Below are 125000 nucleotides of genomic sequence, written 5' to 3' on the forward strand. Positions count from 1 at the left end.
ATCCTTTTAATCAAACTCCAATGCAGTCGGGCCAAAAACCCTAAAAACAACACAGAAAGTGATCTGGATTGTGTTTATTAGCGGTGCCATCGGGGAGTTACTGCTGCTAACAGGCCTCTTTTCCATATCAAATATGCAATTACGAGCTCGGAGCATCACGTGTGATCCATCATGACGTGGAAGTTGTTGCACAATATCAGAGTGAAAGCAGAGCAGCCCGGACCGAGATGCAGCTCTTTTCTCTCTGCTTTGGTCTGGAGCAGTAAAACTTCATTTATGATGCAGCGTACAGAGTTGGTATTTCCAGGACTGTCGAAGCTAAAGTGTCTGCAGTGTTTCTGAGTCAGAACACAGAGGATGCAGAGGCGGCAGCAGTGCGTTCAAAGCTTATTCTCACTAAAAGAGGAGTTAACAAAATGCCACTAAGCCCATAAAAATAAGTGAACACACTGACATTAATCACTTCAAAACCCATTCTTTAACCCAAACACTCTTTTCTAATCGATTCTCCCTTTCCCCCCCAACTGAAAGCAACTAACTGCAGCCATACAAAGCAAACGCAGCTGATTGGCTGAAAGTACAGAGATACTATTGATGTGTGATCGTATGCACTCAGACTTGAGAGTTCAGGTCTGCTCTGCACCTGCAACACGAGACCACCAAATGTTTTCGGGGCGTAGATCCGCGACTGGGGCTCAACCACACCTGCCAGCGCGGGAGTGCATGCTTCTTTGCAGATGCAACTTCTATTTCCTGCTAAGGAACTCTTCGGCGATAACATATTTTCTGTCTTCAAGAAGTGCGCCATGACGCTTCGCTCTGCGGCGGCGGCGGTGGGGGGGGGGGGGGGGGGGGTGAAGAAAGTGAAAATTTTAAAGCTAAAGACAGACCACAGTTCAGAGTGTGAACCTGCAGCTAATGTGCTTAGCACCCCCCCACATGTCAGTCTGCTGGCTGCTGCTGAGCTCTCCGGGCTAAAGACAAAGAGGGAAAGCTGTAAAAAAAAAAAGCTTAGCCGAGGATAATGACAGATAAAATCAGCGGTGTTTGGTCAGGCCAGAGAAAGTTAAACTCCAGGTGGTGAGTTCTGGGGAAAGGAGAGGCAAAAGATCTGTCACCTGTTGGTTTACACTGGAGATTTTGTACTCGAATGAGTCAGAATGTCAAAATATAAAACATACAATTTCTTAACTGGAGAATGTAACTCCGCTCAGGCTAAGCTTGTGGGCGGGAAAGTTGCCACTGGCATCATTAGATGATTCTACTGTGTAGAATTATGGACTGGCCATGTTGATTCATTTCCTGCTGCTGTATTTCAGGCTCATTGTTCCCACCAAACCAGAGATAAAGTTTCAACTAACTTCATTTTATTCCCTGATTGATCATTTCTGAGAGAGGAAGGAGCTGCTGCTGCTGCGTATCAGGCGAAGTGTGAGCCTCGCTAGAAATTGGCTCTAAGAATAAATTTGGGATTAATTAAAACTACTGCAGTAATAAACTCAAAAGGAAGCACTCTATTAAAAAAAAAAAAAAAAAGCGCCCTATAGAAGCTGAAACGCTACAGCTTATTAATTCATTTCGCAATTTTGGCTTTCCAAGTGAACTGTAAGAACGTGTGCGAATTTAAACAGCCCTGCGTTTCCATTACTGCCGCTGAATTTTATTCGTAACGACCCCGCCTCCGTCTCCTTTTATTTCCCTCTCACACATGTTCCATAAACAGACGGCGGCGATAATCTTTTAATTAACTCCGAGTAAACAATGAGTTCCAGCAACGTGGCCGCCACCTCCAATAAGCTCCCCGCTGTTACCAATAGTTCACTTTCAATGCTGCAGCGGCGCGGAAAGCAGCTTAACACCTGTTTACACACTCATTACCCCTGGAACAAAAACACATCAGCAGCCACACGGCGCAGAGGGGGGTGGGGGGGCAGATCGGTGCTCCGTGTGAGGGGTGGTACGCACACTACAAGTGTGTCTGTGTTTAAATTAAGACAGAAGATCAGCAGCGTGGACCCGAGAGGGAAAACCCACCCAGACGGAGGGGTGGGAGTTTAAGAAGCTGAGACCTGAAGGTGTCCCAGCGTAGACCTTTTAAGAACACGCTAATCTGACGCCGGGACACAGTGTACAAAATCACAGCTGAAACATTAAGACCCCCCCCCCTCAAGGTGACTGACGCACATCTCCCTCATTTGCAAACAGTTACACCTTCACTGCAGCACACGTTTGCTTTGTTATACAGCTGAAACTAATCACATTCCACTCTTTTCTTCTGTCGAAATATCTGCGTTGGAAAACAGGTTTGCTGCTTCCTGAACAAGATCGACTGACAACAGATCAGAATATGTGATCTATTTTATTTTTAAAAAAGGCCTAAAGTATGGTTTTGTTTTATGTTTTATGACACCAGTTTTACATTCCTTTTGGTATTTTGCAGATATGTGGTGTTCTAGTATGATACTAGCATATCACCAATCAATATAGTTTGATTGATTGGTAGATATCTATGAACTGTATGTCCATCAACTTATGTATAAATCTTAATTTACATAAAGATTATTTTCACTTCTCATACTAAGACAAACACAGTAAGGTCGCTCTGTTGTTTAGAGAATCATTTCTGTCTACGTGTACATCAGTATCATACAATTAGCTTCAAAATATCAGAAATTACCTCGTTCAGAGCACTTTGAGATCCAGCAACTATAGCCTCAATTTAATTGAAATTATATAATACACACATAACACTGTTATGAAGAAGCCAATTACAATTTGAAACATTTCTCCCCTTTTATGAAAGATTTCTAGAAGTCCATTGTGCCTTAAGCAGACATATTTGCAACATCCAAAACGAATGTTCACATCTTTCATCCAAGATTCGGCTATTTTTCCTGCAATGAGCACTTTCTTCAACTGACTGGGTGAAGCAGAGTCAGATCTACATTTTAATTGCCTAATGGGTTTCCATGATTATTTAGACTGTGTAACCATGACGACTGACCGAACAAGCGCCCCTGTTTATCGCAGCGACTGGACATTAAAAAAAAAAAATGCAGCACTTTGCCTTTGATGCACATTTTAGCAGCACTTTCTGCAAAGACTGACAGCTTGTTCAATTGTTTGCTTTTAGCTCCTACTAATCATATAGCGGAGGCACTGTTCACACGTTAATATGGAGAGCTCACTAAAGCCTTTCTCCATCCATCACTCTAAACAAGGGAGGAAAGGTTAATTAGGGTTGTTCTTAACAGCTTTGAAAAAAGCAACAACGGAGCCAGAGATACGGGATTAATCACGGCTTTGACCGTTTTTTATGCGAAGTAAAAAAAAAACACACAACACAAAGTAACTAAAGTTGTACATAAACATAAACGAGCCTTTATACTAACTGCATGTTCACTCAATGTGCAGCCTTTGCATGTTAATTGTGAGGGTTGAAGTGTGAACATTTCCTTTTCCTTCTCCCTCCCTCAGTCCCGCTCTTTGTTTCAGTTATTCACATCTAATTCAATTAAACTGAATTCTGCTGCAGCTTTGTTGTTCGTGTGGGTCAGCCAATAATTAATTGGGTTTCCTCACAGTTTGTGTCTCCTCTCATGCAAAACGCCACAAACGCCTCCAAGGGCGCGTGATGGGTAAATACGAATTATTTCAGACAGGAGCGTCTGCTGAGTGGCGTCACTCCGTCAGCCACCTTGGATGAAGGTCTGTGCCGGAGGTTTAAAAGTTAGAGAAATGACGGGATGAGAGATCAAACCTCCATTGAACATCCCGTCACCCTAAGAGCGCGGCTATTTCCGTCTCGGCCAGATCACTGCCTACAATTAACCGTTAAGAGTCTTACCTGCAGTTGCTGGCAGACCGCTGATGCATCATTATATAACTCGGGACAAGTGGACAGATCACGTGGTCGCGCCAGCTTCTAACCTCTGCCATCGCCCTGAGGTCAGGTCGACTCAGTGGACGTTAGTTTAACCCCTCTGAGAGGAGAGCGGGCCTCGGATAGAGCCGCTGACCTCGGCCTTTCGCAGGTACAGCATCAGAAAAACCTGCGAGAACAGCCAGTCACTTTGAGCTTAAAGTGACATCAACATGATCGCCAGTGTTAGGAGTTTGAGAGCTTCAGCAGGAGATGGGATGAAGCTGTTGGGCTTTCAGACAGATTTATCCCCAAAAAACCATCGAGCCAAGGAAACATGGTGCAGCAAGGACCCCATCACCTCAACAGGATGCTTGAAGCTCACACAGAAAAGATGTAAGAGACAAATACCTTGAAGATCTAAATCAATAAAATCCGTAACGCAAATGTCTTGGTTATTAATCATTTCCTGCACTGTCTGCATCACTTCAGGAAAACGCAGGGCGGCTGTGTCTGATAAAGCAGAAGATGATTGTAAGAGGTTGTAAGAGAGCGTCACACTGATCGGAGCTCGTCTTCACTCGTAGTTGCAGGGGGTCTCCAGTTGCAAAGTGACAGCAACAGGATGCATTATGGGAAGCAGGCGTGATGATGACCGGACTAAGAATAATTAAGTCCTGGTATGAGTTTACTTTGAAATGCACCATTTAGCTCAAACTAAATAGTTTGAGTCCTGGTTTTGAAGGTCTACAGTCCTTCATGTTCTCCACGTCTTCATACTCGTGGAATTACGATCAGAGCCCGGTACAGCGCCCCCCGATGGTCTCTGTCAACAACTGTCTCAGGTTGTATTTTTGGGAACATAATCCCCGTACCTTCGCGTGATCGTGCTTCTGTGGTATGTTTCTGGACAGAACCCATCAGAACCACAGAAGCACAATGACTTAAAGGATCAGCGACGAAAAAATCCTGGTGCCGGATTCCCCTGGACGCCCTTCAGAGGTCTTGTAAAGTTCAGACCTCAATAAGCCAAAAGTGTTCCAAGGTAATGTACGATCAACATAATATTAATCTGGATTTATGCTTCATTTTGATTGCCGCTTAATGCAAACTCCCGACATGTTTTGTCAATCAACAAAGGCGAACAATACCCTGAATGCATCCTAAATTTCCCACTTGGTTTTGAAGGAGTGTTTATTATATGTACTGCTTGACACCGCAGCGGCCCCGAAACAACAAAGGCAACATAAACAGTATTTCTTTATTCTGCAGAAGCTGAGCGCGTTCTCGGTGTCTGAATCTGAAGCCCTCCGTACGGCATTCATCCCAGAACATCTTGTTGCCCACTTACGTAACAAGGACAAGTCTCCATTTATATCCTGCAGGTAAATCTTAACCCAGGAGTCCTGCGGATAATCCGAGATCGGAGCGGGGCTGAGCCAGAGACGGGCTGTGTGGCTGAGAGAGGCCCGATCACAGATAGTGAATTTATGAATGACGCATTCATAATGAAACATGATGCTTCTGTGACACCGCAGCCGAGGAGGAGGGCGCCCCCCCCTCTCCACCAAACAGTCGGGCAATTATTAGACCTGCAGGATCTGTCGTTTGATATTCACCCGCAGATGAAAACATCTCAACTGAGATCAGATTTCTTTCTTTTTTTTTTTTACTTTTTGCCTGCTATCACATGAGATGAGAAAACAGCTCCAGTCAAGAATTAATGTGATTTTCATTCACGGCAGCACAGCTCGTACAGTGGCTCTTTTTTAGTTAATTACTACAGTAATTTGCACGTAGATTAACTTTGCTTCATCTCAATACGATCGCTCTCGCTCACCAACAGACGTCCCTACAGGACTATCAATGGAGCTTACTGTTCTCTGTTAAACAGGCCCACTTATAGCCTCTCCGAGTCACATGTTCAAAACCTATAGCGTCGCTTTTTGAATCACTATATACGCTTTTCTCTGTCCGTACAAGCGGAGTGCCACTTGTAGTTTCTACGATTGTACAATATAAGCGTCTCATCAAAGCTGGAACCTGAAACGTTCACATCGTGTGCCTTCCAGTGTGAACATCTATTCTATTTGGACTTGCCATCAACACATTGCTGTTCAGTCGAGTTCAACCTCATGGGTATCTTTTTATGGAAATAGTCTTTTTTTTCCTTTTTTACTGAAAAGTCTATAAATAATAATGAGGAATTTCCTTTCCTGTCACAAAAAAAGGCCTACTTACTACAGGAAAATAAACAGCCTTGGTGCATAAACGATGGAAAAATTGTTTCCAAGAACCTTGAGGATGTTTCACACGTGATACATTTTTAAAGTGGAGAAACGTGCAGGTGGTTAATAACTTAATTTTGAACAAAAACAAACAAAACACCAAAAATACAAAAAAAAAAATTTAATGTCTCGCTCTGCTCATGTTCCAAAACTGGAGGGAACCTGGACTCGGTTCAAGCGGCTGGCAGGCTCGATGTGTTATTCATTTTTCATCCTTTCTCTTTCTTTCAAGTCCCATTCCATTTGCACTGCCAGTTTATTTCGTTGCGTGCGACTTGGCTGACGTCTGCTGAATGAAAATAAACCGCCAGAGCAAACAGTGGAGACTTGAGCGCAGCTTTTACAAGACTTTTGAGCCAAAAACATCAGTGTCAACCGACAGAGACAACAGCATATTTATCGTTCAACTCACAACGATTAACTTGAAACTTGTTGCTATGAAAGACCGAGACCACAGAAGGTGTCTGAGGTTTTTCCTCGAACCACCTGAAGACTTTCTCAGCCGGCTCAAGTCACACGCTTAAAAAAAAAACCCCAGTTCAGGTGGAGAGGAGAGTACGTGACCCGCCAAACTCCCGCGGTGCCATTCCGTCTCAGATTTTTACGAGATCGAAAACTGAAGACCTGCATCGGTGCGACGTTCGGCTATAAACATCTTGTGCCTGACCCCGGCTCACTGTCAAACGCCTGATCAGCAGAATGTGTGGAACCGCCACCGCAAGCGCCTGGCATAACTCCGGGAGCACGCGCGCTCGCGTTACAAATGTCGTGACGCCGCACCCGATCGGCGTGGCGTGCTTCGGCGGCTCCTTGAATGTCTCGGTGCAACCCTAGCCACTGCGTTATTTAGTGGAAGGTCAGAGTTGGACCAGCATCTAGTCTGGTGAGACGAAGAACCTTCGGTGAGGAGTCGTACGTCGTTTCGCACAGTGAGACAGAAATCAGAGGCCATCGTGGAAATTTAAATTGAAGCAACTTGCGAAAGATTTTTTTTTTATCAAAAAACGATTGGAAGTGATGTAAAAATAAAAGTGCTGTTGCAGTGTTTTCAACACAACACCAGACTTGTTTCACGCAAGGTTACAAAGTTGGTTTAATGTAATGCTAACCCTACTTTATCCGACTTGATCAATCCGCTGCTGTTGCCATCCAACCAATTATCACGGGTAAAAGAAAAACATCCACATTTAAACAACACAATTTTAGACTGCTCCTCAAAATAAGCAATTTGATCCCATTGAGGTGAACCATTTTGACAAATATTCCTCAAATACCAACAAAGATGCTTGTTCTCTTTTAAAAATCCTGATCCAAATGAACGGCTCGTTATAGAAGGAGACAATCATTTGAATTAGGTGCATCAAACTATTAAAACATCTACAAGAATAGGAATAGAAGTCGTGAGGTGGATTGTTGCATTCTCCCCTGTATTTAATTTCAATGTTAGGTGCAATGAGATGATTGTGTTGTGAACGGCACTGAAACAAGTCATGAAAAAAATAAATAAATAACAGCCGCATCTTTTGAGAATTTGACGTCAAACTGAGAGCGAAGGCCACATCATCCTTAAAACTTATCCCCAATACAATCGCATTATTCATGACTTTATCATTACTCCCCCTATGAACTCAAAAGACGAAGCTCAACACGACCAACAGCTAATCTCTCACTAATACAATTAACCGGATTTAGGATTCACACACACACTGTACATGTCGGCGTATTCTAGCCTGGCAACGTTTTGAACCTTTTCTGTGTGGAACTAACAAACCCATCCGTCCTGCGTTCGACAAAACCCGCGGCAGCAACTTCATCATAATGCAGCACACATGAGCTCCTATTGTGAGCCGGGGAGCTCGGTGCGTCAAGGCGCTGCAGAAAGGAAAAAAAAAATAAAACACTATCATGACACTGAAGCCGTCATGAGGGAGCGAGTGAGTGCTGGATTAAAAAAAAAAAAAAAAAAAATTTAAAAGAAAAAGAAAGTGTCACGGACAACAACTGCAAGAAAGCTGCGACCGGGTGAACTGGACAAACACTCACGGCAAATTGTCACTGATTGCATGAGCAGAGTGCTGTTTACTTTGCACTGAATATCGAAATGTGTTCCTCTAAAACAGCCTGTTGTAAAAGACAAAGCCTCGCAGAGATGGAAACGTCAATCTGCCTGATGACTAACAACTCCCACCCCTCTCCGCCAGGGAGATTTTTGCTGCACAGTGTGTGCAAAACACAGCTTTTCCATCCAAAACATCATCGGTGTGATTGAGCAGAAGCTGTTTTCTTTGTCTCTCTCTCTCTCCACTCCATCCTTGCTTTTGGCTCAATCGCTCTCTCCGTCAACTTTCTCTCTCTAAAAAAAAAAAGGGTCTAATTCAATTCAAAGGAGCGCCGGCTGCTGCTGGGATGACGCCTAACTACAGGCGATGCTGCCAGTGTGGCCAGTCCGGCCCCGAAACAAAACCGCAGGACGCCCACGCCGACGAGAAAAGAACATCTGTACAAATTTAGCACGCCTTCGTCGAAGTTCAGCATCTTGAAATGTTTGCAGAGATGCTTCCGACAACCAAGGGGGCTATTACCGTGACTCCACCCTTTCGTCAACACCTCCACACGTCCTTCGGTTTTCTGGTTATGTCGTATCGGCTGCTTGAGCCACGGCGTTACCGAAAATCCAATCAAAACTTTGGACACAAGCAAACACAACTACGTGTCATTTCAGAAGCTGAGAGTTACTTTTGGTTTTTTTTTAAATTATGCTTTGTTGCTGTGGGGATCAAACCTGTGACCTTCCAATCCCAAAATCTGCCACATTTTTTTTTTTCTCCTTCCGTGTCACTTCAGGTCTTTTCACGCCTTGGCTTCCTCCAATCAACTCGTGAAAAATGTCACCAGGACCTCAGCAGGAAATTCTGCCATAATCTGTTCCTGTTTACAAAGCCACATCAAACCAAAAGAAAAAAGACATTCAATTACCGCCTGCCACCAGCCCATAAAGGCAAAAAAAGAAAGAAAAAAAAGTACATTTACACATGACTAAGTGTGGTCGGGTAATTCTATGAGTTACTTGGAGAAGCAGCAATCCTGTCACCGGTCTGCTTAATCCTCAGTGCTGCTTCACAAGCTTGATTGACTGGTGGAAATCTGAATCCCACAGGGTTCAGTGTCGTCAATTATTTTTGGATCAATTATTTAAAGACGGTAAACCAATAAATTCTCACATGACCACACCGAAAACTTTTCTTTCCTTTATAAATGATTAAACATTTGACCATCAAGGTGATATCTCACTTTAGCTCAAAACAATGATTATTTTAAATAGCTTTTTTTTTTTTTTTTGATGAACCTAGGTGGTAGAATAGCTTTGTATTTGAGCCAATATTGGACTTTTGTACGAGTTCTGAGAAAAGACATGTATAGTTCTTTTGGTGGAATAGGGGGACGTGAGAAAGAAATGTGTCTGTATCTGTGTAATAGTCTATTTGCAGTGTTAGTCCATTGTTTGTGCATGTTTGTTTGATTGCTGTGTCTTATGATGCTATCTCTTGGAAAATAGATGCAACATTTCAACTGGCAATACTTTTACGAAAACAATTTGAGCTAGATATGTTGGAAAACTGACAATCTATCTGAAGCGATCATCCAAGGGCTGCAAATAAATGTACAGAGGAAAATGTTTCACTTATTTATTACACAGCAATACGCATTTATCGTGTTTCTAGTGTCACATTTATCGCCACATGCAGTCTGTAAGCCTTGTTTTATCACTGCAACCGAAAGCAATCTGAGGCTATTCTCTTACACTTCAAAATGAAGCGGTTATTCGCTGGTAATAAAAAAAAAATGACTGAGGAGCAGCACTGAAAATATGAAAGAAGAAGAAACGTACTGGGATCAGATCATATATTGCCACCACTGCTATTATCCTCTTGGTGGATTTCTGACATTTCTTTTTGTCTTGGGTGTCACACGCTTTACAAAACACATGCTTCTGCAGGAAAAAACAAACATTTGCACTGACTTGTCAGGTTTATAAAGCAGCAGTCATACTGAGGCTGCTGCAGAAACACTCGCTGACTGGTGAGTGCTCGCTGAAATGGGATACCCTGCCTCACTCAGCCTGGTGCCTTTGGCAGGACTCCTACTATTTTTTTTTCTTTTTCATTTTTTTTTCAAATTATTTTTTTAAACTTGCTTCAGAAGACAAGGCGGATCATCGGACGGCTCATTGACAAGAAGCAGCTTCATTCGATTAGAAACACGGTCCGGCCACAGCTTTATCCGCTGCAAAGTTATGGAGCAAAAGTAGGAAACGCAACTATTATTATCCGATACGGGTGAATATGACTCCTCTTCAACTTGCAGACTCATCTCACCTGTCCGGTGTGAATATTGTTTTTTATTTTTCTTTCTTTTTTTTGTTTTTTGAAGAGGGGGGGGGTGAGTATGAGGAAACGAGGAGAGCACGGACACGGCACGAGCAACTACTTACCTCGCTTTGTGTGTATGTGGAGAGTTGGTTAAAAGTCTCCTTAATAGTCCATTAGCTTTCGGGGTTCACCGGTGCGGCTGTGGCAGGAGTCGAAGCGGCAGGCGGCGGGGTTGGCAGGAGTTGTACAGGAGCCGGACTTTCCAGGTTGCTCGCAGTCCAAACTCCAGCGGGGCTTTTTCCTGAGCCGCCGCTCTCACTCAGCCTAGCCCCAGCAGCCGCGAGCTCTGACGTCAGTCGCGCGCGACACGTGGTGCCGCGGCGGCCAATGGGGAGCTGCGTTACCCTGGCAACAAGGAGCCCGGCACCTGAATGGCGATTAGTCCGACAAACGTCCGTACAAGTTGGTATATTATTACATATGAGTAGAGAAAAAACCCCAAAACCTTCTTATAACGTGATTTTAAGCAGAAGTAGACGAACTCAAAGCCTTATGATTTTCACAAAGAGCCACCAACACAAGGAAAAAAAAAAATGCAACATGACTGAAAGAGACAAAAACGAGTACAAAGACATAAAATGACCAAAAACATGCAAAACAGCTCACACAGTGGCATGGATATCTATAATAAAGAATAAGACAGTCACTGAGAGTCACAAAACAGCAATAAAAATACACCAAACAGATGAAATGAGACAAAAACACATGATTTTGCTAAACACATACGCAATAACCCCAGAGACAGAAAGCGGCCAAGACACATGAAACATCTAAAAAGAAACAAGTAATAGTCCTTAGACATAATAACTATAAAAAAATAAAATAAAATCTAGATGCAAAATGGTTAAAAAAAAATTCCAGGGAGACTTGGTTGAACTGCAAAATACTCCAAAACACTGCAGATAAGTCAGCAAAAGACATGCATGACCACAATGATCATCTGAACTCGCACAGTGGTAACAATAACAACCATTTCTCATCTCATCTCACCTTATGGAAATCATCATGTCAACTTAGAAGAATGCAACTGATTTCAGATCTATTCAGTTATAAACTGCAGCCTTTTCTGGCTTGTCTTAAAACAACCTTCCTGCTATATTTAACAAAGTTTTTTTTGTTTAAAAAAAAAAAGCTTTGTGCAAACAGAGCTACTTTAACAGCACAACAGAGTGCTTATCCTGCACCTACATCTGCTCATATTTTTGTCTTAACATATTGTCAGGGTCTTTTTGTGTGCATTTTCCTGCATTTTGCATGCCTGTCTTTCCATTTTTTTTTCATTTTGTTTGATTGTCAGTTTGTTTTTGTCTTTATTGAAATACGAGTTTTATGAAACCTACACCTTCAGAGGTATTCAATGGACAAACAGCTGACTTAAAGACACTATTATAATCGTTTGCATACCCTAACTTTGACCCCCGGCCTAAGCTGTATTGCAGCAGCTGATGATAATGACAAAGCTTATGATGATAGCCACTGTACACTTGCTGCAGTCCAGTACAGGTGCTCCCATGCAGGCACATGCTTTGCCTAAGATGATTAGTGGAAGTCAAAGCCATGAGGCTTACTCAGCCGCTGTTCTAGGGAGCGTTTTCTTAATGGCCTTATAGAGTACACTGAAAACCCCTCCCTCCTGTTGAGTCAGCAAAATCCTCAACAAGCTAACAGACAGAGTTCCCAGGGATACATTACATGCAAACAGCAAAAAAAAAAAAAAGAAGACTTGCATGAATGTTTCATATTCGTAATGATTCACAATTGCAGCAGCATTGACGTTGCACTCCTCTGTGTAATGTTGCAAAATATACTATTAATGGCTTAGGCTTTGATATACCAACAAATTATTTTCTAATAAAACTGTTGCAGTATACCTCAGTGGATATTCAGTTTTGATATTACTCTGCACTAATTTCAATCTTAACAATCACTAGTATGTTATTATACATGTCCAAATAAAGTGAACATAAACATAAACGTACTTTTCTTTTTTTTATCATCCTAATTCACATTAAGAGCTCAGCCATGTTTGGAAAACAGCACTGTGCAGTTTCTGATGCTTATCATGCAGTGAAGTCCTACATTTAGAAGTGATATTAACAGCAGTGACGCATGTCGTCACTGAAAACATTTTTGAATACGTAATTAAACAGACCAAATTCAAGGTATTCCATTAAACTTGCATGGACAAGAGAGTGCATCTGTGGCACTAATGAGCAGTTTATAGTGGCATTTGAGCATATATATCAGTGGTTCGGTGTGATTGGTGATTAAATGGCAAACAGCATGAATAGTTCCTCTCAACAAAGGTGAGAATAGATCAGTGAGTTTGACCCTGAGGGAAGAGGCCGTGAGTACTGCGTGGAGCTACAACACTGCAATCTCTGACTAATAGGTTTGCATAACATTGATCTGACTGACTATCCAATGAAGAGTGATCCCTGACTCTGCACTCACCCTTCCATGCACATAGCAAAACACACAAAGACCAATGAGACATGGTGTGCCACAGTTGAACAGCCAATTTTCTCTGTACGGGAGAGCCTCCTTCCTAATCAGCCAGCCCATGGCTCTACACGGGTTGTGTCATTAGGTAACAGTGGCTTTAGAGGCAAGGCTAAGTCGCTGGTGGTGGATGAAGAAGCCACTGAGCTGCACAATAGAAGACCAACAGCCTCTCCTTACTGATTATCTCTTACCTAACCAGACAGAGCCGACCTCTGAGCCTGCTGAGGTGCAGATCCAAAGTTTTTTACTTGATTTAAGTTCTCTGGGGGTTTTCCCTGGCTGTGGATCGTGATCTTATTGAGAGAAAGGCTATTGAGAATTGCACATTCTAAAAATTCACAGTGCTGCACAACGATATTCAGATGCAGTGGTGCATCGTGACGTGTTAGTTGACGTTTGAGTTACTGCTCAATACGTAAATCAGCTATATTCATTTATCAGGTTCTTCACACACAGGGCCAGATCACTCATCAGTATGATGCATTGAATGTGGACGTGTGAATCTGATTATAAACAATGAACAGAATACAGATCGTTGGACATCACAGAGGAACAGATGATGCCCCACTAAATCAGAATACAAGACCAGCTCCACTGAGTCGACCTGTGACTTCACTGCTCAGCGCTGTGCGTCACAGGCACCAGACTAATGCTCAGGCTGACTGGATTACCAGGCAGGAGAATTTATTCTCAACCAGGACACGCTGAGAGCTGCATGTCGAGCATCACCCCGAGCCACACGGGTGTCAACTGTGTGGGACCTTATACAGTCTTTTTGTAGAACGGCAGCATCTGCATGAGGGGAAATCCTGGGAACATCCCATGCAGGATAAAAAAAAGAACTGTGAAGCCTGAGTTAGTGGTACTATTTATACCCTTTATAAATCAGAGAAATGTTCTAAACATCCAGCAGACCAATGCAGGCAAATGAGTCATCCTGCATTTTTGACTCTGCAGCTACACATTTTAAAATGTTATTATTATGCACTTGCATGTTTTTGCTTGCTCTAACGGTCCAAACTTTGATGCATGGATCATCATAAATACTTGTGTCTCAGTTAGCGCTGTCACCTTGTGGCAACAATGTCCTGGTTCGAGTCAGAGGAAGAGAACTTCACTGTGTGGAGTTTGCATGTTCTCCCTGTACATGTGTGTGTTTGAAGTTATAGGTGTTTGTGACCAGAGTGAAGAATAGTGAAAATGTGTTCAAGAGCATGTTGTTTAGTTCAGTACATATGAGGTATTTATTCTTTAAGTAAGCATTTTCCGGTGTCTCGCTCCTGTGAATGTGATCTAATTTACATGAAGAAAAATATTGTAGCTTTAATAGTTTTCAGAATTCCCCAAGGGGAGTCCAGCAGGAGGAGAATCTGAGGATTATCGGCAATATTGCTCGTAATTCAAAATAAATAATGAACGCTAGCAATTCGTATTTTTCTCACATTTTCAGAACATAATTCTTTGCATGTGTAATGGAGACAAATTAAAATGATTAAGTAAGATTCACTGCCTCCCTCAACCCTGCTCTAATAAATTTGCTGAAAAGCCTCCAGTCAAAAAAGATCTGCTGGCGCAGCGACCATGGGACAGTTTTCGAAAATGACTTTTAGTCCTACGTTATTTACATAAGGTTACATTTGTTATAATATATTCTTCATCCCAAAACTTTCAATTTTTCTTCCACAGTAAAATAATGCCAGTTCTGGGGGGAAAAAAGGAATGCAGATATATCAGCCACTATTTTTCTAGATGAATAAATAAAAACAATCACACGTTTGATGACTACAAACAAAAAATGCTAATTTGAAAAAATCTAACTTTTGTCAAGCGTCCTTTATAGAAGACTCTTGCTGTTAGAAAAAAGTGCTTCGGGCCATATTAACCTTTAACATGGTTTGTTTCCTGAAATGTACTTATGCAAGAGAATGAAATCATAATGATGGAACAAATGTCGAAAACAAGTCAATAGAATAGCATCGTGAAGTATTTAGTATTTATCTTTTCAGAGGAGGCACAAGAAGCCCTTGACTTGAGAGCTCTGATAAGCTGAGTCAGGATTGGCCGTGGACTCACGTCATTGATCCATTACAGAGAGTTGACTTAAGGGCTCCGCTGTGCTGTACCATGACAAGTGTGACACAACAGGTCACCTTTCCACCGACATGAGACTCTGACATGCTGCACAGCATCGTGCACCTTTGAAAATAAAACCGCCCCGTCGACCTGCTGATGTGACGCGTGCCATATCTATATGTGATCAGAGGAACGGCACTAACAACAAGCTCCGAAATGCTGTTTAACGAAGCAGACACTTAATTGTTGTGTCTATCATGTGAGTCAGCATTTTGCTGAAAGGCCACCTGCCGTCGGATGCGGCAGCAGATGGAAGTGGAGCTTTGGCTGCAGATTTGAACTGGCATAATGAAAGGCTAAGTGACTCCTGGACATTTAAGATGGATAGGAGGAGAGAGGTGAGAGAAGGTGGTGGAATGAAGGGGGGGGGGGGGGGGGGGAGGAGCAGACACCTTCAGCTTTAAGCAGGACAGATTACACAAGAGTGAAGAGCAGGTGAGCTGCTGATCTGCACCTGCACACATGGCTTTCCCTGATGCTCTGCTGCAGCAGGACACTCACATGCACATGCACATGCACACATTCATTCTAACTGAACATAAATGATGTCCTAATACTTTACCATAAAGTGAAATAATGGAAAACCTCTGTTATTGGCCTCTCATATTCATGAGAAAATGGCAAAAGACTGAACATGAGCTGTAAGATCATGTGTGCTACGCAAACATTTTACAGTTCAGTACAGTAGCTACAGTTAAGGTGCTTGGAAACATGATCGGAAAAACAAATAACAAATAAAAGATCTCAAATTTAAATAGAAGTCACATTGGGACTTTGTCTCTACAAATTCCAATAAGAGCTGTTATTTCTCCCTGCAAATAACATGTGGGCACATTAAGCTGATATGTTATTTTAAATGTGCAGATGGTTTGTTTTTTTGCAAAAACCACAAATCTGAACGTAATTGCTTGAAAAGACTCCAATGTTCACATTGAAGCTTGATATCAGATCATTTTCAAAATGTCAAGATGTCGAACGAGATTAGGCCTCGAAAACAAACCTGTTGCAAAATGGAAAACATTCACTTTCAGTCTGACCTTTTTTGAGTCCCATACAGTCGCAGCTCGATGTCTTTGCGCCACCTAGTGGTCACATGTACGAAACCGTGTCGGAGAGAAGATGGTCGAAATTAGGTGAGAAATCCTCCTTTCGTTGAACTTTATTCAACAAGTCATGGAACGAGATTCTGTTGAACTGTAGCTTGCAGGCTGAATCTAAAATAAAACCACTGAGGCCTGTTTTGACTAACAGAAATGAATGTATTCTTGCATTCTTCTCACGTGCGGCCACATAATGCTGCACTTCGTTTGATGGAATGGGTCTTTTTCAATGCCAAGGTGTCATTTCTTCAGTTTCTTCCGACTGAAGAAAATATATTGAAATAGATTTGCGAAATCAAACAAACAAACAAACAAACAAATAAACAATTGTAGTTGTTGTGATCCTTGCCTCCCTGTGAACATGATGTATTGAACTTGTGGATTTAAATGCATACCGGTAGATGCAAAATATACTACAAGTGGTCCACATACAGAGTCAGATCGCTCTGAAAACATTGGACGAGCAATGACGGCTTGCACAATGAGAAAGTTAAAAAAAAAAAAAAAAAAAAAGTTCCATTACATTGAGCTGCTGCACCAGCCAGTGTCGGGGACACCATGTTTGCCTTCAACAACCAGAGCGAGTCGTTTGACTCGTTCCAGGATCGTTTTCTGTCACGTCTTAGACACGACGTCTCGTGACTTTGATTGATTGATTGACAACAACACGCGCGGCAACTCTCTCGTCTCGTAGTTTGATGATCTGTCAGCCCACTTTGATGATGCAAAACTGCACGGCCTCGCGACACGTGGCCTCTCTCTCTCTCTCTCTCTCTCTCTCTCTCTCTCTCTCTCTCTCAGCAGTGGTTTCAGCACCGCGGACAGAGTTTGGAGACTGCTATTGTATAATTGTTCAGGTTTATTTGATGGTATTTTACGAGCTTGAATAGTATGGATAAACACATGTCAGTCAACGACAGTTGACAGAAGCTCTTATATTGATATGCACAAACAGGAACAATGGCAGAACGACATAAAACACAAAACTCTTCTCACTTCTGATGGCAGTTATGTAACGATCACGGAGTTGCTTCAGTGCATTGGAGTTTGGGTTGGTCGTGTTTTAGATGCAGGGGTTATATTAGGTTTGTAGTTATTTAGTTGATCTGGTTTAGCTTGGTTTAATATTTGTACTTTGGCAGCCAGGAGTGAAAAGGATTTTGTGTGTCATCTGTTCCTGCCATGTTGATGTTGAGTTGAAATTTTAAAAGAAAAACAGGAGTAGTTCTATGTTCAGTCTTTTCGTGGCCCTTCAATCACGAACTTACACAACACACAAGTTCTCCTCCTCTCTGTTCACCTTTGTCAATGAATGACTTGTCCTTTCTGCTCAAGCTTAATATTTCCCAAACTTCATTTTTAATGTTTAACAAAAAAGGGGGGCGAAACGTTGTTCAAGTTTAGGAAAACTCTCAAATCCAGTTCATACGAAAGAGTTGGACAATCTCCCAAAGCTGCAGCTGATCCAGGTAAGAAGTTATGCATAAAAGATTCAAGTTACCATCGTAATCAAAGTATTTTCATGACATTTTTCAATTATGACAACCTTTTAGAATAAGAAAACTGTGTGTAAACTCATCTTTTTATGTGCACATTTGTACTGCATAACACCAGCATGACACGTTAAGTTGTGCACTTTAAGTTGTTATTCTTGAAAGATGTTTTGGCAGCCAAAAGCACGCTCCACGAATATCTTGAATGTCACGCACCGACATGCCTGCTTAAGAACCTTATTCTTTTGCATTAGGCCACATAAAGAATGTCTGTAATGTGCCAGGAATGACAGGAAAATGATATTCGTAGCTGATCGTGCCTATGTGTGAACGCACCTTTAAGCTTTGACATTGAGTGTGTGGTACCCAGGTTTGAGCCCCGATGGGTCCACGAAGGGCATCAGGCGTGAAATACGAGGTTGCAATATTTCATTTGTTTTACGATATGGGCCTATGAGGTATTGAGTTATGTGAATAATCCAAAATACATGCAACAGTGTTACCTTGTCATGCACCAGGTAATAATGGCAGAGGACAAGCCGTGGGCCCTGATATCGGAGAAAGTCAAGGGTGATTACATCAAAGACTTCATCAAAATAATGGAAGAACACTTTCACCTCATCTGCCACAAAGACCTCCTGGAAAACCCACTGCTGTACGGCCCCAAAATCCAGGCAGTATTTGTGTGGTATTATCCATACATTGAGCCGTCGCTGCTCCGTTTAATGCCGTCACTGAAGGTGGTCGCCAACGGAGGGGTGGGCGTCGACCACCTGGACGTGGCGTACATCAGCAGCCTGGGGGTGAAGGTGACCAACACGCCTGACGTGGTGAACGATGCCACTGCAGATATTGCCATGGGTCTGCTGCTGGCGTCGGCTCGGAAGATTGTCGAGGGTCAGTTCAAACTTTACATTACATGTGTATTTAGACTGACTGGTTGACTCTTTTCGACAGACGTGGTTGCAAAATGACTTTGTTCTTATTACATGTTTACAACCAGAAGCTTTCTGAAGGCAGCACAAAACAGCATGAACACATTTTCTAATTTTGAGAAGATTTCAGTTGAATATTTCCCCTTGGAAGTCTGATACTACTCATGAGGCTACAAAACACTTCAATTAATAACAGAAATAAATGCACACGAGGCGCTGCACATTCTATACAAACATGTGCACACTCGAGGTCTACTGTATGAAGAGTTACAGACTCTGAACGGCTGCAGGTCAGACTTTAACTACGAAATATTAATGAGTAAAATGGTTTCCTTTCCTTATAGGTTACAAAGTGTCCACTGACCCAGAAATCACCCATAAACCATTCCTGATGGGAGTGGAAGTGTCGGGGTCGACTGTGGGGATCGTTGGGATGGGACGCATCGGATACAAAGTGGCTCAGAGGAGCAAAGGCTTCGACATGAAGATCCTGTATCACAACAGAAACAGAAGGCAAAAAGCTTCGCTTGGATGATTGGATGAAGCCAGCTGTGTAAAGGTTTCAGTAACGAACAAGACACTGTTACTGACGATTGTCTCTTGTTGCCGTTCAGGAGTGTTGAGGATGAGCAGGTTGTGGGGGCGACTTACTGCGACAAAATCGACGACCTGCTGAAAGAGTCGGACTTCGTGGTGTTGGTGGTGAACCTGAGCGCTGAGACCAGAGGCCTGATCGGCCACAGAGAGCTGTCCCTTATGAAACCCACTGCAACGCTGGTCAACGTCAGCAGAGGTGGGAGGACTGAGCTTTGTCAAACTGCTCTGAAATGGCAAAAACAAAACGACATTCGAGAGACAGACAGTCATGTACGCTCACACTGTTAAAACCCTGCGACCTTCATTGTTTTGGTTCCTTTGGTTGCTTCTATGTGTAAATCAATGCTATAAACATGTTGGCCTGACAATAAGACAAAACATTGAGCCCCATAAATATTTTATTAACTATATTATGTGAGCTCACTTTATTGTTTTACATCTTATGTTAAAAAAAAAGCCTAATCTGACAGTTCATTTGAACTATGGGAGGGAAAACAAAAGGAGCATAAAACAACTGAAAGACACCTGATTGTGGTTTCTGTGTATGTTTCAGGTCTGGTTGTGGACCAGGATGCTTTAGTCAAAGCTCTGCAGTCTGGATCAATTCGGGCAGCAGCTTTAGATGTGACGTATCCTGAACCTCTGCCCAGGTACTGTGTGAAAACACCCACACCCTTCGAACAGTACAGCATGTAGCATCAATGATACATAGCATAGCCAAGTACTTTACTTCTGATGTACACTGAAAACAGAAACAGCCGTTCAACTTTAAATATTAGATTGAGCTAATCTGACTTAAAAAGACTCACGATCTTACTTAGCAAAGACAAGAAATGCCACCAACATCAACCAGTATATAAACCAAGAAGAATATTAGTTGCAAAAGGAATATCAGGCTTCCACTTATAAATACCATTCATTTTTCACATGGTTCATATTCACTCTTGTACCAGTTAAACAAATTGATAAATTTCTATCCAATTTAGGTCCATTAACACTTTATTTTCTTGGTTTTGGTTTTTACCTACTGCTGCCTGGTCACCATCAGTCAGTGCAGCTTTTGTTTTCTTTCTTCGAACTGTGAACATACGTAGTTGATATTCAGGTTGTGTTCTCATGCAAGTCCGATGCAATAAAGCCTAAAAAAAACAAACCAAAAAAAAAACCCCAGTCCGTTTGTTTGTTGTCATGTGTTCTTCTGTGCAGGGATCATCCTCTGCTCCACCTCCCTCAAGTAGTGATCACACCCCATCTTGGCACGAGCACCGACAAGACAACGGGGAAGATGGTGCAGCGGGCGGTGGAAAACGCAGTGGCAGCGGTGAAAGGCCTTCCTATTCCCGATGAAGTCAAGCCGAATTGATTGAACTGAAGCCATTATCAGTGACACCGACATGCATTTTTTTGGGGGGGGATTGTTCTTTCTTTGTTAGACGAAACTTGTTAAACTTATTTTGGCGACAGGCTCTCCGATGCTCGTGTTCAGCCTGTCGCTTTTGCCAACCCATAAAATATTTGCATGGTAGGATTTGTTAGTGAATTTTAACGGGAAGAAGCATTGTTACAACAAATTATTTCCTCATGTTCTTGCCATGTTTTTATATCTGTTTATTAGGAAAAAAAACTTGCAAATAAAGATTCACGATTGACTTATTTGTATTTTTTGTTTCTGTGATTATAATTTCCGTTATTGGGTCAATATATTAACTCGTATTAATAAATCTTGGGGAGGGAAGCACAATACAGTGGTAATGTGGAAATATACACAAGTGTACACAGATAAAGAGCCAAGAGAAAGAAAGAAAAAAACTTAGATAAAAGGCTTTTATTGTGGTTTGTTTTGATCTCTTTTAGTTTTCTTTATTTTGATCTAATCTTGTTTACTGATTGTTGAACGGTAAAACACTGAGCACTTGTCTTGTTTCTCTTGTATCTCTTGGTCCCTCGATCAAGTATAGAGCCTGTCTGGCTTGTTTGTTTGTTAGGGCATGCCAAGTGCAATTACAAACCTGAAAAGAATTCTATGGACAGGCTAAAAATAATATTGAACCTTGAATGTTGTTGTTGGACTGATCTCGTTTGATTGGCCTGAAGGGATTCCATGGGCATCGCCGTTCCCTCCTTTGACAAGCACAGCAACAAGAATTAACATCGTGTCTGCCTCCTTGTGTTTCCTCCCCGATAAATGAGTCTTTCCATCAGAATAGAATTCCATTTTTTTTTGTCATCATCGGATACAATCCTATCATGAGATGGGAGAGATTCTCCTTCTGCACCACCAGTGAATCTACCGACAAAGAAAAACAAATAGATGATGTAATAAAAGGAAAATAAATATCAAAAATAAATCACACTACTGAGAAAATGTTGCCCATAAAGTCTGAACTACTGTGATGATCGGTACAGAATTGAGTCAAGGATGATTCTGGCTCCGGCTAAGAAACAACTTTCAAGTTTGTTTTTATACATCTGCCAGAGGGAATTTCAAAGTAATATGATTAACAATTTGCTTTTTAAGTACAATTTCTTTATAAGTTTATGCAAATGCACACAAGTGGTTAAATTAAACTAATTGCAACGACAAAAGAAAACCCATTAAAAATGACTGGCTGAGACAATAACAGTGTTATATCCTCTGTCATATGTGGGCTGCAGAAGGTCTATAACTTTGGACCTTTGCTCGTTCTCCCCTTGCTTAGTTTTATGGCTTACCAAATTGTGTGCACGACTCCTCATGTCTGGACACTGTGTTCGATAAATGGCTGACTTCCACTCTTCTGCTTGTCAGACACACTGCTGAAGATGAACTAATCATTAAACAGACACAATGCAAAGATTTTGAGCTGGCTTTGCTTTGAGTAATTTACTACTACATGTCTACATTTTCCTTGTTAACATTTGTGGGGGGGGGGGGGGGTTCTCCCAGCAGTCATCAGAATTCCTTTTATTTCTTTTTTTTTCTTTTTTCTATTGTGTTGAAGGGGTCATGTTAATCATTCAGATATTTGACCGTTGGACTTTCACTGTGCACCTCTTTTCTTGAAAGGCATGTGCTGCATGTATGTCATGCTTTCTGCAACATTTTTTTGATTGATAGATCAGTATTTTCATTCAGATTTTCCGATCCCCTCTATTTTGCGATTGGAACATAACAACAACCTATCGACGGTCGCCATGATGGGACGTCTCTGCTTTATCCCACGTGTCAGGAAACTGCTGTGTCAGGCACAAAGATCAAGCCTTGTTAAAGGGACTCACATGTACGGATCAGCACGTCAACTGCAACACAGAAAGGTATTTTATAAAGAGTTTTGCATATTGCACCAAATTACCTCCAAGCTCTGTGGTATATGCATGGAATAAAGCTGATGGGTCAAGAAATGGTTGAGTTACTTATTTTACTCTTGTTTTATTGAATATGTATGTAAAAAGATCCAATCTGTTTGGGAAAAGACAAAGTTTGCAGAAAAGGCTTCAATGACCTGCATAAAATGAGATCAGTAACTTAGGCCAAACTGATGGCACCTGGATGTAAACAGTGAATATCTAAATGCAGGACCAAAACACACTGTGAATATAATTTTAAATGCCTTGTCGTGCAATTTAAAGTCTGTGTTGGTTGTCTTTGGTGTTCTGTGTTTTATTGTTTACTGTCTACGCAACTAATTGCTGGGATAATGAAGATTCCTGAGGCTGTACTTAGTATCTACAAAACAACAAAGAAACATTATTTTTCTGCAGTGTCTATAATTTCAAGACTAATCTTATATTTAGATTAATCTGCCTCTGACTTCCTGATACATGAAAAATCACCCTGACAACAACAAATGTATTTTTAATTGGATTGGCTATTGACGTTAATCAAATATGGAACACGTCCACTGAAGCTTTGTTTTTGTTTTGTTTTTTAATTCTTGTTATTAAATGCATTTTTTAAAATGTGAATATCCGGAAAAGAAATATGCATCGTGTCACGGCGTCGTGCTTGTAAAATGTTTAACCATTTATTTTGAAATCCTGACAAAAAGCCACTAAGTAGTATTTCCGGGTTGAAGAGCAGACGAGTCCAAACACAAGTCCGTTAGTATACGTCAATATTTACCCAAATACCACCGTGTTTCTGCTTATATGTGATGGTTTTAATGACACATAACCTGTCGCTGTGGGAGTTTTATCAAAACAAATACAGTCGAAAAAGGACTGTGTGTATATTTGCATGCCTGTGTATTAATGATAACGATTGTGTATTGAAGTCACTGTTTTTGACCCAAAAGTCTTAGTTCTACATAATAAATACCGATAAAAAAGTCAAAGTGATTTAAAAACAAATAGCCAAAATACAACTTTAAATTACTTTCTCTTTGTAACATTGGGAAAGAAGTCAGATAGTAGATAAACTTCACCTTTTTATGAAAATGGTAAAATTTCGCTTTAAGATCAGGTAGAAATAAGTTTTGACAGATAAGTTGAAAGCTCTGGAACAAAACACGCATCACAAATTGATGCTTAACAGGACAAGTCTGCCATCTCACTTAATAGTGTCTATTTTAACTGGCAATGGTTTCACCACCATCCTAAGATTTGATTGAGGAAGGTTTTGTCCTTTGTCTCAATCCACCAGGTGATGGCAGAGGACAAGCCCTGGGCTCTCTTCTCCGAGGTTGGGGAGAATGGCTATCTTGAAGACGTCATGGGCGTCATGGAAAAGCACTTTCAGCTCGTCTGCCACAAAGACTTTCGACAAAACCCCAACCAGTACGGCCCCAAAATCCAGGCCGTCTTCATTTGGAATGCGCTCCCCGCAGTGGAGCCGTCGCTGCTCCGTTTAATGCCGTCGCTGAAGGTGGTCGCCAACGGAGGGGTGGGCATCGACCACCTGGACGTGGCGTACATCAGCAGCCTGGGGGTGAAGGTGACCAACACGCCTGACGTGGTGAACGATGCCACTGCAGATATTGCCATGGGTCTGCTGCTGGCGTCGGCTCGGAAGATTGTCGAGGGTCAGTTCAAACGTTGTACAGGCAGTATTGGTCACTTGATCGTCGGGCCACTTTTAACTTCTTTATATGAATGAATGAGAATTACACATCAAAACAATATAGACATTCACGTATTGAAATCTCAGGTAAGGCATCTTTGGGGTTTTTTTGTTTTTTAATTGATAAAAAGAGTCTTTCTATCCAATGATAGGTCACCAGGTGTCTGTTGACCCAAAGACCACTCATTTACCACTATGTCTGATGGGCGTGGAAGTGTCGGGGTCGACTGTGGGGATCGTTGGGATGGGACGCATCGGATACAAAGTGGCTCAGAGGAGCAAAGGCTTCGACATGAAGATCCTGTATCACAACAGAAACAGAAGGCAAAAAGCTTCGCTTGGATGATTGGATGAAGCCAGCTGTCTAAAGGTTTCAGTACCGAACAAGACACTGTTAGTGACGATTGTCTCTTGTTGCCGTTCAGGAGTGTTGAGGATGAGCAGGCTGTGGGGGCGACTTACTGCGACAAAATCGACGACCTGCTGAAAGAGTCGGACTTCGTGGTGTTGGTGGTGAACCTGAGCGCTGAAACCAGAGGCCTGATCAGCCACAGAGAGCTGTCCCTTATGAAACCCACTGCAACGCTGGTCAACGTCAGCAGAGGTGGGAGGACTGAGCTTTGTCAAACTGCTCTGAAATGGCAAAAATGACAGAGACATTTTTTTTGTTAAGTAAGATAAAACAAGACAAAGTTCTTCCTTAAAAAGGAATCCATGGAGTCATTACTTCAATTGAACTGTTGTCAATATTGTTCTGTGTCTGTTTAGTTTTTGTTGTATATGCTTCAAAATAGGATTTGTTTCTTTTCCTTTAATCACTATAATCATCTACATGCTGTACCCTGTCTGGTGCTCAGTTGTTATGAGAAGATAACATCAAGTGCTTCATACTGATCCAGAACATTGGAAATACAGTTGATACTGTGAGCTAAGGGAACCCCAGCAACTAAACCATTAACCACATCTATGTTCAGTCATCTTACTATGGTTTCTGTTTCAGGTCTGGTTGTGGACCAGGATGCTTTAGTCAAAGCTCTGCAGTCTGGATCAATTTGGGCAGCAGCTTTAGACGTGACGTATCCTGAACCTCTGCCCAGGTACTGTGTGAAAACACCCACACCCTTCAAACGAAGCAGCTCGATCTACTGAATTCTTTGAATTGCTGAATTCCTGCACATTTGTTGAAAAGGTCAAGTCTATCAGACTTAACATAGAGCAACAGGAACATTGATTTATTTTGAACTCTTCAAAAGCCAAAATACACTGAATTATCGTAAAATGAAAAAAAGCCAGAATAGGCATTTTCTCATAACTAACTCCTCCTTTGATTTTTTTGATTGACTTTTTTTGCAGGGACCATCCTCTACTCCACCTCCCTAACGTGCTGATCACACCCCATGTTGGCACCAACACCTACACAACAACAAGAAACATAGTACAGAGGATGGTGGACAATGCTGTAGCAGCTGTCAATGGCCAACCTTCTCACGATGAAGTCAAACCAAAATAATTTGTGACAGGTAAACCAGGATGTACCAAACCTGTAGCCCAGCGTGAGTCAGGTTTGTTTCTGTCCTGAATACAACAGTACTATGAATTGTATCTGCATGATAAATAGATGCAAAACAATAAAGGCTTGAAGCTTCGTGTTACCTTCACCCAATGTGAATGCCTGCATAACAATTCAAAAGTCATCCTTGTTGTTTATAACTAACAATATATTGATAGAAATAACTTGTATTATTTGTGAATAGTAAACATTTAGGAAAGCAGAGTCAGATCTGTTGTTCCCAGATGAATGAAATACAATAATTTTGTGCACAAAGAAATAAAGATGCTACTTATATTACATATTTGAAAGGTGTATGTCTTTGTTGTTAGGTGAGTATGTAAAAATATAGGGTTAATGTTACAGGATTTTTTACTGGGAAATGAGTTACTAAATAGAAAATCGATTTGATGTTTGCTCATGTATCATAATCCATAACTGTATGACAGCTGTCATCTGATTTTTTTTGTATCAGATGTGAATTTGTTAACCTCACTGGAAAAATATTTTCAGTTACAGTATTACAAACATCAAACATAACAACACTTAATAAGAGAAAATGGAAGTACAAAAGTTCACTTCATCCTATCCAGTTTGATCTTGAGAGCACAAGACCAGTAAAATTTTACAACAACACAAACTGCTGCCAGATGCATTCTATGCTTTCAGTTCCGCCGTATTACATTCAATTTCGAATTTAGTAAAATTCAATTCCAAATGTACACGTTTCTGGTGGATATGATTGACTCCATAGATTTTTTTTTTTAATGGGTCAATCTGTGCAGCGCTATATGCGGCTTTAATTGTGCCTGATCAGAATTTAAGCGTCCCTCCACCACAATTTAAATTTATATGTTTAAAACTATATTTGATCCACCATAATCTACAGTAACAGTCTGTAAAGACATTTTATGGATTCTATTTCTATGAAAGTTTTGTTATGATATTCTAGTTAGGCATATCTACGGGGCTCTAAAACTTGTAGCGTCATCAACTGTCGACACGAGGAGCCGACAGGACCAAAACATCGGGCATGAAAATAGCGAAAGATTTTCAGAGATTGTAATCCAACGCCATAAAGCTGCATTAAAATCTGTTATTAGGATCTTTTCTTGGTTTTGCGTGACTGCCGAATAAACAGCACCATGTTTATCTCCTCACAAACCACTGCACCGTGCTTCAGAGACTTCACGCTGCTCCTGGTGAGATGTAGTTTCGTTTACTCACGCCCAGTCTGCTTCCTCTGACTCAGCTCTTCTGTTTTTCCTCACAATATGTCCTTGTAAAATACTCGAAATCAGTTCTGGGTTACTTGTAATAATATTAATAATGAGCTAGTATTAATATTGAAGTGTGGTGGTGGGATGCCAGGTTTACAATCAGAGGGTTTTGATCTCGACCTGGTTCAATTTTGTTTAAATATAAAAGAAAAACAAACAAACGAACAACAAAACATGCAGTGGAATGCTATTGTTTTCTCATTTACAAACAAAATAAGAATTTAACATAGAAAATTAGAAAATGATCATAAACTTCCAGGTAAATATAATCTAGATTTGACAGGTTAAACAAGATTTTTTTTTTTCTTATGCCCGGTACATTGTGATCAAAGCTGAAATCTTCCTTTTTGCAAATACGTTTCCCCTTGAAGCCATTCAGTTGAGGTTATGGTCAATCTTCAGTGTTATTGTTGGCAATCAGCTTCTTTTACTCCAAACTGCCTTTGTTCCATCAGCCGGCGGTGGCAGTGGGGAACGTGGGTCAGCTGGCTGTGGACCTCATTGTGTCCACCCTCAACATGAGCAGAGTGGGCCACCTACACACCGACTGTCTCATCCCCATGTCTGGAAACAACCCGTACGCCACATGTAAAGACGATGCTGAGGAGCTGCACACTCCTGCAGAAGGTACCAAATGATCTCTAAAGATTGTAATTGATGTACTAAATTGGCCAGTTGCTTTGTTAGATTGTATGGGGGGGATAAAATGTATGTCAAACATGTGTTCTTGGACTATAGAAAGACACTGGAGAATCCCGAAAAAAAAAAAAACCTCATACATGCCCAGGGAGAACATATAAACGCCACACAAAAAGGCCTGGATAGGCCTTGAACCCACAACCTCAAATATGCTATATCATTGTAAACAAATAATTTGATACATGAAAGGTTTGGTTATTATATGAGGAATTCATAGCTGTAGTTTATGGGAAATTCCATCCTAAAATTCAATCTCTCATTAATGTGAAACCTCTGTCGTTCACAGTTTACACAGCAGCAGAACTGAAGCTGGCGGTTCTTCAGATCAGAGCACCAATTATTCAGGTAAAACCACCTTGTGCTGCATCAGTAGGACTTTATTCCACTAACTAATGACTAATCACCACTGTCTGGCTGATCGTTGGTCTTTTTCGCTGAGGCAACGTTTTCTATAATCTTCCATGTCAATTTGCTGTCAATGAAACTTTACTATAGCTCTGTCGTTGGATCACATTCTTTGTTCTTTGTTTTCACCGCAGACAAAGTCCAAAAGGTTCCGTCAGCTGCTTGTGTCGTGGATCAAATCCAGCGGCTTCTCCAGGACTGTTGTCCTTTCCAGCAGCCACGCCTACCAGCGGGACGACCAGCAGCTCCAAGGGTAAACACAGATTCTGCATCATCACTTTGCCGCGCGACGTCACTGCTAAAGGAAACATGTCCTCGTCAGCAAACCTCTGAGGTTCCTGGTGACGCCGTCCCTGCTGAAGGTGAGCGCAGATGCTCTGAAGGAGCTGGGCTGGAAGGAGATGGAGCGAGTGCCCGCCTTCCCCGGACTGCCCGACGCCGACACTGAACCACGGCTCTGCATCCCTGGAGGAGGCATCACCAAAGGACTTTACGCCGACAGGTGAGGGACAGAGCTTCACACAGAGGAGAAACCACACGGTCCAATTGAAGAGGTGTGATTTGAACTGTTTGAAATGTTTGAAAGTCGATGACTATTTGTTGTTCCCTCGATTTCAACAGTTTGACTGTCTCAGCTCTGATAAATCACCAATTACAGTAACAAACTCGGTTCCTCAGACATCAACATTCAGCATTTGAACTGAATCCGCATTTTTATCCTGATACGGGACTTAAGGGAAGCCAACATGAAGCATCTGCCTCGACATTGTTTGTTGCATAGGGAACAACTTTCAACATGTAAATCTATGACCTTCCTGTTATTTATTTCCTTCACAATTGGAGTTAATTATGAGTTACAATATGCTCAGTCACATATACGAGTTATTTATTACCTAATTGAATTGAATTTTTACTCATTAGATTTGTATAATAACACTATGCATTTATCCGCCCTCTCTTTTTAAGCTGTGCCGAGGATCTTCCGCTGGCCGTGCTGCTACTTTTCTGTTCAGAAGGCGACAACATCCCAGATGCCTTCGCTCTGGTCAACCACCTCAACGACTGGCTCCATCTACTGGACACTCAGGTCAGTAACAAACGTCTCAAACCAGCAATGCGGCGCTAAACCTACTCGGACTGAGCCAACTGGGTCTTGTGTGTTGCAGATTCTGTTATGATATACTGTGGTATAGTTGTTGGCATTCCAGCTTCGATAAAGCAGAATTTCCAGTTCGAATCTGGGTTTTGGAGAATTCGTTCCAATTTATTTATTTGTTTTTCTCATTTCAGGACAGACAGGCTAACAAATGGAAGATCCCAACCTCGTGGAATCTGCTGTTTGGAAGTGGCATCCCTCCTGCATTGTTCTGATCAACATATGTTTCTGTTGTCGGTTTTGGCTGCATTTACCTTGTAAAATAGCACATGTGAAAAGTGCAGCTGCCAAACTTGTTTTTATTTTTTTCAGATAATATTGAACCCTCAATTTTGATCATTCATACACAAACTTCTACTTCATATGAAAAAAAATATATACAATAGTAAGATAAAAGAAAAATCTTCCATTTTCTCCACTTTATTTTTGATATGCATCGACGTCACATAAAACATGTTCCAGGAATCGACCAAAACGAGTACTTGTGTCGGGGGTACTCCAGTAGTACCGCAGCCATTTAAATGTTTATGATTTCCAATAAAAGATAACAATCGGGTGATTCCATCTGAAAATGGCGAATACTCTTAACTGCTCTACTCACTGGATACCGCCTGCACCCTCTTGACTGAAAGTGCTTGGCCAGCAGCCATCCTGTATTCCTGGCAGTCCCACCTCTCTGTAATTTGATTCCTTTCTACAACTTGGACAAGTGGTAAAAACAAAAGCAGCACTCTTACTCAGACATTGAGCTGTTTTGCCAAGTTTTTTGTTGGCTTTTTTTTTTTTTTTTTTGGTCCGACCTTTAAATCTGCATCATAATTATGGGAAAGACGGGTCCCTGTGGAGTTTTTAAGAGAAAACTGGGAAGAGGTTTGACTGATTTGGGAGCAAATCTGACTGAAGCTAAATTGACTGTAATGAGAGCTGATCGGAATATAGTCCCAAGACGAAATTGTATTGTTTTGATTAGGAGACTTCTCAACTCACAAAGGGATAAATGAGAAGAACACAGTGGGTAGTTTAATGAATGTACCTGCGATTTCACAGGCTATCTGCCACTTAAAGCCTGTAATTGGGTGAAAGCACAATTTTCATGACCATGATCATACTTTTCTGTCGTGCCTAAAATTTAGTCATTTTGCATTTCACATTTATTATTAGTTTTACTTTAACAATGCAACATTTAACAGACAATATTGTGGTATAGTGTGCAAAATGATCGGATGTTTTGTCAAGCTGATAAACCAGCATTGTGACGTCGATGCTCAATAAATAAAAGGTAACGTCCTTAAAGTTAAAACGAAGCTGAAATCAGAAACAAATGTGGCTCCTTGCTCATTTAACAATGAGTCATCATGCTGGCGCTTTGTTGCTTGGCAACGGCCTCCCTAAAGGTCACACCTGCTCGCCGAGGTCATGTTTAGCCATATATTGTGGAATCAGTTATCAAATTAGAAACATTTGAAACAACCGTGCCAGCATGTCAGGAGGGTTAAAAGTCTTTGCTTCCATGTTAAAGAAGCAAAACTGCAGAGTTGGAAAAGATGTGCTTGTAAAATAGGTTTATCTTTATCTTTAATATATGTATAATGGCACCAAGTTGATTTACAGTGAGAATCATGTAGAAAAAATAGGAAAAAAAACACCAAATCAACTGATAAAAATAAGATCGGTAATCCCATTAAAATAAACTTGGCTTTAATCCAAAACTTTGTTATGTATTGCAAGTTTCTTTTGCAGACCATTGACAACAAAGACAGGTTTGTATATAAACTAGATATACCAGTTTTATTTGTAGAGTACACTCTAAAGAAAGAAACTTAAGACCATCCGTTTCAACAGAAGAACAAGTCATCAAATCAGCTTTTCACTGGATCCAGATCTGTAACATTAGCTTTCGTCTTTTTATGGGTTAGTTTTATACAAGCAAAAATATGTCTTTTTATACACATTAAAAAAAAAAGAAAAAAAAAGAACATTATGTACATCATGGAAACATTACATGCCATTTAATTTGTCACGTGGGAGGAGGCAGTGCTTTTTGTTTAACCTGCCCCACATCACCTGAAAAAGTTCAAGTAATCTCTTATAAAAAATAAAACATTTTTATTATGTTACCTCTGAAAAAATGCTTTTTTTTATTCCAAAAATACACATATGAACAGCATTATAAATTGGCAATGCATAGCCCCGACGTTCAGTTTTAATTTCATGGATGCAGAGGAAAATGAAAACGCTGCAAATAATATTAACACACAAAAGAAAGCTCGTTTTGCGACTGTGGAAGCAGCGCTGATGGAGGACGAGGTGCAGACTGGGAGTAAAGCGCTGGTGTCTTTGTCTTCAGAGAATGTCAAAGTGTCGTCTGTAAACAGTCAAGAGAGGATGAGGTTGGGGGGAGGGAGAAATTAAAAAGCTGCTGAGGGGAAAGAGGATCCGGAGGAGTGAAAAATGCTACTTTGGCCGAGGACCACTTCAATAAAAACAAAGCGGATACGAGAGGAGAGCCGGCTGCTGAGGTGGAAGTGAGGATGAAGGACAAAGACGTTTTTTTTGGGGGGGGGGGCTGGAATTCCCTGCCGGTGTTGGCTTGGCTGCCCGGGGCCGCAGGCGGTTGGCGGTTAGCAGTCGCTGGTCTTCGCCCTGTTCAACGGGACACAACACAGTTGAAGAGCTGCGACTCCGGGATCCTTTCTGCCACACTTGTGAGTGAAGCTCGACAGCGATCACTGCAACCTGGGCCCCAAGGTCAAGTTAGTGTTTTTGGCAAGAAGTCAAGATGAAACTGCGCCACAGAGAGCAGAAACCGACAATGCCAAACCATGGGCTGAAAGCAAGGAGCTGGGTCGTGTTTCACAATCATGCATCCCTTTCAGATTAGATTGATTCCGAGTGCAGTGAACTGCGGTTTAAAATGAATATCGCACTAATTTGTGAGATAATCGCTTTAACTTCCAAGTCTTCCAGGGAGTCAAGCTTCAGCATGTTTTGATTGCCTTGAAGAGTCTTATTATGGAATACTTAGAAAACTCCTGATGATTAGAGTTGAACAGAAAGGCAACAGTGGAATACAGTGAATATAGCGTTTATAGTAAATAGTTAATAGCCACATCAATAAAGCAAACAATAGGCAAGGAGAGGACTTTTCATTGGTTGAAAAGGTTCTCCACTGCTCGTTTTATCTACACGTGTCCTCTTGGATGTCCTGGCGGGAATCAATAGTCCAAACTTTACAAACCGCACTGAACACAAACCAATTGGAAACGCCGCCATGCTAAAGGTCTCATGACACGACTCTGTCAGCAGCGCCAGCAACAGCAGAACAACATGCCACAAGCCTCAGCAGAACTCACGCGGTGCCTGGAGTAAAGTCTGCTCCAAAAAGTAAGGAAATGCCCGGTTGACAGATTATTGTTGGAACAATGCATCTTGGAAATTAATCTCACGCCAAAGGAAATTTATTTTCCCTTTGAGGTTTTTTTTTTTCTGAAGCGGTTGGATTTCACCTCATTATTGCTTTGCATTGTGAAGAAAAGAATAGAAAGATCCTTATTCGATCCAAATAAAGGTAGTGTCTTTAAAAGGGAAGTAATCCGATACTTCGATGGTACGAGGGTCATTGCCAAAATGCATCATCGCAACACAAATGTCCTTACGGTTTGGGAGTCGTTTAGTTGAGCCACTTTTTCACTTCCTACTTTGTCTTTCATGGCCGTCACTCATTGAGAGTTCTCTTTCTTGACAGAACCAAACAAGTCAAAATGTTCCAACCTAACTGGACATTTATGTTTCCAATGGTAGTTGACTAAACAAGCACACACACACACACACACACCTCACACTCACCCGACACACACTCGCCATGCTGGAAGGCAACCAATACGATCAACAACTCCAAACCACAGAAGCCAAGCAAATCACAAAAACAAGGATAACACACACACGCACACACACACACACACACACACACACACACACACACACACACACACACACCTCCATGTACAAGAGCGGGCGCTTTTAACAGCTGTGGGAAAACCTCCTCCTCTAAATGTGCTGTTGGTGGTTGTTGTTGCTGCCTTGGGGGAGGTGGGGGGAGGGGGGGGACTATACCCCACCCCCCCCACCTCCCCCGGGCAGGTCAGCCCGTGTCATGTGCAGCAAATGCAGCCCAAGCTGTCCAGAAGAACCACAACAGCAGAGAAAGACCTCGTCACAAGCGCTGCGGGTTTCTACTTTGTACATTTCGTCTGCATTACTGGAACCACGTTGGTGTGTCACACTACAAAGGACGCGTGTTCAGAAATGAGTTGGCAAGTTGGGTTTTTTTTTTAGCGGTGCTTCATGAATTTTCACTTGTCTGCCCCTATTGGAACGTGAGCTGTACGTCGACCTGCAAGACTTCAACCTAAAGGCTTGCAGCGAATTAAAGAGTACGAACAAAAACCTAAAAACCACACTGCTGTTTCTGCAATTGGACAGCTGAGTTGCATGCTGGGGGTAAAAAATAAATAAATAATAATTATCTGAATTTCCTCAATTCATTTCAAATGTGTCCAAAAATGTGTCAAAAATAGTTGAACAGTTAGAAAAAGAAAAGTGAGCAATTTTCTTTTAAAATGCACTGTTACAATGTTGATTGTTTGCATAAGTAGTGAGTTGAGACGCAGGATGACAGATCATTATGGACTGCTTCGCTGTACGGATTTAGGTAAAAATGACTGAAGGTCTGAATAAAACCGGTACCTCTTTCTTTTCTTCTCCGAGTCATTAGTCCTGGATTTGCTTTGGGCCGTCTTGGAGATACTGTCTTCTCTGTGTCGCTTGCTGCGTGAAAAAACAGAAACCGAGTGGTGAACAGGTGACGAGTGTCGTGAGCATTTTAAAAGAGCCTTTCGGTCCAGGTTTGTTGTACTGACTGTGATGTGTTGCTGTCCTGCTCCTGGTCCTTGCACGGAGACTGAGCAGGTACTTTGCAGTCCTGTCTGTAGTTGTCTCCGTCCTCCAGCTGGCCGCCATTGTAGCGCTCTGCGGGACAGCGGGCCTGAGACTGGGCTGAGGGGGGAGACTCCGACGACGGCTCCTGATCTTCCCTGGATAACTCCCGCCACTGGTTCTACGAGAGGCGACAGGCAGTGGGCGGCAGTAATGAGATTACAAGGTGAAAACAAGAGCGACACATGTGAAGTGACAATCAGCCACTTGTTTGGCAGTTTTATCAAATATCTGATTTTAAAACGTTTTTCTCCACCTGTCAAAAATTAACTGGACCTTCAGAGTATCAATTGAGCACAGACGTGATTTATTCTTTTTCCAGTCATTTAAAACCTCCTGCTGTACATCACCGCAGGATTTGATCATTTACCCGATTACCACGCCGCCCGACTTCACAGACAGACGAGCCTAGAGGCAGGAAAGCTCTGGTGATGAGCAGGAATTTGGACAGTGCCTTAATTCATCTCCACGTCTTGTTCGGTCACAAGGAGTAACTGATGGAAAAATTATATAATTCGCATGATACTATCTTTGGGGGGAAAAAACTAAATCCATCAAGCTGGAAAATATCTTCAATTTCAACAATTGTTCACACCAAACAGGTAGTGGATTTAAATCTCCTAACTCCTCATAAGGTCGACTCTGTCCGAGCTTTATTTATAGCTCCGAGTCGTCTGTGGTGTTCTTGCTCTTTTCACATGACTCCACTTAAACTGCTCGTCATTGGTGCAAACCTTTAGAGTTGCGTAACGCTTCCTCGTGGTAAAGAAGTTCTTGGTAGGAGCTAAATGCCAGTTTCTTTGAGTTCTGGTCACACGGCAGGAAAATGCGCCCCAATGCGGATTTTCTGCTCACAAGTGACCCAACATCGATCTGTTTGGTGAGCGGAGGAAGCGGCTCGGCCAAACTGTTAAAGGCTGTGCTCATTTTCCTCATAATCCTCCTTCTTCCCTTTGTCATTTTGTCGACAGTTTGTCAGCTTCTACTGCACAGCCACTTGAAAAAATGGATCTACAGACGCTGAACGGTGTCGTATCCATATTTACTTCGGCGTGCTCCGTGTGTCGTCACGCCTCCTTCTGGGCGTGCAGGTCACTTTGCGGTTTGATAACGTTCACACTGCAGTCTGATGGAGGTCGTACTTAAGGAATGGAATTGACTGCTTTATAGATTAGCATAAAGAATGGAGTCCTGCTGCTATTTACACATTCATGGGCTATTGATTTGAGTTCTTAGCGGGTATAAATCCCACCACACTAATCCAAAGTGAGCATTGTTGTGGAGGTGATGTGGCAGAATGTGCGTTACAAGCATTCAGCACATCCTTTGCTCTTTTAATGTAATGTAATGGGTCAAGGTGAACAACAACCAGAGCGTGAGGGTTTTGTTTTCGCAACTTTGGCCCGGATGAGGCGAACGCAACTTGTTTACACTCAAAACGATGGCGTCACCTGCAATATGTTCCAGTGAAACAAAAACAACTTTGCCAGTTGAGGAGACGGACGAGAGCAGGACTGTTTTTATATACACACAACAACAGAGGAGTGCTGTGGAGCGTCGAGAGCAGCAACGTGTGTCAGCGTGACTTGTTATGGTGTGTGTGTGCGTGTCTCTGTGTGTGTGTGTGTGTGTGTGTGTGTGTGTGTTCATTACCTGCACTGAGGAGTCTCCCATGATGTATTTTGCTCCTTCGATGACGGCCATGTAGGAGAAGCGCAGCTGATCGGGAGTCTGGATCAGGCCCATGCGGTACTTCCTCATGTTCAACAGGATGCTTTTGATGTCCACTAATGACGAGTCTTTGTTTTTATCCATCTAGAAAAGAAGATCCTCTGTTCATCTCAGTAGATATATAGCATATACAGGCTTTTTTTTTTTTTTTAATGAATAAATTCAAATTACTCAATACCGTCTGAACCCAAAGCAGTAAAAATCAAGAAGCCATTGGCGTGCAGAGGAGAGAAGCAGGACTGACCAGGACCAGACACGTGTCGACTAATGAAAATGTTCCCGAGCGCCCGATCCCGGCGCTGCAGTGCACCACCGCCGGGCCGTGGTCCGCCCCCAGCGCCCCCGACTCCCGCACCTTGAAGAGGAAATTTAGGAAGGACGCCGGGGACTCCGGAACTCCGAAGTCGGGCCAGGTGGTGTAATGAAAGTGGCGGAGCTCTCGCTTTTCTCCCGTCTGTGGGGGAACAAGAAAACGAGGGTTCATTCGCAGAAATGTATCGGTGACGTCACTGGAAGTCATTTCAGCAACAGTTTCAGTTTCGATTCACTCAAAACTCGAAGAAGCACCCATGAGGCAAATGAAAGGGTAGACTTGTTTTTTTAAATGGCTTGTATTCTCACATCATTCCAGTAGATGTTTTATGAAACAAAAATATTCGTGTATGATAGATATAATATAACGTGTCAAACCAATATGGAGATAACAGAAATGCAATTATTAAAAAAAACATGTTCATGTTATTTTGACCTGTTGAACACAATACAACAGTCTGACTGCAGACTTATCCGCTGTCCTCGTTCAATTTAACATGAAATGCGTCTGTTAACCGTTCTACCCACATTGTGACTGTTGATTTGTTTAAAACTATTTCTTTTTAAAAACATCCGTAGAAATTAAGTAAACTTAGTCAATCAGATTATCGAAGCTACAGAAACAAATAGTGGAATGTGGAGAGATCAAGTTGTGGTAATGTGATTTCACATCACACTCCTCCCATGATTCCTTGAAAAATCTCCAGAAATTGGATAATGGTGGTATTTTCAGCGTGAATGTACAGAACTCAATGAGGCTGATCACAAATAAAAACTGCTTTCACAATGAAAAACAACACAAGCACATGTGAGCTCGCGAATCTTCTTACTTTAACTTTGCTCAGTGTATCGAGTAATATTGTGGCTTACGTTGATATTCTGCAGTTCCAGCACTCGGGTGGTGTAGTACGACTTGGTGTCTTCTGACAACAGCGTGACTGAGAAACGCGTGTCTTTGAAAGTCATTTCCCTCTCCTCGGCCGTGGGCCAGTACTGGGCACACTTTTCCTGTGACGAGAAACAAAATGGAGAAATAAAATACATCAATACGCATCAAACCTCTGACGTGATGAAAAGCAGTTGTATTGCAGATGAAGACTACTTCATCTACTAGACTGAGATGCACAATGGTACAGAGATGGAAGTGGAGTAATAAATGAATTCATTCCGACAAAAGACACAAATCCTACACACAATGCGTGTACAATAGTATTGCAAAGTGCTGTGCAAAAAACATAAAATAAAAGCTGTTAATAATAGGAAAGTGTACACTGGTGTAGCTTCTTAGAACATTTATTAGATTGGTCTAAATTTGAAGGTCCAATTCTTCAGTGTAACATAAATTCGCTTTGTATCGTGACTGTTGAAGTTGTTGATCAGGTCAAAACAATCGCTTATTAAATAACGGAGGGCAAAATGTAACTCCGAACAAAAGGTCAGTACTGCAGCCGAATGTCTCCAACCAGCCTCCACGTTTAGCATTTTCTGAGCAAACGCCATCAGTATAAACTTCTGGGGCTCAACCAATAAAGCAAACATGCTTCTACAGACGTGGAGCTCTGGCCTGAATAAAAGACTCTTGTGAGGTTAATAATATCGCTCTACTAGGTGTTCTTTATCCTCCAATTCCAGGAAAATACTCTGGAAGTGAATCTCATGACCCAGCAAGATCTACTCCAGCTGCTTTACTGAGAAAGAGAAAAAGAGAGGGAGAGGGAGAGGGAGAGAGAGAGAGAGGTCACAGCTGCTCTGCATGAGAGCATTTCAGCCTGTGTGTTTAATCTGCACACTGCAGGATCACTGGACTTTAGAGACGCTGGGCTGCTTCCCAGATCATCTCATACATCCGTGAACAAGTTGTCATTTTTTTTTTTTTGCTCTAATCCAAATGGAGCTCTTCCAAAGTAGTGAAGTTAATTAAACACATCCTTTAATCAAGTCAAACTCTCCTCTGATCTCAGCAATGTCACTAAAGACAATGCAAAGCTGCAATTAATAACTTCACTTTGGGTTCATGAGGATAAATGCACAGCAGCTTTAGAATGCTGGGGGGGGGGGTAATTGTATCTTAAAGTTACAATTAAAGGGTGTAATCAGCAAGACCGTGGAGGTGTACCAGGCAGTCTAAATAGTGCGGCCTATGTGAGGGTTGTTTCCGTCCCCCTCTGTCCTGAACGTGAACTAATGGTCAGCTGATCTGTCTGCGCTGCTCTTCACCAGACTGCCGGCTTTGATATGCAGTTTTGTTGTGGGTCCATTTTAAGAGATCCTTGTGTTGCCGCCCGAGCCGTTTCACGAGGCTTCTACAAAAACACCTACGCGCGTGGCCCCGGGCCGTCTGCCGCGTCACAGTGAATCATTCAGGAGCCGACCCTTCACCTCACCATGTAATATGGATGTGAACATCAATCGTCGTGCAGGTGTGTGGGCGGCTGTGCACCGGACTACATTAGAAGTGTGTTCTATTTTTTTTTTTTTGTTGGTGTACTCACCGAGCCTTTCTCCATCACCCTGTTGAGCATGATGACTGCTTTGGTTTTCTGCTCCCAGACCATGAGCCAAAAGTGACCACAGGTGTTCTTGAGGGGTCCCTGCAGACAAAAGGCACACACACACTTTCATTATTACATGGTGGCAGGCCAGAGACTCCAGGGGGGGAAACTCAAGTCGTTCACAATGCAAATGACAACAACATAAAATGCTGTGAATAAATTAGCTGAGCACAAGCCGCTTTCTGCCGCCGTGATAATTATGCAACAGAGCTGTGCAGGGTGGGAACACGAGCTCACTTAAAAGGTCAGCTCTGCTAAAAGGTGATGTGGTTAAGCTGAGAAAACTGCACTCTAATCAGCAAATATCGTCAACTGCCAAATAGTTCCCAGAAACTAGAGACAACGTTACACAATAACAGGTCAGAAAGAGTAACAGGTCAACACAAGTGGCATTGTTCTTTTTGTCAGTCAAAGGATTTTTAGAAATACTCCATTATCTCAACAAGCAAAACTGAAATAAGTCTGGGGGTCATTGATTCCAGTCACCACCAATAAACTTTGAATCGTCTCACAGGCATTAACACATCAATTATGGTAACAAAAAAACAACTATCAAAAATGTCAGGAAACTTGAAGTAACACAAAAAGGAACGGATACATTTGCAATACATTGTTCCCAAAATGCTTATTGTCCATCTGAAGTTATTCTAGAAATAGTATCATAATGATGAGGAAACAAATCACGTCCATCACCAGGACATTAGTCAACACTTCTCCTTCCTTAAAACACGATGATGTTTTCTGTCAAAAGACAGTAATGAAAGTTACATTCCGGCAATCACCGACCGAAAGCAACATTTTCTTTCGTGCCTCTATTTTGAAGGATAGTATAAATATGAACAATAACTATAACACAGCATACATTGACAAAATGTTTGCATTTGTTAAACAAAATGCAAAATGCTTCATAACTGAAGGGACTTTCTTTGTTAAATTTTTTTGTTAAATATCTTGGATTAAGAATATGCGGAAAAACATGCTTTTTTTAAATATAATTTTTAGCCATCAAAGACTGCTTGTATTTATGAAGTGCACTGTCACACCGCAACCATCCAGGGACCAGGGGAATTGTCAAGATTGTCGGACTTGCCTGAGTTAGTATGTAACTCCTCTGGGCTTCTTCCATCATGACCAGGCTTGCATTGATGTAGTCATTTTCTGTGTTTTCCAGCTTCACCCGGCTGTGATCGACTGCAGGCAGCAGGACAAACAGGGCATTAGTCGGAGGCGGGTTGAAAATTGACAGGCTTGGCTTTGGGTTTCCAGAAGCATCGCAGTGTAAACAATTTGGACTCTCTACAAATGTTTACCCACAAGGACTGACATCTCTGTATCTGTTTCGGGTGCGATTCTCGGGATACTTGGCCACTTTGTAGGAGCACTCGTGGGACTGATTCCTGATTTCCTGGACAGGAACAGAACAAAGATGCTTGAGAAACAAACAAAAACATTGTAAGGAACATTTCTGTCTGATGGAGGCTCAGTTTATTTTCGTACAGTGGTTTCTTAAAGCTTGATATGCAGTCGAAAATCATTCAGCCTAAATATAGTCAATCCAATTGATCATTTATTAACGTATGAATAACTCCAAAAGCCTCTTTTCCTGTCAAGATCAAATTGAATACAGACCATTGAGCCAGGATTAATCCCAAAAACAGAGGTTCAAGGCCATAATATTTATTAAGAAGCATCTGGAGGCTTCCAAATTCTTTTAGGGTTCATTTGACATCATTGGTTATATTTATTATAGCACCCCATGACCCGACTCCAGATATTATTTGTGACATTTTTATTGCAAAAAAAAAACAAACAAAAAAAACGCAGCTCTGTTTGAGATATTCAGACAGAGGTTTTCTCTAAAGTCCTGCTTTATGTCTAAAGGGGACTGAGAGTTTGCCTTCAGGGCCGATCAATCTGCTTGAGGAAATCTAGACCACGGAGAAACTGGCTGCTTGTAACTCCAGCTTGAAAGCATATTTCACAAGAGCAGAAAGGCTGCCTAACATTTTTGACAGATTGAAATAGAGACCAGATCTTTCGCAGTGGCTCTTTCAGTCTAAATGACATGACAATTAAAGGAAAAAGAAAAAGAAAATCAAGCTCAACCTCTGTCTGTACTTGGCTTCTTCCATGTGGTAAATTAAATGCCTTAAACAATTGTATTTTCTACTGGAAAAGTCTTGTGGAATTGCATCAGCATTTATAACAGATTATAGGACTGCTGGTCAGCAAGGCAAGAACTCAACCATCTGGTCTGCACCTTCTCTTAAATTGGTTAAATATGTTTATGTCGCTGCTTTAGTATTGGTTTATACACCTTGGCGGCGTTTCATATGAATGGCATTCAATGTGCTCTATTAAGGAAGCGTGGGTTTGATTCCGGTGCTTCTGAACGAAGCCAACTAAAATGCACATTAATTACAATGGGGACTAAAGATTGGCTACAGGTGTGTATAAATCGTTTGTGTTTGTCTTGTGACAGGGTGGTAACTTACCCACTGATAAATATTGATATTTGATTACGATGCGTCTTTGACTTTCAGTTTTGTTTTCTTCTTCTTATCATTTGTAAAGTGACAACACGCACGAGAAGAGGACTGTAATTATTATCACCGCCGTTTGTTCATTACACGCATTTTATCTCGCCACCGTCACAATCCACAGAACTTTTACATTGCGGTGTTAATTCTACTCGATATAAAAGAGGTTGTATCAGTCATTACAAACCACCGTACGGGACGTTATGAACCAGCAGTGACATGACAGTGGAAACAATAACAAAGAGCATCAAAGCTTGAGAGCGACTGAGTTTACGGGAATCGAGACAATCAAACACAAGAGTGCGAGTGACTACCGACGAGCAGGAAAAGCGAGGCGTGCGGAACGAGGAAACAAAAACACCAAATCAACATGTTTGACTTGGTCTGGTTTCAGAATAGAAACCTGCTGAGCTCGTCGAACCGTCCGCGCTCTAAATTAAATACTACCTCCAGCGTTAGCTCCATGCTAACCGCGCTAACGAGACTTACCGAGTAGAGTTTCTGCCACCGGCCCTCCGAGTCTATGTCCTCAAACTCCCGGTTCATGTTTCCGGTGCCAGTGGCCGTCTATTCCACACAATGGCCGTGTTAAGCAGAGAGACTGCCGTCTACCTCATTACTTTATCCGTGCCAGAGGAGCTTTCGGTCTGAGAAATTTCACTTCCCTCCTTTAGCCCGCAGCTCGCCGAGCGTCTGTTCGCGTTACCTCCTGTCGGCGCAGAGTCACCAGTGCGCATGCGCCACCAGAAGTAACACCCCCCCCCCCCTTCTGAGAGGAAGTGTCATATTAAAAGAACGAATAACTGATCCACAGAGTCAGAACTGGCAAGTAGTCATTTTAAACATGCATTTAACGTAATTGATGGAAACAAAAATAATATCCTCTTCCGAGAGATGATTGCAACAACAACGATTACAATACTTATATTTTAATTAAGGATTTTGTCCATAAAATGACCTTGATTGTGAACGCACAGGAGGATGAGGCATTGGTTTTAACAATATAGGATTTTAACAATACTGTATATGGTTTTAGCCAAACTCCCCAGTAAGATGTTCTGTGCGATCTGTGACGTGCTCTTTGTCAGTCAACACCAAATGTCTGGGGAATGTGATGCCTGTTGAGCCACACAGAAGTACACATCAGTAATACAATCCCTCTGAGACTGATTACTGGTCCACAAAAAGGTCAGAAGCAGCACTTCTAATGTCACACATTTCCTCTTTTTCATTTATTAATTTATATTTTCCAGATCTGTTTCAATAGAAGAAACCCTACTGAAATAATATCTCCATTGTACATTTTAAAAGAATGGAAAATTGGGAGATGAGTTTAGAAAAAAACAAAAAAACAAATGCATATTGACAGATTCGCCTTCTTTCTGATAGTAGGAGCATTTCCCCACCGCAGTTTCCCCTGAGGGGAATGAAACTTAGAACGGCAATGAATTTGCGCCTCGTGATTGGTCGATTTGTGGAACGAAAAGTTGGAACGGCGAGGAAAAATAAGGCCGATTTGAGGGAGATCTCCTGTTAATTTCTCGGTGTTGTGCCGTGTCCTCTTTTCTTTCTGAAGCATTTTAGGAACAGTTAAGCTTATCTCCTTTGTTTTTGTGGCACTTTCATCAGGCCACCATCCCATGGCCTGATGAAACCCACTGGCAGGCCACACGTTGGACCCTGTGTTGTCCTGTTCTGGGCTTGTTTGAGGTCTTTGAGCAGGCAAAGCCTCAGACACCCGTAATCTTTGATACCCTTCACCCACCCAAAAACGAAAGAAGAAAAACGGGTGGAAAGAAGAAGATAGACAAAAAAAAAGACAAAAAGCAAAAAAAGAGAATTTAGTTGAGGATAGCTAAAACTGTCACGGCTGGGAGCCGGCGCGTGGAGTGTCCTGAACCCAAAAGCAGACCTCAAGCAGGAAGTTGTTTGCAAACAGTTAGGTTTATTGAGGGAACAGGGAAAAGGGGAGCTGGAACGGTGACGGGACCCGGGGGAACTCTGGGGGGCCTCTCGGAACCGGGACTGGACCCGTGAGAATCTTCAGGGGGGGGCCTCTCGGGGATCTCGGGCATTGGGGGCCTGGGGAACTCGCGGGCTTCTTGGAAACGGGGACGGGGCCCGGTGAACTTGCGGGCTTCTTGGAAACGGGGACGGGGCCCGGGGGAATCTCAGGGGGGGCCTCTTGGAACCGGGACGGGACCCGGACGGGGAACTTCTGGGGACGGAACCGGGACGGGGAACTTCTGGGGACGGAACCGGGACGGGACCCGGACGGGGAACTTCTGGGGACGGAACCGGGACGGGACCCGGACGGGGAACTTCTTGGAACCGGGACGGGACCCGGACGGGGAGCTTCTTGGAACCGGGACGGGACCCGGACGGGGAGCTTCTTGGAACCGGGACGGGACCCGGACGGGGAACTTCTTGGAGCCGACGTCGGAACAGGAACGGGAACCACCCCGGGGAGGACACTCACCCCCCGGGGAGGACAACACCGACGCACCTCCACACGGAGTGAAGACTAGCAATCCTCTGGCACCGGACCCTCCTCCCTGCAGGGCTTAAGACTGCTTGACAATCAATTAGCTGATTGCCTGCAGGAGTGCCAGAGAGGATCCGGTGCTGGAGCGAGGTGTGTGAATCCTGACAGTACCCCCCCCTCAATGGTCGCCACCTGGCGACCTACCTGGCTTGTCCGGTTGCTCGGCGTAGAACACCGAGAGCATCCGGGGGGGGGCTGGAAGTGACTGGGACCGGGGCATCTGGGGCTTGGAGCGTGGTGCTTGAGGTCCGCTGGGTTCTTTCTTGGCCAGAGGATTCTGTCACGGCTGGGAGCCGGCGCGTGGAGTGTCCTGAACCCAAAAGCAGACCTCAAGCAGGAAGTTGTTTGCAAACAGTTAGGTTTATTGAGGGAACAGGGAAAAGGGGAGCTGGAACGGTGACGGGACCCGGGGGAACTCTGGGGGGCCTCTCGGAACCGGGACTGGACCCGTGAGAATCTTCAGGGGGGGGCCTCTCGGGGATCTCGGGCAGTGGGGGCCTGGGGAACTCGCGGGCTTCTTGGAAACGGGGACGGGGCCCGGTGAACTTGCGGGCTTCTTGGAAACGGGGACGGGGCCCGGGGGAATCTCAGGGGGGGCCTCTTGGAACCGGGACGGGACCCGGACGGGGAACTTCTGGGGACGGAACCGGGACGGGACCCGGACGGGGAACTTCTGGGGACGGAACCGGGACGGGACCCGGACGGGGAACTTCTGGGGACGGAACCGGGACGGGACCCGGACGGGGAACTTCTGGGGACGGAACCGGGACGGGACCCGGACGGGGAACTTCTGGGGACGGAACCGGGACGGGACCCGGACGGGGAACTTCTGGGGACGGAACCGGGACGGGACCCGGACGGGGAACTTCTGGGGACGGAACCGGGACGGGACCCGGACGGGGAACTTCTGGGGACGGAACCGGGACGGGACCCGGACGGGGAACTTCTGGGGACGGAACCGGGACGGGACCCGGACGGGGAACTTCTTGGAACCGGGACGGGACCCGGACGGGGAACTTCTTGGAACCGGGACGGGACCCGGACGGGGAACTTCTTGGAACCGGGACGGGACCCGGACGGGGAACTTCTTGGAACCGGGACGGGACCCGGACGGGGAACTTCTTGGAACCGGGACGGGACCCGGACGGGGAGCTTCTTGGAACCGGGACGGGACCCGGACGGGGAGCTTCTTGGAACCGGGACGGGACCCGGACGGGGAGCTTCTTGGAACCGGGACGGGACCCGGACGGGGAGCTTCTTGGAACCGGGACGGGACCCGGACGGGGAACTTCTTGGAGCCGACGTCGGAACAGGAACGGGAACCACCCCGGGGAGGACACTCACCCCCCGGGGAGGACAACACCGACGCACCTCCACACGGAGTGAAGACTAGCAATCCTCTGGCACCGGACCCTCCTCCCTGCAGGGCTTAAGACTGCTTGACAATCAATTAGCTGATTGCCTGCAGGAGTGCCAGAGAGGATCCGGTGCTGGAGCGAGGTGTGTGAATCCTGACAAACTGTTTTTTTAATGCACAGTAATGGGAAGTCACTGCTCCATACAGTCTGATTCTTGTCTTTTAGTTTTCGTTTTTAACATGTCATGGCTGAAGAGCTTCTTTTGTGATGCCAGACAGGAAGGAAGAGTGTTTAATATGAGTGCTCGTCATCACCTTTTTCGTCTGTTTGTAGATGTAAACTATTTGGATATATTATTTCCCTGTTATATATCCCTTCAGCTCATGGTTTGGGGCAGAAATTGGGTGTCTAAGGCCACATCCCCACGACGAAAAAAAAATATATTTCCAACCCAGCCTTCTCAAAAACAATTCGGTCCACAGCTCACTGTGAACTCGGCTCAATACGAGGCTTCAGGGCATGTAGTACACATGCCAGGCCTTTAGGAGCGCTGTGACTCATCAAACACATAGATAGACCACATAGAAGTTAGAGGTGTAGAGTCCTGTATAAACCTGTACATCATATGTGTATATCTAATTCTATAGGTCTATTGCCACACTTGACAAGCACTCGTATGTAGCTTGCGCAGCTGGACCGGAGCTTGTCGTCCCTGATTGTTGTGGTTATTTGATGACATTGCGGACCGGGGTGGGGGTCCGAAATGTATTTTAGCGATATTAGATAATAGTGATGGACATTATACACATATTATATACGGCTTTGAGCAGCCCGTCCGCTATTTTTTTGACCATGTTTTCCCATTCATAACCGTCCAAATGACGGCCGGACCGCTTTTTTCAGACTATGAGAGTCAAAAACACACACAATACTGGAAAGTAATTGTGCGATTTATTTCAGCATTCAAACAATTCTGTGTAAATGTCTGCAAAGAGCAAGAAGAGGGGATGACAATAATGGCTGGGGGCGTGGCCAATATAGAAGGAAAAAAATATTGCGTCTGGGGGCGTGGTCTAATTTGCATAATGCGTCAGATCAAAGGCAGATAGAACAAAGAGAAATTGCCTTTGAAGAAAAACGCACTAGCCTCTTGTCACATCATTCCTGTCTGCCGACGAGCGAGGATTCGACCCACCAGTGCTTTGTTCACCCCTCCGAGACATTCGACCATGAGTACTTTCTGGTACAACGAGCCACAGTTGATCCAAGACATGGACCCTCTGTACTACATTCCTGCGTACTGGATCCCCCAGCCTCCTGAATGGGTCCCACAACCCATTTGGGACAGTGATCCTCAGTACTGGGGCCCAGACCCTCAACAATGGGTCCCACCACCCACTGAGGACTGGGGCCCTCAGTACTGGATGCCAGAGCCTTCTCTGGACTTGGTAAGTGGCATTTAGAGTTTTAGTAATTACCTGGAACTACAACTTAAGCTCAAAGTCGACCTTTTCTTGATTTTGAAGAAGAACACAGAGACTTCTTCCTCCCTGTGTCCTTCTGTGGACATTAACAGCGTCTTTCCTCTCTTTCTCTGCCCTTATTTCTGCTTAATTGTGTATTTTGGGTTTGTTTGTTTGTTGATGTGCAGGAGGCCGAGCAGGAGACGGAGCAGCAGGCTGAACAGTCCAGTCCAAAGTTCAGTCTCTCGCCGACAGCTCCAGAGTTTGTCCCCTCTGGAGGGAGTCTGAATGATGTAAGAATATCTATCTATCTATCTATATAGGTACTGTTTTTATATATATTGTTGCTTATACACATATACAGTAGTCATTTCTGTTGTTAATGCTGTATTTTCATTTTTTTTTTTTTATTTGTCCTTGTCCTTCTTGTGTGTTAGGGGTCGTCGGATGATGACGGTGAAGACGATGAAAAACCATCCATCATCGACATCGTCACCGGCTTCTTCGGAAACCCCAGGTCCTCATCGGCCTCCTTCAACGCCGATGTTGAGGAATTGACATCCGCCCTCAACATGGTGATCACCACGGAGGAGTCGTTGAAGGAGCTGGTGGAGATGATCTACTCACAGGTTGGGAGACACTTGCTCCTCATTTCAAACCTTTTTGGACCACCGACACCTCCGACAGAATCATCCAACAAGGTGTCATAGTTTTTTCTGAAAGTCTTTTTTGTTGTTTTTGCTGTAATTGCAGTCGACTGGCAACCTTTGCACCACTGGAGCCAGAGTGTGCAACCACCTGTCCGGTCACCTGACCTTCAGCCCCCCCAGCGGGAACTTTCGCCAGCTGCTCCTGAAAAGGTACGTTCAATTTAACGATTTAAACCTGTGCTTGTCTTGAATTCAGTGAAAAGCTTTTGACTGATGACACCCCTCATCAGCATGAAAAGATTAAATTTAGATTGCTATCTTTTTTATTTTTTTGATATAGGTGCAGACTGGACTATGAGCAACGAGATGCAGCGATCCGAGGAGACGCAGAAACTCAGAGGGAGTTTCACTCCTTTGTGTCCTTCCTCGGACAGCTTTACTTACATCTCGAGGTAAGAATACGCCTGTGTTTCCCCGTGTATGTGAGGCTCTTTTGAAGTGCTCTCAGGGTGTTTGTCATCATCTTTCACCTCCACAAGAGGCGTTGCTGCATGAGAGCGTTGCTTGAAAGACAAAAAAAGATCTTTCTGCAAATGTTTTGTGATTGTGTAAAACTGAAGTGTCTAAAAACATTTTTCCACCACTGGAAATACATAGCCGTTCCCATTACATTTATTCATTTTGAAGGGAAAAAGTCACAAAAAGATATCCCATAACAAATACATGTATTGATGTTATTTTCAGGTGAAGAGCTCCAGTGGCCCTCCCACTCGGGCCGACATCCTCCTGACTGGACTGAAGGACCTGGTCCACAGCCTTCTGTCCAGTCCGGGGGATGCAAACATCACGTGTGCTGTGGAGCTGCTCAAGGTGCAAAAACACATTCAAATATGTTTTTAAAATGTTTGTATGACAGTTGAAGGTTGGGCAGTAAAGCACAATGTGCTTGAACCTTGTAGGCCACAGGATGCATGATGGAGGAGGTGTGGAGCAAGGCTGGAAAGCCCCACATGAACGAGATCGTCGACACACTGGAGAGAGTCCTGCTGGAGGGCGATTGCAGCAGGTGTGTACATCAATATGGTCATCTGTGTGATATGCTGCAGGAGCTTATCATTCATCTTTTATATTGTCTTTCCAACAAGTTATGTTGAGACATGAACATAGCAAACATCTTTTGATGATTGTTTATCATCAAAGAACATGCTATGGTATCTCAAAGAGTTTTATTAGATATGAGGATGCTATTTAATATATACAATGAAAGCGGTCATATAAATCATCAGGTTGGTCACAGATTGAATGTGCGGCTTTTTTTTCTCCTCAGAGACGTGAGGCAGACAATTGTGGATCTGCTGAAGTGGCGCTTCAGCAACTGGGGCAGAATCAACACTTCTGCAGATGCGAGCGATGCCACGCCAGACAACGGCCCTGACACCACGTCCAACAACGGCCCTGACACCACGTCCAACAACGACCCTGACGCCACGTCCAACAACGGCCCTGACACCACGTCCAACAACGGCCCTGACGCCACGCCAGACAGCGGCCCAGATGACACACCCGACCACGAGCCTGACAACCCTCTGGTCAGTATGGACTTTGGTTCACTGCGTTTTCTCAACTGAAGTCAATTCAGCCACACATTCCCTGTCCTGGTTTGTGAACCTCGGTCACACTGAGTGTTTCCGTTCCAGGATGAAATAATCTTCTACACTGAAGATGGCATTCCATTCCGTGCCTCAGACCCTGGTGAGTCCATCTACATTTACTGATTCTGAGCTTAGAGCTGTAGAAAACTTTGTAAAACTATAACGGGCACTCGGAACAATCATTACATCCCAAATCGTTTGTAACAGTTTCTTTAAGGATAATAACATGTCTGATAAAACTTGTTCAATGAGGAACAATGTTGATTTAACATAGGCCCACTACCTTCTGCTGCTTTACTCACATAGAAGCTGGTAGTTTGTACTGCACAGCTCCAGTTTTCTCATTCGCACAAATAACAGCGAAAATTAAACATGTTTACACAAATATGGTATTTAAATATCTTTATGCTGCTGTGTGTGAAGTTGTATCATGTCTGTCTCGTTGTGTTTTCACAGACGCTGATGAAAAGATTCAGGACATCCTGGACAGCCAAGACTACTTCGATGATCTGTACCCTGAAACTGAAACTGAAAATGAAAATGAAGAGTGAGTACATAAGTGAATATTCGGAGAAAGATATTGATGCATTGATTCTCTTTTCTTTAGCACACAGCTAAAAAGACAAACAGAATAAGTATAGCTTAGTAAATACATGTTTGAGGATATTGTGACAATTGCTACTTTATTTAGATTTCCTATATATACTGAAGCCTCTGCAACCAGTGTCTATTCTGAGAATACTCCTGATGTGGGATTGTTTAACATATAGAAAACGGGAGTATTTACAAACCTCATGGCGAGTTATGTAGTAATTTTAAAGGTTTTTATGTCACCTATGTCGGACCAACCCACAATGCAACAGGGTGGACACACGTCTCACATTCAGTTTAGTCAGCAGTCGAGGGTGAAAGAGGGTTTTACCCCACACCTCTCACGGTTCCTCCACCTTCTGTATGACACCAGACACTAAAAAACTGTGAATGCTCTGAAAACAATAAATGGTTTCTGTGCCTGTAAGTAACACTTTTTCTTTTGTGTTCACAGGTACGAATATGAAGTAGAGATAGAGCTGGAGATAATAGAACTGGACGTCGAAGGGGCAGAAGATCAGATTTTGTTTAACATAACTATTGAAGGGCTGGACTAACTCAGCTGGCTCGTGCCACCAAAATAAAGTGGCTGAACTAAGTCTTTCTGTTAGGAGTGTTTTATTGACGTCTCAAGACACACCAAACAACGTAGTGACAGATGAGTCAGCCTGAGAGTTTGTCCTGTGCAGAGTTTGGTCTGAGCATGTGGAGGAAAACAGAAGGACAACCATTACTCCTTGCCCTCCATGTGGTACAGCTGGGCCAAGTGAAACCAAGCCAACGATAAACGTGTCTGCTGAGCCTGTAGACGAGGTTTGGACAAGGACAGCACAGATACAAGAAACATTTGATCCTGAGAAAAAGCGGAATCCTTCAGTGGGACAGAATTATTTCCCCTCACAATCGTTAAGAGCAGCACAATACCAAGATTCCTCTGAACGCACCAAGTACACGTCATATAGTATATACCGTTACATTTATGGAGGACTGTGAATGAAGGAGAACAATTTGTCTTATAATTGCAAGGTTCACTCCCATCTCCCCCTCTTTGTATGCCAAAGTGCCTTTCAGCAAGGCGTTTTACCACAAACTTCTCCAGATAGTTGGATTGAGTGTCCATGTTGAAAATGGCATGAAACAAAATCCAGGTCCTATTTCTTTGTCCAACATGGAGCCGGTGGACCTGGATGTTGCAGAAGTAAAAGGTTGCGATGAAAATAAGACGAGCGAAGGATCGATCACAGCCTCCACTGAACCTTTGGGCTCTAAAATGAAAAGCAAAACACAGTATCAGCTACTTGGCCAGGCTGATTCCCTGTTTATATGTAATTTTGACCCAAATGTATGTCTCAACTCTACAGTCATAGTGTTTGGCCTGACCAATATGTTTGCATATGTCTGAGTCAAAATATATTAAGTTACTGTGTGGTCCAATTGATCTATACATATTGTGATTTCATCGTGTGATTTATGTTTACCAATATTCATCACTCTTAACATTTGAGTAATTTTACTCTTCGTTGTTTAAACAGTTAGATAAGTTTACATAAAGACTAAAATGGAATAATAAGTTCATGGGTAAAATACATGGGTGTACATATTCTAACCGATTTAATTAAAGTCTAACTTTTTAACAAAGTACATGATTTAATTTTACAAATGGAAAAAAGTTTAAACATTTTAGGTTGAAAACATTACATGTTAAATAGCAGAAAATGTGTTTATTTAATAGATAAAATAATTTGAAATAGTAAAAAGCTCAGGTTGTTCATTCATTGAAAAACATTTGAATAGAACTTATTTCTTCACTTGTCTTTTTCACCTGTGTCTTTAAGGTTTTCGACCTGTTGAAATAAACTTTTTTGTGTCTGAATAAACTTTTTATAAACTGAGTTGGTCTCACGTCATTGAACCTGAGCTCCATCCATGTCCTGTCAAGCATTGAAGAGAAAATAAGTTTGGAGATACACTTGATTTAAACCACACTTCTGTCAGAGTTCCTGTGTGTGGAAGAGCTGCCAACTGGTGTCTAACATGGACTTAAAAAACTTTTTTTTTTCCCCAGCAGTGTGGCAGCCTGCCAGATAGACTTTGATTGATGGTTATATTTGATTAGATCAGTATCTTGGGAATAGGAAAACACTCACTGAACAGACTGTGTTAAATTATTCACTTCTATATTCAGCTCACCCTCAAACACATTTCTGTTTGCTAAAATGTGGTGAAATGGGGGAAACAGCTTCACTCCAAGTTTTATTTTTACAACCACTCACTGCTCTTCTATTAGGTATTTAATCAACTCTTTGTACGTATGACGGCTGCGTGAGGGTGATACCCCTCAGGGGCCGCAGGGGGGCACTGTTTTTACTGCCATTAAAAACAAAACACTGGGGCTAAAACAGGGTGTCAAACCAACATCTGCAGTGAGAAGAACTGTTCCGTTTGAATGAAGTGTTTCACGAAAAAAGCGCTATTGAATTGGGTTCACACGATAATTCATTTTCTCTGAAAAAAAGTTGTAACATTTAACGTACACAAAATATGAAGTTAAAATCAGGATTGGTGGGGAAAACTACCAATTCCCATAGTGGGAGAAATAGTAATACAAATAATCACATTACTGTAATGCAGTTGACTTTTTGTAAAACATAATCAAAATTTTGTTTAAAAATGTAATTTTATTGATATTTTGGGTATTTAACTAATGTAATCTACTTCACTAAAAGTATGAATTGCTACAGCGCAAATCATGGTTTTACATCTATGTTTCCAAAGTGTAAATGTATTGCTTAAATGTGTTTTTCAAAGAGAGGTATACTATATTTACCGATTTAGAATGTGACAAGTGGACCATTTTTGCTTAAAATAGATTTTGAGTGCCAATTTTATGACTCTGGATATCAAAAATATGTATTTTGTAAATAAATTTGAAACGCAAATTACGCTTAAGCTATTACTATGAAAGGAGACTGTTTCTGACCGGAAGTACGTCTGTTGTTATTGTTGTCTCAAGGCTTGACTTGCAGCAGCAGTCAGACTCGGGGAAGTTTTCTGCTTCACATCTTTACAACTGCAGCTCACGGAGCAACGAGCGCACCAGGACACGCCTCTGCCGTGAAGTGAAAACACACCGGGAGTTTGACGCATCGGTGAGTGTTTCTATACGAATGAATTTTCAAGGGAAAAATATCGGGATCCGAACTTCCTCCTCCTTTTAAGGGGCTAAACAGAAGCTAGCAGTTTTTAGCTTCGTTAGCTTGTATATCGTCCTCTTTGAATTTCCAACTCGACAGCACTTCTCTGGTGATAAAGTTGATCGAACCGGTGAAGGCAATCGGGATAAACCTTTAAGTGACTTTTATCTGTAAACCCGTGCAGTCGACAGGTCATTAACTCTTGGATTAAACTTAGTCACCAGCTTCCTGCTGCACAAATCTGATTCCGTAGCTAGCGAGCTAACGCTGATATAGCCCGGCGGAAAAATGTCAACAAAATGCGATTAAGTGTAAAATGTACTCCGATCAGCTGCACGTATAATGTGGGAGAGAGTTCGATTTTCCGGACTTATCCCGATGTCTTCACTGTCTGTTATAAAAAAACACGTATGCCCTACACGTACTGTACTATAATATTAATATCGGGCTTTATTTAGTGATTTTTCACTGCAAATATTTGTTATGTAGATTTTCGTGGTGTTGTCTGATTAGTCTGTTATCACAGTTGCAAATGAAACGCATGTCCTCGCATAATGACCGGATCAGCATCTACTCCAAGAGGTATTTGCAACAACGTCATGAGTTTTCTTTTATATTCCCCAAGACTCAAAACAGTTAAAACAATATATTTCTTTTATGATATGAGAAAAATAGGAGGGAAGAAACTAGGAAAATACATGGTTGTGTTAGTGCTTATTAAAACGAGATCATGCATCAGTAGCTTGTATCGTTTCTGTTCCATGATATTGTGTTGGTGTTTGTTGATACTTGCCAATTAATATGGTTCACGCAGCTAAATTGCTGTATACTTTTGTTTTTCTACAATTTTTCCAGATCTCAGTTCATATCTTATGTTCGGAATAGAATATACCTAATTCCTCAAATGTATCCTGGTAGAATACACAAGATAATTAATAATACATTCTTTACCGCGGGTGCACCATTATCCCAACTAGCCCAGTCAGTGAAAACTGAACGACTTGCATCACGTAACATCTTCCAAGACATATAATCATGTACGGTTGTCATGAGATAAATCAAGTAGCAATCGCTTGCAATTTAAGCATTTTTTTTTTTTTTTTAGGCATCTCAGATTGTGAGATACATCCATTCTGGACTCCTCCAAACTGATAATGACTCGATAAAAGACGTGCGTCCCTCAAGTGCTCCTTCCTGTACAACCCAACTAATTTGTCACGTTTTTATCAGAGTCCCAAGTAGACAACATGGTTGTTTAGTCTTTCTAGATTTACTTTGTGAATTTTATTGGGTGCTCCATGAATTTAAGTCGTCGCGTTTTCTCGTTCGTGTGACGCCGACGTCATCAGAATAACATCTAAAGTGCAACTGACTCTTTGTGTCAGGCTTAAATACGTTAGTATTATGTGATTTCTATGTTTTTATACAAACACAAAGCAGCAATTTTCAGCAATTTATCTTTAGATATAAGCCCAGTTTTTTTTTTTATCAATCTGTAAATGTGTTTAAAGTCCCACAATGCTCATGTCACTTATTAACAGAGCACTACCCACTGCTATCTTGTTAAAAATCTGTAGGTTGGGAGTGTTTAAATGTGAAGCCAAAATTGTCATGGTAAGGTTAAATTATCATAACTTTCGGTGTACAATCGACGCCTTTCTGTTGAAAGTTCCTGCAGTCATTTATCTCCCAGTAGCCCCTCAACAGTAGTTTAGCTTGGCTATGAGCCACCATTGCACATTCTTGAGAGGAAATAGTGTGCAAATGGCAGAATGACGTTCTTACTGTACATGTAAACTGTGGTCCTGTTATATGTGCGTGAATGACTTTTTTTTTCTTGCCAGTGTTTTGGTTGTATCTGACAGAAGGCTGAGATTAAAATATAGAATAGAAAAGAAAAGGGGAATTCTTTTAACTTAAAATTCCATATTTGGTATGAATAGAGTAACAGAGTACTAAATACCATAAAAATGAAGTCTCCAAGTGGATAACGTATCCGATCAATGAAAGCGAACCTAAAGGTGATGCCATTTTAAATCTTGCAGTAAACCTACTTTAGTACTCCCACGTTTTATTCACATGAGTAAAGTAGCAATTACCGCTTTGTGGAAATCATAATCATCAGTTAATTTGAACAGCTGGACTCCGAAGAAATCTGCGCTTGCTATATTTTCCCCATGTGTGCAATTATCAATGGAGCCACCCAGCACTGATTTCTGAATACGTTCCCTTTCATTTTGAAGCCACATGAAGCTGAAGAGAGTACAGTGTGTCCCGGCACTGCTGGTGAATTGTGAGGAGCTGCTTCCTCCTTCTTTGTAGCTCAAAATGGAAAAGTGCCCCCCCCAAATCGCACAACCCATCTGCTTCCAGCTCCCCCGCTGGTTCGGGTGAAAAGCCATTGGCAGAAAGGGCAAACTGTCAAGAGACCGTTCTGTATTGATCGGGAGAAGCACAATGTGGAGACTCTTAAGGAGTCGACTCGCCAAATGTCACCCAGTCTGCCTCCATGAGTGAATTAAACCAGTTTTATATGCACCAAATTCATCTTGGGGGGGGGTTCTGTGATATGCAATCAATAGAAATTACGTTTTAGATTAGATTTAGATTATTATGCGTGCGGCTGTGACTCAGTTGGTAGAACTAAACTTCCCATTCCCTGATTGGTGGTTTGATCCCCTATCTCGCCTTGACCGTGTGTTGACGTGTCTTTGGGCAAGATAGTGAACCATAATTTGGTATTTACTGCCATTGGTGTGCGATTGTGCAAAGCAGGATGTGTCAAACTTGTGAGCCCTAGATCTGGCCTCCCGGATGACAGTGCAAAGTTTAAGATACAACTACTCTCCTAGGAACAGGGGCGGCTGGATACCCAGTAAATCTATCATTTGTGGATGCTCCTACAATGTTTATGCTGAGAGAGGTTTGTTTATTTAATCCTCAAAATTGGTATGAGATTCCCACGACAGTCAGTATTTCTGTGATTCATTGTCGCAAAGGAAGTTTCAGATGGATTTGAGGTTGTTTTAATGACGTTTGGTTAAAAAGAAAGAAGGAAAAAAAAGCAACTTTACCTTGAAAGTGACTCTTTTCTTCTTTTGTCAGAAATCAGTTTTTGATGTCTCTTCGTATACGGGGAGAATTGTATCTCCTCTGTCTGTGTGTTCGCTGTCCCCCACAGGGCTAAACACGGGTCATACTGCTGGCGTCGAGCCATTTTCATACAGCGGAGAATTTGGTTACCACCTAATCATTGTAGTGAAATGAATAGGAGCCTTTGCCTCGTCAACGTGAACCAGATACAGTGGAAAAGTACGTTGCCCTGCTGCCTGTGTATCCAATTGTTTACTAAATAACACTGAAAGCAGCATCAGAGACTCTCCGCCCTCTGGAGTATGTCAGACTTTATTATTATACTTCGTCAGGCAGATAATAGGCTAAATAGAGACTCATTAAGCTCGCAGGTTATTTGGAAGTCCGGCAGACAGAAAGTTGGCCTCCGTTGGCTGAGTAGCCTCTCGCTGACCCTTTTTCCCCACTGTGAAGTAGCTTTAGAGCGAGCGGCTGGATGATGATTGCAGCTTCAACAAAGTTGAAATATCCCCCTTTAATGTTGGAAGGTAACAAAGGTATTAAAAAAAGACCCCAACAAAACATTTCTATAGAGTTTGTCACACAGTCCTTAGGTTGTCCTTTGGTTTAAAGCCATAAAAAGCGAATGCATTGTCATGACCAGGAAATCTGTCGTCAAGCTGGAATGTCCGCGGAAATCGGCGTACGTGGTAAACGCTGCAGAAGAACACATTGAGCCTCATTTCCAGTCTCCCAACTATTGTATGTGGGAAAGTTGACAATTGATCCCTGGAAGCTTATGTAATCTTTCCTGAATACGGACTTCGGTAGCGAGAAACGCAGCGGGGAGTCCTCCTGTAACGCTCCGGCGACTGCTGCAAAACTACAAGATCTGATTTATTATTGGAATGGAGGTGAGAAATTGTGGTGGGGGGGGAAGTAGAGATAGTTTGCTTTCAGGAGAAATGAAAGTAGATTAGGAGAAAACCTGTGGAATTGTTCATGTCGATGTGCATTGGGACGTCGTTAAGAGACACTTTGGAAGTAGACGTTCAGAATGTGGATGTTACTCTCAGAGATGTTAACTTTATTGTACCGCTTCTGAATAATAGCCAGATAGTTATTACTGGCAAAGCACTTGTGAAGTCTGAGCTGCAAGTGTAAAATGATCCAGGGCAATTTTCTTGCCTTAATTGCCTCTTTGCGAAACGACAGGCCAGGGAACCCCGGCTTTATTTGGTTTATTGCTGTCATGAACCCAGTGTGTTATTACTCTGCGGTCTGCAGGGCTGCACTTGTTAACAACCGCGACCATCGTAACTCCAAACTTTGTTCGACACATGAATCAAAGTGGGTTTTTTTCGCCCCCAAAATAAAGGTAGCCCAGTGCCCTCGGGTTGACCGGTATCCCCCGAGTGGAAAAAACCTGGCTTCGGTCCTCATTTTATCACAGAATAAACCGATCCGAACTCACTGATAGTCCCTATGACTTCACCAGAGATTGAAAGCGTTTACTCTGCCGCAGTGTGCTTCTTGCCCCGGGGTAGTCTCAGGAACTGGGACAGCGTCCCACTGTGTGAGCCGCGGTCGCATGCGATTGCCTGCGGGCCGCAGAAGTAGTTGAATACATGCGTGTGTGTGTGTGTTTGTACAAATGCAAATGCGCACGCTGGCCACAGTCGCACAGAAAGTCCCAAACCCCCTCCTCGGCGCGTTGCAGAGGCAGGCTTTTCCATCTTAATTACGCCTTGAGAATGTAATTTCACGTCGACCTGTGGGCTGCTCCAAATTGCTCCTCTGTCTTGTTAAAGTTTCCTCTCGCGCACGTGACTGGGTTCAGTTCGCCAAATACATCATCGCGCTTCGCCGTAAGTTGGAAACGGCGCAGTGAGGCATTCCTCACTTGGAGACCTCGCCGTGGAGGCCATCTGCGAGGGGCCGCGGGGCTGATGACGGCGCTTTCGCGCTGCCAATGTTGGCGTTTGAAGGTCTAAAGCCTTGCAGTTCAGTGGGTTTTATTTTACCGAGACACCAATTAAAACGCATCACAATTTACTACTTGGCTTCAGTGTTAACAACATGATGAAGTGTAATTATGGCTTCTTTTTTTTTGGACTCATTTATCTTTCGTGCGACGTTGGCCAAGTGTGTCTGTGAGGAACACTCAGTCCTCCACTCAACAGGTTTGTTATGTTAAGAGTAGATTTTTACCAAAAGTGGAACAGCGCGGGTTAATGTCCACCCATGAATCTTCGACACCCGCCGCGGGTGCGGTGCAAAAGGGCAGGTGCGCCCTGTCCCTCACCGCACTTGTATGAAAAAGGCCGGCGTTCTGCAAACATGCACTGGCACCAGGAGAACATCTGCAGATTCCGCCCAGCTCAAGCCGTCGTAGTCGAACTTGGATCTTCTTTCTGGGACGTAACGATGCCCAGCTGATGATACTTTGGGTAAGGTATCGGTAAGATACCGATTTTTGAAATGGGGCAGAGTTGCCGGTATGTGGCCGTGCTCTGGTCGGCGCCGGTTTACTGCTTCTTGTAAGGACCTTTTGATGGCGAAACAGCTGAGTCAACATTTACTGCATCAGCTGTTCAAACAGTGAACGCCGAGTCTGGACGGTAAGGCAAGTGGTTTGGCCATGTTGATTTAACCTGGTCACGCCAACCACACCCAGCAGGGGGGCCAGGGTGGAATTAGTGGGACGCTGGTCCAGTGTGACAACGGTTCTGCGTTGCAGTTCAGTACTACAATTCTTTTCTTTGAGCAACTTAGAATTGATGTAAGCCACAGTTTGTTTCTGCCATCTCCTTCAGAGTTAACACCATGTGACCAGAGATGAAATAAAACTCGTCTGTCAATATATTCCGGAGCGCATCCCATAAAGCTCTGCGTGCGCATGCTCAGTCATCACAAAGAGGCCGTCCGGAGCATTATAGTGTTTGACCTAGATGTCAAACCTGATAAAAAAAAAAAGAAAAAAAAAAGAGGTAAACTGGGTCCCGACGAACGAAATCGAGCAAAAAAAAAATAGCAAACAGTTTTTTTTAAGTCTCCCCCCCGACAGTAAAAGCAGTCAGATGTGAGTTGTGCGTGGGCGACGGACCACAAGCCAGTCAGACAGAGGTTTGTAGGTTATGGGAGTGCACTCGCAGGATTTCTGCCCCACTTGAGATTTGCAGCGTGGCTTGTAAATTAGTCACCTTCTGGCTCCCGCTGGAACTTTCCTTAATGTCGTCCCCGATGACAAACACACATAAACACCAGCTCGGAAGACGAAGCAGATGAGTCTCGCCAGTCTTTGTTTGTTTTGCTTATCTGGGGTTAAACTTTCACGACTTAAAATACTTTCCTGAATGAGAGAGAGTGCTGGTAAAGTGTTACCCTTGAAGATTTTGTGCTTCACTGATTTTCTTTTTTTTTTGCACTTAACATTTAGATTCGGAGCTGAATGAATAAACATTTCGCTGCAAAAAGGCAAAGAGCGCTGCATAATAACATATTTTTCTATGAAAATAGATGTAAAAATATTTTGAGTGTCAATTATTAAAACTATATGTCAAACCCTTGGCTATTATTTGGAATAAACAAAACTGGATAACAATCATTATTATGGAGAAAGTTGAAAAAAAGACATTTGAAACATATATAAAAAAGTGAGATTATAATTAAGATCAGACTGTTCAGCATATGTAAAGGTATGTAAAATAACTATATTAATAATGAAGTTGCAGTCAGGATTGTAATAATCATTTTAACTAGGTGTAAAATGTTTGGTTTGAATGAGCTCCTTCGCTATAAGAGCTATATTTAGTACAGCAAATAGTAACAGGAGTTTTATTTAAATGTTTATTTTAGATTACTGTAAAAAAAAAAAAAAAAGACTGCGGGTGACGCTCGTGCTGCGTGAAGTTGTGGTGGAGGCGGTGCAGGCGCGAGGCGTTGGCTGCTCCAGGGGCACGTTGACACAGCTGTGGCCACATCTGCCAAAAAAGACGCTTTAACTATCAAGGGGATGACGTCGCTTTGAGTTGTAGCGCGGCGAGATCTCTCGCTTGGTTCTCTTCAATGCCGTCATGATTTTATTATTCAGTCTCCTGATCGTCCCTGTTTAGTTTTCTCTTTTTGCAGCACGTCATTAAAAATGAATGTGTTCAGCTTTGGCGCAGCACCTGATCCCTTTCTTTTTTTTTCTCTCTCTCTCTCTCTGTCTCAGGTTCTACTTCAGAGACGCTACACCTGAGCTCCAGTCGAATCCTCCAAATAATATTGGTTGAAACCGGCGGCGGACTCCGTGTCACCAGGTTCCCGCACCATGTCCTAGCTCACAGCAGTCCTGCTCCCCCTCCCCCCACCCCTGACCATCCTGCCCTGTCGTCCCTCTTTCCTTCCTCCTTCCCTTCGCAATCCCCCAGATCTCCTCTTCGAAATGTGCTGATATCTGGCCGTCGTACCCCCCCGTGGCACTTCGTCCGGCGCGATGAGCAGCCTGCATCAGCAGCATCATGGCAGCGCGGGCTCCGAGCGGGACCTCCAGTCCGCCGCCTCCTCCGTCAGCCTCCCTTCAGTTCGAAAGACTCCCAAGAAGCGCCGCCTCTCCCTCCACTCGCTCTTCGGCCGCCGCCGCCGGCCCGACCGGGACCCGAAGCGCAAGTCGAGGCCTCTGCAGGCCGGAGGCGCGGCGGACGGCGTGGTCACCATTGAAAGCGTGCAGCCCGAGCCAGCCCACGACAAGACCTCCACCCACTCCCCTCTCGATGTGGCGTCCACCTCTTCGGCGGCGGCGGCGGCAGCGTCCTCGGCGTCGGAGCTGCTGGAGTGCCCCCTGTGTCTGCTGCGCCACACGCGCGAGCGCTTCCCGGACATCATGACCTGTCCCCACCGCTCCTGCGCCGACTGCCTGCGGCAGTACCTGCGCATCGAGATCTCCGAGTCCCGCGTCAACATCAGCTGCCCCGAGTGCGCCGAGCGCTTCAACCCCCACGACATCCGCATGATCCTGGGAGACCGGGCGCTCATGGAGAAGTACGAGGAGTTCATGCTGAGGCGGTGGCTGGTGGCCGAACCCGACTGCCGCTGGTGCCCTGCTCCCGACTGCGGGTACGTATGGCAGATCCCGTCGACTCATCACGTATGAACGGTACCAATTTGGGTCTCAGCAGGTTTTCCAGCCACTTTTCCGCAGCGGTGATATTTCCTCAAATGGCAGAAGTTTAGTTTTACGACATGAAAAAGCCCTAAAATAGCACAAAAAGCCCACAAGAATACGACATCAAGGAAACTTCAAAGCCGCCGCCTTTCTCTGTGAAGTTCACCCCCAACTCCTGCACTGATGCACTGAGTTAAAAATATCCCTGTAACAGTAATAGACCTGTTTATTCTGTCAGCCTGAAAAGATGCGAGAGCTAAATGTTGCGGTGATGCCTTGCTGTTGTCGGGTATCGAGAATTACAAGCATTCACCGAACAATAGACAGTGGATTGTAAAACGAATTACATCTCACCGCCATTAAATCAATCCCAGTTAGAGAGGGAGAGAGCTGCAAAGAAATGTCATTGTAGGATTTTATTATTTGTATCCGTGATCTCATATAAACTACAAAGTGGATTTCGTTGATTTAAATGTTTCCTTCAGTCAAATAAAATGGAAAACATGCTCCTATAAAATGATCAAATATTTAGAGATGCTCTGTTTTCATGAGATAAAAGTAAATTACATGGTGGTAGTTGCAATGATCCACATTGAGTCCAGTGGATTAACCTGTTTGTTGTGTTGATGGAACCATAATGCCCTGCCAAAGACCTCCATCCATTGTTGTGTCTGCTTTTCCCCCTGCAGATACTTTGATTGACTATACACCATCTAGTGTTAGAAATCTGAACTGCAGCACTTTTTAAAAACAAATTTTTTGTAGATATAAAAGCAAAAAATCACAAACTTCAAATTTAACTGCAAGTTTATGAGGATTGTTAACGTACGCATTTCTGTGAGGCTTCTGTTTTTGGGGGGGGGGGGTTTTAGTCGTAGCAGTTTTGCGAGTTTCTTCTTTTCCTCATGGAGGTGTGAGCGCAGGGTTGAGTGCAGGTCAGCGCCCTCTGTGTCTTTGCAGCCGGTCGAGAGTCAACTGTTTGCTCCCCGGCGTCTGAACGGTTGACGAGCACTCGGGTCACCCTGACTGACCCCCGCTACTCCGCCGAGGCCATGACGACCGCTGAGCAAACAGCGCACATGTGCACCGACGGCAGTCTGTCCTTCTCACCACAGGTTTTTTTTTTTGTTTTGTTTTATAAGTGATATGAACGTGTCCATGGCGTTCTGGTCGAGAGGGCTGCGCTCGGTCGTCGCCATGAGCTCATGTTGAAGTGACGTTTGCTTTCACCCGTCACTCGCTCTCGTGTCTTTGTTGCACCAACACTGCTGACCCCTTGTCTGCGGGGAATAATGGCTCTTTCATGACTTTTGTTGCAACTCCTCCTGCCCTCCACCTCCGGGCCGCTCGGCTCTGGCTCGGCGCCACACTTTCCACTGGTTAGCGCGCTCGCACGGCGCTGTTGTATAATCGTGCCGGCGAGTCATCGAGATTTGTTGGTCTGCTTTTCAAATTCAAGTCGAGCACAGCTGATGTCACCGCAGCGCCTGTTAAAGACTAGAATAAGTACTGCAAAGCTCCCCCCAGTCACATTTGCTTGATATTGCAGCAATTTTTGTTTGCAATTATCTGAAATGTTTTTATTCAGATTTATGAAACGTATACTTATACTATACTAATTCTACCTCCTTCCTAGTGGGTAACTTGTGTTCCTTTGAAGACGTCTTCCTCTTCTCAGCTTTCATCTCTTCCTAACAGAATTAACGGCACGATTTATACCCTAAGTAGCTCACTAATTATTAGTATTTTGTAGGTTTAGTAGCCAAGCTCGGTAACTTGCAGCAGGAATGAACAAAAAGGTGACAATCTGTGCATTAAAACCCAGATGTTTAAAATCTATTGGCACGCTTATCTGTGTGACGGAACCAGCTGAGGTAGGATTTTTTTTCGGCCCATAATTTCAACTGATAAAGTGTTTTATAGGGTTTTCACAAATGACAGTATGTTCCTGCTGTATTATGTTTTGCCATGAAACTGAACAAGAATCTGGATGCTTGAAGGAAACACACACACACACACACACACACACACATTCACAAGTATTCATACCAAAAGGTCCATTTGGAAAGCTCCCACCTGTTTTACAACTTCTCCACAGCGTGCCATGAGCCGGTCTCACCGAGGTGCGACTGCATAGCGTCTGGAAACCATCTGGACCCGAGTGTTGTTTTCAGATATACGTGTTCACATGCAGCCCCCGCTGCTGCTGGACAGATGAGGCTGGACACGGTGTGCGATTGCAGGTTTGACTTCTGGTTCCATCTGGAGGCAGTGACGATGTTTTCACAGACGGCGTGGTGGTGGGGGTGTGAAATGTACTTCTGTAATTCGGTGGGCTGTTGGGCTCTCAAGCAGAACCGATAACTCGAAAACTCGGTGCTTGTTTACTACGTGGACTCACTGAGTCTGAGCGTGGCGACTTCATTCGTCAAGAACGAAAGAGAAACGCCACGCCTTGGTTGGTTGGGTTGTGGCAACAGCTAACGCGAGTTTCCTCTTCCTCGTATCACAACCTGCAGTTCTTCTACAGTTCAGTGCGCAGCATGGCACCTCTACCGTCGGTAGATGTCTACCGGTAGAGTACAACAATCACGCTCTTTGCATTTGCTCTATGATGGAGCGCAAAGCAGACAAAGATGGATAATGAGGCTCCGTAGAAACCCGACACTGAGCCGTCAATTTCGAACGAGAGGCCTCTAGAACATGATGATGGGCAGGGTGTCCAGCGTGAGCAGCGTTGTTGAAGTGGGAAGAAATCCTCTGGCTAAGTCGTCTTTAATTAAATGTATTCTGCAAATGTCTTACAATTGCATTCATCGAAAGTTGCTGAGCACATTTGGAAAGTTGTGTTGCTATAAATAGGATGACCTTGGCATTTAGTAGAGCTAAAAAATATTTGACGTGGAGGTTTGTTCTTCCAAGCTTAATTTTCTCTCTTCCTTGTTTGTATCTGTGTTGCTTCTTTAGTATCAGCTGCCGTTAGCGTGTCTATTGGACGAAACAGTGACTTTTAACCAAGTACTTGACTGAATTACCAGCTGTGTGAAGCAGCAAACGGCTCAGGAGTGTAAATCAACCGATGCCACAGTGTCTGCTTGCTTGGCTGTTGAGGTTTATTTTTTCGGGGGGGTGGGGTGGGTAATTTGCTCTACGTAAACGCAGACCGCCTGTGTGGATCAGCTCAGGGCATCATGCGACATCCTGGCTTTCCAACTGGGCCCCCATGCCATTCACGTGTCGTTCTGGAACGGCCGCTTGTCTCTCCGTATTTGCTTTTTCCTTATCGCCAGTTCCTGATGTTCCTATGATAACCGCGACGCGAGATACCGAGCAGCTCCAACGACGTCAAGCGTTTAACCTCGGCTGTCACACTCTTTCAGCATCCAAACGGACAGAAACTAGTTTCTTTGACTATTATCACACGTGATAAAGCCGTTGGTTCAACACGGTAACTGCTGCAGTGATGTCTTGTCAGCTTGTTTTAGGTTCGCATATTTATAACAAAGCAGTTGTTGGGCTCCGGTCATGCCGGGCACTTCTCGGAAACGCCTCCGAAATAGCGCACAGTCATGATTGATGAGGAATACGACGGTGACGGCCAGAATGGATCGTGCCGTGGCCGCATTGTTGCGAGGCCTCAAGGTGGTACATTCCTGAAGATGTCAAAAGCAACCGTCCTCCTAAACCATCTTTGTTTTTTTGTTTTTTTCTCCCTTCTTTGACGATTCCTGCTTTGATTATATTTGGTGACTTTTTACGAGATAGAGGTAGAATCACATATCGTTTCTTCATGTCTGTGTTTCAAACACATCCTCTGATGGAAAAAAAATCAATCTAATCCTGCAGTCGGATGAATATTGTTTTGCCAAATGAGTGGCAAAATAGTCCAAACGTGTTTGTCACTGATGCTACCTTCAACTTAATATGAAAGCAAATTATGTCGAAAGGATTTAGGCTGGAGCTTAAAGTACTTGTATTTTAATATTTAAAAAATATTCAAAATGGATCTGTGAGTTTAGGAGAAATGGGAAAAAGACCTGACACCAGGTGGCATTTTCATGCTCTGATTTTGTTCTTCCTCCCTATATCTGCCATTAAAGCAGTATTTCTAAAAACAAAACAAAAGACGACCACATTGCTAACCACAAATCTGGTGTTTGTTTTCCTCACACAGTTATGCGGTCATTGCGTTTGGCTGCGCCAGCTGCCCGAAGATCACCTGCGGGCGTGAGGGCTGCGGGACGGAGTTCTGCTACCACTGCAAGCAGCTGTGGCATCCCAACCAGACGTGCGACACGGCGCGGCAGCAGAGAGCACAGAACCTGAGGCTGAGGAGCTTCCGCTCGTCCTCCCTCAGCTACAGCCAGGAGAGCGGCGCTGCAGGTGAGAGAGAGAGCGAGAGAGAGAGAGAGAGAGAGAGAGAGAGAGAGAGAGACGCTCGCGGGTCAACAACAGGCCCAAGCTGACCGCTCCTGTGACATTTTCTTTTATTTTGACGCACACCAATCGTACTTTTCTTCAATCCGCCTGCACCAGGCGACGACATCAAGCCGTGCCCTCGATGCGCCGCCTACATCATCAAAATGAACGACGGCAGCTGCAATCACATGACCTGCGCCGTGTGCGGCTGCGAGTTCTGTTGGCTCTGCATGAAGGAGATCTCCGACCTGCACTACTTAAGGTGAGACGGGAACACGGCAAGAGTCGGACCGTTGCTCATCTGTCCACCGACTGATTTGGTTTTTTGCCGCTTCGAACTTTAAACGTCAGTTGTGACCTTAGCTAATGATAGCCCTCTCTTGTCATTTGTCTTCAGTCCGTCTGGCTGCACGTTCTGGGGGAAGAAGCCCTGGAGCAGAAAGAAAAAGATCCTGTGGCAGCTCGGCACCTTGGTGGGAGCTCCCGTGGGCATCGCGCTCATCGCTGGCATCGCCATCCCGGCGATGATCATCGGCATCCCAGTTTACGTCGGAAGAAAGGTGAGAGCCTGCAGCGCGACCGATTGAGGAGATGAAGCACCAATAGTTGTCAAAGCTTCCGGTCCGTGACGCCGCCGCTGCGTTCAGAGCAGGTGCGCGACTCTTATCTCGGGTTTGAGACGTGACAAATACTTTTCGTTCGACGACGCAGACCAAAGGAGTTTCTGTGGTTTGCCACTTCACCGTATACAACGAAATATTTTTAGAAAACTTTCCAGTCACTCCTGATCATTCGGTTTCAGATTCATAATCGCTACGAAGGCAAGGACATCTCCAAGCACAAGAGGAACCTGGTGATCGCCGGGGGTGTGACCGTGTCTGTGATTGTGTCGCCGGTGGTCGCCGGAGTCACCGTCGGTAGGTTTGGAAAGCTTTTCCTGTTTTATTTTATTTCTTCTGCATGAGGTGATCTAGCCGTCTCATTTAGAGAGGTTTCCTTGCAGGGTGAAATGATGTGTATATATTTCATACCCGTTTCCCCACATGGATTCTTTACCTTTGGCCTCTTCGTAGGTATCGGCGTTCCCATCATGCTCGCTTACGTCTACGGAGTCGTCCCAATCTCCCTGTGCCGGAGCGGCGGCTGCGGTGTGTCTGCTGGCAACGGCAAAGGCGTGCGGATCGAGTTCGATGACGAAAATGACAACATAGGCAGCGGTGCAGCCGTCACAGGTAAGAGGCATTATGTGGCAAAAGAGACAGGTCTCCACCGAACAGGAACAAAATACGGGGCAATTACGTCAAATAGATGCACAATCTGCAGCGGGATTAAAAGCACGACGACGAGCCTGGATCACGGTCGCCTGCAGCCGCAGCGTTCGTGTTCTAACCAGCGTCACGCTCGGGTTTAGGTTTCACCTTTTGACTACATGGAAAATGCCAGGAGCCGCGCAGCGCGAGAGGATTCACTGTTTGTTTCCACTGACATTCTCCGCCACATGCACAAGTCCACCCGTGTTTACATGCGACTCACTGCACAGGGAGGTTTCACAGGCAGCTGACGGGGAGACGCAGGATTTCGGGCGTGTGACATGCGAAATTGACAGTGCGGCGTCCACGGGTTTTAGCGTCAGTGTGTGACTCCTTGTGGTCGGACTGGCAGCTTGTCGTGTTTTCCCAGGGGATGTTGAGGGAGGAAGACGGACTATAGGTCTTGAATAAATCCAGGCATCACGCAAATATTACGGTGTTAAATCTCATTACGTTGTTACATTTTCCCGTCGTCTTAAAAAAAAAAAAAAAGGGACATTTTCCTCCCTGTGTTCTGCCTCAGACACGACCTCTGTGGCGGAGACGCGGCTCAACAACGCCAGCCTCGGCGACGGGGCGAGCGTCGGCGGCCTGACGGGCCTGAGCCTCAGCGTCAGCGGGAGCCACATGGAGCGCTGCGGCGTGGGCGCCACGCAGCGGGACAACATGAGCGACAACGCCAGCACCACGGCCCTCGCCGGCACCAGCATCACCGGCAGCCTGTCCGGGAGCTGCTACAACCGGTAACCACCTGGGCTGGAAGGGGTGGGAAAGATTCAGCAGGATCCATGATCACAAATGAATTATTTCATTATCTATTAGATGATATTAAGTCCACTAAGAAAACTCCTATCCAATCCACCTGTAACTAAAAGTTTGAGAATTTTCACTTTTGCTTATGTATTTTGTGTCATTCGTTGTTTTCTCCTCAGGATGGAGGTGCAGGCCGACGTCCAGAAGGAGCGCTGCAGCCTGAGTGGCGAGTCGGCCACCGTCAGTTTGGGGACGATCAGCGACAACGCCAGCACAAAGGCCATGGCGGGATCCATCCTCAACGCCTACATGCCCCTAGAAAGGTCAGCGGTCGCGAGTTAAGCACCCTCCCTGCCGCAGGTGTGCACATGTATGACCCACTTTGCGTGTCGCAAACATCCCCGCCCTACTCCTGTAGCACCCGGTCGATGAGACGCCCTGTGGTCAAAATAAGAAAGGCATTGTGCGCCGCAGTGCATCGCATGTCCTCCGCTGACAAGAGAATAATGTACAAACACTCGGAAAGATATTCTGAGGAGATAGTTTAGTTATATTTGCAGCACAGTGTCCAGACAAAGGATTTTTTTTTTTTAGTCAGTCAGCCATGTGGTGTACAGAGTGTAAAGAGCCTTGCACTCAGTCAGGTAGCATCATAGCTTATTACAACTTTAGTACAACTTTATCGTGACTTTACCTTGCAGAGATAACAGTCTGGAGGTGCAAGCCGACGTGGAGTCCAAGCAGGAGACGGTGCGACGCGGCAGCGGCAGCAGCAGCCTGGACGAGGCTAGCTGCAGCAGTAGCGCCGCCGGCCTCAAAGGAGCTGCCGGCGGTGGCAGTGGCGGTCCGTGTTCCTGCTCCTCCGGCTGCTGCTGCGCGCAGCACGGCAACCACTGCTGCCCCTCGTCCCCCTGGTCCAAGGAGCCGTCCACCTCGGGGGGCAAGAAGAGCAAGGCGAAGCGTTGGAGCCGGGCGGGCAGCAGCCAAGGAGAGCCAAGAGTCACGGAAGCGCAGACGGACGTGGACGCCCAGCTCCTGGAGCGGCGCAGCGTCAACTCGTCGGAGTTCGACTCCCCGTCGCTGAGCGGCAGCCTCCCGTCGGTGGCCGACTCGCACTGCAGCCACCTGTCGTCGGAGCTGAGCTGCTCGGACCCCGAACCCCCAAGACCAGCGAACCCACCCTCCTCGGCCGCGGCCGACGCCCCCCGTCCCGCCGCCTCCTTCGGCGACGTCCCGTCGGCGCAGATGCCCGAGGTGGAGCACGACCACCTGGAGCACTTCCCCACCCAGAGCGGCCACGTCGCCTTCACCGTCCGCCTTCCGTCTGCGTCCCCGCCCGCGTCGCCCAAAGAGGGAAGCAGCGGGACCTTCCTCTACATCAGCGAGGAGGGCGCGGGAGGCGTCGCGGACGGAGAGCCAGAAAAGACGACAGAAGCGGCGGCGCCTGTAAGCCCGTTGAAGAAGCGCTGTATACAGACGGACATCTGAAGGACGTTGCCACTCGGAGCCCCACCAGCCTTACCGCCCAATTTCTCTGTGATACGTTTCAAAGAAGAGTCTTTCTTCTGCCGTGAAGGCAGGAGCAGCACCCGAATGTCAGCGTTGTAGCGTTACAAAGAAGGTCAAGGTTTAAGTTGGAGAGGGGATCTTTGAGGGTAAAGGTGAGAAAGTCATTTCAGATTGTTTAACCGGAGCACTGAGGATTACTGTAAGTTGGAGAAAGTTGTGGATGTCACGGGTGAAATGTTGCATAATAATCCATCCAGCTGATATGATGGTCTGCAAAGTCTTCACATTTCTGGGATGATCTTTTTTTTTTTTTTTTAATCCCAGAATAAACCTGATTGTCTTGAGCAGACCTGAAAAAGCTGGATATTAAGATGTCTGATTCTTGTTTTTTTTATAATAAGCTGCTATTATAAAAACCTGTTCTTTTTTTTTTCTTCACATTTACAAAAATCTGCTTTTTTTGGGGGGGGGGTTTGCACAAATCAGTAAGGGATGTGTTTGGCCGTGTGGTCACCCGTCCCCCTCACATAAAATCACAGCTAATATAATCTCGTGTATAAAACAGCAGAGGGACCAGTTCACACATACCGTAGCAGAAGTTATTTTCTGTAATCGTATCTGTAAGAGAATTTTTAGTTTGTTTCAAATTTAACTTTAAACTGTTTTTGTGTGTGTGCGTATTATGTGTTATGTTTATTTTCCATTTTGGGAAAGTTTGTTGTAATTCTGAAGCCCCGTGTTGGGTCCAAACAGTTTATTATAATTTGGTGGGAACTGTGAGACTCTAAAGTGTAGCCCTCCTTCCGTTTTTTTTTTTTTTTTTATCCCTTTCTATTATATATATGATGGATTTAAGGCATTTTGCTGTATTTTCATCCTTCACAAGCTTTCTTCTGCACTGGTTTAAGAAAAATCTTCACAGAGAGGAATAAAATAAACAAAGCCCAGTGAAATTTGAAGCTGTAGCATTTCTTACTATTAACAGGGCTTTAAAAAAAAAAATCACTAATTCTACCAAACAGTATCTGTAATAAAACAAAAAGAGACGACGCATTCGAAGCTCCTCTGTGGTGGAAATACAGTTAAAGTCTCCCTCACTTTAATCCAAATCTTATTTTTGATTCAGAGTGTTGAGTGTATTTTAACAATGGTTTTTTTTTGGGGTGGGGGGTTTGTTTCTAAAATCCTTGCAAATGATTGATGCAGACCACTTTTATATTCCTGGAGCCTACAGTGCCTTTTGAAGCGAAGGGAGAGGAGTTATTTTCTATACCGTTTGTTTCCACATTCTGCACATCTTCAAATGATAAAACTTCACCGGGTGCACAAAAAAAAAAAACATGTCGGCACTCACCAAAGACTGCTCTCAGGCCACCCGCGGCTTGTTTTTCATGTAGCAATGTGTACTATACTTCAATGTACGAGGACGTTCAGTCCATAAAGCCCAAGTCACGAGCAGACTGTGAACCAAAACGTTTGTTTGGGTTGAAAGTCCTTTTTTTTTTTTTTTTTTTTTTTAGACGCAGCCAAAGTTTGTAGAGTTTATGAGCCGTTTTGGCAGAATAAAAGCAATAAAAAAAACACCCGTTTTTATCATCCGTGGCTCTCGGCAACACGAGCATCTGAGCACAGTGATGGTTTTGTCCGTTGTTCGACAAAACAAAAGGCCCAGAATGCACCTCACCACCGTCCCTCTGTTCAGTCCACGTTATCATTTGAAGATTGAGTGCCACAAATATTTTCCTATTTGGGGAGAAAGAGCTTGTGCTATTTGGGGTGGGGTGGGGGGGGGGATATTTCCTAATTCTGTGCTTCATGTTGTGCATGTAAATGCATATCCTTACAAAAAAAAATAAACATTTCAATCAAGCTTGTGGCGTCGTGTTTTGTCTTGTCCCTGGAGTATCATTGAAAGTGTGTATTTGAAGATTATTTCATATAAGTTATCAAACATTTCCTGCAATTCTTTCCTAAATTTGTTTGATTTTGTCACAATTTAACACGTTTCATGCTTTAAACGTTTAACTGCATGTTATACATGTGCCTGCATTGATTTCTTTTGGTGTTGAGTGCAGGTGCAGAAGATGGATTTTTTTTCATTCGTAGTAAGTTGCACCATTGAAGCATCCATGTTGCAGTTTATTTACATTTACAGTCTATTTACATACAGTACATGCGTTTACATTCCATAAATCAGTACAAATGGCTGAAGAGCTTCATTACGGCTGTTTTCATTTCGAAAAGGCTTTTCATGTCGTTACAACAGAATAAATAAAATAAGGGTCAAAATGGAGAAAAGTACCTACTTTTAAACAAGTCAAATTCAACACAAGTGAAATCAGAGTTCTGGCACGTGATACTTCTCATCCTTTCCGCCCGGTTTCAGGCTGAGGTGTTGCAGGATTTACGCCAACGTTGGATCTCTGCGCCGGTTCGAAGTAGGCGTGGTCACAAAATTACAAAGTCATGAAAATGTCTTGTTTATTTCTCTTGGAACAAGTGTGGGAAAAAAACAAACAGGTGGAAGAGCAGCATACGCACACCCACACACATGAAAAGGGCTTTAATGGAGTGAAAACGCCTTTCCTGCACGCGGATCAGGGCTTTAAAGAGAAATGTGGGTCAGGAGTCGGGAGAAGTCTTCTTGTAAAAGTTGCAGTTTAGTTTTCAGGTTGTGCAGGTTCAGCTAAATAGACACAAACACTTTAAACCCATTCACTCTCATTTGAAGGTTTTGGGTTGGTTTTTTTTAATTCTAGTTCCAGTAAAAGACTAAAACTGGAAGAAATTTAGATTTTTGAAAATGTTTACTTTAACCATGTGAATTTGATGGACCAGAGTTTATATTCGATATTGTTTTCTGAGACAACTTCTGATAGTAATTACACTGATTTGACAAAAATATATTCTTTAAGATAATTTCTTTACTTCAATGAAAGTTGAAAAGCGAATAAAGGTTTTGAGATGCACTTGAGCGCAAAAGTGACCATTAATTTTCGAAGTAAAAAATAAGAATCACAGGTAAGGATCTAACTGTGGGAAACATTTTTAATTCGATTTAAAACCTCTTAGTATTTTTGAATAAATTTCACTGTAACTCTGTATCCTCTGTAGAACGCAAAACAACTTACAAGTGGGAATTATAGATATCAGAAAAAATTTAAATAATTGCAAAAAAAACTACATATACTCAAATTATTAAATAATGATTTTTAAAATGGTTTAAACAGTTTATGTTCTGTTAATGTCAACCGGTGTCACTTCTTTACATCAAATGGTTGTTTGGTCACATAAAGTAAGAGATCATCAACATAGTCAAAGATTTTCTTGTATTATTTTGTCTCACATCTGTTGGGCTTCTGCTGAAAAAGGACATAAAATGGAACCATAAATGTAAAAACAGACTTTTGTCTGGTTGTTGTCGAGACACGAGCGTCGCTTTAAATGCTAAAAACAGGGTTACATTCAAGAGCAGACCTGAGAGTCACAGTGAATTTTACAGTGGAAGATAAATGAACCTGCAACTCCAGCTGCTGCAGAGACTTTGTCTGAAAGCGAGAAGGTGAAAATGTTCTAACTCATCTTCTGAGTGTCGAGTTCAGTGGAGATGCTGAATCATTCCGTCGCCATCATAACCTGTTTAAAACCTGAGGCTTTAGTTTTGCATGTATCAGTTGATCACGTGCAGAGTCTGTGTGCTTCTCCATTTAAAGCAATGTAATTTCACATTTTTAGGCTTGTGTACTTCCCAAAATTATCTGTATGCATCACCCGTCTTACAAACTGACAATATAAACCTGCAAACTGCAAAAAAAAAAATCATCTTTCTTTCACTTGCTCATATGGAATTCTTGGATTTGTTCCCTCTGTATTTAATATTGAATAAATGTGATGCCTCATATGACTACCGTAATTCCCAGACTATATGCTACCTCCATCTAAATTATAAAAAAAAAATAATAATAATTCCCAGATGCTTTAAACTGTTTCTGCTGCTCTGCTTCTATTTACTGATACAGATTTTATCATTTTTTTTGTGAAAGTTTTTCTGCGTAGCCGTTTCTTTTTGACGGCATTTACTTGCCCATACAACAGTAATCGAGTAGCGTTCTGTTGTCATACAATGCCATCTGGTGGTCCCAATGTATTTTGATAACTGTGTTATCATATAACATTTAAACACCAGTGAAACAATAAATAAAAAAAAAAGTCACGTATAGTCTGGAAAATACGGTACATTATGGCACTATTTGAATAAAACTGAAAGACGGCTGAATTGAGAGAGATGACTGATGATGCGACAATAAAAAAAAAGTCCAGGAAGATTTTAGAAATAGAGGAAGGGTTGGAGCTGCCGACGTTCAATGAAGTTCTGCTCAAAATGAAACTGTATGATGTTGTTTGATGGTTTTGTAAGTTTTATTGAATATTTAACGGCTTCAAAATCGGTTCTTTTACTTTATCATAGTTGTGAACATACCGTTATTAATTCTTTTGAGAAGAAACAAATTGGGCCAAAATGAATAAAGGACGACAACACTGACCAACTGGACGTGACGCGGTGTTGTCCAGTCCTGTTGTTTCACTCAAATGAGATATTTTACTAAAAGAAATATTAAGGTAAAGTCTGCTTATTCCAATTTCAAAATGGAAAATCGATGCTGCAAGAGTTGTACCCTGACGACACATGAGCCATAAACCAAGTAGTTATTTGTTTCCGCGCGACGGCTCGGTGCTAATGGACGAAGCAGGCCGCCATGTGGCGCGCGTAAAACTGTCGCCACGAACAACCGGGATTGGACAACGCCGTAAAACTGTGCTAAAGCTTTTCCGAAGCGGAGTCCAACTCTTAACAGTAGTGCCAGTTTATGGAAGAGACTCTTCTTTATTGCTCAGCAGACGTGTACACAGGTACGCGAGCACAACCACCACCGTCGCTGCAGAATGCACAGAACTGTGTCTCATACAACCTTCAACACAAACTCAAATCAGTTTCTGTAACGTGTTTGAATTTTTAAAGCAAACGTCTTTTAAAATAAATTCAAGAAAAAAAAAAACAACGTTGGCGTGTTTCACCCTTGCTGTGGTAGAAATCTCGATAAGGCACACGATTCACACGCTTCCCTTTCCCTCGGACAAAAAAAAATAAAAAAAAAAATTTAAAAAAAAGACCCCGGCGGCTCGTCCAATGAAACGGTATTTACAGTACGTTACATAATGATGTGAATGATTCCTAGTGCAAAGCAGGTCATGAGTACCTTCACGCTGAACGCCAGTAAAGCTCCACGTTAACGTGAGCGCACGCCGCGGGGCTGCAAAGCTGGTCGTCTGAGGGGGCGTTCGTTTGTTCAGCTGGTTTGTTCAGCTTCCAGCGGCTGATGGCTTTAAAAGATCGGTAACAGTCCAGCATGGTGTCCACCTGTGGAGACGTCACACCTGGAAGACATGTTTTTTTTTTTTTTCAGTCAACTGGGACATTTAGGGGTGAAAGATTGCTTGAAAATGGGTGATTATGATGATCCCCCCCCCCCTTCCTTCACCCTCGCTGTGCGTCTGCTGTCGTCCAGCAGACTCTGTCTCAGGAGGCCCGTCACCTCCTCCAGCTCCTGCTCGGCCTCCCGGACTTTGGGGTCCAGCTGGAGGACCTCCTGCAGGTCGCTGCTGGCCGACAGGTAGTCCTGGGATCACGGCCAGATTGGAAGAGTACAGGCGCAAAGATTAGAAGCACAAAGACTCTCGTATGTGCCGTTGTAAAGTTTAAAAACGGCGGCGTGTCGGTGTACCTGTAGGCCTTTGAAAGCCAGAGCTCGTCGGTAGAAGGCCTTCTTGTTGTCGGGCTCCAGCTGCAGCGCAGAGTCACAGTCCTGTTTGGCCTCTTCAAAGCGATTTAGTCTCAGGAGACAAATAGCTCTGGAGGAAATCAACAAATTCAGACGGTTATACTTCTTCTCTGTCAGCTGGTAGCCCCCACAGCAGATCGTTTACCTCCATCTCAATCTGCTCAGCTCTCTGTCTCAAAACTGCTCATATAAATCAATATGTCCGAGAATAATAATGGTTTTGCTTCATCTAATACTGAGTTCTACAGATTGTTGGTTTGCGCCTCACGAATTATCTGAATGATCAGATTTCGTCACGGAATTAGAACAAATCATCCGCCGATATTAGATCTGGATCTCAATTTAACACTCAATTATGAAAGAAAAGTTGAGAATAACTTTAATTTGGCTGTTGTGCAGCAGTTTTTATCAGGTTATTTTTTCTTTAATGATCAAAAGCATTACATGTTGCATGACAGAGGCAGTATACATGATACCAGATGATCATATGGTGACCTCTGCTGTTTTTACAATTATAAAATCCCAGAAGGAAAGAAACTGTCTTTACATTACACTTGAACTCCGTTACAGTCTTTGTGGAAGGTAGTTTTATTTTTCATTCACATATAACTGTGATTTCAGCGTGGAATGTTATCAGCTGTGGGAAATACATTTTTACTGCTCTTATCAAAGGTGCTTAATCGCCAACTAATTTTTCGTCTTTAACGTAAGATTGCAACTTGTACAGTTATTTTTAACACCGGTTAAACCAGGATGTTAATCCACTGAGAGGGGCAAGATTTCATCATGAATGTTTGGACTTTTTACTCCTGACAATTAAAAAAAACTGGCTTGATTGTCTCTTTTCAGCAATGAAATCAACAATAACACAGAAAAGAGGACCACCTTTTGTATACACCGCTGCATTTCATCCACAGATAGATCACCGGAGAAAATAATACAACTTTCTACACTCCTTTAAGTATGCGGAGGTTGTACTTAAACGAATTGAATCAAAAATAACAAGACCTTTAATTTTTAAAGCACTTGACATCTTGTGATACTACGTGTGAGGATTATAAAATAAAAGCATAGGGACAAACCGAGAAGAAAAACGGTTTGCACTTTGGTCTGGGGATGTTACGGAATGTGAAATGAATGGCGTTGGGCTGGTACCTGTTGGTGAAGACGGCACATTCGTCGGGCTTCAGGTCGAGACATTCGCTGTACTTCTTCAGAGCCTCCTGGAACGAACCTTTCTTCACCAAACTGTTCCCCTCCTGCTTCAGTAACGTAAAGCGAGCGTCTTTTCTTCTGGCTGTCAGAGACAAGAAAGAGAAAGTTCAGTAAAATACTGACGCTGGAACAGATAAACAACCCGGGGTCATTTTTGAAGGGTCCGTCCAAACAACTCCACATGGTGACGCCTTATTCCTTGAAGAGGTTATTTCTTTTCCTGCAGACGTTATAGATCCGTGCCTCAGACAGAGACGCTGCTGAATGAGTTTGCCTTTAAAGCGTCAGCCGACTGTTTGGTGACTCATCAATAAAAAAAAAGGCATCAGGCCGTCAGCAGAGCGCTGAATTAATGAGACGACAGCGATCTACTGATGTGCTGAGGAAGTCACGACAACCAATGAGTCGGGAAACATTGATGGAGTCCATCTATATGGAGCAATGTAAAGACCTGACAGAGTTTGTTTTGTTTCTTTTACCCTTGTTCATTACTCACATGCACTAAAATACATTGTCAAGTATAAATAAAAATCCCTCGTCATGTTATCTATTTATTTAACCCAGAGCACCCTAGGGGGTAGAAGAACATGCAAACGGGTCCAACCAGGAAGTGGCAGGCAGGTTTGTTAAACATACGACCAGTGGACCGAAATCCACATAAAACCAGGCGTAAACATCAACTGGATCGTTTCTATCCAAGAGCAGAGTGACGCAATACATCACCGATGCAGTGAAAACCAACAACCTCGTTGTGAAAGTGGCATTAGATTCAAATCCTACTGCGAGGGTGAATTTTACTTTGACATTTTACTGTATTTCACAGAAAAAAAAGCACAATATTCAAAAAATTTTCTCAAAAGGGATCAACTTGCAAAAAAAATATGTATTAAGTTGAATCTATTTTCAAAGAGTAATCTTGTGTCTTTGCACTAAATACCGAGTTAAAAAAAATACATATTTATTGGTACACCAAAGTGTGCAAAATATCTAATATCCCGTTTCTTAAATCATCATAAAAACTTTCAGTCAGGTATCATTTACATTTTGAAAAAAATGATACTGGTGAAACGAGTAGGTGTGTTTATTACAAATGTTATCATGAATAAGATTTCTCACAAGCCAAATTAAAAATGATTCTTAGTACTTAAGCAACTAATTTCTTATGAAAGTATTTTTTTTTTATTTGTTGTTATATAATATTAATGAAAGTTGGACACAGGCCCATCTAACTCTTTACCCTTTGATAGCAGGGATCAGCTCCAGTGGCCTGTAACCCCGAACTGGACCAAGCTTGATAGAAGATGGATAAAATAGATAAAAGACTTCCTCACAGAGATCAAACAAAGAGACACGGATCAAATAAGCTTTATTCCCACTGCAGTTCTTTCGCAGCTTTGGCTTTGTTCGGTTCAGGCTGCGGTGGCCTGCTGAGCCATTTCACCGTACTTTTTACATATTTGTAGTCAACATAAACACCTGCTTTGATGACAGAGTTAAAAAGCATGTTTTTTGTGTGCAGCAGCCTTTTAAAAATAAATAAATAAAGCATCAAAAGACTTGTTGCACCAATACAGCTGTGATGCTAAACCCTGACAGGTTGAACCAGTTTCATCGGTTTCCCCAGCAACAGAGGCTATTCTGAGATTCACTACTGGGTGTGTGTGTGTGTGTTGTAACTCATTAACTGTTTATGTACGTCTGCATACGAGTTACACGTATACATCTGCACAAGTAAAGTCCCTGGGGCGGAATTTCATGATGTGACCAACACCAAAGTCTGATTTACGCGTCAGTGTCTATGGCGGTCGTTGTGGGCGTGTCCTCAACGACCGCCATTTAAATATATTTGCATTCACGGTGGAGTCTTCTGGTCTGTGTGGACCACGAGCAGCTCAGAGGAAATCTGACCTGGATTGTTCCATTACAGCAGCACTATGCTCCGTGTGGATCGCCTTCCCTCTGCATTATTGATGGTGTGCGCACGCACACACACGCGCACACACACACACACACACACACACACACACACACACACACACACACACACACACACACACACACACACACACACACACACACACACACACACACACACACACACACACACACACACACACACACACACACACACACACTCAACCGGAGAGCCTTCACCAGCTGGCAGCAGTTCCACTCTGATTCTCACTGAGTGACTTCTGCTGCAGCTTCATGATCCCCATCGTTTAAAGTTGAGTGAATTCTATTATGCTGCAATTCATTCTGCAACATTTTTTTTTTTAAACATCTAGTCTTTTACAAACAACTAACAAACATTTTGCTGGTACAATTCTTTTCTGTCTCTTGTAAATCACATGATCAGTGTTATTCCAGCCCAGTTCTTAATGTGGCACCTGTGTTATCTAATAGTAGTTAAAAAAAAATAAGATGACACATAAATTGATACCGAGGGGGACTCGATACATTCACGTTTTTGATTCTGCAGCACTTTAATGTCAATCAATAGCTGATGTTATTTACTTGTTTGTTTAGGTTTTTTTTGGCGTGGCTCACCTTCCTCCTGCGTGGCGCGAGCGGCCCGAGCCTGGGCCTGTTCCATGCTGACGGGCTTCGCCCTGTGCTGCTGCTGCACAGACAGAGGAACGGCCGGGATCTCTGGAAGCTTCTCTCTCCACGCAGGCCCGTCCTGTTCGATCAGCATCTTGGTGATCCTGGCAGAAAAAACGAAAACGGGAGTGTCGTCTTTAAATTTGAACTCATGGCAAAATAATGACATATAATTTCCACATGTAAAACATTTACAAGGAATACAAAAAGACTACTACTTCTAATAACAAGAAAATGTACAGAAAGTGTCTCCACAAGCCGTTAAAAGGTGGTCTGTTGCACATGGACATATAGCTTAAAAACAGCAGCCAATAAAGTAAAAAGTGCTGAAGCTTAAGAAGATTCTATAAAAACCAAACATACACGAACCATAAACAAACACTGAGCATGACTTCTGTGCACATAGTAGAAAGAAAATACCCATGAAAGTATAGATGGATGTGAAAACGTCTTAAGATGACCAAAGAAAAAGAAACATTTCTATGTTTATGTGAAGTTTCTTTCAGAATTTTTTAGTGTTGCTCAGCACCACACAGGTTACAGGAAAATACACAGTGTCGTAGGTTCTCGGATACAAAATGCAAAACCTGTGCAGAATGATGCTTTTCACATAAGATCTTTTTTAATTTTTTTTAACTTTACAGCAATAAAATAATTTGCAGTATTATATACTAACAGTATCGTTAGAGGCCACCGTCTACAAACTGATTGAAATCCTCTCACAGGGTTGTACATGTCCCCCCCCTTTTTGCAGTGCGCTGACCTGTGAATGCTGTCGTGAGCGGCCTGCACCCCGGTGTCCATCTGCAGCACGGTCTTATAATCCACGTAGGCCCTGCTGTAGCGCTCCAGTGACTCATAGGCCATGGCTCGGCGTAGCAGCGGCTTCAGGGAGAAGGGCTGCAGCTCCAAAGCTCTAAGAGGATCAGAGAGACACACAGATGGAGGATCACGCCGCCTTGCACCTCCGCTCGGCATCGCCAGCGCAGCTCTGATCATCTGCCGCGTTTCTATTCATGAGCATGAGCGTGAGAATCTGAGTGAATGACTGCAGCAAAGCCCCTGAACCAGCAACCATAAACAAAAAGATGTTGCACTAAAGAAAAAGAGCTGCTTCCTTGGAAAATCTATATTTAGGACCTAATTAATGATTTTGTGGCCGGTTTTGAGCTGAGTGGATGCGTTACAGTCACAGTCAACATTATGGGCACAGTGGAATGTTTTCTGTGGGAATAAACAAACATCAGAGGACAGAATGAACACATGTAAAACCACATTCACTTCATTTTTGAGGAAAAAGTCACTGTAATTGTAAGAAAGCAGTCAAAATATACCTGGAGCCTTTTGTTAAAATGTACATCATGAACAGCCATGAAGCTAAAACTAACACATAAATCAACAAGTAGGACTTTTCGGAATTTTATGTGTTAAATTCAAGAGAATCAACAAGAAGCAGAAGAAAATGCGTCTAACTTCTCATCTCTGTTTACGTTCGTCTTATTAGCATACTAAAGTTTGGCTCTCAGTTCCCACTGTGGGCAAAGGTGGAAAAAAACAGAATATATGTTTGATTTCCTATTGGTGCTCTTTACTCATTGCTTGATGAAATGTGTGAGGTTGTGCCATTTCTGTCCATTTTGACATGAAGTGCTACTGGAATTCTTGATTTCCCCAGAGGGAAAGCCGTCCAGGACGATCAATAAAGTTTCATCTCAATTAATGTCGAAAACACAAAAAAATAAATGATACGTGTGAAGAGGTCCCGTAAACCAGATACTGTCCACATACTTGGTGCAGTCCTGTATGCAGTCCGAGCTGTTCCCGTCCTTCAGGTAGCAGGCAGCTCTGTTGGAGTACAGAATGCACAGGTCTTCTGGGCTGTCAACGCCTGCAGGGAAGGACAAACAAACAAACAACAAACAAACATTCATCTGACTCTGAAAGCACTCCAACCATCCACACTGATCTTTTTATTTAAATGCTACTCCTCTAATAACAGGATGGTTTTGGACATTATGACCTGAAATGCTCTAAAACAAATATAAATAAATAAACAAACAGAGGGAAAGCAGCTTTATTTAAAATGGCAGTGACATTGGCTACACGCTGTCATCAACGCTTTTCTCAAAGCATCTCTCGGTTACGTCTTCTGCCCTTTCCAATCACGTTAACACTGTCCACAGTGCTGCAGGAAGAAGATCTAACCCTCGCCGGCTATGAGGGTAAAAGTTGGCTGCGCTCTCCTCAAGGTGCAGCATTAACATCCAGCCTCTGCTAAAAGCACCACCAGCGCACGGCCTCCGTCTGCACCTGCCACTGCTGCTGCCCGGTGCCAACGGTCCTCTGCATTCACGAGCCACTCTTATGTCTCAGATACCAGCTTTCAAAAAGAAAACGGCTGATAATTGACATAGGATCGTGTGGATTATGGAGCCAAACGCCACTCTGACTGGACTTGTATGTGATACCTGCATGAGGGGCTAATGAATATATGATACAAGAGGTTTTCTATCAGCCTCTCCCATCTATACGCTGCTGATGGAGGCCGATTGGGTAAAACTAAAGGCCCGACGAAACTCTTGTGACCATGCACTTCTCTTAAAACCATTTAAACGCGTGTTTATCGGCATCTTGAACAAGAAAACGTCTCATTAAATCTTATAGAAGGTTTGCACCAGTTAAATTGAGAAATTACAAACAAATTACTGTATTTTGGTGGAGTTGTACTTTTAAGTCTTTATCCTCATATCCAGTACAGTTGACACCATTTGGACCTACTTTGACAAATCTCAGGCCTATAGTTTGGTTTATTTGTTTGTCTGATCAATGACTTTTGAATAAATATGCTTTATTCAGGTAAATTGAGCTGAAAAGGTAAAGAAGTTTGAGCTTTGACACGAGAAACCCCTCTGTTTAACTGACGATGGTGGAACACTCCTTCAGTAGATGGATATTAAATTAATCGGTTTTACAAGCGTCTGACCTGCTTCAGCACATCCGTCTATGGCCTGGCTGTATTTCTCCAGAGCCTCTGCGAACTGCCCGTGTTTGAAGAGGTGGTTCCCCTGGTTCTTCAGGCGGCCCAGGTGAGGAGGCAGGGCCCCGGCGGGGGCGTCCAGGTAACTTGTGTCCACCGCGGGGCTTCCCCGCCGCCGCCGCTCCTCCTCGCCGCCGGCGGCAGGGCTGTTTTCTCCCGCACTGCCGTTCCCCGGTCCCCGCTCCCTCTCCGGAGCTCTTCCGGGTGTCCGAGGCTTCCCCGCGCCTCCTCCTCCACCTCCGCTGCCCGGCGGTTTGTCCTGCGCGTTCCCCATGGCTGCCCTCTCCCTCCGCAGTGCGCTTCCTGCGGCTCTGCCTCCCCTTCTCCTCTCCTCTCCTCCTCGGAGCTGCAGCCGCATCTGTGGCCGGCTGAGCGGGGAATTCTGCAGGAGGAGGAGGAGGAGGAGGAGGACACACCTCCGGATAGGAGCGGCGTCAAGGCTGATGTCAGTGCGGGGGGTAGAGGGGGGGGGGGGCGCTGCTGCAGAAAGAGATCCAGAGATCCGCTCCTCTCCTCTCCTCACAGCGCAACAAAACGTCATCCCGGGGAAACGTGCAAAACAACGAGGCAAAAACAACGCCGGCGTCTTTAATGTGCATTATTCATATACGGCCTAATAGATGGGAGGAGATTTAGTACGACACATCGACACTCTTTATGTCTTAAATACATGTTTTCTACCATTTTATCGAAGCTCGTTAAATTCCCTTAGGAAATACATAATTTTTGTAAATAATATTGATCAATTAAATATCGACGTGTGTCAAAAAAGCAAACCCTTTCAACAAAGAGCTCATCTTGTTTTGCTTTTCAAGTAAAAAAAAAAATGTTGCACCTTCGTTAGATATACATTTTACTGAGATGAACGGATTAGGATTTACAAAATAAAATCTTGACACAGGGAAAATTTGAAATAGAAATGAAAAGAAAACGCTTGTTTCTATTGAGTAAAAAAAATGGAGATTCTCCCATTAAGTCATCTGTGTATAAAGGTCACAGTACTTTTTGCTCGTTTTGACCAGTGTGAATACTACAAATACTGAAGATTCATTTCATTTAATATATTCGGCAGATCAGGTAAGTAATCGGTGTATTCTTCTAAATCTCTTTCAAGAACATATTTACATTAGTTTAAATATCTTCCATTCATCCACCCCGCCCAACGTCACGGGGTATTGGAACCAATCCCAGCAAGATCTCCTAAGTATTAGTATAGAGTTTGCTTTTCTTGGCATGAAAACACAAATGTAGCTCATTTCATTCATGAAATATCAGACCTATTGGTAATTTATTTCAAAGAGATGCTTTATATTTTACATGGGGATATCCTTTTAAGATCAGGTGTTAATAAAAGTGTAGACTGCTTTGAATGCAATTCAATTGTTTATTACAAACAATCAAATGTATATTTGCAGGTTTTAATTAACTTTCATTGCTCTTTAGAAAGCATCAAATTCTACCATGTGGGATTAATAGTCTGATATTACCTCATCTTATTTAGGACCTTCAAACAAAATAGAAAAGTGAGAACAACCAACATCACTTCAAATTGAGTTTTCCTCATAAAATTGCAATATTGGCAATAAAAGAAGTCAGAAATGTGAAACCAAGCCAAAAGGTCTATTTATTTACATTGTCATACGCTACAAAAACAGTCAACAACAACATTAACAGTCAAAACTGCTTCTCTCCTCGTCTTCATCGGGCATCAAAAACCACCACTGGAATCAAAGAGTCAAGGAAATGCATTGATATGGTTGTACCCAAACACGTCATTTAAACTAAAAACAAACAATCTGAGGATATTCTTAACTATGAAGTCCCTCATGTGATCATTACAATGACTATTTGTTTACATACTTTGCGTAAGTGACGTTGCTGTATATAGTAATGCTAAAAATACTGATCATTGCAACACAACTTTAAGCCAGAAAATTATTTAAAACATGCCACCCCTCCCTCCCAGAGACAGCCGTAGAAAAAAGATACATCTCTTTGTCCTCTTCTTGTACATAATCCTGTAGCCGCACTCTCTGCATCGGATGGGATCACGGGCCTTGATTTCATTTTCGGTGTGACATTCTGCAAGAAAAAATAAAAATTACAATGTGTTAATATCAGCACAGTGCTGCATGTATGAGATACAAAAGGAGAATATAGTCACTCACTACTTAAAAAAAAACCCTCAAATAATCAGATTCTTGCTGGACTGCTGAAAATTTAAAGTTTTGGTAATGGTGAAAGGACTTAAGTTAATCAATTTAATTACTACACTTAAATAAATAAATAAAACTATTTTTATTTAATTTACTACATTGAGATACTTTTAAGTAGTACGTTTTTGACTTTTCATCTGACTTGGGTTGTTTAGTCAGTCCTATCCAGTCTTATGTAAGAATAACCTATTGCAGAGAAGAAATCTTGATTTCATGAGTGACCCTTCCCTTTGACAATACTTAATATATTGTCATTTAAGCATGTTAAAAACAAAAAGGGAAAAAAATACTTTCTCTGGTAAAAATCAAGTATTTTCTATAGTATTAAGTATAAGAGATAAGACAAGATAAATACACATATTCAATAGCAAATTTAAGGACTTTAAAACTTCCAAAAACAGAAGTGATTAAATGTTAAAAGGCCTCAAGGTCAGTAGTGAAAATAAGAACTGATGGATAAAGGAAGCAAAGTGATGATCGTGGCTCATTTACAGCAGATTATAAGATTCAAAATCATTTACATATGTACTATAAATGCAAGACTTTTATGTTTAAAGGAATATTCTTATGTAGTTGCATTGAAGCAAAGCTTGTGATCATTATTTTCACTCCTTCATGAACATTCATAAGGTGTGGTACCAAACTCAGAGGAAAGTGCTACAACTTACAGTGATAGTAATTGCATTTTGAGCTGCTGTATTGAACACCAATGAGAGTAGTAAAATACCTCCACATATGTAGATCATAGGCTGCTGCTTCGGCGGCTGTACATCCTTCTGTGCGTCCATTTTTATCCTATAAAGACAAGAAACATCACAGATTTGCGGCTCCAGTAGGCTAACACGAACAGCATGGTGCTGCCCACATTAACACGAAACTCCTCTTTACGCCCGGACAGAGAGTAACAAACAAGATAAATCGGTCTACAAACAAAAAATACAATATTTAAAACCTAAAATACATTAATAGGCCACATATACAGGAGATAGCTCACCGTTTTTCTCGCCACTGTTAGCTGTTTACAGCGAACGCACGACGACTTGGGTGAAACATGCGCAGAAGCGCTAAAGCGACACGGATGGTGATTGGTCCGTTTCTTCTTCGACACTTGAATTGCAAGTGTATTCTTCTTCTTCTTCTTCTTCTTCGTGGGTGAGGGAGTCAAGACGCTGCAATAGCGCATGTCTATCCTCTACAGTTTGTTATCCACATTCCTTTTGTCAGTCATTCATATTTTCTGGTACAATCCAATACAATGTAGGTTGTCCAACAGTCGCAAGTTCGTTCTTTATGACTGATAATTATATACTGCCACCAATAGCAAAGAGTTAGCATTGCAATCCATCAGATTCACTTTTGACGCTGTAAATTGTCTGAAAACAGTTAGGCCCACATCAATTATCCGTTGTTTAGGCTACACGAATGGAAAAAGCAAGTGTTGGACAGTCTGTTAACACGGCCTAATATGGCATTCCACTTCAGTGTTCCAATTGAAGATTTAAGTAGACCTGCAAGACCTTAATTAAAACGTTTAAAGTTAAATTCTCCCATTTGAAGGAAACGTTCCGCTTTTAAAGCAACATCTTGATTTAGTGATTTCAGTGTGGAGATTGCTTGCTCGCCTTGTGATTGTGTGGACCTTCTTCTTGATTCGTCCCTCAATTCAAATACATTTTTGTTGTATTAAATGTCGACTCTGAATTGGCTGTGTGTGATTATATGAACCACTGTGATGGACAGGCAAGATGCCCAGAGTATCTCCCTGCGATCCTAATTTTGTGAAAGCAGGTACAGAAGATGAATAGACCGATGGATGTTCAATTCTTAGATTATGTTTGTCCTAAATAAGTATTTTTCGACCCCTTGGCACATTCACACATTTATAAACTTTTTTTTTTTTTTTCATCGATTTGATTTGCTTGGAATAGCTAAATACCACCTAATTGTGTCACTTCCTCATCAGGTTTTAGGGTTTGTGTGTTCTGTTCGCCCTCCGTCCAGCAGGGGGCGCAGTGGAGGCGCTTTGGCCTGGACTGGTCCATCGTTAACCAACGAGCGCTCAGCTGGCCCTCCACTAGTTTTTGACAACAACGAGTCGACAATGTTCACATCGTGACTCTCTCAGACCGTTCAAACTCATCATTCATTTGCTGCGTCTTTATTTTTCAAGCTGTGCATCATGGAGACGTCAGCGCCGAAAAGGTTAGTTCCTGTTTGACTCCTTTAAAATCTTCCCGTAAGCTCCTAACGAGCGAGCTAATGAGCTATCGTCGCCGATGCTAAGCTAACTCAGTTAGCGTCTTCGACACTTTCTGAGACTTTTTGTTTCAGTTTAAGTTTAAAAAGATCACTTTGTAGCCACACGTCCCGTCTTCAACCCTTAACAAGTTTCTAAAATGCATTGGGTGCTGAGATAATCTTGCTTTGAGTCTTGTTTATTAACCTATATTATTTACGTTTCTGTATGGACTTTAACATGAATGAATGACTCAAGAGTGAACTGTAAATGTGTTGTACGTCCCTGAGAGATCAGTGAGCGTCAACACAGGATATAATGTCACTTACATTTCCGTGATGAAGCGTGTAAACGTATTAGGAGTGTATATTGATGAGTCTTCCAACAGAAAAAATGTCAATACCTACTACCCTATCGACCACGTAAATAAAAAGTGCTTTGATTGGATATAGGTTAATTCTGATGATGGGACTATAATGAAATATCACGACGTTTACCTTAAATCTCTATATGGCAGGAATGATTACACCCAAGGATAAATTATTGTTGCTTTCCCAAGTGACGCATGCCTCGGTATTTATGATGAGTAAACATTAACGATGATTATAAAGTAGTTCAGTAGGCAAATCACTTCACTCGGAATTATTTCGGGGGGGGGGGGGGGGGGGGGACACTTGCTAAATAATAATGCTAAATTATTGTATTATTCAGAAGATCTCCACGTTTGTATTACATTATTAATGTTAAATATGACCGACCCATATTGACCCCTTTACTTTAGAAAATTTGGAATAACCAGCAGCCACACCCATTTGTCACAATTTACCAACAGTTTTGCAGATAAATGACCCCACTGAACACATTTCATCTAGAACTTCAGTTGACTTGCATTAAATATCGCACTAGAGTTTTTCACAGTCAAATAAGCGGACTCGCAAAGCTTGTTCACATTACTGATAGTGCAGATATATTTTCTAAGATTGTATCACTCGTGTTGGTGTTTGTTTGAAATCCCAGATCACAATAAAAAAAAAAAAAAAAAATTTTAAACAACGCACAACAGCAACCAGCAGTTTTCCAGGTCAGAATCCAGAAATCCTTCTCCCAATTTTTGTTTAATTAAAAAAAAAATTTTTTTAGACATTGTTTCCAGCTGGAGGTTTATTTGTGTCTGTAACTAAGTATGAAGTGCTGCGTGTGAGAACCTTGACAGCAGAAACTCTTGTGATACAATGTCTTCGGCTGTTTTCGCTGCTTGCCTTTTAGTCGTGCTGTTGTGCCGAGACAACAACGTATTTGTTCTGTGCGTCTTTTACAGTAAACTGAAAAAGCTGAGCGAGGACAGTTTGACCAAACAGCCAGAGGAAGTATTTGATGTTCTTGAGAAACTTGGCGAAGGGTAAGAACTTTTCCTTCACGGCTGATTATTGTGCGCCTCGTGAATATAGTTCATTATATTATCTGTCCATGTTTTAGCTCCTATGGCAGCGTGTTCAAAGCCATTCACAAGGAGTCCGGCCAGGTGGTGGCCATCAAACAGGTCCCCGTGGAGTCCGATCTGCAGGAGATCATCAAGGAGATATCCATCATGCAGCAGTGTGACAGGTGAGATTACTCCGCAGGTTAATTTAAGCCTTCATACCTGCTACCATAATTCATTTGATCACTTTTCTTACTCTGTGCAACATGAGTCTGTGCTCATATTTCTCACTTCTGCTGTTTCTGTTTGATATGAAACTTATCTTCTCAATTGTGTTTGCTCTCAGTCCTTATGTGGTCAAATACTACGGCAGCTACTTCAAGAACACCGACCTGTGGATTGTCATGGAGTACTGTGGAGCCGGCTCAGTCTCAGACATCATCAGACTGCGAAACAAAACCGTATGTGTTCCTCATAGTTGCACACGTGTTTACATATAATGGATTTTAATTGGCTATGGAGGTAACAGCTGATGCATATCATTGATTCTTTTGGTGAATAATATTGCACAGAAAATAATAAATTGCTGACACAGCAACAAAATACTGTGCTCTAAAAGGAAAAGCTGCCATGATAAACAAACCTTTCACTTGACTACTTTTTGTTGTTGTTGTTGTTGTCTTCCCTCAGCTGACAGAAGATGAGATTGCCACCATCCTCAAGTCAACACTGAAAGGCCTGGAATACCTTCACTTCATGAGGAAAATCCATCGCGATATAAAGGCCGGAAACATCCTCCTGAACACCGAGGGTCACGCCAAGCTGGCAGACTTTGGAGTTGCAGGACAATTGACGGTAAAATTATAACGCAAGTTTTAAGCAGCCTTTTTCTTGAGATGTACAGTAATAAAGTGATGTCAGTCAAATATATATTAAACCCGGTTCTCCATGATTATATCAGCATTTGTTTGGCCTCTGCAGGACACAATGGCAAAGAGAAACACTGTGATCGGTACACCGTTCTGGATGGCCCCAGAGGTCATTCAGGAGATCGGTTACAACTGTGTCGCTGACATCTGGTCCCTGGGCATCACATCTATAGAGATGGCCGAGGGAAAACCTCCATATGCTGATATCCATCCAATGAGAGTGAGTGGAGCCTGTTTGTTTTTTTTCTCTCTCTCTGTTTAATTGAATAATGATGTGGATAACACAAGTCCTCCACATCTTGTCATTAGTGGTGTTGACTTTTGTCCTCCTCCGACAGGCGATCTTTATGATCCCCACAAACCCTCCTCCGACGTTCAGAAAGCCGGAGCTTTGGTCGGACGAGTTCACAGACTTTGTGAAGAAGTGTTTGGTGAAGAATCCGGAGCAGAGAGCGACCGCCACTCAGCTGCTGCAGGTGGGTGGATGAAGGAAGACAATCTGATTGTCAAATATCCAAATTGAACTGCCAACATACAGCAGTGGATGTAAATGGCCATATAGAAACGTGTCGCACAAATAAAAAAATATATATACTCATAAGGCATTGTTTTTGCAGCACCCCTTCATCAGCCAGGCCAAACCCGTCTCAATCCTGAGGGACCTGATAACCGAAGCCATGGAGATGAAGGCCAAGCGGCAGCAGGAGCAACAGCGGGAGCTGGAGGAGGAGGACGACAACTCTGTGAGCACGCTCCGTCAATAAGAAGGGGGTCCAGGTCAACAGAACGGTGAAATTAGGAAGTATGTTTTAAACTGTCATGCTGCATCCAGGAGGAGGAGACGGAGGTGGACTCGCACACGATGGTGAAGTCGGGCTCGGAGGGCGCCGGGACCATGCGGGCCACCAGCACCATGAGCGACGGGGCTCAGACCATGATCGAGCACGGCAGCACGATGCTCGAGTCCGACCTGGGAACAATGGTCATCAATAGTGACGACGAAGAGGAGGAGGAAGACCAGGGATCAATGAGAAGTGAGCACAAGCATCGACTGCAGTCTGAGGCGGCATTAACTTGAGGGGGTAGTTTCCTGCTTTAGAATTAATGTGGGGGGAGGGGGAAGGGAAGAATTGACCTCTGATAGGGTTCATTAAACGCACGGCAAGTGGTGTTTACATTCTGTAGCGTCACTTTATTCACTTCCACAACAGTGCTGTGTGCTGGGGCTCAGTGCTGTTCAGTTTATGGGGGATTTTTCTGATTATTTGTATAGCCTTCAAACTCATCTGCTGCTTAAAAACAAAAAAAGTACGAAGGGGGAATTTTCTTTAATGCTCCTATCTCGACGTTCCTCCTGAACATCTGGTCCTTTCTGGATTTCTTCAGTTCTTCAATTAGACAAACAAGTTGTTTTGTTATTTCTATAATTTCTTGTAACTTTGTTGGCAAAAACTGAAGGATGTTTTTACAAGCCACAAGACATTGTTGCTAAAAAAAAACCCATCAGGAGATTGTTTAATATCATCGAACCACAGGTGGTTTGTCCTGAATAAACGGAGCTTCCTCCTCTTCCTCCAGGACACGCCACCCCCCAGCAGCCCTTACGTCCGTCCTTCATGGATTACTTCGACAAGCAGGACTCCAACAAAGCAGCCCAGCACCAGGAGAACTACAACCACAACCACCCGCCGGAGCAGCCGGGCTACCACATCCAGTCCAAAAACGTCTTCCCCGACAACTGGAAGGTGCCGCAGGACGGAGACTTTGACTTTGTGAGTGTCCGACCGCCGCTCGCTCGCTGTGGAAACCGTTGCACTCTGACCCCACTGTGGTCACAAAAATAGAAAAAAACAGAAGTAGGCTCTGAGTGTTTCCCTCCGACAGACACTCCGAAGTGACTAACGTCCGCGTCTGTGTTTCCAGTTGAAGAATCTGGACTTCGAGGAGCTGCAGCTGCGTCTGACTGCCTTAGATCCCATGATGGAGCGGGAGATCGAGGAGCTCCGGCAGCGCTACACCGCCAAGAGGCAGCCCATCCTGGACGCCATGGACGCCAAGAAGAGACGGCAGCAGAACTTCTGAGGAGCCTCTACCTCGCCTCGACCCTCCCCCCCTCCTCCCCCTGCTCCAGGTTCTCCAAAGCCACGTTTAACACAAAACTCAAGTCCCAGCAACTCAGGGGAATTAAGATGACCGCGTTGCTCTTATCAGGCGCCCTCTGCTGCTCTCAGGCTGCTGACCGGCCTCTCAATGACGTCTGTTTGGCTCCTTGAATTCACACTCATCAGCATTTTTTTTTTTTTTTAAATATCCACAGAAGTGTAATAATCCTCCTCTATGTTTAATGTAAAGCAGGTTGCCAATGCTCACAATTGCAGCCCAAAAGAGAAGCGAGCCACGACGACGTCTGAAAGCGTCAGAGGATTTCCTCTTTTTTTTTTTTTCCTCCTTGAATACTCGCCACAGCCTGCAGACACTCGGGGAACCAGCAGCGACTCGAAAGGAAGCCGAAAGTCCAGCAGCCGTAACCAGCACTCACCTAAGTGACAGTGTTTTTGTCGCCCCCCCCCCCCCCCCCCCCTCTCAGACTCGCAGTGTAAATATAAAATAGAGCCTCGTTTGGAAATCCCTGCATCAGAAGCTGTGGAGGTTCGTCCATGACCAAAGACAATCACCATGATGATGAAGAATGCCTTAAAAATCCTTTCAACCTGTAAAGCAATGTTAAGAAAGCAGCCAAGTCACCGGATCCATTCCCTCGAGGCAGAAATCAAGTGAAGAACAAATCGTTGCATGTTCATCAATCGTCTGTGGACCAGAAACGTTTCGATCGTTTCGTCTTTATTTTTTATTTGAGTTTTTTCTTCTTTTTTGAGTTATGATGAACTGGGCTTGGCTACTTCGTCATTGCACTGCCTGTAGGGTCTGACCTCATGTGTCTTAGTGCCTCATAACACTCTGATACCAGCTTTACACTGCATTAAAATAAAAAGTCAACCATAATTCACTCCTCCGAGCTGCAGGCGGTGGAAGAAATTCATTCCACAATGATAAAAAACAAAGTAAAATCATTCCGTAACCCTGTAACTTTATGAATATTTTTAAGTCATCTGGCTTCTACTTTTGCTTTAAGACTTAAAATATTGAAGTCAAACGTGACGCCCTCCTCTCCACAAAGCATTAGAAAACAATTGAGCAGGACTCGGTGGGGGAATCCGTCCCCGAGTCATTGGAGCCATTTCATTCCTGCAGTCGAAATCACATCAAGTGGAGACAAAAGACTTAACTGACTGAAAAACTGTATTTGAGCTCCAGACTAAAGAAGTTTTGTAGAATTACAATATATTTTCAGTTTCACTACCATTACAAGCATTACATCACTGTCGGGTCACAGAACAATCAAACAGGAGGAAATGTGTAAAACGTTGAAACAATCATCAATCAGGGGGCCTTAATTGTTTCACAAACCAACTTTAAACCGTCATAAATAACTGCTTGTCAGCATGTATTTAACTTTGGGTTTTGACCGAGGGGAGAAGTCATTTTCTTTTGTCGAGCGAGTATAATAGAAGCTTAAACATGCCCCCAAAATGATATTTCTACTCAATGAACTACTAAGCTTGCAACTTTATCATTCAAATGAAGGCTCTTTCTCAAAAATATTTCGGATTTCTCTTTTATGTTACTTACACATGACATGTGCAAGAATATAACCAGATATCCTTTTTGGTTTAAGCCACATCATAAAGCAATATTCGCAATGAAACTATTTCTGACCCTCCAACAACCAATTAACTTAATAAACCAGTAAATTAAAATGCCCTGCAAGAAATCCACCAACGTTTTGCTCTTTTCTAAAATAGTTTGTCTTAATTGTTGTAGAACGAGCATTTTTCTACGATTATCTTTAATGCATTGAGCTGCTCTCGATAACTACCCGTCCAGTCTGTGTGTGGGTTGCTGTTACATGTGGTTTTTGCTCAGAGCCGCTCCACAGTTACCGAAACCTCGAGGAGAAACCGAGCTGTTACACAACAACTTCCCGGACGAAAACCACGATCGAGCGCCGGGGTCGAACTCGGATCAATACTGTAACTGCCTGTGATCGCATCCGTTTGTCTTTTTAAAAACCACCGAGGAGAATCACCAATCACTTTCAATTGTATTCATAAATTAAGTCTGCATTGTAGCTCACACTTTATTTATTAAACCTGTTTTTTTTTTTTCTTTTTCTTTTTATGACGCTGGTTTAAATATGGTAGCTGAGGATTTGGCTGTTGATATTTTTACCTTGGGTCAAATATTCTGTGTCTTGATCTCTTGTGTGTTTAGACTATGCATGATTATGATTCAGTTTTGCCATTTAGTGGAATGCTATTTTATTAACTGCACAGGAGAGAGAAATGTTGATATGAAAGATGGATTATTTCACTTTTTTTTCTTTTTTTTTTTTTTTACATTAAAAAGATTTTGCTCCGTACAATACATTTAAAAAAATTCCATTTGGAGAATGAAATTGTTCAGAATTTGGCCATAAAATGTACATTTATCTGAACTCATATAGCCTATCACTATGTCATTTATACTATGTTTACTTTTTAATTATCATGACCCGTGGGCGCAGAGAGGAATGTAACCACTTAATTTATTGTTTTGTTTGTAATACTTCATAAAGTTTTGAAAATGTACAAGAAATGATAATAAAAGTTACTTACAGTTAACCAGTACTGCGGGGCACGGGCTCTTTTATCTCTGACTCAATAAATGAAGACTTGAACCTTTGAAGTGGACTCGACTGCAGCAGAAACCATCAGATACATGTTGGACCGTAACTCTTCTACTAGTAGCGCAGTGCATTTTTATTTGCGTACCCTTTCTCATAGACAGAAAATATGCTAAAGTGAGGGAATTATGCGCAACAAAGCTTCTTCACATCAAGTCCAGTGCTATTAGAAAGTCTTTACAGGGCAAATGCATACAGCCACACGTTCATATCTGCAGTGGCAACTCACCACACAAAGTGTATGGAATGGGACAACAGAATTATAAGAGGTTTTTTTTTTAAATTATATACTAATAAGACTGTTTTCACTGTACATATGCCACTTTGGTCAGCTTTGCACTTTGAAAATATTTCATTGTATATAAACTGCATTTATTGGTGTTTTACACTGAACTGAAGATCTCAATTACCTGGAACAACTATTTTGTCTGTGGGTCTGTTGCAACGATTCATCTGAAATAAGAAACTTGTGACGATAATTTAAGAACTACATATTAAAATCTGAGCCACATGCATGCGTGGTAATAAATGCATGTGCTGAGGAATATCTATTTACAGGAGGTCTAGTCCAGCATTCGTTTCGAAAATATCTTTATAAAAATATTTTTTAAGTAAGAACCACTTTATTTATACTTTAAAAACTCATAAAAAACCTGTTGTACCGTAACTCTTCGACTGCAGGCACAGCGCAGATTCAAACGAGCCGCTCTGCCTACGTCACTTCACGCTACGTTCTGACAGCTGCACGTGCTCCTCCTTCACAACTTGTTGCGCCGTCAGTCACTTCATTCAAAAAATATCCCCCAGCTTTCCTGCGACGAGGACACAGACTCAACTACCTGGAAAACATGTCGGGAACAACAAAGAAGATCCTGAACACGTCGTCCGCCGCGGCGGCCGTCGGACCGTACAGGTGAGCGAATTACTGGGTTTTCACAGGCTCGGCGGGCATGTTTGAATGATTCACGGGGACAGCCCGGTGTGTTTGATCAGGGGCGGGTCTTCATGGTCAGTGAACTCATAAAACGACGTGACAAAGTTTAACTTTCAGCAGAGTCCGAGGAGGAGAGGTCACAAATCTCTGTGTTAAAACAAAAGGCAAACACTGTTATTTAAAAAAAAAAGAAATGGAAACTCTGCGTCGAAAACTGGTTTACACACCAAAAGCTCCTGTCAGACAGGGAATCTACAGGTAAGGATCTATCTCCTGTGCATTGATTCGAATGAGATGCACTAAATAACATTTAACTTTTGCTGATTGACTTCTGATAATCTACAGGACTGATTTTTAGATCATAAAATTAAATGTTTTCTTTTTCAATTCACTGAGTGCGGTTGCACTATGTGTTCCTGCACTGACCAATCAAAAAGCAAGGGGTGGAATCGGTGTACAATGCATGACCTAGATTAGGGGTGCCCACTGCCCAAACTGTCCTGGAGGGCCGGAGTCCTGCATGGTTCAGCTCTCGCTCAGTTGCAGCACAGCCGATTGCATTGAAAGGCTCATTATTAGGCTTTGTCACAACCTTGGTGATGACGTCATCATTAGATTCAGGTCTGCTGAAGCAGGGAGAGAACTAAAACATGCAGGACACCGAGTTTGGTCAGGCCTGACCTAGATTTAACTCACTGCTATTCACCAAGAGGCCATCGAGGTCGTTAAGATGCCTTGTGAATGATTAATTTTTCATTTTGAGGATATAAAAATGTTGCACACGAGCAGTTTAGATTGAGACTTTGGATTCCAGGTTTTAGAGTAAGAACGGCCAATAATTTTTAACACTGTAGGGGAGGGCTGAGGTTCAAATTGAACCTAAATCTACTCTGTATCACCACACACATTGTGTATTTACCAGCCAACACACTAACAATAAATAACAGTAAGCCCACAAATGCACGCTAATAAAATACGCTAGTTTCCATTTGAGTCTCGATAACCTCTCGCAGGCCGATCATAGACTGCTTCAGAAGAATGTTTGAAGTCTATTGTCGAATTTTATGACTCAAGAATCATAATAATCGTCACAAAATCCATCAATCATGTTACAATGGTACTTTACAATCCGATTGTCAATGCGGCTCAGCAGAAGATACAATAATGAGACAAGTTCACTATAGTGAAAGTCATTCTTTGTGACATTCTTCACATCATTTTATTTACATTTGCTTTGGATTTTTGTGACGTACCCACACACTGCCTACATTTCCAATTATGTTATCGAGCAGCGTGTTCAATTCTCTATTTGGGCAAGTTGGGATCATAAATTAACCTCAAATGCATGTTTTAGGGACTTTGGGAGGAAATTGGTCAACAATGGGGAAAACGTGTAAACTCACACAGAAACGCCTTGTGTGGGGGGCAAAAGTAAAACTATATAGATGTATGTGTGTGCCGTTGACAACAGCAGTCCATCGGCTTGCACTGTAGGTGGAAGATATTGTGTGAACTTCTCGTTACTGAACACCTCACATCTTGTTCCTCTCATGTTCTGCTGTTGATGGAAGTGTGTTGTACGTGTGTCGTCCTCAGCCAGGCGGTGATCGTGGACAGAACCATGTACATCTCTGGTCAGCTGGGGCTGGACGTGGCCTCCGGTCAGCTGGTGGAGGGAGGGGTGCAGGCTCAGGCCAAACAGGTGACGCACAAACGGGTCTTTTTTTAATTTTATTTCAAGGCCTAACAAAACCCGCAGTCTTCCACATTCATTGAACAATTCCTTTGCTCGTCTCGTCCAGGCTCTTGTCAATATGGGGGAGATCCTGAAAGCTGCCGGTTGCGACTACACCAACGGTGACATCTCATCTCCATCAGATTCTTCAGTCACTCGTTCATTTGTCGCTTGTTTTCATAATGAACCTCTACTTTCAGTGGTGAAGACCACAGTGCTGCTCGCAGATATCAATGACTTCAACAGCGTCAACGAGGTCTACAAGACTTGTAAGACTCACTTTAATGTTAATTTCTGTGCTCTGGATCGTCTTTTAATGTGTTTAGCCCTCATGAACAAACCCAAACTAAATATAACAGGATCACACGCACCGATTTTGTTGGTTTATGCTAATTAATTATTGTTATTCTGGACTTTAGTGCTCAGATATTAAGAAACCTATGAAGAAAACCTACGCATATTATTGGAACATTATCTATATGTATGTACTACTGTAATATTTTGAAATGCCGTGCCTTTTATTTTCATAACATGAGAGCTACATTTATAGAAAACAAAGAGTGTGTGTGTCATACAGCTAAATGTGTAGATCCAGCAAAAAATATATACTTTATATTATTTATACTATTCAAATATATATGACATTGCACGGGTTTTTTTTTCAAGAGGATTATAATTATATGCTTTGAGTGTGGAAGTAACTGACCAAACCATTATTTATTTATTTATTTTAGTTGCCTCTGTACAATAAGATCAGCCACGTGGGGGCAGCATCTGCCAACACCCCCTGATCTGCTGTTTAATCAGTGTGTCGTCATGTTGTTCGTACCTCAGACTGAAACTTTTACACCTGAGAACATCTTGACAGCAGAATTATGAGAATTAATTAAACTCACCTGAACAAGGCGCCTCTTTCAAGCTGAACAATAACAGCTGTTTCATTCATTCACACATGCAGTTTCACATTTAGTACCTTAATCCAATTCTGACATGGTTTTTTTTTTATAAAAAAAAAATATATAGTGACTTTTTTTAATGTGAAGATGACGCACCTTAAAAATTCCACTGCAGAAAAATAACAAAAAATATTATTATATTCACATTGATATACCATAATAATTGCATCTATTTCAAGTTATTCACGTTTTAATTGGTTTTGCTTAATTAAGTTTCGAACTATTTTGATATTTTTCACTAAAAATCTATGGTTTGATGTAAATCATTTAAATCTGTCTAATTGGGATTCTCACTCTATGCAAGTTTTACTGCATCGATTTCTCGGATGAGAGTCGGGCTCATTTTGGACAAATAAAACAGACAACAGGAGGAAAGAAAGGGATATTAAATTGAACCAAATGAATATTGTGATATGGTGTAATAATTTGGGAGTTTGTTGACCTGGTTTTCTTGAGGCAAAGAGTTTTATCAAACACAAATTAAGTATTTGACAAGAGTTTAGTGGAGGACACCAGTGATTGACCCCTTGCAGCTTTTATTCCCACGACTGGGTCACTCTGACATGTTAAATGAGCCATTTTCTATTTGCATCTTCATTACTCTAATTAGGCCCAGCAGTTAAATGTTTTATGCTCCAAAAATTTGCTCTCTGTTTTTTTTTGGGGGGGGGGGGGGATTTGGGAGACAGTTGGACTGAGTCGCTGTTCAGGAGGAGATGCGTCATGTTTCACTGACTCGCTTGGGGAAGAAAAAAAAAGTGCTGACAGGCACCGTGGTCACCAGACTGACGGCCTCACTCAGCCTGAATGCCCCCCCCCCCCCCCCCCCCCACACACACACACACACACACACTCAGTCGGGGAATTTCCCCCCAGATCACAACAGCCAGGTGTAATGGAAGCTGCAGCGTCCAGCGAGTTGTAAGTGGACACCGCTGTGCGGCCGCACAGAGGTAACTCAAGCTTTTTCCCAGCAAGCACTGCTGCACCGGCCAGTGACTCCCACCTCCTCCCTGATGCTACTCGGACCCACACTAGAAAATCTCCCCAACCCCGATGGAGGACCAGTGATCAGAGCAATCAGCAAAGATGAAATAACTTTAACCCCTTATGGAACACTCGGTCAAATACTGATCCCCCGATTGTATGAAAGGTAGTCGTTTTCCCATTTGTGGGCTTTTAGACCATGAATATGTAGTAAAATCAGTTCTGACGCGTGAAACTCATTTCAGAAGTCAGAAAGTGTCACAAACGCCTCTTATTGGACTTTTGCGAAGCTGATTTATACGTATATTAATGGCAAATAAGATTTGCCAAGTCACAAATAGTCAAAATTCGATTGAGAAATATAAACTCGGAGTGCCACAAGTTTCCAAACACTACATAAGCAACATTCATCTCAGTGTATTGTGTATCAAGTGATCGGTCTCATATGTGGGGGGAAATGACCAAATGTGGCCATTTTAAAATAAAATTGCATTAACTTCAGCGTGACCTGCACTATTTGTCAAACAAAATTGAATGAAGACATGCAAATATTGTGTAAAGCTCAACACACTGGAGTTTTAAGTTGATTTGCATGTTTAATGCAAGTTTCACTCAAACAATTTTCCTTTTGAGGACAAGTGAGAGCAGATGTGTGATCACATAGCGTCACACATTATATTTTTTTCAGCTGAAACATTCAAAAGCTTTGTATTTATCTACAATCTGATGAGAGTGTTTGAAACTATCGTTTATCTTAGTGTTGTAGCTAACACAACGAAGACACTTCTCCTTTCAATTAGCCTACAGTCGTCTTTTTTTAATCGATGTGGTTTCCTTTTGGTTTACCAGAACTTTTAGATAGATGTTTCCTAATCCTGCAACTATAAAGCTTCATAATCTTATACATCAATGAAGTCCCAGCCACTGTCTCAGCCTTTAGGTTCTCAGGAGGAATTCTTAGACAGATTCAAAGTTTTCTATACGCCTCTGTCATCATGCAAATTTAATGAAAATGTTTCTCCTTCAGTTTTCAGCAGCAGTTTCCCTGCCAGAGCCGCCTATCAAGTTGCAGCTCTACCCAGAGTGAGTACGACAACGTAACACCAGTGTGAAGCTGCAGCATCTTGCGAATCCCCTCATTAAATTTTGTATAATTTTTTTTTTACGTGTGCTTTAATACACATGGGGAAGTGAGGAAATGATGGGGATGGTATCTAGGTGCTTGTTCATTCATCTGTGTCGGGCATGTTCCAGGTATAAATAGCTGTTGTTCACCTGTCGAGGTGGAGAAATCGTACTTAATGAATGTTACATTGATGAGAAGCATCGTAGCGCGAACAAGTAACATTATTCAACTGTTCAGTTAATGTTTGGTAAGTCGGTGGAAGGTCAGGTTGATGTTAATGTCATGTGAAGTGGTGAAAACTTGAAGTTACTCCATCTTGTTTTCAGGGCGGCCGGGTGGAAATCGAGGCCGTCGCCGTCGTCGGTCCCCTCGCTGACTCCTGACTAACCGACCACATCGCGAACAAGTTGTAGTCGAGTGGTTCCCCCTCGTGCTGCTGTATTTCCAGGTGTCGAAGTCCGCAGCCGCTTTTTTTTGTTTTGTTTTGGTTTGTTTTGGTTTTGGTTTTTTTTTTACCAATGCACTGCTTTTTCATCCTTCACAACAGAGCTGCACTTCACAGCTCATTTCACCCGTAACTGTAGCTCAATGCTGTACACTTTAATTATTAATCTGCTTTGTGATGTACGTTTTATCAAGAGCAGCTGTGATAATAATCATTAAAAAAAAGAAATGATGCTTGTGGGTGGACCTTTCTGTGTGGTGTGTGCATGTTTTTCACCGTGCATGAGTAGATTATCTCCCACAGGTCTAAAACGTGCGCTTGAGGTTAATTGGTGGTTCTAGAACTTCCTGTTCGTGTGAGTGTGTGTGTGTGTGTGAGACTATCTGCCCTGTGATGGACGGCTCACCTGCTCATGGTGCTTCCCGCTTTAGCCCAGAGTCAGCTGGGATTGGCTCCAGCACCCCGAGGTGACCTCAAGTCGGACAAAGATGAACGGTTGGATCTATGAAATGAGACTAAGATGAATGACTCTTTCCCTTTTCTTATTCCTATATAAACATCGTCCCTGTTGGCAGAGCTGGATCAGCTCCACGCTTGACAGTATTTGCGACTTGCCATCATCTCGGCCTCTGAGTTAAAGACCTCAGAGCAGCTGTGTGGTTCATTCATAGAGCCAGAGTTCACCTTACTGTGAAGAGGTTTGACGATTAGGTCACAACTCTCTACTATATTGGAAGAATTGGCCTAAAATGAATATATATAGGACGTAAATATGAATCTCTTGAGAAAAAAATGAATTGAATTACTACAACTTCAAGTTCAACGTCACTATTCTGCACCCTCAAATTTGGTTGTGGTTGCTTTAAACTAAAGAAGACAAAACACAATTGAAATTGTATTTTGAAGATAGCCTTTTTTTAATATTTTTGACAGCTTGTAGCTTATTACAAATTGCAGGTTTTCTTCCCAGAAAGAAAATTGCATGACACATCAGAAACAAATAAAAGCTGTGATGTTTTACTCTCAACACATGCATGCTCTAAACCAAAGTGATATCACTGGAAAAATCCCCTCAATGCAACAAAGATAATCATAGTATCACAACCAGCTACCCCAAAAAGAAAGACTTCAGAAATCAGACATATATATATATATATATATTTATATTTTTGGCTTTGATGTTGTAGAAAATAGTTCTGATTAAAGGTATCTTCTAAGCTTCTATACAGGATAATAAATAGTAATTGCATTAGATGATCTTTATTTCTCTCTGATGATTGAATCCTCTGAAAGTAGCACACATACTAAGTGCTGTACAGTTTGTAACCGTAACACACTGGAGAGGCGGGAAAAGGCACAGTGGCGACTGAGGACCCCGAGTGAAAGTGGTAATCACAGGGTATGCTTGGCAACAAGGTGATCTCTCTCTCTCGCTCTCTTTCTCTCTCTCTCTCTCACACGCACACAAACATGCATACAGACACTGTATGTACAGTCAGTCACGCTGGTCTTCACTCACTGGGAGCTGGAATCACAAGAACATTTTGAAAACATATTAGAAAAACTCAATAATTCAGCATTGTGTGTGATATAAAGTTGCAGCCCGGCTCACCTGCTGCCTCTTCCGTTTGGGGCTCTGACTGGGTGGCTGTGGCCTCATTTCCTGTTTTGACAGACAAAGAGATATTGCAAAGTCTTCTGTCATTTTTTTTTAAAAGTGATCATTCATACGTGGTCATTCACTGACACAAAGAGGTATCCTGTCCACATATAAACTTTTAATTCAGGCATAAAGTTATAGTTAAAAAAAAAAAAGTATCCTTATAGTTCAAGAGCAGGAAACCATTGTGATGAAAACGTTGGCACTTAAACAATCATCGACAAAGCTGAATGAACTGTTTTTCCATATTTTGTACAATTTGTGATATCTGAAAAAATTACCTAGACAGGCAATTTATTTAAAGAAAAGAAAAAATACAGAACAAAAAAAAAACCCTTAACTTAATAAATTGGGAACTAAAATAAATCTGATTTAACGGGATCCTCAGTTGTTTCAACCTGGACAATTTTCTGAGTTAAAATCTGGTTCCTGTCGACAACATATAGATTATTTTGTTAAGAGTTCTTCTGCAGCTTGTTATTTACTTTTCTCTGGGTAAGCAGATGTTTTCAAACGAGTCTGGTTCTATGAAAAGAGAGTATTGCACTATTACTATTACTATGCTATTACCATATTAGCAAGCTCACATCAACAACAATGGCTGATTTCAAGGATTCAACTTCATCGAAATGATAGGTATGAGATGACAACAATGAAAAGTGTCACTTGTTTTTTTTTGTTTGGTGACGGCAGATTATTTGCTCGACCTAAAATCAAGTATTAACAGCGTCGGAGGTGGATGAGCTGCTCTGGCCGCTTGGTTTATCTGACACTCGATCCTCTCTCTCTCTCTCTCTCTCTCTCTCTCTCTCTCCCCCCCTCTCTCTCTCTCTCCCCACTGGCTGTGACATCGCTCGGCAGACTCCCTGTATGTGCTGGAACGCTCTGGTTTCTCTCTGGACTCGGATTCCACCTTAATGAGACCACTGTGACAACAAAGTGATGGCAACACACGTGTACGCACACACACACACATGCACATACACACACACAAAACATCGCAACAGTGGTCTGGTCAAGCTTGACCAGCCCGGTTGCTAACAAGGGGGGGGGTCAAGATCAGGGTCCCCGATGTGGAGTCAGATTCATGTTCATCTCAGACCTCTGACCTCTCATTGGCTCGGTCACTCTGAGCTCCTCTTCCACGTCTCTCCCACAGCACTGTCTCATCTATTGTTTTGTTTTTGTTTGTTTTTAGGCTACTTCTTATTATAGTAGTAATAATTGAAATAGTAACAATAGCACTTGTAGTAGTAGTAGTAGTAGTAGTAGTGATAGTAGTAGTAGTAGCCGTAGTAATATTAGTAGTAACAGTATATGTCGTGATAGTACTGCTTGTATGTGCTTGTACACGTGTATGTATGATGAATAATGCAAAATATACTTATAACCTCTTGACTTGTTGATTATATTATATGACTGAAACTCATATTTTATGGAGACACACATTAGCTTAATATTATGTCCATGATGAGCGTACACAAATACACTTCATATTTTATTTAAAGTGAGGCAGTAGAAGAAGGTGATGATCACATTCTAAGTTCACAGCTGACAGTTATGAACTAACTCAAACTCTTCACTAGAGTTGACGCATTGTCATTTACTTTACTATTTCTGAAATCATAACTTGTTCTTGAATAAAAAGTTTAAAAAGAACAGGATTGAAAAGTAATTAATAGGTTGGGTTTTGACTTGTAACTCCGATCAATTTAATCAGTGTTACAGTAATTTCACTTGAGTTTAATTCTTCAATACATTATAGATACATTTTAGCCTATTCATCTCAGACTATCAATCAAACATTAAAGTAGTTGTTTACATTAGAATAAATGAACACATGCAGAATGATGACAGATCGCTTAAAACTGACTAAATTAAAAGTGTGACTTAGACACACATTACTGTGGCTCATTAGGAGTCTGGTCTGTGTGTTGTTGGAAACCAGCCGGTTACTGTTATTGCAGATCGACTGAAGAGGATCTGGGGAAAGGCAGAAGGGACATGATGTGCCTGGGCACTGTGGCATCTCACGTTCAGGAAGCAGACCACTGCCCCTTGAATTGCCCCCCCCCACAACACATTAGGACTCCTGCTCTTTGGAATTACTGTGGTGACCAGTCTTACAATGAGAGGAGAGGAATTCAGTTGTGAATTGTGATCAGATGGCAAATACACAAAACTGTAGAAGTCAGTGGTTCCAGGCCCCGACCAGGAGAGACCCCCCCTGCCACACGGACTGCAGAATATGTCCTTGCAGGCCGATGCCTACCTTGCCCTGGAGCCGCGGCCTCTGAGGAGCTTGCTGCTGTCTCGGCGGGGTTGTCGGCTGCCGCTGGAGCTTCCTCGGGAGCTGCTGCTTCAGTGGGTGCTGCTGCTTCTACAGGGGCTGCTGCTTCTGCGGGTGCTGCTGCTGCTGCTGCTGCTGCTGGTGGAGCTTCCTCAGGTGCTGCTGCCTCTGTGGGCGCAGCTGCTTCGGCTGCAGGCTGAGCCTCGTCTCCCGCAGATGGGTCAGCAGCTGCAGCGGGCTCGGAGCTGGTCTTGGCATCGCTGCCCTCAGCGGCTGTCTGGTCAGGAAGAGTTTCGCTGTCTTCAGCGACATTTCCATTTTCATTGGCCGCCCCTGTTCAGGAGACAAGCAATGGTTCGGGACATCTTTCACATAAGGACTGTTCACTTTACCCGACATAAAGATTCAATTACTTCATTTGCTGTGAACAGTATTTTCTGTGCGCGACGCTGTAATGTTGTATCAGCTGCTCCTTTCTGAGGTTGCCACAGTGGATTATGTGTACTGCGCGTTTGTTTTGGCATGTTTTACACCGGATGCTCTTCCTGATGCAACCTAAGCACATTAGGGTGAAGGGCCTTGCTCAGCGAGCCGGCAGGGACCGGACTCCAGTGGAATACCAACCGGCAAACTCCTTGCTTGGCTTTCCTGACCTCTCGGCCATCGCATTACACTGTATTACATTAGAGTATAGAAGTGAGTTAATAGATCACTGTTTTATGATGTTGTAGAAGCATCAACAAAGCATTTCTTAGCTCCATCTCAGGATGTTATTGTAATTTTATGATTGCATTAAATTCACTTGTAGAAACTGTTGTCCATTAAATATAGCTTGAACTCGGCTAAAAACTAACAAATAGGTTAGAAATGATATCTTTGACAGATGTACTGATGAAATAAAGCCATAATTCATGTAAAATCTAATGTAAAGTTACACCCTAAATTACAACTTCCACTTTTTAAAGTTTCTATGCCAGAAATTGGTGATGTCAGATTAATAAATACTCATGGAGAGGTCAGGTTTCTGAAAGTACTTGTTATTTCCCACCTTTGATGTTGATAATATTAAATTCAGGAAAACCAACGGTTCAAATGAGAGGAGAAATCTTATTTTAAGAAAAGAGCCTGTGTGTTGAGAGTACAAGGCTTCTCTGAAATGTGACAAAGTAAATGACACATTGTTTTTGCTTCACACAACCATGAATGTGAACTTTCTCTACAGGCATGTTTAGCATTACACCAAAGTGACTTATTTCACTTCATGAATGTTTCAGCCACGAAGACACTTTCACTCTGGTGTTTTGTTTTGTTTTGGGTTTATTGGTGGTTTCTATAGATCTACACAAACAAACGCTCACAGATCCTGCCCATGAAGTCAGACAACAAGAATTACACCCTCCTTTATATACACGATGGAGAGTTTTGGTGCATTGGCATTGTTCTCTCAGGGATTTCCTTGTATTAATTTGTTTCATGTTTGTGTTTCTCACATCCTGGCTACACATACTTGACCTCATCTAAAGCCAGAGGGGAAAAGTTAATCTATGACCAGTCTGCATTACCAATATGTTCAGGGTGCCAAGCAACACCAACAAAGTATTTGTAATGACTATATTTTTGAGTCCCATGGCTATTTTTTAGTACAGGAACATGTTTAAATTCATGGCTTTATTTTCCTTTGGAAAACACCTGCTGCTACATGCAGACTGAGGGCAAGGAATAAATATGAAGAGTTAAATTAAATCAGCCTGCAACTTGTGTGCAAGCAGAACTGAGAGTAGTTAATGGTTATACTGTATGTATTGTTGCAGTCTCATACAGAACAAGTTGCTGCATGTTTTGTGTTGTCGTGTCTCACTTCCATGTACCCTTTCTCCAACATTTGCATCGCTGTTATTTGCATTTGTCATCGGAATTCTAATCTTCAACATTTATTTTCTTGAGGTCACTTGAAGCACAGCAAATAAACAAAGTACTTATTGAGAGAGTATTGAGGTCACTGGTCACCATGACAACAAAATCACTGCACTTCAGTATGAGTACGTGTTGTCATCGGAACCAAAACTGAGCTACACAACTGGGTGAGCAATGTAAGAAAATGTAGTATCCGAGTCGAAAAAATGAAACCCAGGTTAATGTGGGTCACCTGCCTTCGGTCTTTAGAGAAGATTCTGGAGTAAATAAGTCTCATGCAAAAATAGGAAAACAACCTATCTGACCTCTAAGACGCTGTTTGTCCAAGCACGACATTGTTAATGCCAAGCAGAAGCCTTGAGCAAGTATTGTCACCTTTACAAAGACCTCAAAGGTCACAGTCCGAACTTAAACACAATGAAGGAGGGCCAGATGCATTTTCTCAGCTCAGTACATATATATATATATATATATATACACACACACACACACACACACACACACACACACACACACACACACACACACACACACACACACACACACACACACACACACACACACACACACACACACACATATATATATGTACTGACTTATACAAACACACACACAAGCATGTGTCTTGATACAAATGGCACAAGAACAGTCAGTGAAACCTGCTCAGAGGAGGTCCTCCTTAGTGAATCTTTTACCAGTATTTCCTCTCAGTTGAGGATAAGAATGGCTGAAGCAACACATCAAAGTCGCATTCACTGCAATCACATAACATACAAATTTCTTCTTTTTTTATTTTTTTTAAATAAGTGACACTTGACCACACATTTAACCATTTCTCTCACAATGCGAACACAGTATCCAGTGCAGGTGTTTTGCCCAAATAGGGCGCTCAGGTCTGACCAATAAATGCTGCTTGCGGTCCGACACACCAAGTTCAAAACTCGTGGTGATTGTCCATTTGAACGTCTTGCACCAAAGCTGTGGAATGCTCTTCCACTTCAACTGAGATGTGCTGACTCCTGCAGTGGCACCTTACTATTACTTTTTTTTCTGTTTTTAGTGCTGTTCAGCACCTTGTGACACACATCTGTGAACGGTGCTATATAAATAAGGTTCTATTCTATTCTAAAACGTGTGCTAGTTTGGACCACAGCCGTCTCTGACCCACTAAAACAAAGGAGTGTCCAAAGGGGCTTCTCCATTTCCTTCTGAAACCATAGACTGTCATCAAATCTGCTTTCATGCCACTATCTCGTTCTCTCTCTCCCGCCCTCCCTATGGGAGGAGGACAGGGATGGAAACCGCTGTTAAATAAGGACAATAAACTTTCTCTTCCTCTAGCTGTGGACTTCTGGCTCATTAAAAATAAAAACAGCAGATACTGTACCCAGGGACATTGCTGCCTATTTGCATTTGAACTGTGCCATCCTTATCACAACAGTGCTCCAGCACAGTATAATTAAATGGATGCTGCAACTCTATATGGAGGCAGCAGTGAACTTCCACCAACACTCTGTTTTTACCAACATATACAGTATTACAAGTCTATTTATAGCATCCATTGAATTTAGACACTATTTAAATTATGCTCACTGTTCTTAGCAGGTGAAGAGTTTTTAAGTTTAGAGACATAACACATGGGAATGAAATGGCAGCATATCAGAATATATTAGAATTTGAATCCCCAGAAGTTTGTCAGTGACTTTTAGAGCAATACTTCAATGACGTGATTGTTGTAATATTAATTTCATGGGTGAATGAAGGATCCCTTTGTGTTTTCCACAAATCAGGATTTTATTGGGGGAGTACAAGTCCCGCTGCCTCACCTGTGGTGCTGGCTCCATTGCTCTCCTCCGGTTTAGCGCCGGGCCGAGTCGGGTCTACGGCTGAAGTTTGGGAACTGGTGGAGCATCCCATCCTGCCGTGTGCACACAGAGGACTGGACAAGCTCAGAGTCAAGAGGTGAAGCTGCAGCCGTGCAGGTGACGTCGAGCATAGATGCCTCCTCCGCAAATGGAGAAACCAAAAAAAAAAAAAAAAAACCTCAGACCGGTTCCTAAATTCCTCTACTTCTGTGCGTAATTACGCATCGCGGCGCTTCTTCCTGGAGACGGATTAACAGTTGTGGCGCCTCAGAGGCAACTTCCTGAAGAGTCCAACACGCAGGTGAAATGTGTTGTGTACTGTAACTCAGGCTGTTTCCAGGCGGTTAAAAATACATGATTCACCCAGCGTGCAGCAGCCAGCGGCCACCTCTCGGGGCGGAGAGAGTGAACCAACCCGCAGCTCGACACTCTGGACAAACTGGCCTGGTGACGAGGTGCCCTCCAGCAAACAATCAGTGGAAGAGTTGGTGCCAAATTATTAGTGGAATTATTTTTAATTTAAGGAGTGACAGAAAACAAGTTTTGAATATTTCACCCTACAACAAACATCTCTCTTATTAATAACCATAGATAGATAGATAGATAGATAGATTAGATAGATAGATAGATAGATAGATAGATAGATAGATAGATAGATAGATAGATAGATAGATAGATAGATAGATAGATAGATAGATAGATAGACTCATAATTAAGTTCATACAACACAGAAAAGGAAGTTATTAGATAAATAAAACTATTGATGTAATATATGAGTGAAATGAACAAGTACAGTAAAAGGTGATCATGAAGTTACTTTTGGACCATATTGACCTCCCTGCATCACATAATTTACCCTGATTTCTCCTGATTTTCCTCTTTCACTACATTCCAAAAGTGGAATGTAGTGGAAGAGGACTTTGGATTCCAGTAAATTCATTAATGTTACTTGTGCTGAAAAATAAAGATCTTAGAGATGGTTGGAGCTTTCTGACATGGTGTGTTGTCTTTGCTGAGAGTAGCCTTCACTTCATGGTCATTAAATCATCAACGTGGTCACCAACAATAGCCTAGTTGGGTCACCATGCAGTGGCATTAATACAGGATGGATCCATGCATTCATGTTGCCAGGGTTCGAATTACAACGTGCCTTTCGGGGGAGCCCTATTTTCCGATCAGACCTCTCAAGTTTGTAGAATAGGTATGCGCCAGTGTTTTTAGAGCTCCCCCTAAATTTTTCAAATTAGGCTTTCAGGGGAGCTCAGGTCCCTTTCAGGGGAGCCCAGCTCCCCTTAGCTCCCCCGTAATTCGAACTCTGCATGTTGCCCTGATCTGGACCCCACCTTGTGAATGTGGCAGCAGAAATTGAGACTCGCTGGACTAGGCAATGGTTTTTAATCTTCTATTGTCCAATCAATTAAGTATCTGTTGCTTTTTTATCATTTCAAACCAGTGTCCCATTTTAACCTCTCACATCTGCTCACTGAAAGTTTCCTTTTCTTTAAACCATTCTCCCAGTGGATCAGCAGTTTCTTAACCATCTTGTTTTCATATATTTCCGGTATTTCCCTGTAAAGTAATGTTAATTGTCTTGCTATAAAATCAAAAATCAAATGAATAAAAAAAACATACGCATGCATAACGATGTGAAACGCGTCTTCAATTTGAGCATGCGCAGTAGACTTTTGCGTAGGTTTACTCGCGCAATGCACTGTGGGTCTTCCTTTCTCTCCGAGGCCATATTGGAGTTAACCAACAGTGAGTCGAGCTCCGAGTCTTTACAGTAAAAATCACCATTTTAGCAACATTTTTTATCGTCCTAACCATCCAGATATTAACGGGCGTCTTCTCCTCTATCCGCAGGTTGGCCGTTAGGACTAAACCGCAAACATGGTGGCCGCAAAGAAGACGGTGAGTGTGCGGGACGACGCGGGGCTGGTGCGGTGCTTCACGTGGAGAGTGGTGGTTCCGCCCGGCCTGCTCGTTAGCAGCGCCGCTCGCGGCTTAAACGTCACTTTTCAGCATTAAACATGCACTTTGTCGTTCAATAAACACCGTTTCTAACGGTTCGGGATTCGTGTTTGCCGTGTCCGGTCATGTCGTGTTACTCTAGTCGTATAACATCCGTGTCCCAAATACAGAAGCGAAAGCATGCTAAAGCTAACGGTGGCTACATCTGACAAACATGTTGAGGGAAAGAAATAACTAAGCCTAATCTCGCATCTGAGGTTTTGTACTTAATCATATCCATAGGTTTGTGAAATACGCAGCTAATTTTGGTTCCATCTATCTCGCGTATGAATAATTGTAAATGTTTACTGAGCGCCTTCTGTCGGGACTGATCTGTAAGAAAACTGTATTATAAACGGGTAAAGTCAAGAGCCCCGAACAAACACATTAAAGAGCTGCTATTTGATAAGATGCTGTTAATATGACAATATTAGAGGAGTTACGTGACAACTATTTCAATGGCTATTTTATTTGGTTAACTGGTCACTTGTGCTGTGGCTGATCCTTTGAATATGTTCCTTCAGAAAAAGTCCATGGAGTCCATCAACTCCCGGCTCCAGCTAGTGATGAAGAGTGGGAAATACGTGCTGGGCTACAAACAGTCCCAGAAGATGATCCGTCAGGGGAAAGCCAAGCTGGTTATCCTCGCCAACAACTGCCCTGCCCTCAGGTATAAAACATCTACAGAGTCTAATTAATGAATACATTTTTATTTCGAACATGTAAAGAAGAAGAAACAAAGTATGAAATGAAACTCGATCAAATGAGTGAAGCAGAATATTTCGGGATGACACACTCAATTTTACTATACGTGTGATTTTATGTGTCCGACCTGGCACTAAAGCTGATCCTGATTTCATCAGGGTACTCTTCTGATGTCAAGCATCACATTTTTCAAAATGACTTGCTGTTTTACTTAAGTTTAAGTTCTATGTGTTTAACGGAGCTTACGTAGCCGCTGGTGTCTGAAATCAGGGAGCAAATATATCAAGTGGATTTAAACATGATTTTTCTTTAGATTGTATTTGCAGTGATTCCGAGCTGCTTTTGACTCACATGCTGTCTTTTCATTTATCCAGGAAATCTGAGATTGAGTACTACGCTATGCTGGCCAAGACTGGTGTCCACCACTACAGTGGAAACAACATCGAGCTTGGCACAGCCTGCGGCAAATACTACAGGGTGTGCACACTGGCCATCATCGACCCTGGTGAGTATCTGTCACAACTGGTGGTGCAAATGTTCTCATGACGCAACCATTACGTCCGTTTGACTCTCAAAACTTGATTCAGAATTTTATCGTGTGGGAGGAAATACCTGATGGGGAACTGTCATGCGCTTGTTGCCCGTCACAACCTGAGAACAACACTGACCTGTGCACATTAGCATGGGGATACTGGTTCTGATCCACGTGAAGCTGATTTAAATGATTTTAGATTTTTTCAACACAGACTTCTCAGCTAAAAGTGTGTACGTTGCATAAGGTTAAGATGAGGAGAGGTCAGGCTGGATTGAGTTGTGAACTCTGCAGGATTATGTGATGTCAGTAGATATTTAAAATGGCTTTCAGTGTAAATCTTCTGGTGCACTTTATGTGCCTGATAAAGTATTACAATGATCCACACAACATGCCAAATGCACTACAAAAAAAACATGTTAAAAAGCTCATTCAGACTCCATTATAAACATGTCTTGGTTGAGTTTACATCCTTGAACCAGTTGGAGATGCTGACTGACGCGATATACTGAATGAACTCCAGCCGGGGCGCCGCTGCTCTCTGACCATGAACGTTTATCCTCGTGATGTCAACACTGCTAAACATTATTAGTGTACAAGTGATGTAATTGTGTGTGACTTATTTTTCCTGTTTGTGAGGAAATGATTTTGTACATTTGCTGACTTCTTTCTTCTATTTCCTCCCCTCTCAGGCGATTCTGACATCATCAGGAGCATGCCGGATCAGCAGCCACAGCCTCAGTGAAGCTGTTCCCCCTCCCCGTTGTTATAAATAAAGTCGGAGTTAACACCAACGCTGCTGTGTTTTCATGTGTCATCAGTATAACCTGCCTTTCCTTGCAGAGAGCCCGGAGCTCTTTTTGTTTTAGTCACTTGAGTTCAGCGTCATTAAACTGCAGTTTTCTCTCTGTGGATAAAATGCAGTGAAACGGTTCTGAAGTCTGACTGCTGACCAGGCGACGCTTCTTCTGAGATTTTGCGTAACAAAACATGACAACGGGATTATCACTTTCTGTGCAAATCGGCAGCGTCGGCCTGCTTATCGCCATGTTGATGTCAAAATTACGCAACTGGCTGATCTTTGAGAATTATTTGTTCTCACATAAACCTTGGGGACGACCAGCAGCTGTGTTAAACTGCAGCTGGTTGACTGTAATCGAGTAAAGATGTTGCATTCAGGGGCATTAAAGGCTTTACACAGTGACGACCGCCTCTGACACTGCTGATGTCTTCAGTCGTAACCTGGTCATTTTCTGTGTCTTGCTGCTGACCGAAAAAAAAAGCCTGTACGGACCAACATTGATATTTAAACAATCAATATATATATATATCATTTACTTATTTCCATGATCTTGAAGTCGGAGGAAGTGCTTGGCTTTAGATGCTGAGCCTTCTCTCTTGTCTCTTGTGTAACATCAGTCGGTGTTCGATATCCGCTGGCTCAAGGGTTCACGCCATGTGAGGATCGAGATGCAGCAGAGCTTCGGTGACTATTGCATATGTTGGTGTTAGAGGGGGATAAATGGGCAGATTAATCCACCCTGGGAGTGGTGTCGCCGCTCTGCGTCTCCACAGAGGTCACAGTGCAGCTGCACAAATCTGATCCGTTGCTGGTGATGGCTGACTGCCTCAATAGGTGGATACGCTTTATTAATCCTGCAATATTTAACTGCTCATGCAAACTGGAGATGACTTAAGCTTTATGCATTAAAATGCGCATGCAAGAGACTAGTGATAACAGTATTGAGGTTATGATTGATGTTTGAGCAGTCTTCTATTGTCATTCCTTCTATTTGATTCCAAATCCCACTTGAATGAAAGCAAGATGCAGAAAACACCTTGGTTTTGTGTTGTGGAGGGGAATCTGGAGCGTGAAGCACATCCATACGTGCACAGGGAAAACATGCAAACATCACAGAGTGGTCGCACAGCAGGAATGAAAACCAATCATCCAACATGTGTGAAGTTCATTGCTTAGTTACAGTCGGTTTCTGTAGCGTACCTTTGCCCACAGTCAGCTACAGGAAGAACTGTAGTGTTGATATGAAACTGAGATATTGTTGATTACACGTAGGAAACGCCTGCAGGGAAAACATTTCAACTCAGGATTTTTTTTTATACATAATGTACTCTTTACACCAGATGGATGAACTGCAATATTGATAATCAAAATCAGATTTCATGCTCTGTTCAGTGAGTTTTTACAGCATTACCGGAACAGGCGCATGCAGCTGTAGACACACACACACACAACACACACACACACACACACACTGTTCGTCATCCATCGAGGGCTTTGGCCCAGTTTTTCCACTCACTGCTTCTGTAAGCCGGTTTCTCAATTCCCAATTATATTGAGTGAAATCATCTCTGGCAATCTGAATCACGTGCAGCAGATGCCTCGCGTGGAATGAGGACAATATATCTGAAGAGGCTGCGGGGAAAAAAAAAAAGATCTGAATTAACAAGTGTGAACAATCTGCTCCGGAAATAGAAGTGAAGCCTGTTGAAAAGCTGCACGGCTTCCTGCAGTATTCTGAACCTTTTGTGAACAATTTCAGGAGGGAGTCGGAACTATTTTCAATAGATTCTTATTTTCTTTGGCAAAAATTAATAATTGACTTCAACACAACAGCCAGATCTGCGCTGCCTGACACTGCAGCCAAACCATGCTGGTTATTAAAGTAACTAACATTTGATGTGTGATTTGTATTTCTACACAGCGTAGACTTTTATTCTGGTGGAAATGATTTCACTCAACCTTTGGCCTTTTTGTCCTCTTTTAAAATCCCTTCTTTTGGAGCTGTTGTCACTGTACACCCCTCCTCCTGCCCCTGCCAACCAAGAAAAGAGACAGAATGTGACCCACTTGTTATTTTTTTTTGGCTGCCCTGTCCCAGTGGCTGAAAGTAGGTGAGTGCGTCTGTCTGGTATTCCACAGTCTGCCAGAGCCAAGGTAATGCCAGCCTCCATTTTGAGGCGGACGAGTAAATCCTTGTTGATCTGCCAGCTTTTTGCAGCACACTCTGAGGGAGGGATACTGGAGCTGCGAGGGCAGCCCAACTGACCCCCATGTTTTCGTTGGAACCGCACGGTTTACAGGGTGATGAGTTATCTTTACATGCATTAAGTGAATCCAGTCCAATGTGTTTTATTTTTTATTTTTGGTTTCTGCAGTTTAAGCATGCAAGCAAACCCTTGTGATTTATCTGACCTGATGAATCAGGGAAGTGACGCACCGGCGATACAAGACACAGGCTGCTTCACTGTCAGCTTTCTGTTTTGTGCATTTTGGTCATAAATGTGTTGGCAAGTTTATGAAATTCCTAGAAAAGACAATAACAACAGGGAAACCTTCAGTGAAATACACGGATAACAATGAGTTGTTGTCAATTTTATTTTATGTTTTATTATATCTTACTGCTTTATTACCTACTATTTTCATTTATTAGTCTATTATGTGAAGCACTGTTTTGTAAAGTGCGATCCAAATCAAGCTGACTCGACTTGACTCTCGCTTACAACCGATAAAATACTAATTTTAGGAGAAGAGAAGAGTGAGCTTTGGGTAGTTGACCTCTTTAAGGCCCCCGGGGCTTTAGCTCTCTCTGAGCTGCGACAAACATGTGAACAAAACTTGAAAAGAAGCTTCCGGAATATCTCAACAGTGTGTTCTATCTACATTGGGGTGCTCATCCAGCAGCTTCTGCTTAACCTTCTTGAGCTCCATTTTTATTGATATGTGAAGATAAATGATTCATGAGACTGTTGGATGATGTGCAACATCCATGTGACATTTGCAATAATCAGTAACAATAAATCCAGTGTGCTATTAGTCCTGATAAAACAAAAGAAAGACCAAAAAACATATCCAGCAGACACTGTTGATTTAATGTTTTATTATTCAGAATTGAAGACATGAGCTCATGCAGATCCAACAAGAGGAGAGAGGAGAACAGTCTTGTAGTAACTAATAAAAGGAGGCCTCAGCCTGGTCCAGATACAGAGTTAAAAAAAAGAAAAAGAAAAGAAAAAAGAACCTGCAAGACTCCCGACGGACACAAACACCTGTCAGCTCCGCAGCTCCTCAAGTCAACGTCGCGCCATGCAAATATCGATTCAGGTCAAGTGTGAGAAGCGTGTGTCATCCAGACAAGAGCGTCTATAATCACATCAGAACCACTGAGCTGCACGGCACAACACCACGAGGAGGGAAACACAAACACGCCAGGCTTCAGTGACCTCACACTGACTTTAAAGTGCAATTTTCAGTTTCAACTCTGTTGGATTTGCAAAAGCAGTGGTCATAATTCACGCGGGGACACTGGTGGTGGATGGGGCGAACAAGCGGCCACATTTACTATGGCATTAGTATTGAATGGAATTAAACTACTTCATTGTACATGAGTATGCGCGTCTAATGAAGGGCGAGGGCACTGTTGCATAGTCTGAATGACGAAATGAGACTAATTCAATGGTCTTCTCACGAGAGTGAATGTTTCTCAGGAACTACAGGAGAGAACGGAAGCATGTATGCGCATGTTTTAAGTCGGTGGATTTTTGAGTCAAAAACAAGCAGTTGCGTTGTTTAACGAGCATCAGGACTTGTATACTTTTGTGCTACCAAGCCAAAGTTAATTCATGTTTTAGTTTCCAGCTTCCATAAAAGGTCACCAGCACAGGAAATATCACATGTTGACATCTCTGCATGTGCAGAAGAAATGTTACTACGTGGAAAGGAAGCTGGGAGTTACAGCATAATGTCACACACGCAGACACACACACACACACACAGTCTCTGCATGTGCAGGAGCATGTCACGCAGTCTTTATAGGAAAATGCCCTCAGTCCAGCCAAGTTAGCTCAACTACAAAAGGATCACATATACGCCATGATCCATTAGAAAAAACAAAACAACAACAATAAAGACACAGTCAATGCAGCTGCAGCTCAACAGGAACACAAAACACAAGTTTCGGCTAAAAACATCTGCACACGTGTGACTTTATACACTTTAGTTCTTGTGTGTGTATTGCCTCTTTTGATGTGTGTAAATGTGTGAAACAGTCGCGTGTCCCGTGATAAGTGCGTCACATAAACTTTCAGAAAAAAGACTGGAGCTGGACAGGAAGGCAAACTGGAAGATTGTAAGTGAAATCCGTGGGTGAGCAAAGTTTCCACTGGCAGTTTGACGGGTTACGGGGTCACAGACGACGGAGCGTGGATACAAAAGGAAGACATTGTCATTGGTCGACGAACCTTTTCCCAACACGCTTTCCTCCAGCAGGACAAGTTACATCAGCACACAGATATTTTATCACAACGGGACAACCTTTCACTGTTTGCCGCTATTGTTTTTTTTTTTTCCTCTCAGTTTATACAAAAAAGTCATACAAAAATACCCCAACATTACATTCAATGAAGGAAATTTGTCAATTTCTGGAAAAAAAAGTGCTTTTGTTTCACTGATCATGTGTGTCGCTTTCCTTTCCATGTGCACTCTGTTACTCTCTTTCTTTAGGTAGTTTCTTTTTCTTTACGACAAAGACCACCGGGGCAATTCACAGTATTGGGGGGGGGGGGGGTTTAACAGTTGGTGGCCGAACCTGTGCACTTGTCACTCAAACTAAAGTACATGTGAGATCGGGTCGGGGCGGTCAGGGCGTGCAAAAGTTTAGATGCTTCCGGGGAACATCGTCTGCCCAGAGGGAGGGAGGGAGGGGAGGAGGCTGGCAGCAGTGGTGATGGCGGCAGTGGAGGGGAAAGGTCGTGAAGTTGCTGTGACGCCGTCCTTGGATGACGACAGAGGAGACGCGAGAGAGAGAGAGAGAGAGAAATACATCACAACAACTGGGGGTGAAAGAGGACGAGCAACGTTAATGGCAATACTGGCTCAGAGTCGACCTAATCTAATCTACCAGTGGCAGGAATCCAAGCTGAACCCGGCCTCTCCTTGTATTTCAAAACGTTGCAGGCGCTGTCCTATGGATGGGAGCGAGATGTAGGAAGGGGATGGGGGGGTTTCGGGGTGTATAATCCAGCAGAGAGGGAGTTTTTCACGCATCCATGTACTGGGGAGGGGGCTCTTTCGGTGGGATGGCAACCGCTTCTTCATATGGTGGCAGAAGGACCTGAAATATAGAGAAACACATTTAAGTTAATTTTTTTATCACTATTAACGAGACAAAGCCAACTTTCCCTGTGTGAGCTGTAAACAGGGCAAGGATCCGGTGGTTTCCTTCCAGAGAACTGAGCTGCTTCAGATGACGGCAAGCGGCACAAGTGTGAAAACTGGTGTTGTTCTGCTCTTGAGTTTATGAGAACGCTCTGACGTGGGGACTGGATGTTGGTATTAATGGTAAATAGATTACACCTCTCGAGACCGGGACGAAGACAACATTTCAATTAGATGGGCCAAATCACGCTCCAAGGATCGCTCCACTAAGCTGCACACGGAGATGTGAGGGGGGGGGTTTCATCTCACTTTCTTTTACACATATGACGTAATCCTGACGCCCGAAGTGAAAAAAACATAAATATCTGACAGAGCGTAAACAGGATGTATGGCGTCATGCCGTCTATTATATAGCGCACAGCTCGCTTTTATCTCCGTGGTTTATATACCGTGTCCCACCCCTATAGAGAGCATCACAAACTAGAAAGGACGCACATGTGCACACACACACACACGCACGCCTCCGCTTTGCAGGCCAGATTGCATTCCCTTTATCAGAGGTCTTTCTGTGTAAATGGTGTTATAAAACCAGCAGTGCTGCTAATTCAGAGGCTGAGAGAGAGAGAGGGAGAGAGAGAGAGAGAGAGAGAGAGAGAGAATATGCTCTCAGGCAGTAGAATTGTGAAGCAGCCAGGGAGGCCCGGCAAACACATCACGGGGAGGACTTGAAATGAAGCAGACAAGCAGACAATTATGTAACATGTCCAGAAGAAGAGAAGAGAACGGACAGAGATATACAGGGGGGGGGGGGGGGGAGGGGGAGATGACCCTTGTGCATTTTAATGGCATTTATATAAAAGCTCGTCGGATAAGCAGCTGGGTACTCAATGTTGGAGGCTGTAAAAAGCCATTTAGACACACTGCTGGCTTTCACATAGTAAAAATAGAAGTGGAGCTCCATTCAGCTGTGAGCAGAGAGAGGAAACACACTGATAAAACGACATTATCACTATTCAGGCTAACATGACAGCTGTTTATGAGGAACGGGCAACTGTAGCGTTTAAGTACAATTTGCTGCCTCGTACTTCCCTAATTGAAATTCCATCTCTCTCTCTGACCCAGATGCTTGAGCTGTTTGCTTCATTATTTTCCTAAATGTCTGAATTAATTCCAACAAATATTTGATCTTTGCAGTTATTGTTAACTCTATGCACATTCAGTCAGCGTTTCCATGAATACATGCACTAACATTTCAGAGGAAGGTGATGTTTTTTTTGCGTTGTCCAGCTTTAAATTATAATATGATACAAATGCGGTGATGCACAAGATCCATGTAATGAAATCAGGGCCGTTAACAAGATCATTAAGTGAGTCACTCAGAAAAACCAAAAAAAACTTTTAACAGTTAATTTGTAGAATTAAATCTTCAATCCCATTTTCATAATAATCTGAAGCTCATGCAACTATATCAAATTTCCTTTTAAAGTTTTTGGTCTTTGCTGTTTTCACTCGTGTTGACGTCTATTAATAAAGCTTATTCAAGTGTTTCTTGTGAGAAATGCAGCCGCTTTAATTTCTCAACATCGGACAAAATGATTGTCTCTCTGAACGACGTCAGCAGAGGACTAAACGGCTGGCACACGTCCAGCGTGAGCTGAAAGGCCATATGATACACAATATGACATCAGAGCCCGCCGGATTAGCTCCCGGGTGGACGATCTGTTTCATAAGGTGGAAAAACGTCAGCCCGAGCGAGGCGGGGTCACGGCGGCACAAGGACAAAGTGACAGGCACATGAAGTGCTGAGTGTGGAGACGGCGGCGGGTGTGAGGCAGATTAATGTCTTACGTATCAAAGGATTACAAACCCACAGGCAAACGGAAATGGCGGCTATGCTAGCACCTGCCAGAAACGTCCCGAGTCAACGCCGGGGGGGGTTGTGGGTGGGACGGGCGGCCTTCAGCGCCGCACCGACTCCCAATCACACCTCAGGATGACCTCCAGTATCTACAGTCCTGTACAGCTTCATGAGAAGCTTCGGTTTTAGCTGAGGAGCTCATTAAGTCTGTTAGCTCAGGAGCTGCTAACAGACTTAATGAAGATACAACACAGTAACGACTGTGAGCAGATTTGTTTCTACCATTAATTCTGATACTCATTTGCAAATTTCAATATATAACTAATTGATGTTGTTGTATAAATACACAAATCAGGGCTTTCAACAACATATATTTTGTGTTTTGTGCAACAGTTTTAAAAAAAAACAAAGATCTCACTTCCAAGCGGCGTATCTGTACGGAGAAAGACTCTGCTACTTTCAAAGCATCACTTTTACAAATGAACAATTTCTATAATGCTGCTCTTGTACTTGCAGATACAAATAAATTATAGAAACATGGCAACTGTCTTTCCATCAACACCTGTAATTCTCACCATGTACTTTTAGTGACAACTCAATTTGAATGTACAATCTCGCTATTCTATTCTATTCTACTCTATTCTCTGGTCCTCATGGTTTTCAAAACATGCTTCTGATACACTTCATATGCCAGACATTGTGATAAAAGTGACTTTTCAAAGGCTCCATCTCAATAATTTTGAATTAATATATTGAACTTTGGGCTTCTGAGTGGTAAAAGGAAATCAATTCAGAGCAAATCCAATTATGATCATTATTATGGAGGGATGGTGTGTCCTTGAGGTGGGGCTCTGGGGGGTATGGTGGGTGGCGTGGGGGTGGGGGTGGTGGTGGGGGCAGCGGACTCACCGTGGTGTCATTGGTGGTGACATAGACCAGGACCTCGGTGGTGCCCCTGCCGCTCACATATCTGTAGCAGTTCCACACGCAGCCAATCAGGTAGGCCTGAGAAGGAAACAAAGGGCACCTTCAGCAACAACGTCGACACTTTTCATTATCCCAGCCGCCGCGTTCTCATCTCATCACCAAGGTTACGGATAAATGACAGCGAGTTCGACCGCGTGGCTGCTCGGTGAAGCTGTGCTACAATATGGACTTTCTATGAGCGTCCGGACAGGTGACACACTGCGAAATAACTGGGCTGTGGAGAATAAGAAAAAAAAAAAAGTGTTTTACGGTGGACACTCTCCTGGTGCTGCCTGCGCCATTTTACACAAAAAAGCCACTTCTCAAGCATCTCTTGCTTCCGAGAGCCCTCAAGCTGCCGCTGCGCCGAGGTTTTAGGTTGGCCCGACTTGGCAAGAGCAAAGGAGGTTCATTGTGTGCAAGTGCGTGTGTGAGTAGCCTGCTGAGTCGGTACCTCCGCCAAGCAGTGAAAGCAAGCGACCAGGAAGCCCAGTGCAGTGCCAGCCAAGCACTTTACCATCGGCTGAGTCGACCCTCTCGCCAGGCAACGCAAGAGCAAGGTCAACTTCCTGCTGACGATACTGTTGAGCTCTGGTTTGAAGGTTGCGTTTTCTTTTTTTTTTTTTGCCAGCGACTCAACAATGCCTTTTTTTTTTTTTTTGACAATAACAATTCAGAAAAAGAAAAATGTTCCTGTTACATGTTCCATTTTACATAAGTGTCGGTAATGTTTCTTTAAAAAGGGGATCCACATTTACATGTTTGCAGCGTCATGATTTATTCGCCCTTCCCGCGTCTCTCTGAGTCATTCATATCAAGTGGAGGATGTTGGCTTCAACGGGAACTTCAGCAGGTGTTCGCTCCATCCGGAGAGCTCAGCGTGTCCTTGACATTTTCCATCTGGCTCTTTTCCAGAGGACTCAACCATCATCGGTATAGAGAACATCAGCCGATATGGACTGGACTGTATGTGCGCTGCCCGTCAATACAAACAGGGTGACATTGATTCTGCTTGACACAAATCTATACGTGATCTGTGATGCGGACACTCACAATAAGCAGTCCCGACGATTCCAGATACTTAACAGGGCTCGCTGACTCTGACGTGACATTTGCAGCGTTTCTGAGTGCAAGTCCAGCAGTGTGTGTGTGTGTGTGTGTGTGTGTGTGTGTGTGTGTTCCAGTGGCTGCTTCCCCTCATAAAAACCCGGCCCTGGCTTTGGATATCTGCCGAGAACATTTCTAATCTCCGCTTAAAGGAGAAACAACTTGATTTGATTGTACAGATGACTGCAACTTCATGCCCGATCTCGTTCGGAGAGCCCGAGAGCGTAGCTGCGCCTGGAGAGTCAGCCATGCATTAAGGGAGAATTAGTTTGACGGGGAGTTGGTTTCCTGTTGTCGCTGACCCGCTGCTCTCTGACTGTGTGATAATCTCACCAACAGCACTGATAATGGGAACGTTCGCACTGGTAGGATTCATTATACATGCCATATGGCTCACGCTGCACTGAGGTGTGCACAGTGTGAGATTTGATTGCCTCAATCGCGTTGTAATATGGCGAGTAAATGTACAACGGATTAAAAAAAAAGGGGGGGGGGGGCAGCTCCACTGTGAACAAATGTTCATGCGGCATGTTTAATCTGCACTGATGTGTTGCATATATAGATCATATTTCACAGGTTTGCAGGACGTGTTTTCTATACGCGTCTGTGGAGTTGTGATAGAGCCGACGTGTGAAGAAGCAGACTTTGGCGTCTTACCTTGAAGGAGAGGATGCAGCCAATGAAGAGGAGGACTGCAAAGACTAGGCACATGTTGTTGGTGGACATGATGTCCTCTTTGTACGGGAATGTCCCTGGCTGCAACGGCAAACAAAATGGCGAGGAATGTGAAACGTGAACAAAAGAGGACTCAAAATGTGAGCCTATTTCACAGCGATGGCTCCACAGATGCGTTGGTGAATCGCTGCAACCGGGCTGCTTCAGTTTCACACGATGGATCCATTGAAAATTAAGAAACGTCTTTATGACAGGTGGATGGAAATGGTCCTCACCAGCTGCTGGAGGTAGTCCTGCACCGTGTTGGGGTAAACCACCACACTTATGGCTACCAGCGTGTTAAGGGCAAAGTCGAAGATTTGGTAGCAGAAGAATGGAATGATCCAAGCAGCGTGTTGCTGTTTAAAAAAAAAAGAAAAGAAAAAAAGATTCAGAATAAATGAGGCAGCTTTGTTTCTCAGATCCAGATGTGGGCCTGAATGTTATTCTCTTTTCTTTGCTTACCTTGTAAGCACCGTATGTTGCCATGCCACAGATAAGAATCATGAGTAGGGATATTGCAGTGGCGATGCAAATATCTGCAAGGGGGGGAAACAAACAAACAAACAATAGAGTTAAAACACGCAATGTAGTTTCCTGTTGAAAAACTGCAGCGTGTGTGATTTCCCTACAACTGAAATCCACTGACAACCCAAACGGGGACAAAGGCTCATAGTGATTTGTGATCTAAATGCTGATTGTGTTATTTCCTGTAACAACGAGACATGACTTGTATCGTGGTTTTGAAGCATTACACAGTATAGATAAATCCAAATTATTTGAATTGAAGCTGCCAAATGTTCAGAACACTTATTCAGTCACTAAATGACAATGACATTTGCTTTAAAAAAGAAAATTATAATTTATTTGATGGTGTTTTACAGTATGTGGAAAGATATTGAGGCACATGCGCTTTTCAAAACTGAGTTTAAAGGCAAATCCATGGACTGGATCCAAATGCAACCTGAACCTTGAAGGAAGTCAAACAAAACAAACCACCATAAGTAAAACCTCACCATTTTTAGCACTGAATCTGTCCTGGACAAATCAAGTGTGTAATTCTTATGCAAGAGGTGCTAAATTTGACCAAATCTTAACACCCGTCTCATATTCACATCGTGGCTGTGAGGCCTCGCGGATCAGCCTCGTCAGAGAAACACTTGTCACTGTTACTTAAAGCATCCGCTGCTATCACGCTCACACTGGATTATCTGTGTGCGTTCCCGCGGCTCCGATCACATGTAAACACACTTTCATGACTGTCTAAAATGTCTTTACAACCAATGACACTGCGCTGAGTCCGAGTAAACGACGGCTCCTCGCCGAAGCGTCGACGCGGACGTTCACACAAACTACAAATACTTTCAGACAATGGATTGTCGCATGACTGTTGCGGCGTCGTGCGTTTCACCTCCGTGTGGTTTCGCGTCAGGATTCGGGATTCGGGATTCGTGACACTGACACTACCGACCCCAGCTTGTCTCTATCCATTCCTTCACAATCTTGGACTGATGCTGCACAAGCACGTACGCTATGGGAGTCAAGATGGCCGTTTTAATCTGATGGGAGAATTACCGCAGTCGATTCTTTTTTTCTTTTTTTTTTTTAATCAGTGAGGCCAGTGACAGTATCTGTGGCCTTACGGAGGCAACTGTGACGATAATCGTTGCCGGAGGGGGGAAGCACTGGAAATACACATGCACTCTGATCTGTTGTCGACGGCGCCCAGCTTACTCAGCTGTGTCGGTGCTGAGAGCAGCATTCTCAGAAGAGAAGCGGTGGGCAGGGAGGTTAGGTGGCTTCACAGCTGCAGACGCACGGCGTGCTGCGCGAGCGTGACATTGATTTTAATGAGCGCTCTGTGGGGGGGACGCCTTCAGACATTCACCCGGGAAAAAAAATTATATATTGTTACTGAGGCCACGAAACAAACAAGTGAGACGCTTGTGACGTCTCGACACACTTCCAGCATTTAGTGGCCGCGATCATCCTAAAATCTAATTACAAACACGTGCCTCGCTGACTTACCTCCATATTCATCAGAATGTATTTGTAAACTACCAGTTTATCCTGAATGTTGACGTTGGATTGGACTGAAGTGTTTAAACACTGTCATCCTCGATTCGAAACTTTAAGGGAAAAGTGGAAATATTTTGGTAACTTCTGCATTAGTTCAGTTTCTTCCAAACTGATAATTCTACATTTATGACAAACATAAAACACACAATTAAATTGTTATACTAAATGTTGCCATTGGTGCTGCTGCTGGTATGTTATGTTCATCTGCTCAAGCAAGGTTTTCTTCCAGTCACACACTATAGACACATACAGTGCAAGTTTTCAAAGATATGTTCCGGGCTGTTTGTAAGTCACATTTAGGGATTTAAAAAAAAAACTTTTTTTTTTGCCAATAATTCATTATGCAGTACAATAGTAACAGTTTAAACCACAAAAATAATGTTCAATAAAGAGCCAATTAAAATGTCCTTTAAATGAGACTTTTTACAGTAGAAATGCACATATTGATTCTGTATTAGTGATTTTGGTCAGTATAAGGTTCTCCAACTTAAAGTATTGAAACATGATTGTTACAAAACATTGTGGAGTGTAGTTTTTTTTTTTTTTTGAGTTTCAACGTTCTTTACACATATTCAAATGTATCTGTTATCGTGTGACAGCCTTTTTTAGAAGTAATGCATTACACAGAACATAAATAACAAGATCTTCATAGTGACTTACATCAGCATTTGAATACACAAATCGAAAGCTTTACATGTAACCTGTGGGGATATATCTTCAATAAATAACAAGGGAAAATTTGCAATACTTCATTTAAGGCTGAAGATGGGTCATTAGTTTCTATCCATCCATTTTCTGTTATGTGATTCAGGATTGTGGGGGGGTTGGAAGCTCAGCGCAGCTGTCTCTGGGCAAAGGCACTGGACAGTCACCAATTAACCCCAAAAACATGTTTTTAGACTGTGAGGGGGGAAAATAAGAGTATCCAGAGGAAACTCATGCAGGCACACAGACACTGGGTTCATGGGATCTTGCTGTGAGGCGACAGCGACATCCGCTACACCCCTGTGCACACCGAGTGATTAATTCATTACAGATTATTATAATTTCTCTTTCATAATCATCCTATTAACATTTTGCTTAAGAAAACGGAGTAAATCCAAAAGGTAAATATTTCCTCACTGTACATAAGCAGGTGGTTGTCCAACTAAAAATAGAGACAAAACCTCTATTCAAGGTAACAACTTCCCTAATTAAAGCCTTTCTGGATGACGCTCTCGCCCTGTCTGGCAGCTTCCAGTAAGTCGGACATGTAACAGTGGCGAGGATTAGCTGCACTCACTTGCATCGTCCATGACATCGATGTCAGTTCCCAGCTCGGAGCTGGTAAGGTGGTAGCGGTACTGAACGGGGTCATTGAGTGCCGACAGCAGGATGAGTAGGACCACGGCGTTGAT

General features: G+C 43.0%; 12 protein-coding genes across 16 annotated transcripts in view; 7 read left to right on the plus strand and 5 right to left on the minus strand.

Annotated features, from left to right (window-relative positions):
* Positions 1-18335: 18335 nt before the first annotated feature.
* LOC308144436 (putative 2-ketogluconate reductase) lies at positions 18336-20706 on the plus strand (the record flags this gene model as incomplete). Its single annotated transcript, XM_080515551.1, has 5 exons — positions 18336-18708; positions 19091-19259; positions 19361-19539; positions 19897-19993; positions 20550-20706. The coding sequence occupies 5 exons, from the start codon at positions 18336-18338 to the stop codon at positions 20704-20706; spliced, it is 975 nt and encodes a 324-aa protein (XP_080371677.1).
* A 2675-nt stretch (positions 20707-23381) lies between these two features.
* LOC308144567 (putative 2-ketogluconate reductase) lies at positions 23382-26196 on the plus strand. Of its 2 annotated transcripts, none has more exons than XM_080515708.1 (6): positions 23382-23423; positions 23965-24343; positions 24534-24705; positions 24807-24985; positions 25382-25478; positions 25735-26196. In XM_080515708.1, exons 2-6 carry the CDS (start codon positions 23968-23970, stop codon positions 25889-25891), a joined length of 981 nt encoding a protein of 326 aa, XP_080371834.1. In that variant the 5' UTR covers positions 23382-23423; positions 23965-23967; the 3' UTR covers positions 25892-26196. The 2 variants fall into 2 exon arrangements, with proteins under 2 accessions (XP_080371834.1, XP_080371835.1); XM_080515709.1 differs by having other exon boundaries at positions 23398-23419.
* A 765-nt stretch (positions 26197-26961) lies between these two features.
* Positions 26962-30177, plus strand: psmg2 (proteasome (prosome, macropain) assembly chaperone 2). The gene is made up of 7 exons (XM_080515710.1): positions 26962-27132; positions 27666-27837; positions 28196-28254; positions 28449-28567; positions 28637-28816; positions 29281-29401; positions 29605-30177. The coding sequence occupies exons 1-7, from the start codon at positions 27076-27078 to the stop codon at positions 29683-29685; spliced, it is 789 nt and encodes a 262-aa protein (XP_080371836.1). The 5' UTR covers positions 26962-27075; the 3' UTR covers positions 29686-30177.
* A 781-nt stretch (positions 30178-30958) lies between these two features.
* ptpn2b (protein tyrosine phosphatase non-receptor type 2b) lies at positions 30959-42279 on the minus strand. 3 transcript variants are annotated; one of them, XM_080515706.1, is made up of 10 exons: positions 42090-42279; positions 40375-40465; positions 40151-40251; positions 39001-39099; positions 37379-37516; positions 36441-36650; positions 36119-36280; positions 34390-34586; positions 34217-34297; positions 30959-32113 (listed from the first exon to the last, which is right to left on the minus strand). In XM_080515706.1, exons 1-10 carry the CDS (start codon positions 42144-42146, stop codon positions 32092-32094), a joined length of 1158 nt encoding a protein of 385 aa, XP_080371832.1. In that variant the 5' UTR covers positions 42147-42279; the 3' UTR covers positions 30959-32091. The 3 variants fall into 3 exon arrangements, with proteins under 3 accessions (XP_080371832.1, XP_080371831.1, XP_080371833.1); XM_080515705.1 differs by lacking the exon at positions 30959-32113 and having other exon boundaries at positions 33622-34297; XM_080515707.1 differs by lacking the exons at positions 30959-32113; positions 42090-42279 and having other exon boundaries at positions 33622-34297; positions 40385-40421.
* Positions 42280-52872: 10593 nt separating this feature from the next.
* Positions 52873-71024, plus strand: rnf19a (ring finger protein 19A, RBR E3 ubiquitin protein ligase). 2 transcript variants are annotated; one of them, XM_080516430.1, is made up of 10 exons: positions 52873-53008; positions 60342-61225; positions 65449-65657; positions 65811-65955; positions 66091-66253; positions 66496-66610; positions 66767-66925; positions 67527-67746; positions 67936-68079; positions 68458-71024. In XM_080516430.1, the coding sequence occupies exons 2-10, from the start codon at positions 60606-60608 to the stop codon at positions 69242-69244; spliced, it is 2562 nt and encodes an 853-aa protein (XP_080372556.1). In that variant the 5' UTR covers positions 52873-53008; positions 60342-60605; the 3' UTR covers positions 69245-71024. The 2 variants fall into 2 exon arrangements, with proteins under 2 accessions (XP_080372556.1, XP_080372557.1); XM_080516431.1 differs by lacking the exon at positions 52873-53008 and adding an exon at positions 56914-57039.
* Positions 71025-73239: 2215 nt separating this feature from the next.
* spag1a (sperm associated antigen 1a) lies at positions 73240-82235 on the minus strand (the record flags this gene model as incomplete). The annotated part of the gene is made up of 8 exons (XM_080516202.1): positions 73240-74701; positions 74806-74943; positions 75049-75175; positions 76261-76402; positions 78871-79028; positions 79688-79840; positions 80713-80812; positions 81908-82235. 8 exons carry the CDS (start codon positions 82233-82235, stop codon positions 74696-74698), a joined length of 1152 nt encoding a protein of 383 aa, XP_080372328.1. The 3' UTR covers positions 73240-74695.
* A 1325-nt stretch (positions 82236-83560) lies between these two features.
* On the minus strand, positions 83561-85228 carry polr2k (RNA polymerase II, I and III subunit K). The gene is made up of 4 exons (XM_080515601.1): positions 85172-85228; positions 84905-84972; positions 83951-84043; positions 83561-83682 (listed from the first exon to the last, which is right to left on the minus strand). The coding sequence occupies exons 2-4, from the start codon at positions 84963-84965 to the stop codon at positions 83660-83662; spliced, it is 177 nt and encodes a 58-aa protein (XP_080371727.1). The 5' UTR covers positions 84966-84972; positions 85172-85228; the 3' UTR covers positions 83561-83659.
* Positions 85229-86239: 1011 nt separating this feature from the next.
* stk3 (serine/threonine kinase 3) lies at positions 86240-93326 on the plus strand. Its single transcript, XM_080516072.1, has 11 exons — positions 86240-86379; positions 87732-87812; positions 87890-88018; positions 88180-88294; positions 88524-88688; positions 88815-88982; positions 89101-89238; positions 89380-89505; positions 89595-89796; positions 90341-90534; positions 90686-93326. Exons 1-11 carry the CDS (start codon positions 86357-86359, stop codon positions 90842-90844), a joined length of 1500 nt encoding a protein of 499 aa, XP_080372198.1. The 5' UTR covers positions 86240-86356; the 3' UTR covers positions 90845-93326.
* Positions 93327-94672: 1346 nt separating this feature from the next.
* rida (reactive intermediate imine deaminase A) lies at positions 94673-99666 on the plus strand (the record flags this gene model as incomplete). Its single annotated transcript, XM_080515661.1, has 6 exons — positions 94673-94737; positions 96076-96181; positions 96282-96336; positions 96415-96483; positions 99185-99240; positions 99610-99666. 6 exons carry the CDS (start codon positions 94673-94675, stop codon positions 99664-99666), a joined length of 408 nt encoding a protein of 135 aa, XP_080371787.1.
* A 1138-nt stretch (positions 99667-100804) lies between these two features.
* On the minus strand, positions 100805-107515 carry LOC308145177 (uncharacterized protein). Its single transcript, XM_080516539.1, has 4 exons — positions 107419-107515; positions 103661-104011; positions 101341-101391; positions 100805-101253 (listed from the first exon to the last, which is right to left on the minus strand). The coding sequence occupies exons 1-4, from the start codon at positions 107507-107509 to the stop codon at positions 101240-101242; spliced, it is 507 nt and encodes a 168-aa protein (XP_080372665.1). The 5' UTR covers positions 107510-107515; the 3' UTR covers positions 100805-101239.
* Positions 107516-109176: 1661 nt separating this feature from the next.
* On the plus strand, positions 109177-111498 carry rpl30 (ribosomal protein L30). Its single transcript, XM_080516215.1, has 5 exons — positions 109177-109215; positions 109321-109368; positions 109992-110137; positions 110547-110677; positions 111397-111498. The coding sequence occupies exons 2-5, from the start codon at positions 109348-109350 to the stop codon at positions 111447-111449; spliced, it is 351 nt and encodes a 116-aa protein (XP_080372341.1). The 5' UTR covers positions 109177-109215; positions 109321-109347; the 3' UTR covers positions 111450-111498.
* A 3160-nt stretch (positions 111499-114658) lies between these two features.
* laptm4b (lysosomal protein transmembrane 4 beta) overlaps positions 114659-125000 on the minus strand; it is a 12121-nt gene continuing 1779 nt past the window's right edge. The window contains exons 2-7 of the mRNA XM_080516328.1: positions 124886-125000; positions 121990-122063; positions 121761-121883; positions 121468-121566; positions 119647-119742; positions 114659-116835 (exon numbers count right to left, since the gene is read on the minus strand). The exon at positions 124886-125000 is cut by the window's right edge and continues 3 nt beyond it. Coding sequence (XP_080372454.1) covers positions 116761-116835; positions 119647-119742; positions 121468-121566; positions 121761-121883; positions 121990-122063; positions 124886-125000 — 582 coding nt within the window. The 3' untranslated portion in view covers positions 114659-116760. The remainder of the gene's footprint in view (positions 116836-119646; positions 119743-121467; positions 121567-121760; positions 121884-121989; positions 122064-124885) is intronic.

This window comes from Blennius ocellaris (genome assembly GCF_963422515.1).
Source record: "Blennius ocellaris genome assembly, chromosome: 20".
Classification (NCBI taxonomy): domain Eukaryota; kingdom Metazoa; phylum Chordata; class Actinopteri; order Blenniiformes; family Blenniidae; genus Blennius; species Blennius ocellaris.

What these genes read in the sequence shown, in the direction of transcription:
- stk3 (XM_080516072.1), top strand. Translation starts at nt 86,357, where the DNA reads ATGGAGACGTCAGCGCCGAAAAG. An exon ending in GAGACGTCAGCGCCGAAAAG is followed by an intron (nt 86,380 to 87,731) that starts GTTAGTTCCTGT and finishes CGTCTTTTACAG; the next exon opens with TAAACTGAAAAAGCTGAGCG. An exon ending in AGACCAGGGATCAATGAGAA is followed by an intron (nt 89,797 to 90,340) that starts GTGAGCACAAGC and finishes CTCTTCCTCCAG; the next exon opens with GACACGCCACCCCCCAGCAG.
- LOC308145177 (XM_080516539.1), bottom strand. Translation starts at nt 107,509, where the DNA reads ATGGGATGCTCCACCAGTTCCCAAACTTCAGCCGTAGACCCGACTCGG. An exon ending in CAATGGAGCCAGCACCACAG is followed by an intron (nt 104,012 to 107,418) that starts GTGAGGCAGCGG and finishes TCTCCTGAACAG; the next exon opens with GGGCGGCCAATGAAAATGGA. An exon ending in GGCCGCGGCTCCAGGGCAAG is followed by an intron (nt 101,392 to 103,660) that starts GTAGGCATCGGC and finishes CTGTCAAAACAG; the next exon opens with GAAATGAGGCCACAGCCACC.
- polr2k (XM_080515601.1), bottom strand. Translation starts at nt 84,965, where the DNA reads ATGGACGCACAGAAGGATGTACAGCCGCCGAAGCAGCAGCCTATGATC. An exon ending in TATGATCTACATATGTGGAG is followed by an intron (nt 84,044 to 84,904) that starts GTATTTTACTAC and finishes TTTTTCTTGCAG; the next exon opens with AATGTCACACCGAAAATGAA. An exon ending in CAAGAAGAGGACAAAGAGAT is followed by an intron (nt 83,683 to 83,950) that starts GTATCTTTTTTC and finishes CTTTGATTCCAG; the next exon opens with TGGTGGTTTTTGATGCCCGA.
- LOC308144567 (XM_080515708.1), top strand. Translation starts at nt 23,968, where the DNA reads ATGGCAGAGGACAAGCCCTGGGCTCTCTTCTCCGAGGTTGGGGAGAAT. An exon ending in TATCACAACAGAAACAGAAG is followed by an intron (nt 24,706 to 24,806) that starts GCAAAAAGCTTC and finishes GTTGCCGTTCAG; the next exon opens with GAGTGTTGAGGATGAGCAGG. An exon ending in TATCCTGAACCTCTGCCCAG is followed by an intron (nt 25,479 to 25,734) that starts GTACTGTGTGAA and finishes CTTTTTTTGCAG; the next exon opens with GGACCATCCTCTACTCCACC.
- rnf19a (XM_080516430.1), top strand. Translation starts at nt 60,606, where the DNA reads ATGAGCAGCCTGCATCAGCAGCATCATGGCAGCGCGGGCTCCGAGCGG. An exon ending in CAGCGGTGCAGCCGTCACAG is followed by an intron (nt 66,926 to 67,526) that starts GTAAGAGGCATT and finishes GTTCTGCCTCAG; the next exon opens with ACACGACCTCTGTGGCGGAG. An exon ending in TCCGGGAGCTGCTACAACCG is followed by an intron (nt 67,747 to 67,935) that starts GTAACCACCTGG and finishes TTTTCTCCTCAG; the next exon opens with GATGGAGGTGCAGGCCGACG.
- psmg2 (XM_080515710.1), top strand. Translation starts at nt 27,076, where the DNA reads ATGTTTATCTCCTCACAAACCACTGCACCGTGCTTCAGAGACTTCACG. An exon ending in GAGACTTCACGCTGCTCCTG is followed by an intron (nt 27,133 to 27,665) that starts GTGAGATGTAGT and finishes TTGTTCCATCAG; the next exon opens with CCGGCGGTGGCAGTGGGGAA. An exon ending in GACGACCAGCAGCTCCAAGG is followed by an intron (nt 28,568 to 28,636) that starts GTAAACACAGAT and finishes TGTCCTCGTCAG; the next exon opens with CAAACCTCTGAGGTTCCTGG.
- rpl30 (XM_080516215.1), top strand. Translation starts at nt 109,348, where the DNA reads ATGGTGGCCGCAAAGAAGACG. An exon ending in TGGTGGCCGCAAAGAAGACG is followed by an intron (nt 109,369 to 109,991) that starts GTGAGTGTGCGG and finishes ATGTTCCTTCAG; the next exon opens with AAAAAGTCCATGGAGTCCAT. An exon ending in ACTGGCCATCATCGACCCTG is followed by an intron (nt 110,678 to 111,396) that starts GTGAGTATCTGT and finishes CTCCCCTCTCAG; the next exon opens with GCGATTCTGACATCATCAGG.
- ptpn2b (XM_080515705.1), bottom strand. Translation starts at nt 42,146, where the DNA reads ATGAACCGGGAGTTTGAGGACATAGACTCGGAGGGCCGGTGGCAGAAA. An exon ending in TGGGAGACTCCTCAGTGCAG is followed by an intron (nt 34,587 to 36,118) that starts GTAATGAACACA and finishes CGCCTCTCGTAG; the next exon opens with AACCAGTGGCGGGAGTTATC. An exon ending in CAGGACAGCAACACATCACA is followed by an intron (nt 34,298 to 34,389) that starts GTCAGTACAACA and finishes TTTTTCACGCAG; the next exon opens with CAAGCGACACAGAGAAGACA.